Source organism: Pelmatolapia mariae, linkage group LG3_W, assembly GCF_036321145.2.
Source record: "Pelmatolapia mariae isolate MD_Pm_ZW linkage group LG3_W, Pm_UMD_F_2, whole genome shotgun sequence".
Lineage (NCBI taxonomy): Eukaryota > Metazoa > Chordata > Actinopteri > Cichliformes > Cichlidae > Pelmatolapia > Pelmatolapia mariae.
The window spans coordinates 10,792,078-10,936,256 of record NC_086229.1 but is presented as its reverse complement, the minus strand read 5'-3'; the positions used below and the strand labels follow the sequence as shown (position 1 = coordinate 10,936,256).

The window sequence follows — 144,179 nt, the reverse complement described above, 5'->3', positions numbered from 1 at the left end:
CCTTTGGCCTCGCCTATGTTTAAATCATGTGTGTTTGTAAGCGTGAATGCTGTTTATCCTTCTGTTGCTCCAAGTCCCCCGCAATATATCGACTGAGACATCGCGCTCATCGAAGCTTATGACCTTAAATGGACCGAACATCAACTCTGTTAATGAGCACAATCGTAATGTGTAAGAAAAAATCATTTCTACATATATCATCTCCAATATTATTCATTTGAGTCAGCGACACTTTTAACACTCTCTTAAGAAACTCTCTCCTCTACCTTAGAAATAAATCTATGTAATATCTGTATGTGTAAGCCTGTATTATAACCGCTTATTCTAAAGATGAAAAAGAAATCAAACATTTTCTACTCCTAAAATCTTCACTAGTTTTCCCCAAAGCATATCTTTTATTCAAAAATGTCCCACAATTTCCCTTTAAATTTGGTGTACAGCTTCTCATGAACACCGGCATTTTATCTTCTAACCAGGATTCAGTTCATTTTAATCCTTTAACTTAAACATAACAATTTCTGCCCCAGTTTTACCATATCTAAATGATCAAAAACTCAAAAAGTCATAAAATGATCCTAGAACCCATTTCAAATTACCTCTTAAATTTCCCCTTTATATTTGGACACATCAGATGTGTCCAAATAAATAAAAACTCAAAACTCAAAGTGCATCACCCGGGCTTAAGAAATTAAAGGAAAACGGTTAGTCATATCATCTCTCCAAACACCTCAGCCATCCTCCTCTCAGGTATTTTGCTCCAGCCCTGCAAACCTGTGTTTAAGGAATAAAGTCAATTTAATCTTCATGTCAAATCTTCTCAAACTCCTTGCTCCATGCAAAAGTCTGGATCCTTGGAATTTCCTGGAAACAAAACCTGTACTTTACATTTCATACTCAACTCTCCCCCTGTATGATCCAATTTGTGTCATAACAAAAAACTTAAAACAAAACAGTCATCAGTCATGTGTTTCTTCAGTTAATGGTAACATGAGTTATATCAAACAATGTTTCCCTTTTAGCGTTTAGCATTTTATAATGTAATAACATAATCCAACCCCAGTAAATAAAACAAAAATTCCCTCCAAGCAAACATCAGCATCCCCAGAATTAAGTCTTCCACTCCTCCTGTTTGTCAACATTTTATTCATCCTCACCTTGGTCCAGTCACACACTCACTCACATGCATTCACACATCATATTTCCAATATTCGAGACTCCCGCACGAATAATCAGATTCTCCACATCAGCAAAATGAGATCATTCATTTGTTTTATTTTGTTTTCTCTTTTTTAGAAAATAGTTCTTTATGCTTTTGTCTGGATTGGCTCGCTACAATCCTTTTAGACAGGGACATTCAATCTGATCAGGCCCCCACAGGTAGCCTTCCTCAGCCAGTTATAATCTGGAAAGGTCACCTCATATTTGTTTGTCCGGAAATTTTGTCAGCGCTGTTAGTTCACTCTCTTCCAGGCCTGCTTCAGAACAAAAATGAGAAAAAAGAGAGCTGATTATTAGCTCATCAAAACACAAAACAAAATCACCTGACAGGTTCTTTAAGTGCACTATTACAAAAACTATGGGCCCTTTTAGACATGTCCATGTTTATCAAAACTCCCTCTATTAAAATGAAAAACAACAGCCCCAAAAAATCTTAAACAATCTTAAATTTCACCCATTCAATGCACTGAAAACCTCGTCAAAAGCTGCACCGTTTTACACATAACCATGTCCCCATAGACACTTCACCATACTTAGATTCAGCCTAAAATATAAACACGTTATAACAATGTGTCAACACTAAATTATAAATTTCTTGTCCAAATCTGCACCTCTGAACAGTCTACTTTGCTTCCCTTCCTTAAGGCCTCAATCACACACACAGGAAGCTCCTCTGTCGTCACTCACTCCAGCTAATTTACATACTGAATCATATCTCCACAAGTAAACTTGGCAAGAGAAATACATGTTTAAACCTTATCACATTATTCAATTATTTTCATTTTCTTTCTATACTAATCACCGGTTTTAATCACTCAGTACGAGAGCACTCCTAAGTCACTCTTTTAAAAACTACTTTAATCACTTTTCTTTTGTTTTTCCATAACTCACTCCCCTGTCATACAGCTTCTTTTGAGTTATTCCACAACTCTATTTTATCCAAGTGTGTTTTAAGTGTATTTTCTTCAACACTCACACCATTTTAACACTCATGAAATTAGCAAGCTGATTTAATTACATATGTTTGTGTTCTTAGCCAAGTTTTAATCACTATCTATGCATTAATCTTCATGAGCTTATCTCTGTAACGTTAGTGCATTTTCTGTTTGTATGTGTGATTTTTATAAATGTTTCTTTGTGATCTTTGTGATCTTGTAAATGTTTCTTTTGCAGTGTTTCAGACTCCTTTTGACAGGGTGTGTTTTCTCTCTTTGGCTCATCACTGGTCATTGTTAATGACATTTCCCATCCGCCTGTAAACTGCTTTCTTTATTCCGCCTGTGCCCAGCGGCTTTACCCTTGAAGTCCCGTCTCCTCCAGTGACTCCAGGCTCACTTGGGGACCTAGGTTCAAGCAATCGTGACTGCGCCTTGCCTTAGGTTGTCCCAGGGTTTCGAGGTGGGATCTTACCCGTCATGGGCTGTCCAGCCTTCCATGCTCGCCTGATACGGGGGCCAACTGGGCAAGGGTGTTATCAGGTCTGGGGGACACACTGGTTCTGTAAATTAAAGGAGTGTAAACTGCTTTCTTTATTTCATGTGTGTATTAACTTTCCAACAATAATTTCACATGTAACAATTAGTGTACGTGCGTTTTCACTTCATTAATGTAATTGTTAGTTCATGTATTTATTTTCCTCTGTCTTTCTCTTTTCTAAAACCTGTAATTAATATAATTTTATTACTTTTTCTTAAAACATGCATTCGCTTCATCTTCTTAGAATTTAACTCGTCTGTCTATTTCTCTGGGAGCTCCCCTGACACAGTCAGTCACACACACACCTTCCTGTCACACACACAGCACCACAGTATTTTCTGTTTCTCTTTCCTGTTTCTACAAATTAATCAAACACTTGTTTTTTCATATTTACAGTCTACAAACCCTCTTTAGTTTTACTAAGTCTTGGTCTAAAACAATACACCCTTATTTCATGCACACTTTTAAATATTCCAAGTTTTTTGCATTTGTCAGTTTTTGTGACATCATTCACCCAGTTAAAATCACTCAAAATACGCTTTCCTAAGAGTATTTTACAGGCATGCTTTTCAAACTCAGAAGGAGCAAATGAAATAAGAACAATTGAAACCTCTAATCATTCTCACAGCACACGCATAACTGGAAAAATAAAACACCACAGCCTTTATTTCTGAAGAGAGGTTACTACTGAAAGTAATATGTTAGTCTTAAGTATATACAATGCACTCCGTATATATATATATATATATATATATATACATATATATTTATATATATATAACTCAAAACTCAGTCAATTACTATACATCCACTACAGCAACTCAAAACTTTATTTATAACCCTCTAATCAACATAAATGGCGTCTTAAACACACGTATTCAACAATGTTTGCAGCAGTACTTGTGAAACCAACTGTGGTTTAAGCAGTTCACAGCTTCTTAATTTGCATTTTATTGCTTTCTAGGACATTCTAGTCTCTAATTCCTCTGTTTTCATGTTATCTCCGTTTGACACACACAAACACACACTCCCCCTAAAAACCCACAAAAAACTATCCCCAACAACACACACAAAAACCCTTACGAAACTTCCCTGTATTTATTCATTTATTTATTATTATTTTAAACCCTTAAGATGTTGTGCTGTGTTTCCTCTGTGCCCGTTGCAACCTATATTAACATAAAACCAAAATGTAAAAAGTCTGTCAAATCTAACTACTTATATATTATCGGACTAAAAAACCACTTACAATCTTCTAAAGTCCTCCTTTGCCCAACAAACATCAAACGACTTACACCTATATGTATCACGCAAAGTCAACCACAATACCTGAGAAACACCAAATGTAACTGTGTATAGTATCTCAAACTGAAACAAAACCCATCTAAAAATCCTAAAACATCTTACTTCTAGACACCAAAAGAGACATCACTTACAGACATATTTATTAATGAAATTATTTCAAAGTCAATTTCAGTTTTCAGGCCCCAAATAACGGTCCTAAGTATCAACATTTTATGTATCCTATCTCAAAACCCAGCAAAAAGTCATACAGTCATGGCAAAAAATAAAACTTTACTTACAGTATTGTAATAAACAAAACCAGCGTCTTAAATACAGGCGTTCAGCAATGTGTAACAGTCTCTATAAACTTCCTAAAACTCTAGGGACTTCGCAGCTGCCTCATTTGCATTTTCACACACACACACACACAGTCTAAAAATAATACCAGCCTGACTCACAGACTCCTCTCACACACAATTTTACACAGACGTCTTATAATTACAATAACAACAAATATCAGGCCTAAGATTGCACAACCTACAGAATTTTGACAAATTTAAATTAAGCCTCCAAGGGATAAACTCCAAGTTTTTTGCGATCAATTAACCAGTCTCGGCCCCGGACCGTGGTCACATATCTAAGACCCTAACACAATTTAAAAGCGTCCTACGCCCAAGTTCCGAACTTTGCTGACCAAAAAAGTGCAAACCACCGCCCCGGACGGTAAACTGACCTAGTCAGTAGCTATTTTGGAGCGTCGTTGTTCTCCACACTTGCCAAGTGAACTATCCCTCCCCGAGTCAGATGTCGAGCGTCCCCGACAAATTGGAAGCGTCACCTTCCGACAATGCACTTAGAATTCCCAGAATCCCGTACTACAAAAATTTAATTACTTTTGAAGACACCCCATAAAATTACACAAGCAATGTTATTGATGTCCAAGCCCGGCTTTATATTCAATTGAGACTTTAATGTCACAAACACTTCACCAATTACCTATCACACTAAATTTACTTAGCAGTCCAACTGCTTTTCTTTAATCAGTACTGTCACTTAACGTTTCATTATCATTACTTCACTTTCAATTCTCATGAGATTTTCACCAAATCAAAACAGACATTTACCAGTAATTTCAGTGAGTAAACTTTTAATTTTGCAATATCCAATCCGGCACATTTTGGAAGTAATTCAACAGGTAGTGCCTTACCTTTGAATAAGCCGGCTTATGTCAACTCACTTCGACCACTGACTCGTGTCTGCCCGTTCGAGCGCCTCGGACCCTCTCGGTCTCAATCTCCAACTGTCTCCCCCCTCAACCCCGGCCAATGCACCAAATGTTACGGGTCCGAAATTGAGGACGAGAGTAAAACAATGATGGTCCAGAAGAGGTCGATCAAACAATTGATTTTAATGAATACACGCAGCATGGGGAGATGTAAACTGCAACACATCAGTTGTAAATCCCCGTCCAAAAATACACTTCAGATTGCTTTTATAATATCAGGGTATTGTAACGCCCCCTCTTGCGTTTACAAGCACATTATTTGCATCTTAAGAACATTATTTGCCTCTTCTACAGATAATGATCTATTCTAAGAGATAAATGCAGACACAGAAGTTCCCGTTTCTGGCATCCTCTTCCAAATATAGTGATGAGGTCAGGCCTTTGAGGTCCCCATAGACTTGTCCTCCTTCTGTCACCTGTTGCTAGGCAAACTCAAATGCAACAAGAAGCTGAATACATTCAGGCCTTTGCTCAGCTACTATTTTACTGTAACAATATACTCAGCATATAAGCTTTTAAGATTATAGATTTAACTCAACGATTTAAAGTGGTTATAACTGCACCTGTAATAAACATGTTAATATTTGATTATGATAACCCCTGTAATACAAATTATCACATAATGCCAGCAACTTCAATAAATGCTTGGATGAAATGATAATTAATGCAATGATAAAGATGATGGTTATGTAAAATAATCCCTGTAATTCCACAACTGCGATGAGCTCCTTTACGTGTTTATGTTTCCTGGATAAATATGACTGCTAAATGGACTCATGTGCTTTGTCAGTGCTTTTTTGTCACGCCCGATGTGGCAGACGTGTGGAGTGTAGATAAGGACCCAAGATGCAGACTGCTTAAGTGGTGAGCGAGCTTTAATAACCAAAGGGTGACACAAACGGAGAAGAGGTGGGCGAAAACCCAAAACCTAAGAATGAACTAAACTGGGAAAAGCTAAGCAAAAACAAACCTGCAACCTTGAAACATGAAACGGAGATGCAGGGAGAATAATGCGGCCAGAATACACAGGAAAATGGAGGGGAATAACACAGATGAAACAGCAACGAGGACAAGCTAACACACATTATAAATACACACGCCAGGAATCAGGGGAAGGGAAACAGGAGGGAAACACACCTGGAAGACATCACAACTGACGAGGCAGGGGAAAACGTAAACAGAACACACTGACATCAGACACAGACCTTCACAATAAAACAGGAACTACACAAACAAGGACACAGACTAAGAAACGCGGACTACACACAGGAACACATGGGCAGAACTGAATAAACACTAAACAGAGGAAGAACAGAACCAAAATCACAATAGAAAAACACAAAACGCTGGGTCAAAAGGACCCAGGATCATGACAGTACCCCCCCCCTCGAAGGCTGGCCCCAGACAGCCCAACAAGAAAAACAAAACCGCCAGAAAAACAGAAAACCCGACCAGGGCGGGCGGCGGGGGTCCAGGACGGAGGGCTCGGAGCAAAACAAAACAGGTGCACTAGACAGCAAAAAACAAAACACGAGTCCCAAAACCAAAAGAAAAGAAACACACCAGAGCTCAAGAAAACAGTCCAAACCAGAACACCTGAGGGGGCCGGCCGTGAGGACGGCAACGTGGACACAGTTCAGGGGGACGGCCAGGGGGCCGACAGCACCGGAGCCCAGACAGTTCAGGGGGCCGGCCGTGCGGACGGCAGCGGCGGCGACGTGGGCACAGTTCAGGGGGTCGGCCATGAGGACGGCAGCGGCGGCGACGTGGGTACCGTTCAGGGGGCCGGCCCGGTGGCCGACAACACAGGAGCCCGGACAGTTCAGGGGGCCGGCCGTGAGGACGGCAACGGTGGGGACCCAGGCGAAGGGAGTCTGGGGGCCGCCCACGACGGTGATGGCGCCTGGCCAGCGGCCTGGAAAGTGGCCGGTTAGCTGGAGGCGAAGACACGAAGGCTGGACCAGACGGGGCTGAAGACACGGAGGCTGGACCAGACGGGGCTGAAGACACGGAGGCTGGACCAGACGGGGCTGAAGACTCGGAGGCTGGACCAGACGGGGCTGAAGACTCGGAGGCTGGACCAGACGGGGCGGCAGCAGGCGACGCTGAAGACTCGGAGACTGCAGCTGGCGTAGCGGATGAGGCTGCAGGCGACGGCGTGGACGCCGGAGACGAAGGCACTGCAGGCGACGGCGTGGACGCCGGAGACGAAGGCACTGCAGGCGACGGCGTGGACGCCGGAGACGAAGGCACTGCAGGCGACGGCGTAGGAGACGGAGGCGCTGCAGGCAGCGGCATAGATGGTGAGGCTGCCGCTGGCGAGGATGGTGAGGCTGCAGCTGGCGGCGGCGTGGAAGCCGGAGACGGAGGCGCTGCAGCTGGCGTGAATGAAGAGGCGGCAGCTGACGTGGAAGCCGGAGACGGAGGCGCTGCAGCTGGCGGCGGCGTGGAAGCCGGAGACGGAGGCGCTGCAGCTGGCGGCGGCGTGGAAGCCGGAGACGGAGGCGCTGCAGCTGGCGGCGGCGTGGAAGCCGGAGACGGAGGCGCTGCAGCTGACGGCGGCGTGGAAGCCGGAGACGGAGGCGCTGCAGCTGGCGGCGGCGTGGAAGCCGGAGACGGAGGCGCTGCAGCAGGCGGCGGCGTGGAAGCCGGAGGCGCTGCAGGCTGGACGGGTCCCTTGGATCCTCCAGCGAAGACTGATGACGAAGGCCGGAGCGGTCCCTCGGACCCTCCAGCGGAGACTAGAGACGAAGGCCGGAGCGGTCCCTCGGACCCTCCAGCGGAGACACAAGACGAAGGCCGGAGCGGTCCCTCGGACCCTCCAGCGGAGACACGAGATGAAGGCCGGAGCGGTCCCACGGACCCTCCAGCAGAAGCCATCACTAAGCCAGCAGCCATGGAGGCCACTAGCACACATGAAAGCAACTGGCACTGCCCAGAGCACTGGCCCTGCCCAGGCAACGCTGACATGAGGTGGTACTCAGGGGGCTGCTTAAACTGCAGGGGTCCAGAATTAGCTGGGGCCTGACACCTAGCCTCTGGGGAAGCCCTGGAGTGGCAAACTGTACCAACGGCGGCTAACCCCTGAAAAGTACACTGAGAAGACGTAAGACTTCCTCCCTGCGTGGAGTGAACGGGTGAACCAGGTGGCCCTGGGGCCTGAACTACAAGTAACGGTGACACTGGAGGCACTGGGGCCTGGACTACAGGCGGCACTGGGGCCTGGACTACAGGCGGCACTGGGGCCTGGACTAAAGGCGGCACTGGGGCCTGGACTACAGGCGGCACCGGAGGCACCGGAGACTGAACTACAGGAGGCTTTGGAGACTGAACTACAGGTGGCACTGGAGGCACTGGAGACTGAACTACAGGTGACACTGGAGGCACTGGAGACTGAACTACAGGTGACACTGGAGGCACTGGAGACTGAACTACAGGTGACACTGGGGGGAACTGAGCCGAAAGGGGCACTGAAGACTGCACTGAGGGTGAAGCTGGGAGCACTGGAAACTGCACTGAGGGTGAAGCTGGGAGCTCTGGAGACTGCACTGAGGGTGAAGCTGGGAGCTCTGGAGGCTGCACTGAGGGTGAAGCTGGGAGCTCTGGAGGCTGCACTGAGGGTGAAGCTGGGAGCACTGGAGACTGAGCAGAGTGTGGCACCGGAAGCTGAGCAGAGTGCGGCACCGGAGACTGAGCAGAGTGCGGCACCGGAGACTGAGTTGACGGTGAGTGAGCGACTGACACTGGAGACTGAGTGGAGAGCGGCTGCGTAGCAGCTAACTGAGCTGAGAATGGCTGAGCAGGCGATAAGCTGTTTACATTGCTATCTGCAGCACAAAACACTGCCCCAGAACAAACAGTTCCACAATCCACAACGGAAAAAGAGTCCTCACCCACCACAGCCGACGATGTAGAAGTCCGAATGTCCGGCCGTGGGGTGGCGTGCCGGCGGCGCGATCGACGTTTCTTCCCCGCAGCCGGCTCCGACAGGCCGGGTAAACTCGCATCCGGCAGGTGAGGCTGACGCAGCTGCTCCGGGGTGGCTGTTGGCTGTTGCTGCTGGGTTAGCTGCTGGACGTCCGCCGCCTCCCGGGCTTCATACAAGTTGGCCAATAAGTCCGAACATCCTCTGACCTGGCGGAGATAGGGATTTCCTTTGAAGATCTCCTCAATGCCATTTATCCCCACGATCCTAGCTCTCATATTCGAGGTGTGGGTTATCCACTCGACCAGGCGTTGGACTCGCATCAGATCGCTCTCCCCGGGCAAGTCTGCTGGATCCATGTGTTGGCTGTTTCGTTCGGTCACGCCCGATGTGGCAGACGTGTGGAGTGTAGATAAGGACCCAAGATGCAGACTGCTTAAGTGGTGAGCGAGCTTTAATAACCAAAGGGTGACACAAACGGAGAAGAGGTGGGCGAAAACCCCAAACCTAAGAATGAACTAAACTGGGAAAAGCTAAGCAAAAACAAACCTGCAACCTTGAAACATGAAACGGAGATGCAGGGAGAATAATGCGGCCAGAATACACAGGAAAATGGAGGGGAATAACACAGACGAAACAGCAACGAGGACAAGCTAACACACATTATAAATACACACGCCAGGAATCAGGGGAAGGGAAACAGGAGGGGAACACACCTGGAAGACATCACAACTGACGAGGCAGGGGAAAACGTAAACAGAACACACTGACATCAGACACAGACCTTCACAATAAAACAGGAACTACACAAGCAAGGACACAGACTAAGAAACGCGGACTACACACAGGAACACATGGGCAGAACTGAATAAACACTAAACAGAGGAAGAACAGAACCAAAATCACAATAGAAAAACACAAAACGCTGGGTCAAAAGGACCCAGGATCATGACATTTTTAACTAACATGCATACACTAACACTAACTATGCATCTGATGGATGCATCGGAGAGCAAGTAGGGGTTAGTATCTTGCCCAAGGAGTTTTGGTATGCAAACTGAGGGAGCCAGGAATCGAACCACCAACCTTCCAATCAGCAGATAACCTGCTCTACCTCCTGAGCTACAGCCATCCCAAAGATTCATTAAAAACAAAAAGATAAAAATCTTAGACTTTGTCCTGTATGTCCAGTCCTGCTGTGTGGCAGGCAGGACTGGACACAAACACAACAGGATGAAGTCACAGACGCAGCTTTATTTCAGCTGTGAACATGCAAACACTAGAAATAAGGAAAAATAACTGTAGGTTTCCAGTGAATGAAGCCTCAGCTCGACACTCCACTTTGTCCCCTTTTTCCTTCTCCAAGCATCCACATCAGGAGTCTTTGATGGAGTTTTAATATTTACTTAGTAATGTCCAAAGATGGGTTCAGAATACCTGAATCCACATTTATCAAAGACTTAAAACTGATGCAGAGATGGAGAGGTCAAACAACTATGTGGCTCCATTCTCCTCACTTCCTATCTCTGCCAGACTATCAAAATAAAGGCATACATTTTCAAGACAAGAAATCAAATATGAGCTTATTCCATTATTCTTAATATGTCAGTCTGTAAATATTTTTTTTCAAACACATACGCAGGTTGTTACATATGGTTAAAATGCAGTAAGTATACACATTTTTCTTATAAATTTAGTATATATATTTTTCTATATAATATAATTTCCCTCGGGATGAATAAAGTATTATCAGTCAATCAATATCCATCCATCCATTCACTTCTGCTTATCCGTTTCAGGGTAACGGGGGGGTGGTGCTGGAGCCAATCCCAGCTGTCATAGGGCAGGTAGGCAGTCTGTCGCAGGGCTAATACACAGGGACAGACAACCATTCGCGCTCACATTCACTCCTGCATTCACACCTATGGGCAATATAGAGTTTTCAATTAACCTATCCCCACAAAGTGCATGTCTTTGGATGGTGGGATGAAGCCAGAGTACCCGGAGGGAACCCACCCAAACACGGGGAGAACATGCAAACTCTACACAGAAAGACCCCGCCAAGGCCTGATGGTGGAATTCTTGCTGTGAGGCAACAGGGCTAACCACAGTGCCACCGTGCTGCCCATAATATAATATAATATAATATATAGAAAAATATAGTTTTTCATATAAACTTGATTATTTTCTGTAGCCCACATAATTAAACACTTTAGTTACATGTGATTTTTGATCTTATGTACTGTGTAGCCTGTATAATAAATAAATATGTAGCCCAATAAGTACAAAATCTAGAAAGCTACACAACATGGGGCGGTTCTTTTACAAACAAATCTAACTTAAGTTTTGCACTGTTTTGATAGGAAAAAAATGTCAAATTGTTGCTTAAATTACACAAAATGTCAGAAATCTGCACTTCCATGAACAAAAATTTACACCTAATTTTTCAAGATTTGTTGGATTAACCGTCTGAGGTCCAAAATATAACTGGCTGCTTTTGACTCCTTTTGATTTTACAATTGTATTTGACCTTCAGATTGTTTCATTTTTTTCCCCCTTGCCTTGCTTGGTATCATTCTTTTCAGCTCAACCTCACGTGTCTGAATTTAGTTGTGTTTTCATTGACATACCATATTAATATTAACAATCTGACACAAAAAATTTAAAATCCTAGTAGTATTTTTAAAAAAAATTATAACTTGAAATGCAAATATAAATTGTACATTTTGAAAACTTATGCACACATTTTGTAATGATATACAGCTACTTATCTAAAAATGCAGTCAATACACCTGCTGGCTTTTTTTTCATTTTGTACAACCATTTAAAAATATTACTAAAACTAATATGAGAGAACAATCAGGTTTCACCAGAAGATGCCCAACAAATGTGTGCCAGTAAAAAAATTGTTAGACCACCAAAATTATTGTCCCAGAAGGGGAAATTAGTTTGGCAGCAGGATAAAAATAAACAGAACAATACTATAAAATAATAATGACAATAATAGTGATAGAAAGTCCAAGGACAGTTATTTGCCATTAAGGAGACAAGATGCAGTAGAGATAAAAGAAACCTGGAGTCTTTTAGTCTTCCAAACAAGTACTCTGGAACGGCGGCCGGAAGGCAACAACTCAAACTCACTGTGAAGTGGATGGTTCAAACAATTAATAATAGAATGAGCCTTTCTAAGCACATTTTTATTGTCGATGGCCAAAAGTCCATTGTTGCCAGCGCCCTGAAATTTTGCTAGCAGTTTTTACCAGAAGTCCCAACCGATTCTTATTTTTCACTGTCAGGTTACCAAACCAGGCAGCGATACAAAAAGACATCACAGATTCAATAAAACCTCTATAAAACAAAGACATCTCCTCAGATGAGACATTAAAAGATCTAATTTTCCTTTAAAAGAACAGTCTTTGTTGAACTTTTTTAGTAGTGGCATCAGCATGAGATTCAAAACACAGTTTATGGTCAAGTACTGTCCAGAGGAGAAATATTTTACTGCTATTATTTGCTGCTATTAGGATAATCATCATTACCATTTCAGTATTAATAGTGATGTTGCATTCAGATGCATTCAGGTGTTCAAATATATGGGTATTATATCAGTCTTTATTACAGGTCCAAGAAGAACCACTTTAAACTGTTGAGTTGAATCTATAATTTTAAAGGCTTTTGAATGTTTTTATATTCTTACACTGAAGTTCAGACTTCAGTGGGTGAGAGACTGAGTGCAGGCTGACAGGAAGTTACATGCTTTTGCAGAAGTGAAACTGAAAGCAGACGCTGAGTGCAACTACTGTGAGTAGGTTATGAAACTGTATTAAGCTTTTAGTAGAGGCTCTTGATTAAACATTTACTCAACATATTACATATATAGTTCCAGTTAGGGTATTACATGTAAGGATGAGCCTCTGTTCTGGTGACAGGTCAGAAGTGCAACGGGTGAGATGAGAGAGCATTTAAGGGCGGGACACCCATACACACACATACAGATACATATAGTGAGAGAGGTCATGACACGTACGCAGTACACAGCACGCACGCGCCCCCGCACGTGCACGCACACACAAATTAGATAGACTCATTTAGTAGGCAAGAGTTGAAATATGTTTTGCTTATGGCTGCAAAGTCGAGGCGTACGTGTTAGTCTGTTCCAGGAAGTACACCAGATGTTCCAGAAGATAAGCGTCCGAGGATGGAGACAGGAAGCATCTGGCTTCGACGCGAAGACAATGTTCTGTTTTAAACTATGTTAAAAGTCATTGTGGTTTTGAGTTGACGTATGCTGTATTAAATCTGCCTAGCAACAGAAGAGGGGGCGGTACAATTCTCACCTCTATAAAGTCTTTGTTTTGACTTTTGTAAGACAGTTCAATACTGATTGGGTTGTTGAACTCACACATGTGTAATTCATTAAAATGCCGTCTAATTGCACCCGCCCGGATCTGTGCTTATTTTTGGATTCCTCCTCAATAATTTTGAACCTTGACAGTACCACACCTAGATATTCATAACTCTCAACTATCCCAATATCGGCAGTTTTAATGATAGTAGGTGATGAGCTATAAGAGGACTTCCTAAAATCAATAATCATGTCTTTACTTTTTGACACATTAAGTGACAGGAAGGACTCATCACACCAATTCACAAAATCCTCTACAACCTGTCTATTGCCTCACTCGTCCCCCACTAGAAGACTAACGATCACTGTGTCGTCAGCAAACTTCAGGATGTGTCTGTTCGTGAAATTGCTGCGACACTCATTTGTGTACAGAATGAACAGAAGGGGAGAGAGGCAGCACCCTTGGGGTGATTCAGTAGAGGAGGAGAGCACATCAAAAAATACATGATTCACCCTCACGCATTGTGACCTAATAGTCTGAATAACCTGTAGTGATCCCGTATGTGTCAGGAGTATCGGAGCAGTTGAGACGCAGACTAGTGTCAAGCTCGAAATGATTGTAAAGGCTGTCAGCAAGTAAGAAAGGTTTAATTGTATTGAATGCTGATGAAAAGTCAGCAAATAATAATCTTGCATGGGTGTGAGGGGCCTCAAGATGCTTATACAAGAGATGTAGGAGTGTGACAACAGCATCCTCCACACCTTTCCCGGCTCTATAGGTGAACTGGAAGGGGTCAAGATGGTGTTCAACATCCATTAAAATCTCCTTCTTAATTATCTTCTCAAAAGACTTCATCACTAAAGAAGTCAGAGCCACAGGCCTAAAATCATCCAGTATCTTAGGAGAACTGCCCTTAGCAACAGGAACAATGATAGCATGTTTCCAAATCTTAGGTACTGTCTGTAGCTCTAAAGAAAGTGCGAAAATATGGTGAAAAATCCCACTCAGCTGATCAGCACAAGTTCTCAGTACCTGTCCACAGATGTTGTCAGGTCCAGGACTCTTGCTTTTAGTGTGTCTAAAAAAATTAGCTACCCCCCTCTCATCAATACAAATTGATGGGGGAGTGATGGTCTTTCACCTCAGTGTGCTGGTCTGCCTAGAACAGTCAAAGTTCTCAAAACGAAGGTAAAAACTGTTAAGACTGTCTGCCAGATGTTTGTCAGAGGTAAACCCCTCTAAGGTAATATTACTTTTACCTTTTGTCTGTAGCCCTGCCATTGTTTTCATACCAAGCCAAGCTTTTTTGAGGTTGTTGATTGATTGATTGATTGATATACCTTTATTAGTCCCACAAGGGGAAATTTCATAAGGCTGCCGACCTATTGCACGCAATGGCGGCGCCATCTTACCCTCCGACCATACATACATTACACAAAACATCACATGGGGAAGACAGGTCAGAGGGGTATAACAATGGAAAATGCACCACATGAGGAAAGATAAGGAGAAAAAAAAATAACTCCCCCCAGACTGAGCTCCAACAGGGAGATCAGTTTGAGAACAGAAAAAAACACCTCTGCACATAGCACATGAAAAAAAACTCTTAATACACCAAAGAAACACATAACAAGCAACAGGGGTGGGTAAAGGGTGAGAGACAGCCGATTTAGACAGTACATCCGGGCCTGCAGCCTATGCGCTGGTCTCCTTGATCCACCGTCAGCATCGGAAGGGAATAAGCGTCAAAGGCGTTTGGAGGGGGAGGGGGGATGAGTGTGTGCATATCAGTGTATATGTAAGTGTGTGCGTCTCCAGAGTTCAGCTGAGACAGTGTCCTTCGCCCTGCTAGGCTAAGTAAACAGTCTTCCAGCCAACCCAGGTGGCCTTGCATGGAATGGGAAGGAACAGTCAAAACACAGTCTGTTATCAGGGTGTTTTTGTACGGCTCCAGCCTTGCGACCGTAGCTGGCGCAGAGAGGGTATCCGCATGAAGTGATGGTGCTTTTTACTTTAGTGCGAACAGCTCATATGAATTTCAAAGCAGTTCTACAGTCCAACACTGGTCTCTCAATCTCCCGTTGGAGAGCCGCGAGCTTCGCCATACTTGCGTTCTGTGATGTTCTCATTTCTTGTGCTCAAGGAGCCGATTCTGAGAACTCACGACAGTGTGCCTCCCCGAGATGCCATCCAATTTGCACTCAGAGATGTTATTCCGAGCGAGCCCCTCCAAGATGTAATCCAGTTTGCACTCAGAGGTCTTATTCTCAGTATTCACAGCAGCCGTAAGCCTTTCCAAGATCTTATCTGTGCTGCACTCAATGAGCCCATTTTGAGAAACTCATGCCTCTTCCCATCGTTTCAATTCCAGCGGGCAGCCTTGTGGGGGTTTGAACAGCCGGTTCCGCTTTCTTAATTCTTCGATAAGTCAGGGCCAAGCCAGCTCCGATCAGCAAGAACCCTGCTATCATGGTTCCGAATAGGTAGATATCTTCAGCACTCAGGCTCACCCGAGCCCAGACTTCTCGTTGAGAAAAGGGTGTCAATTGCATTCAGGGACCAGTTGATCCAATCCATAATTCCTCTTTTAGGTTTTAGAGAACATACTGTGAGAGACTGTTCCAGGGAAAAGTAATACAAAAAACACAAGACTAGACAAGGACATAAGAGGCTAATGTTAGGGTTCAAATATTAAGGAGGAATACAGGAGGAAATCCAAACAACAACAATAGTCCAGAAAGGTCACGTCAAACGATGATTTTTAATGAAACACACGTGTGGGAGATGAACACTGTACGCAGACAGCATCAATCTCTAACTGGTGGAGGGTTACTCAAGCTCTTATAGCCTCTAGTGGCCCCCACCTAGTCGTAAAAACCTAAACATTCACATTCTTTCTAACTCCTAGCAAGCCTGACTTATGGCCTTGGCTACTCCCTATTTTGTCTGCCTTCAACAACGGTGAAGGGCAACACAACTTTCTTTTGTCCAGACAAGCAGCAACTTTAACGTCAGCTTTAGGATGATTGTAAACAACAGTGACAAAAATTTGAGGGAATTCCCTTGGTAAGTAAAATGGCCTGACGGATACTGAAAGGAGCTCGATGTCAGGAAGACACAACCGCTCCCGCACAGTAGAATTATTACACCAGCCCTGGTTGATATACACACATACCCCTCCTTAACCCTCTGGGGTCCAGGGTATAATTGGCCGTTTTTGACTACTTTTGATTTTACCTCTATATTTCACCTTTAAAATATGATTTTCTTGCCTTGTTTGGTATCATTATTTTCGGCACAACCTCAAATATCTGAAATTTGAGTTATCTTTTCATTTTGGTATACTATATTAGCACAGTTGATTGAAATTCGGATAAAAAATTCAAAATCCGAGTGGAAAAAAGTTATATTTTTTACTGTAAAACCCACAAACATGTTTAACGAATCATTTTCATAACTTGAAATGCAAATAGAAATTGTACATTTCTAAAAATTATGCACAAGTTTTGCAAACAACAAAATAATATGGCCTAAAAATGCAGCCAAGGCCTCAGGCGTTTTTTATACAACCATTTAAATCTGTTTACAAAACAATCAGGTGTGCTGCATCAAATAAGAAGGCACACAAATTATTTGTGCAAGTCCAAAAAATGTAGTTTGTGTTCAGTATAAGATAGAGGAGAACAGCACATTGCCTAAACCCTGCAGGTCTGACAGCAGGAGTTGCATCAGTCCAGTTTTCCATGTGGGAACCGCGTTTACACTGTAATCTGCCTGTGACAGCTTTTTTAGAGCAAATATAAAATTCAGCAGTATAACTGACACACAATACAAAACAATAACTACACAACCCACTAACTACAGCCTCCAAACACACTAAATGTCACTAATGTCTCACATATGAAAACTCTCTCTTTCTTTCGTTCGCCCGCTTTCCGTCGCAGGTGTCACTCCTAAAAACTTCCCCTACTCCCTAAGCAACCAAATGTCACATGCTGCCATATCAATTTTTTGATTGGCTAACATGGTAAACTCTAACACCAATAGGGAAGGGATGTTTTTTCTAAATGATACTATTTCTGCTATTTTATAAGATTTGTGCTAAATACATCATTTGTGCTAAATCATACTATTTCTGCTATTTTATAGGATTTGTACTTAATATAATATTTCTGCTTAATTATAGTATTTCTGCCATTTTATAGTATTTGTGCTAAAACGTAGTATTTCTACTAAATGCAGTATTTCTGGGTAATCATTGTATTTCTATATATTTCTGCCAGGTCCCCAGGGAGTCAGTCCTCTGTAAGGACTGTAATATTCAAATTTACATATCAGGACCTGGACGGCTTCCCAGCCAGCCAATCATATCTGAGGTCTGGCACATTCAAATTTGCATATTGGGGCATTCATGGCTTCTAAGACAACCAATCATATCTGAGGCCTGGCACATTCAAATTTGCATATTGGGACCTTCGTGGCTTCTAAGCCAACCAATCACCTATGTCATATATCTCTAATATTTCATATTTTTATTTTAAATGGTCAACATTTCAAGATTCCCCCATGTCTTCTGAACAAAACGGTGTAAGAATGATTTTTCCTTTTCTTTTTTCACTCGCAAGCGGAGAGTGTTTGCTAACGCCGTCTGTAGAAAACGCCGTTTTTACCGTTCTTCCCACTGTAAATGCTACTGTTTTGTTCAGAAAAAAATCGCATGTATTTTTTATCATAACTTTGGTTTTACGTGGCCCATCGACACAATTCAAAAACTGGTATATAGTTTGAAGTCCGCACTTTCGAGCCAAGTTGAAATGAAGACTCTGACGCGCTGCATCTTGTAGCTGTGTTGTCTTAAATTGGTCATGTGATTTTGACACACTGGCATGTCTGGCGACCCCAGAGGGTTAAAGTTAAAAGTTAAGTTAAAGTTAAAAACAAAAAGAAAAAGGGAAAGAAAACGCCAATAAACACCTGCTGCAGGTCGCCACAAGAGCAGCGCCCATGGAAAACAGGCTTGCAAATGTGCCTTTGTGTCATTCATTAGTGCCCTCACTGACACACAAAACAAAACGACTACACAACAGATTAACTACACAAGGCAACACAACACTAACTACACACTCCACACTAAACGTCACAAATCTCCCACATCTAAAAACTCTCTCTCACTCACTCGCTCTGTCTCGCTGCCATTACCGTCACTCCCCAAACTTTCCCCTCTTCCTAAACAACCAAATCCCACGTGTTGACTATTTTTTAATTGGTCGAATAGGAAAGGATGGGAAAGATAGGAAAGAGATGGCTTTTTTCTTTCTTTACTTTTTGGCGCTGTCCTTAGAAAATGATTACCCCCCCCACACACACACACACACGCGCACACACACACACACACACACACACACACACACACACAAACATGACAACAACAACAGTATTTACAAAAAAGCATATTTTTTTTATCATAACTCTGGATTTACTGTCCTGTAATTAAAATTTAAAAAACATAAGTATGTATACTTTAAAGTTTGACCTTTCAATATGGGCTGAAAGCGCAGCTGCACCTTGTTGCTGTATCGTCTTAAATCAGTCATGTGATTTGGAGGTGCAGCGTGTCCGTGGACCCCAGTGGGTTAATAACACTCACCTTCATTCCATTTCCAGAATGTAAGAACCAACCACCTGTGTGAAATCTGAAATTCCCTTGGTGTTGTTCAAAATGTGCTCTGGCACAATCATAAGCATCTCGTGCTACTGAAAACATGAAAAAGCCTGTCCGTGCTATGGGCTGAACCATTTGTTAATGGTGGGAGGGTAACAATATGCAATATATTCAGTTTTATCATTTATATTCATGTTGACTGTAACTACGCTCAAAGTTTTAATGCTATCTTATTTTAATAAACAAAACTGTCATATGCAAAACTAGGGTGGCACTTAGGGTGGCAAGGGATCCTTTTAGGGTGGTGCTTGCCACCCCATGTCAACCTTCTAGATCCGCCCCTGTAGTTGCTGCAGTTTCACATTTGTATCTAATAGATGGAGAACACTTTGTGCCTTCTGGAGATTGGTTCATCTTCTGCTCACTGAACTGTTGACACAAACAGACATTCGAAGCTTTTCCATGTAAATGTTTGGAGGCTTCAAGCGTCCATCTATCCACACCGGCTGATGTTTTACTGCTGTGTGTGTGGGAACACCTGTCTGAAGCATCTTCTTACTCTGCCCACACATAACTGCACTGACTGTGAGCCAGTTAATGTGTAGGCTGTCACCATGACTACATGTTCTTTGAGGTCAGTCCCAAAGTTGATCTGTGAGTGTTTAAACTCCAGGAACATCTTCTGCTGTTGTTATAGATTCACTGCAGCTGACAAACCTTTAGCCTCGCTTAAAGTGTCCGTATTGTCAACAACAGACACACATTATAGCCCATATCTTGGTGTAAACCAATCAGAGGTGGTCAGGGGTGGGACCTCTCTGATTGGTCCAGATATGCTTCCAGATATAGCCTTTCACATGTAGACGTTTGAAAGTGCAAGAGTGTAGAGAGATAGGTGAGTGACTTAGAATAGAATAGAATAGAATAATCCTTTAATTGTCCCACAAGGGGAAATTTGGTTGTAACAGCAGCCAGAAAGACACATATACAAACAAACAGTACACAGGACACAGAACAGAAACATACACAATTTGTCTTACATATATACATAAGGACAATGGTTACTATATACAGAGAGTACTGTACAGTTATTAAATAAAATAAAAATAACTACAGATAAGAGGCAAACCAGGTTGTAGTGCGAATCGGTTGATTAACTTATGGCAGTTACAGCGCAGATGTAAACATCTATGTTTGTTGGGAGCCGTTCTGATTGTACAGTCTGACAGCTGCAGGGAGGAAAGACCTGCGGAAACGCTCCTTCATGCATCTAGGATGCAGCAGGCTGTCACTGAAGGAGCTCTGCAGTTCAGCAACATTTACATGAATGGGGTGGGAGACTCTGTCCATCAGAGATGTTATTTTGGCCAGAGTCCTTCTGTCTCCCACCACCTGCACTGGGTTCAGGGTGCATCCCAGAACAGAGCTGGCCTTCCTGATGAGTTTATCCAACCTCTTCCTCTCAGCTGTCGATAAACTGCTGCTCCAACATACCACACTGTAAAAAATGACAGATGCCACCACAGAGTCATAGAAGGTCTTTAAAAGCGCTCCCTGTACTCCAAATGACCTCAGCCGCCTCAGCAGGTAGAGTCTGCTCTGACCCTTCCTGTAAAGAGCATCAGTGTTGTGGCTCCAGTCCAGTTTATTATTCAGGTGAACACCCAGGTACCTATAAGAGTCCACTATCTCAATGTCCACTCCCTGGATGTTCACCGGTGTCAGTGTGGTGGGTCTGCGTCTCCGGAAGTCCACCACCAACTCTTTGGTTTTCCCGGCGTTGATCAGCAGGTGGTTCTGCTGACACCAGTCAACAAAGTCCAGAGTCCACTGTCGTCCTCACCTGTGATGAGGCCGACTATGGCAGAGTCGTCAGAGAACTTCTGTAGGTGGCAGCGTGGAGAGTTGATGGAGAAGTCTGCAGTATAGAGGGTGAAGAGGAACGATGCCAGCACAGTTCCCTGTGGGGCCCCCGTACTGCAGACCAGCGTGTCAGAGACACAACCCTGTGACCTCACATACTGTGGACGTTCTGTGAGGTAGTCCAGTATCCACTGGGACATGTGGTGGTCCACTCCCGATAGCTCCAGCTTGTCTCTCAGAAGTCGTGGCTGGATGGTGTTGAAAGCACTGGAGAAATCAAAGAACATGATCCTCACAGTGCTTCCAGGCTTCTCCAGGTGAGTCAGAGCTCGGTGCAGGAGGTAGATGATGGCGTCCTCCACCCCAATGCCAGGCTGGTAAGCAAACTGCAGCAGATCCAATGAAGACCTTACCAGGGGGCGCAGATGGTTTAGAACCAACCTCTCGAGGGTCTTCATCAGATGCGATGTCAGGGCTACCAGCCTGTAGCTGCTGAGATCCTTGGGATGGGAGGTCTTTGGTACCGGTACCACACAGGAGGTCTTCCACAGCTGTGGTACTTTCCCCAGTGACAGGCTCAGGTTGAACAGATAACCTAGGATGCCGCACAGTTCATCTGCGCAGCACCTCAGGAGTCTGGACCTGCAGCCATCTGGACCTGCAGCCTTCCGCACCTTGATCTTGCGAAGCTCATTCCTCACTCGAAGTGCTGAGACAGAAAGAGTGGATTTTGGGGGAGGGGTGTGTATGTTGGAGTCCACAGAAGCCGGGGGTGGGTGTGATGACTGGGAGCTGGGAGGTGTGAAGCTGAGAGCTGTGAAGTCCTGAGATGAAGGACAGGCAGTCCCTGAAGATGAAGGAGATTGCAGCAGGGGGGACGATGCTGTGGGAGGGGTGGGTGTTTGATCAAACCTATTAAAATATTTATTTAGGTCATTCACCCACCCCAAGTCTCCTGCAGCCTGGGGGGTTGGTTTTTGTCCTGTGATTGTCTTCAGGCTGTTCCAAACCCCTCTGATGTTGTCCTGTTGCAGTTGCTCTTCTATCTTCCTCCTGTAGTTTCCCTTTCCTTGCCTTAGCTTCCATTTCAGCTTCTTCTGAACAACTCTCAGCTCCTGTTTGTCTCCAGATGTAAAGACTCTCTTCTTCTCCTTGAGGAGAGCCTTAATTTCAGGATTTATCCATGGCTTGTTGTTAGAAAAACACCATACCTTTTTGATGGGTACGGTGTTGTCCACACAGAAGTTCATGTAATCCGTAATGCAGTCTGTGATGCTGTTGAGGTCATCCTCCAGAGGGCTGCAGAGGTTGTCCCACACAGTAGAATGGAAACAGTCCCTCAGGGCCTCTTCAGTCTCTGCTGACCATTTCCTTACTGTGCGATTCACAACTGATTCTCTGTGTACCAGAGGTTTATACACAGGCTGGAGATGAACCAGATTGTGATCTGAGCCCCCCAGGGGAGGAAGAGGTGATGAGCTGTATGCCTCCTTGGTGTTGGCATACAATAAGTCCAATGTTTTATTGTCTCTGGTGTGGCAGGTAACATACTGGGTGAAGGTGGGGAGAGTGGAGGACAGGGAGATGTGATTAAAGTCCCCAGAGATCAGGAAAAGGGCCTGAGGGTGCTGTGTTTGGAGTCTGCTGGTTACAGTGTGCAGGACCTCACAGGCTGCTGCAGCGTTAGCAGAGGACGGGACATACACAGCTATCATAATCGCGTGTGTAAACTCTTGGAGTAGATAGTACGGTCTCATGCTAACCGCTAGCAATGTCCTTACAGCATAGCGTCTCTTTGATAGATAAATGTCCAGAGTTACACCTTCTATCGTTCACAAACACAGCCAGACCCCCTCCTCTCTTCTTACCACTCTCCGTTGTTCTGTCGGCCCGGATCAGATGAAAACCATCGATGTTTACGTTTGAGTCCGGAGTTAACGCAGTTAGCCACGACTCTGTGAAGCACATCAGGCTGCACTCCCTGTAGCTCCTCTGATGTCGGGTAAGAGCCGCCAGTTCGTCTACTGTATTGGGGAGAGATCTCACATTCCCCATAATAACAGATGGAATCGCTGGCCGGTACCTCCTAACTTTACTGCGACGCCCGATCCCAGCCCGAGTACCGCGTCTTTTCCTCCTCACCTCGCGGGGGATGTTAGCTTGCTCGGCGGTAGGCAGGACAGCAGAGGCTCCGAGGGCTAACAGCTGATCCCTGCTGTAAACAATGGGAGATCGGACCTCCACACGCTCTACAGACAAAGACGCCGTAAAAAATGTAATAATGAACACCATTGTCCATAGAATTCTGAGCGCCATTGTGGGGGACAGCAGTCCACAATAGAAAAGCAAAAACAATAAACACAAAACAACAGAGAAACATGTATTAAAGAGAAAAAAGGACTCGGTCAGGTCGGAGCTGCTGATACTGGCTGGCAGCTCGGAGTGGCGCCGGAAGTTTTCTTATAAAGCATTATTGAATAAAGCATTATCGATTCATTAAATCTTGAATTTAAATATAAATGTATTTTGCCCGAAACACCAGAATCTCAGAAACTACTGGATCTTTATCCTGTGTTGATCTAATTCTCTGTGATTCCACCACAGAGTGGACCAGCAGAGCTCAGAGGTTCCCAGTGGTCAGTCTGCCCAGCAGCATCAAACACAGCTGGACTCCATATTTATGGTCTGTACATGTACAACAACTACTGTTACATCTATTCTGTTCACAGTCATCTCAATGCTGCTCTTTGTAGACCAGTGGATTGTCAGTGTGTCAAACATGGATCTGATGTTTGGCTCCATGATTTCAGTCTGATTGGCTCATTCATAAAGTATTCTGTTCCAGCTGCTGGGGGACAACATCATCACTTTTGTGATGAATGAGCTGAAGAAGATCCAGAAGGTTCTGAGTCCAGATTACCCAGAATGCTTAGAGAATGAGAGGGAGGATAATGAGCAGAGGAGCAGCAGAGAGGCATTTCTGAAGATTACACTAAACTTTCTGAGGAGAATGAAGCAGGAAGAGCTGGCTGACCATCTGCAGAGCAGTAAGAGGATTTATCTAAAGATTTAAGCTGCTGGCTAAATTAGACATTTTCTAATGTCTTATGAGATGAAGCATGAATGTTTCAAAGATTAATTATTTTGGAATTAAGTTTTTATTTCCACTTTCAAATGATATTCTACATATTTCTTCTCATTCAGAACTTCCAGCTGCATTTTGTCATGATAATCTTAAGTTTAAGCTGAAGAAGAAGTTCCAGTGTGTGTTTGAGGGCATCGCTAAAGCAGGAAACCCAACCCTTCTGAATCAGATCTACATAGAGCTCTACATCACAGAGGGAGGGACTGCAGAGGTCAATGATGAACATGAGGTCAGACAGATTGAAACAGCATCCAGGAAACCAGACAGACCAGAAACAACAATCAGACAAGAAGACATCTTTAAAGCCTCACCTGGAAGAGATGAACCAATCAGAACAGTGCTGACAAAGGGAGTGGCTGGCATTGGGAAAACAGTCTTAACACAGAAATACACCCTGGACTGGGCTGAAGACAAAGCCAACCAGGACATCCAGTTCATATTTCCATTCACTTTCAGAGAGCTGAATGTGCTGAAAGAGGAAAAGTTCAGCTTGGTGGGACTTGTTCATCACTTCTTTACTGAAACCAAAGAAGCAGGAATCTGCAGCTTCGAAGACTTCCAGGTTGTGTTCATCTTTGATGGTCTGGATGAGTGTCGACTTCCTCTGGACTTCCACAAAACTACAATCCTAACTGACCCTAGAAAGTCCACCTCAGTGGATGTGCTGCTGATAAACCTCATCAGGGGGAAACTGCTTCCCTCTGCTCGCCTCTGGATAACCACACGACCTGCAGCAGCCAATCAGATCCCTCCTGACTGTGTTGATGTGGTGACAGAGGTCAGAGGGTTCACTGACCCACAGAAGGAGGAGTACTTCTGGGCAAGATTCAGAGATAAGATGCAGGCCAGGAGGATCATCTCCCACATCAAGACATCACGAAGCCTCCACATCATGTGCCACATCCCAGTCTTCTGCTGGATCACTGCTACAGTTCTGGAGGATGTGCTGAAAACCAGAGAGGGAGGACAGCTGCCCAAGACCCTGACTGAGATGTACATCCACTTCCTCGTGGTTCAGGCCAAACTGACGAAGGTCAAGTATGATGGAGGAGCTGAGACAGATCCACACTGGAGTCCAGAGAGCAGGAAGATGATCGAGTCTCTGGGAAAACTGGCTTTTGATCAGCTGCAGAAAGGAAACCTGATCTTCTATGAATCAGACCTGACAGAGGGTGGCATCGATATCAGAGCAGCCTCAGTGTACTCAGGAGTGTTCACACAGATCTTTAAAGAGGAGAGAGGACTGTACCAGGACAAGGTGTTCTGCTTCATCCATCTGAGTGTTCAGGAGTTTCTGGCTGCTCTTCATGTCCATCTGACCTTCATCAACTCTGGACTCAATCTGCTCGAAGAACAACAAGCAACCTCCAAGATGTCTGAAACAAGAGAATTTGCAGAGAAACACTTCTACCAAAGTGGTGTGGACAAAGCCTTACTGAGTCCAAATGGACACCTGGACTTGTTCCTCTGCGTCCTCCTGGGTCTTTCACTGCAGACCAATCAGACTCTTCTACAGGGTCTGCTGACACAGACAGGAAGTAGGTCAGAGACCAGTCAGGAAACAGTCAAGTACATCAAGGAGAGGCTCAGTGAGAATCTGTCTGTAGAGAAAAGCATCAATCTGTTCCACTGTCTGAATGAACTGAATGATCGTTCTCTAGTGGAGGAGATCCAACAGTCCCTGAGATCAGGAAGTCTCTCCACAGATAAACTGTCTCCTGCTCAGTGGTCAGCTCTGGTCTTCATCTTACTGTCATCAGAAAAAGATCTGGATGTGTTTGACCTGAAGAAATACTCTGCTTCAGAGGAGGCTCTTCTGAGGCTGCTGCCAGTGGTCAAAGCCTCCAACAAAGCTGTGTAAGTAAATATATTTCCTATACTACCATTTGTTCAAATCAAGGGTGTAGATTTGGCATGGACGGAAGGGACATGTCCCCACCAATATCCAGCGATTATTGAATTGTCCCCACCAATAATTTGATCTCTTCGCGTAAAGAAAAACAAACCCAATAGAAAGAAAAAACGATCTGTCAATGTCTCATTCACCCAGCAGTGCAGAAAGAGTTAAATTACGTTCTCTACTGGAGTCCTACGTCATGTGACAAATATGTCCAATGTGATTGGCTGTGCCTTTCAGTGAGCTCTGTTTAGTTTTAACAGCGGCAGGCCTGCGTTGCAAGGACCTGCAGGGAGGAGAGGAGGATGGCAGCAAAAAGGAAGAACCTGGATATAAGAAAGTATTTTTCAAAGAAACCTGTAAGTCACTTAAAGTCAAGAAAACTCATAAAATGTGTCCGTCACAATAACGGACAGGCTATGCTAGGCTTTGGCCCACATCAGTCTAAAATTGTATGTAACCATGAATAACGTGTTTTGGAAACTAACTGCACAACAGGCAGCACTATTAGTTATCTCAGTCTCAGAGCAGCATTTCTAATTTTGATTGAAACTGTCAGAGAAAACGGCAGCCTCGAGTAAGCCAGGATATTAGTTTACAGAGGCTGTTAAAATTATATGTCTAATGTTCAGATGTTGGTGACACAATAATTTCATCCTAATGGTACTGACATATTCATAGGGTTAATTTTTGAGACAAAATATCATGACTGACTGGTGATTTGGTGCTATAGATTAACTAGTATTTACAGTGGCGGTCCTAGCCTGTTTGGCGCCCCGGGCGAACACGGCCTCTCTTCCCTGTGCCGCAAGCAGCAGGCGCACCTCGCAAACAAGGGTGCCCTTACTCCCAGCAAATGGGCGATAGAAAACCAATCGGTGCCTATGCCATTCCCAATATGCGCTGGCATGATGTCGGGGCAGCATGAATACGAGTAAAATTTTTTTTTTTTTTGCCGATGCCCGTGATGCCGCCCCCCACCATGATGCCGCCCCGGGCAACCGCCCGTGTCGCCCGTATCAAAACCCGCTACTGAGTATTTATTATCATGACAATTGTTAGGCTGCTGATGTAAATATATTCATTAGTGTATATTTGACAAAGCATCTGAATTGACAAGTCTCACTTTTTTTATGACTTGAATCAATGTGTTATTTTATCATGGCAATATATCCTAGTGCAGTCAGAGGGGAAGAGCCAGGGCCAAAGGTGAGGCACATCAAGCACATAGTAATAATTTTGTGGTAATGTTAGATGAGTAGTTTTATGGACAAAAACCACCAGGTCATTCAGTGTTCTCTTAGTGCTAATGTATAAGAGATGTTGGTGTATTATAACTGAAGTAATGTTGTTAAGTCCTTAAAGTCATATTCTTTTATTGTCATGACTGTATTTTAAGCTATTTTTCATTTTTGTATGACACCTGATTTATATGGAATATGGCTGAAGTAAACTAAAGTCTAAAATACTTTAGTCAGTCATTTGTTTAATGGTTAACATTATATAATTCACATAGAAAACTATGAATTGTAATTTTAAATGGTTTAAAAGCATGTAGAATAGCATATGTAGGCAAGTATATTTCTCCTTTTTTTTATCAAGAAGGAAAGACAAAAAGGGAAAAAAAAACAGGGCAGGGTTCAGTGGTTGAATCATCCGTCCCCACCAATGCCAAAACCATATCTACGCCCTTGGTTGAAATGCTGATTTAAATTGACACTAGGCAAAAAAAAAAAAGAAAAATCAGTTGTGTCACGTATGTGAATGAAGTTCACCATCTTTTTACCTGCTTACTGTTTTCATATTCCTAACAGAGAAGAATTTAGCCTTGAAAGATACATGAATATCTAAAAATCTCAAACCTGGGTTATAGATGGCAGACAGTTGGTGTTGTAACTAGGGATGGGTATCAAAAACCGGTTCTTGTTGAGAACCGGTTCCCACTGTTTTAATTCCTTGGATATGTTTGCCATATTTCCAAACGATTCCCTTATCGATTCCAGTCACCCTGAATTACATCACCATGTTGCGGAGTGTCATTTACCTGGCAGGAAACATGGTGGCTCAAATGCTAAAAAGTTTGGTCATACTTTACGAGAACGGATGACAACAGGGCAACTTGCAATACTTGCAAAGTAGATATTTCATTTAAGGGAGGAAACACTACGAATATGCAAAAGCATTTGCTCACAAAACACGCGATAACCTTAAATGATTGTCGTGTTTTTAATTCTGCTCCGGACTCGTGAATCTCAACCCAGCAGCAGCGGTAACATTTGTACGTCATCTCCCTTTAATGCGGCAGGTGAATAATCAACTAACAGTGCATATTATGTTAGCGCGATCTGCCTTATTACAAAACCTGCCATTACTGTGCGCTTCATTTAGGGGACCATGATGAGACAGACAGAGTCTTGCTGGCGCTCGCTGGCAGTTGTCGCTGCAGTCTACCGGTAGCGTCTCCTTTCAGGCCAGGATAGACGAATGTCACCGAGCAGTGACTAAGTTTGTGGTAAAAGGCTTGCACCCATTTGCCACAGCAGATGCCCCCGATTTTCTGTAAGTGAATGTGTTTAATTGTAGGCAAGGACATTACTGGATATTCTTGTGTAATTGCTACAGAATAATTTATGTTACACTTTGTTATTGCTACAGAAGAATATTTATTTTATTATTTTACATTTACATTTTTTTCCCCCGGGACCCTGTGACACCCCATTGAAGAGCCATAGGCTGGATCTCTTAAGGATCTCTTAAGATCTCACTGTTGGGTTTGTAATGCCATGTTACTCCTAAATTTCTATCTTGTTCAATGAGAAGATACAAAACAAAGTTCCAAGCTAATCGACCTTAGTGTTCTCCTTTTAAAAAAAAAAAAAAAGAATCAATAAGAGAATCGATAAAGAATTGAATCGTTAAACAGAATCGAAAATGGAATCGGAATCGTGAAAATCTTATCAATACCCATCCCTAGTTGTAACTAGGGATGGGTGCAATTCATGTGCAATTCTTGTGCAATTCTTCTTCTGATGAAGTTGTATTTTTGTATTTTCCTACTCAGTTGTATATAGTATTTGTATTTCTATTTTATTCTATTGTATATATTATTCTATTTTATTTTATTCTATTGTATATAGTATTTTATTTTATTTTATTCTATTGTATTTTATTGCATTCCAGTGTTTTCTAATTTCTGCTACATAACTTTGCACTTTTGCTGTAACAAAACAAATTTCCCACCTGTGGGACTAATAAAGGTCATCTTATCTTATCTTATCTTAACCCACCGCCTCTGTTCAAAGATGGCCGTACACAGTGGACATTAATGGCTTCTTAAACTCCTCTTTCAAACCACAGAAGAAAGTCTTCTCTGTCCAAAATGTGAACATTGGCATCCTCAACCTTTGTCCTTTAGATGCAGATGGACAGCCGAGTCTTGTCAAGCCGAGAAGTTGCAGTGGAGAAAAAATAAGTTATCTATTTTAATTTCTTTAAGTAATTACAACTTGAATTTTATTTTGAACCCACTAACATTGGGATTTAATTTCAAATTATGTAAAAAATTAATTGAATGTAAAACAAACATTATTAATTCAACACAACCCAAAAAATACAGTTTGGAACTTAGAAGGTCTATCTTAATCAATAAATTAGAATTTTTATATTTCAGCCATGGATTTAATCAAGTGGTGGTAAACGACCTGATAAATTACCTTTTAGAGTGTTATTGGCCGTTTTTGACTACTTTTGACTTTATCTCTATATTTCACCTTTAAGAACTGTTTATCTTGCCTTGTTTGGTATCATTATTTTAAGTACAACCTCAAATATCTGAAATTCGAGTAATTTTTCCATTTTGACATAGTGTTTTAGCACAATTGTTCTAAATTCAGACAGAAATACTCAAAATCTGATTAGAAAAAAAGTGATATTTTTTACTGTAAAAAAACAAAGGTGTTTAACAAATCATTTTCATAACTTGAAATGCAAATAGAAATTGTACATTAAAAAAAAAAATATGCACAAGTTTTGCAAACAACAAAGTTATATGGTACTATTTATCTGAAAATGCAGCCAAGGCCTCAGGCGGTTTTTATATAAACATTTAAAAATATTTACAGAACAGTCAGGGATTCTGCATCAAGCTTGGTGTGGCTGTCACTTGGTGTTCGCTCTCTTTGTGTTAGAGTCTCACTCCTGTTCCAACAGACATTAGAGTTTTTGAGTAGCTTATCTGCTTAGCAATTTAATTAAAAACTTTTAGATACCTTCTTTTTTCATAGTATAATCTTCACTTGCTTTATCTAAATCTCACTCTCTGTGTACTCACTACCTAATTTATAGCCAAAGTATTTACTCACTGTGTCTTTACTGTTTCGCTAGCTTAGCTTATAGCCAACTAGCTAGCAGCATGGCCTCTTCACCTGTCCCTCCTGCACTTTCCTGCTCATTGTGTCAGATGTTTAGTTACTCCTCGACCTCCTTTAGCAGTAATGATACTTGTAACAAATCTAGCATATTTGTAGCTCTGAAGGCCAGGATTACTGAGTTGCAGACTCGGCTTCGCACCCTTCATTCACTCACCAAAGGTAGCGTAGGCCCCGCTAGCCGTTCCCCAGCAGACCCAAAGCAGCTGAGGAAAGAGGGCAGCTGGATGACGGTGAGGAAGAAACATAGTCTTAAATAGAAGCCTCCGGTACACCAACAACCTGTTCATATGTCTAACCGTTTTTCCCCACTCTGTGACACATTCGCTGGGGGTCAAACTCCAGTAATCTGCGATTCTGGCAATGTCGGACTCTGTAGTTTTCTCTGTTGCTCTTCACCAATCAGACCAGGAGTGACATGTTTAGCTGCATGTTCTTCTTAAATTGCTGGCTTTCTGAGGGGTGTTCAAGAAACGATGTGGGCTTCATAGATAATTATGAAACTTTCTGGAGGAAACCTGGTCTTGTTAGGAGAGAAGGCATCCATCCCAATTTGGATGGAGCAGTTCTCATTTCTAGAAATATGGACAAATTTATTAAATCCCCCAAAATATGACTATCCAAAGTTGGGACCAGGAAGCGGAGTTGCAGTCTTACACGCCACACTCCAGCTTCTCTCCTCCTGCCCCCCCCAAAACCCCATCTCAATAGAGACTGTGTCAGCTTCCAAACAGACAAAAAAACTAAAACCAGCACCAAACAACTTAAACATAAAAAATCACAAAGAAAGAACAATCCAGTATCCACATGTGAACCAAAGAGTAAAACAGTGAAATGTGGATTATTAAATATTAGGTCTCTCTCCTCCAAGTCTCTGTTAGTACATGCCTTAATAGCTGATCAACAAATCGATTTACTCTGCCTTACAGAAACCTGGTTGCAGCATGATGATTATGTTAGTTTAAATGAATCAACACCCCCGAGTCATTCCAACTACCAGAAATCTCGAAGCACAGGCCGAGGGGGCGGTGTTGTCACGGCTGCTGAGGTGAGCCGTGTGGTGTTGGAGGAAAAGGACCCAAAATGCAGGCAATGACTGATGAAATGAGTGAGAGTTTATTTACAAGTGGCAGAGTGACAAAAACAGTAATTGAGGAGAGAGAAGCTACTGAACAAATCTAAACTGGGAAAACTAAATAGCAAACCTGAGATCATACGAAACGGGGTGAGTGGCAGAGAGATGCAGACTAAGGAACAGAACACCATGAAACGCAGATGAGCCGACAAGGAACACAGACAGCCACCCACTATATATACACACACAAGGAGACCAGGTAATGACACACAGGTGGGAAGCATGGAGATATAGTTTGTTGCTTTATAAGAAAGGCCTCTGCAAAGCCAGAACATCTTCATCACTGATTGAAGAAAATAAGACTCTGAATACTGTAGCTCCTGTGAAAACTAAGGTCTCAAATCAGAAGTACCTGACTCCGTGGTATAATTCTCAAACACGTAGCCTAAAGCAGATAACTCGTAAGCTGGAGAGGAAATGGCGTGTCACAAATTTAGAGGATCATCATTTAGCCTGGAGAAATAGTTTGCTGCTTTATAAGAAAGCCCTCCGCAAAGCCAGAACATCTTACTATTTGTCACTGATTGAAGAAAATCAGAACAACCCCAGGTTTCTCTTCAGCACTGTAGCCAGGCTGACAAAAAGTCAGAGCTCTACTGAGCCAACAATCCCTTTGACGTTAACTAGTAATGACTTCATGAACTTCTTCACAAATAAAATTTTTATCATTAGAGAAAAAATTACCAATAATCATCCCACAGATGTAATATTATCTACAGCTACTTTTAGTACCATTGATGTTAAGTTAGACTCTTTTTCTCCAATTGATCTTTCTGAGTTAACTTCAATAATTAATTCCTCCAAACCATCAACGTCTTTTAGACCCCATTCCTACAAAACTGCTCAAAGAAGTCCTGCCATTAATTAATTCTTCAATCTTAAATATGATCAACCTATCTCTAATGATCGGCTATGTACCACAGGCCTTCAAGCTGGCAGTAGTTAAACCTTTACTTAAAAAGCCATCTCTAGACTCAGCTGTCTTAGCTAATTATAGGCCAATCTCCAACCTTCCTATCATATAAAAAATCCTTGAAAGAGTAGTTGTCAAACAACTAACAGATCATCTGCAGAGGAACGGTTTATTTGAAGAGTTTCAGTCAGGTTTCAGAGCTCATCACAGCACAGAAACAGCTTTAGTGAAGGTTACAAATGATCTTCTTATGGCCTCTGACAGTGGACTCATCTCTGTGCTTGTCCTGCTAGACCTCAGTGCTGCGATGTTCGATACTGTCGACCATAATATCCTATTAGAGCGATTAGAACATGCTGTAAGTATTACAGGTACTGCGCTGCAGTTGTTTGTATCATTTCTATCTAACAGACTCCAATTTGTACATGTAAATGGAGAGTCCTCTTCACACACTAAGGTCAATTATGGTGTTCCACAGGGTTCAGTGCTAGGACCAATTCTGTTTATATTATACATGCTTCCCTTAGGCAGTGTCATCAAAAGACACGGTATACATTTTCACTGCTATGCTGATGACACGCAGCTCTATCTGTCCATGAAGCCAGGTAACACACACCATTTAGTTAAACTGCAGGAATGTCTTAAAGACATAAAGACCTGGATGGCCGCTAACTTCCTGCTTCTTAATTCAGATAAAACTGAGGTTATTGTACTCGGCCTGAACATCTTAGAAATATGGTATCTAACCAGATTCTTACTCTGGATGGCATTACCTTGGCCTCCAGTAACACTGAGGAACCCTGGAGTCATTTTTGACCAGGACATGTCCTTCAATGCACATATTAAACAAATATGTAAGACTGTGATCTTCCATTTGCGCAACATCTCTAAAGTTAGAAATATCCTGTCTGTTAGTGATGCTGAAAAACTAGTTCATGCATTTATTACTTCCAGGCTGGACTACTGTAATTCATTATTATCAGGATGTCCTAAAAACTCGCAGAAAAGCCTTCAGCTAATCCAAAATGTTGCAGCAAGAGTACTGACAGGGACTAGAAAGAGAGAGCATATTTTCTCCTGTATTGGCTTCTCTTCATTGGCTCACCTCTGGTTTCCATATTGACACAGCGTTTACACTGGAATCTGCCTTTGGTGGCTTTTTGTAGCAACTGTGACTTTCACTAGTATAAGTGAAACACAAAACAAAACAATGACTATGCTACACACTAACTACAGCCTCCAAACACACTAAACGTCACTAATCTCTCACATGTGAAAACCCGCTGTCTCTCGTTCTTTCGCTCACCCGGTTTCTCTCGCCGCCTCCCTCCTTAAACTTCCCCCTCTTCCTAAACAACCAAATGCCACATGTTGCCATATCATTTTTTGATTGGTTGCCATTGTACATTTTAACACCTATCCGGTTGTTCAGTGATGACGTGACGAATCCTACTTCCGGGCCTAAAGTAGTCTGCGTTTAATATGGCTTTTGTGTTATTAACATGGTTAATGTTTGTATTTTCTTCTATTTAATCTCAAAAAGCTCCTAAAACAGTCAGTGATCACTGTTGACCTCCCTCTGCTTTTATTACCGCTAATCATTTATTTAAGCTCAGTTTTTAAAACCTTACGATGTAACTACAGCACAGCCCATGCAGCAGTATATGAATGACTAACCTCGTATTGTGGATGGATTATCTCACTTGTTCTCCTGGGTGAAGTTTAGTCCTTTTACAGCATCCTGCCATGCGATTACATTTGTTCCTGACCACCGAGAACACTCACGTTAACTTTTATCGAGTGGAAAGAAAGTTAGCTTGTTTATGTTATGCTAACATAGCTGTGTCGCTAGCGGTCACGTAGCACATCAATATATACCAGCTAGCCAAACTTCAGTAACCCTACAAACGTCACTGCTGTTTAGTTTTCTGTCTTCATTTATGTTGGAAGTTGTAGCAGAGCTGTACGTTTGAATTTTTTTCCAAAACCCCGCAGTCAGGACATGCTATATTGTATTTAGATAGAAGCTAGCGAGCTAACTTCCTGCTAACTTTTAACGCCGTTAAATGTCATAAATTCCATTTTCATGGATGCCTGGATGTTAAACTCAATTGTTACACCTGGTAGAGCAGAACACTGATCATTTTATTAAAGATGAATGACTTTAGACAGTTTTTCAACTCTCAGTAATGCCACAGTGATCGTTTGATATATGGACCTGCAGCGGAGTTTAGGCCCAGACACGGCCAGTGACGTCAGACTGAACAACCGGATAGGGAAGGGGTGTTTTTTCTTTTTTCACTCGCAAGCAGAGAGTTTTTGGTAGTGCTGTCTGTAGAAAATGCAGTTCTTACCATTTCTTCCCGCTGTAAACACCATTGTTTTATTCAGAAAAAAACATTGCGTGTTTTTTTTTTTAATCAGAACTCTGGTTTTACATGGCCTATTACACAATTTAAAAAGTGGTATATAGTTTGAAGTCTGCACTTTTGACCCACGCTGGAATGGAGACTCTGGGTCGCAGCATATTGTTGCTGTGTCGTCTTAAATTGGTCATGTGATTTTGACGTGCCGGTGCGTCCGTCGACCCCAGATGGTTAATTAAACTTGTTGAGAACATTATAGTATATTTTGTTGCATGTCTATGTTCAACAATTAAAGTGAGTTACTGATTAACGATATTGTCTTTCAGACTGAGTGGCTGTAACCTCTCGAACAGAAGTTGTAAAGCTCTATCCCCGCTACTTAACTCCCAGTCCTCTACTCTAAGAGAACTGGACCTGAGTAACAATGACCTTCAGGATTCAGGAGTGAAGCTGTTCTCTGCAGTACTGGAAAGTCCTCATTGTAGACTGGAAATTCTCAGGTCCGGATTTCAACGCATTTTTTTATTATTACATACACAGCTAATCTTTAGGTAATTTGCAAATGATGTTTGTCTTTATTATTGGACTTTTAATTACTCTCTAAATCATTTCGTATTCGGATTTGTGGTTAACAGCAATAACAAAAGGTCATTTCATATGCTGATCAATTCTGAGATTTGGGGCTCAACACTGCTAATCACCACACCACCAATGATGAAAAAGCCTTTATAAAATCTTATATTACAAACCAACTTTCAAAACGATGGCATCTTTTTTTAGGGAAGTCATTGCATACAAAGGGAAAACAATTATTTAATTTCTTTTTGAATTGGTGAGTTTGTTTAAATATTTGTAAATCAGCCATTTCTAATCTTCTAGCAGTTTAATTTTCATGGAGACAGAATGTTAACCAAAAATTCAGAAAAAAACCTTCATAAAAAGTCATAACTTAATTTACATTTCACTGAGGGAATAAAGTGTTTGATCCCAAATCAGAACAGATGGACTGCATGTACAATACTTCTAGAGTCCAGGTATTGCCTCATGATACCAGAAATGACACTGACCATATCCAAAATGCAAAACTAGTGGAAAAATAGGTAGTAACCTTTCCTTTTTAGGGGGTTTGTGTGATTGTTTCTCTCTAGTTACCCCTTCACTTCTTAAAGGATCAGATCAATATGCTAGGTCTTTAACACACTTGATACCACACTCTAATTAAAAAGTGTTGCTTTCATTCATTTATTTGAGCAGTATGTACAGATACAGCTATGTAGAATAGCGACTGCCAGACATCTCTTTAGATAAAATTCCATAACTCTCATTGTACATGTTCAAACTTTGGACCATCAAATCTTTATGCAAATTGGAGCTAGTTGAGCAGAAAATGTTCTAAACATTAGCTAATTTGAGATTAAATGACCCAGATGTGTATTATTAAACAAGTTCACACAAGTAGAGTCATCAGGTGTGAATAGTCACATTATGTGTTGTTCTTAAAGCTAAAATGACCTTAATGGATGTAATAGGTGGATACCATTCTATTTCCAAAAAAATAAATATATCATGAAAGTGTTCAGTGAAGGGTTTCACAGATGGATTGTTTTGTATGTGTGCAGTCTGTCAGGCTGTCTGATCACAGAGGAAGGCTTTACTTCTCTGGCCTCAGCTCTGAGCTCCAACCCCTCCCATCTGAGAGAGCTGGACCTGAGCTACAATCATCCAGGTGACTCAGGAATGAAGCTGCTGTTGGCTGGACTGAAGGATCCAGGCTGGAGACTGGACACTCTCAGGTATGGAAAGAATGTCTGATAGGGGAGGAAGAGCTGGAAACATTTCCTGTGTCCATCACTGAGTTACTAATTGACTTTATGTTACAAATTACAAATGCAATTTTGCGTTAATTCCAAATGGGAACAGTAGTCTACTTAAAAGAAAATATAAAACACAAGGAAATTGTTTGATTAAATAATTAATACTGAGATATTTATCTAAGTGTACTGCAGTAATCTTTCTAGGAGCAATGATAAATACATTTTCTTTCTTTGACTATTTGGGTAGATCTCTTTATAATTGAGCAATACGTTTTTAGAAAATCATATTTCTCTAAAAAATTATGCTGTTCTGTTTCCTTCAAAAAGTTGCAATGAAGACAGGGCTGCATAAGAAATATTGTCATGATCCTGCATCTTTGACCAGGCGTTTTGTGTTTTCTTATATTTTGGTTTTTGATTCTGTTCTTCCTCAGTTTAGTGTTTAGTCATTTCTGCCTGTGTTTTCCTCTGTGTAAAGTCCGTGTTTCTTAGTCTGTGTCTTTGCATGTGTGAGTTCCTGTTTTATTTTGTAGGTCTGCGTCTCTCGCCAGTGTTTCTGGTTTCGCTTCCCCTTGTCTTGTTATGTCCAATTACTCCCAGCCGTGTCTCCTTTCTGTTTCCTGTTCCCTGCATGCCCTGTGTGTATTTAAGCTCCGTGTTTTCTCGTGTACATTGCTGGTTCGTCTGCGTTATTTCCATCAATCTACCTATGTACTCCCCTGCGTCGTTTCCCTGTGTCTCCCTGCATCTCTGTTTCTGGTTTGTTTCTGTTAGTTTTCCCAGTTTAAGTTGTTGCTTAGTGATAAGTTTGTAGCATAAACCTATTCACTGGAACGTTCAAGACAATTCAGCTACACAACAAAAAGCATCAGACACCAAGCAGAGCTCTTTATGATTCTCGTATACGAGGGAGACCAACTGGACAAACGCCGTTCCTTCGCTCGACCCCAGTTGCTCTCGTCTGCTCCCCCGTAACACTGCTTTTTTATTGAGGTTACGTGAATATACATAGGTTCATTAACATATGACGTATACATACACACAAAGAGTACTTTGTCTGTGCGTTATGTAATTGTGTGTGTGTGTGTGTGGGGGGGGGGTGACCCCATAAATGACTTTCCTAAACCTGCTGGTCTGGAAGTCCAGCAGTTCATCTAAACAAAAGGCACTTAGACTAAAACAGACATCGATACGTTGAAGTCCAGATGCTTTTCTTTGCAACCTCCTTTGACTACCATGACCTGGATGACTGAGAACCTTCACAGATATAATTACCGTCCCACACCTGACTACAACCAACAAATTACAGCTTTGGTTAACCACCTGAATAGTTATACACTGAAGCACTAAAATAGTGAAGCCATGATGTTTATGATGTTGATGTTCAGACCAATCCAAACACTTCAGCAAAGAATGGACAGATCCAGGATCAGTCCAAATCATCAGTGGCTTTGTCCACGTATGGAGTGAGGTGTATTTGTGAAAATGTTGGGCTGTTCCTTTATCAGCTTCTAACAACATCTGTATGAGAGCCATGTAATGTCCATGTGTGCATGCTGAAAGAGACTGTGCTGGTCTGACCCCCTCCTCCTTTCAGGGTGGAGCCTGCTGGAGTCCAATGGTTGACACCAGGTCTGAGGAAATGTAAGTGTGTTTTTAATGGGATTCATGAAAACAAAGCAGCACACATTCAACCATCTTCAAACTGTCACATCACTCATTCACATCTCTGATGTAAGAAGTCATCATCAAAGTGTCAATCAATGAACAGATGATGGATCAATAACTGCAGCTGGATTGTGTTTGTTCTCTCCATCAGATTTCTGTCAACTCAAAATTGACACAAACACAGTGAACACAAAGCTCCAACTGTCTGACAACAACAGGAAGGTGACACGTGTGGAGGAGGTTCAGTCGTATCCTGATCATCCAGACAGATTTGATGTTTATCCTCAGCTGCTGTGTAGAAATGGTCTGACTGGTCGCTGTTACTGGGAGGTCGAGTGGAGAGGAAAGGTTGAGATATCGGTGAGTTACAGACGAATCCGAAGAAAAGGAGACAGTGATGATTGCTTGTTTGGAGACAATGATCAGTCCTGGAGTCTGAGTTGCTCTAATGATGATGGTCCTCGTTATGTCTGGCACAATAGTAACAAAGGATCCTCCTCCTCCTCCTCCTCCTCCTCTGTCTCTAACAGAGTAGCAGTGTATGTGGACTGTCCTGCTGGCACTCTGTCCTTCTACAGAGTCTCCTCTGACACTCTGATCCACCTCCACACCTTCAACACCACTTTCACTGAAACTCTTTATCCTGGATTTTGGTTCAGGTCTTCTGGTGACTCAGTGTCCCTGTGCTGAGTGGAGTGTAAAGAGTGTCTCCTGTTAGAGAAACACTCTGACTGTTGAACAGATAGTTCAGTCTTTACATGTCTGTCTCTTTCACTCACAAACACGTTTTCAGATTCATGGATTCAATCAGTTGATGTTTGAAACTGTTCTAAATGATTCCTTGTAAACTTCTTCCTCTTCAGTCCTTTAAAGATGGAAGCTCCCATTATTCCAGGATCCACATGTTGTTTTTCCTTTGTCCACTCAAAGCTTCACAGTGAATATCAGTATGTTGTGTTTCTTTGAAGCTCAGTTCACAACCAGCTCCTCTGCATTTTCAACAAGTCTGAGATCATTAAAATGAATCCAAATGTTTGATTTCTCTTTCTTAATGGGATGTTACCAAACTCTCCACATGCTCTTACTGTTTGTTGGAAGCTCATCATTTGAAAATCTTTCAGCCATATAAGCTGAAAATGTTAGCACAATAGTTTTGAATGCAGTTCTAAGTAGAATATGATTGTATTGAGGGATCATAATGCATGTGGCACTGCATATGTTGTGTGTCACTTTAGTTTATATGAAACATGAAAACTATCACAAAGGGTCCTGGTGAAGAATCTGCAGGAATTTGGTGACTGACATTTGATTTGCTTTGATTTCAAAGTTTTAGAAGCTTAGACATTATGTCTAAGCAGAATGAACTCTATTGCTGACAATAAGTGATGTACAAACAGAGTGAGCATTTCTGAGGCCCAAAATAAATTGAGTAGTGGTTCACTGAATGAACAATGAACTGTGAGCTAGTTTCTTCATCATTAGTATGTATTATATTTGTATTGGTATTATATTAGTATAATATATATTAGGTGTCACTGCTGCTAGTTTCAGTCATTGTGCAAATATGCTGTTTATAAAGTTGGAAACCTGCAGTAAGCTGAGACTGAAGAAGTCACCTGGATCAGTGACCAAACGTTTCTTCCACTGAAAATATCCAGATGAACAGAATCATCCATATGGGATTAGCCAGCAATGCAGCATCATTGTTGTACAGGTTCATAGGTTTCCCACATAGCAAGCAGGTCTGGCTCAGATCTGGCATCAAGCTGGCACGTCTGACTGACTGGTGTCATGGCAGAGTGTATGTCAACCAGATGTGAGCCAGGTCTGACAATAATGCGCTATTTATGGTCCTATTTTGCTATTTTAGTTAGAAGACCCAAATGCCATGTTGCAATACTATACTGCTATGGTAGCCAACGTTTCGAAATGCAGGTTTGACAGGTTTGTGAGTGTACACTTTATCAAAAATCTAGTGAGGGTTTACTCATCTTTGCCAGTTGGTGGCTGTAGCTCAGGCGGTAGAGCAGGGCACCTATTGTTCGGAAGGTTAGTGGTTCGATCCCTGACTCCTCCGGTCTGCATGTCAAGACTGTGAGTGTTAATCTGCATGAGTGTATTTAGGAAGCACTCAGTTAAGAGAAAGTGTGTGTGATTGGGTGACTGTAGCATGTTGTATAGAGCATTTGGAGTAATCTGGGAGAGTTGAAAAATGCTATATTAGAATCAGTCCCTTCAATGTCTGAACAGAGTTTCGCCATGTTACTTTTGCACTATTATGCACATTCTGTTATTACTTTGTTTAATTAAGGTACACATTAGGCCGATGTCTGGGGCCAGAGCTGAAACTGTTCTAGGCCAGCACAGGGCCACCAGTGTGTCTGCAACTGGCCTTGTGCTGGCCCATGTGTGGGCCACCTTTGGCAAACCTGATCTGGGCCACCAAAGGGCCATCATTCTTTGCGGTATGTGGGCCATGTATAAGCACATTGTGTGGGCCAGATCTGGGCCATACCAACTTTGCTATGTGGGTTCCAGGAATGAATTGATGACCATAAATAGCTGCAAAATCCAACAAAAATACCAGCTGGAGTTCAGGTGCATTTGAAGAATTCAAAGAAAAGTAACAATGGCAAAGGGCGATGTATTCTTCCAAAAGAACTGACTGAGAAAAATGGTCGATAGCCTCATTAGAAGAAAGCAATGTCAAACAGATCCTTCCAACAAACAACTTCCATGACTGGAAGTGTTCAATGTAAAAATCTTACATTGCATTATTGCATTATTGCATACTCTCACCACAGGTCAGGTCATCAGGAGAGGATTTTTCCTCCCCTGACGAATATAGAGCCGTGTAGATAAACCACTCAAAGGCGTCCACTCAAACAATACCTAACATTAAATATATGATTATAGTCAGAGGGGACTCCAAAATAAACACACCTTTAAACAAAGTTCTTTCAGACTAAAAGGAGACAGGAAAGACAAACTGGTCAGAACTTCCTGGTGAATCATGTCAAATAAAAGAAACACAAACCTGTTTTGTAGTATAAGAGTTCATCCAACCTGCAGCAGTGATACTGAAGTCTGAACAACACAAAAACCAAATGAATCTGTCCATCAGTGATAATAAAGATCAGCCTGACATCAATCTGTAACATCAGCAGGACCAAGATCACTTCCACTGTGTCCATCACTGGTAGGTTAAACTGGGAGAAAGTCTCTAACATGATGAAACCATAGTCTATGATCTAGAACATCATAGTGGTGCGTAGGTTCATCCAGGTCACAGTGCTCTACACTGAACAAGTCAAACACCTGGACTTCACCCAGTTGGTGTCTTTGTGTCTTCTTTCTTCAGCTCTACAGACTCACACAGAGAACTTTTTCTAATACATGGCTTATCAGTACGTTTGAGTCCATCCACACAGCTCAATATGTTTCTACTAACACGTTCTACCAACATAGAGGTCAGAGTGAAATAATGAGGTGTTAGACTGATGTTCTGCCTGACACCAAAGAGACACAGGAAGTGTTTGATTCAGTCAGAGGAGTTTGGACTTATTTAACCACCTTTGGTGTTTATGATGGTGTCGTCTGTGGAAGGATGTGTAGAAACAAAACCAGCCAAGAACAACCATGAAGCTCATTTAAGAGAAAATAAATGTGAAGCTGTGGTGACAGATATAAAGACAGTTGATGGTTTGAATCCCATCAGGTCCTGGACCCCTGCTCTCTGTCCAATCACAGACTGAACACATCAGCAGGACCACCAAAGTCCTCAGATTAATCCAGGGTCTGTCCTCAGCCCTTGAGAGCTTCAGTTCCTCACAGTTAGACACAGTAACAAACATGTCATCATCCATCTTCTTATACACTCTATCACTGATCACTAAAACTAGCTGATGTCTGTCCTGATGTCCAGGTAGGACAGACTGCAGTGAGTTTAATGAGCTATGTTAGATTAGACAGCTTCATCTGTCAAACAGGATCTATGATCTATGATGGTTTGATTACTGCATTTAACAGAGTTCATGGCTGAAACAACAAGAAGACTCTGCAGGTGCACCTGGAGGTCTGTCATTAGATTTACTGCAGAAACTGGATCAAACTGGATCCAACTGGAGCTCTTGTTGGGATCCAGGGTGCAGCAGGTCTGTGCTGAGCAGAATGAATAAAGCCAATAAGATGTCTCTGTATGAGGAGGCGGGGTCACAGGAGGTTAACAGAAACCCTGCAGCAGCATCATCAGCTCACATGGAAACTTTGATGATTCACTTCTGTGGTGTTTTTACAGAAACACGTCACAAACAGCACCACCTGTTTTGTGTGTGAGCTTTGAGTTTCTTGTCTTCATTCTGGATTCTTGTGTTGGTGTTTTTACACACAGCAGATATTTCCTGGTGGGTTCCTTGATGACCACATGAAACTTTCTGAAGCTTGGATTGAAAACGCTTCATTACTCAAAGCTTTCCAACACAGGCCTCTGTGGTGCCATCTGGTGGACAAACATATGAAGTGCAGCGTGAAGCTACAAATTAAACTCCTTCAGCTACGTTTATATATAACATACTATAACCTATATAACTATATGTGTAGTGTATTATGTAGCTTTTAGAGCTGGGGGTAAATTGCTGATGGCCTGGTTGTTATTTATGTTCCCCATGGTTCACCAGCTCTCACACAACATCAGCACCAATGATCCACGTCCTTATAAACCTCTGAATCAGGTCCTGAAGCAGTGACGTCCTGAGTGAAGACCTCACTGATCACATGACTCTGGTCACCTGGACTCAGTGTTTCTGAAGCAGTGTGCTGGGTTTTTAAAAATCCGTGGCTGCTGCCTGATGTTGGGCCCACAGAGGAAGACGACTCACTCACTCTTCTTCACTTCCTCCTCAAACATGTGGAAGGAGAGCAAAGTGCTGCCAGAGAGATGCTCCATGAGTCCCAGTACAGACTACAAACATGGTGGAAACTTAGCTTTGATATCCACACACTCTGCACGTCTGTGAGTAACTGTGATGAAGATGTGCAGAGATCTGTGTACAAACAGGAGAAAGACTCTAAAGACTCTGTGCTTCTAACAGCCTCTGTTAACATATGTGAGGCTGTTTGTTGTTGTTGCCATGGAGCTTTTCACTGTTTGGGTCAGCAGGTCATGTGATCAGGTTTGTTCTGTGAAAGCTGGACGATGGTTCAGTGTCAGGGTTTGTTTGCATTCACCAATAAATATCTAAATAAATCAAAGACTCCATGTTTGTTCTTTCATCATGTGACCTCTGCTCATCCATCTCTGTGTGTATCAGGATACATTTAGTTCATAATACACAGAAAAATCAGAGTTATTACCTGTAATAAATGTGAAAGTAAAGATTCCTGCAGTGATAACCAGGCAGGACTGAAACACATCCAAGCTGTCACCACGGTAACAGCACCGCCCATCCACAGGTGAGGGGAGGAGCAAAAAGAGGGACTTTCACCATTTTATACTAAAAACACTCGACTAATGTTTCTAATATGAAACAAATAAGCCCACATTAATGTGAGCATTTATTAAATAATAATAATATTGATTTCCTCCTGATCTCATTTCCATAGCAGAGAAAACTGTGGTGGATATTGAGGTGGAGGGTGTGGTCTATGGCTCAGGTGTAGAGTGAGGGTGGGGTGCACCACAGCAGCATGCTGGGACTGCTGAGGGTGGAGGAGGGAGTGATGATGACATCAGAGCTGCAGCAAAGCAGTCAGCAGCACAGAGACCAGTGAACACACAGTCTGTTCATCTTTGCATAGATACAATATATAGCACAATATTGAATGACAGAGACGCTGTGTGAGCTTCCACAGATACACTGACGTCAGCATCCAGAGTCCTCCTGCTGCTCCCCCCTCAGAGCCCCGTGATCAGCACCAACACATTCAGTTAGATGACAGAGTCCAGCTGCAGCTAGAATCAGCTCTGTGAACAACAGCACAGCGTCAGTGTTTCACACTCAGTGAAAGGAGGAAACAGCAGAAGAACACCATGTGTGCTACGTTTCCCAGGACACACTACAAACTGCACAAATACAGAGCAGCACGTGGAAGGACCTGGAGCTGCATTTAAAGAGAAAAGACAGCGTGATGTCCTGTATGGACAGGTGGAAGGAACCAAGTCCTCAGCTGAAACACTCGTGTTTGTCCACAGACAGGAAACACAGCAGGAAACAAAGAAGCTCATGGATAACACACTTCCTGTCAGTCACAATGAGGCTGGAGCCAAACACAGAAAGGTGTTTTTGTCCAGATGAGCCCAGAGAAGAAACACGAGTGTTCACAGACATCAGAAGCTCAGAGAGGTGAAACATGAGGTTGGAGTCCTCGTCAGCATCCAGAAGAGCTGCTGTGAAACCCTGAGTACTCATGACAGACTCTGATGGCACAAACACATCATGATTCAAACAGAAAGACAAACATGGAGCTCCTGATCCTCCTGCATGAGAACAAGCTGACATGAGCGCTGTGTCTGAGAGTGTCTCCCTGTCACAGTGACAAGAACACAGCTGCTGCTCACAGTCATTAAACTGACCTGAGGTCAGCTGCTAGGACGTCTCTGTGCTCCTTACATATGAACCATGTGACCTCACATCAGTGCTGTGGATGACTGTAGTCATAGAAGAGTAGAGCTGTAGCAGGTGGTGTGAGGAGGAGGAGGAGGTGGTGTATTCTAGTTACCGCAGTACTGAAACACTCCAGCAGAGGGCGCTGTTAAGTCCTTATTGTAACACAGTTACTGTGTGCAGTTATACTTCATACATAATCTGCACTTATTTCAATCAGACATGCTGTCAGTCAATGATTGTTTCTATTGATTCTACTTCCTGTTGACTAGTTTGATGACAGTGAAACAATCACAGCTGATTGTGTGATGATGTCACTGTTACATTCAGTGTGTGTGACATCATGTTAGTGCAGCTGATAACAGCCTGGTTATGATGCTGTTAGAAACACATGAACGTGTCCATAGATCAGTGTGTGTTTAACATGAGAGCTTCAGCCCTGCTGATGTGTTCAATAAAGACATGCAGGAAAACTGATGAGACTCTGAAATAACTCTTTATATTTATAATGTAACTCTGCATCAAAAGAGCAACAAAGGATCCCAGACAGGTTTATGTCAACAAAGACGATTCTGATGTTTCTGTGTTTCTAACAGTTTGACATTATTAGTAAACAGACTGCAGTGAACAGAATTTATAAAGAGCTTATATATAAAGATATGACAGCTGTTTGTTGATCACTCTGTGTTTGGACCTGATCAGTCCAGCTGTTTACTTGAAATATGTTCATTTACCTGTGACATTATATTTATGTTCTTGTCTCTGTTGAAAAACACATTTTAATGTCCCTCAGATTTTTCTCCCAGATGAATAAATATAAAAATGACACAAACTGACTGCAGCTACTTTTTGTCCTTTCTGTCAGAAACCTTCATGTGACTCATGAGAGACACGTTTCAGCTGTTTGTGACAGATCAGAGGCCAACAAGTCATTTATAACACTTTCCATCATTGTTTAGCACAAACACATGTTGACACAGCAGCGGGGCCGCAGTGAGAGTCAGAGCCAGGAGATAAAAACTCCTGTTTGACCACAGCCTCACTTTGTTCCTGCAAACACTTCCTGTTGTTGACTGGGTGGAGTCAGGAAGCCAGCGAGGCCCTGCAGGACTGAGACTGCAGACTGGGACGTGCTCTGTGATGGAGATCAACAGCATCACTGACTGTTTCTGTGAGGACACCATCATCCCAGCAGGGCTGTTTCCCAGCAACAAGCCCTGGACCATCAGAGACCTGAAGCTGCTGCTGAATGAAAGAAGAGGATCTTCAGGTCTGGAACAAGGACGAGCTGAGAGTGTTAATAACGTTACTAATGTTCAGTTACACTTTACTAGGTCACATCTGTGACACACGTCACTTAAATAAAGAAGGAAATATTGGCTCTGTTTTATCTGCTGGGCCCAAAAGTGACTCCCCGTATTTAAACTGCTATGAATAACTTGTTGGTCTATAATATGTGAAACATGTGTCAAATGTCTCCATCATGAAAGATATCAGGTCATCTTGAGCCACAAAAACATTCCTATCATGAGGTAGAAGCTGGAATCAGTTTGTTGCAGAGGGACGTTTATATATCCCGTATTTATCCAGTTAAAGTCACATTGAAATTCAAAAATGTCTTTTCAAGAGTCGTCTGTCCAAGAGGAGCAGAAACAAATATAACAACAGTTATTTAAGCTGTTTTAAAGGCCACAAAGGAGCAGATTGGTTATAATGCAGCTGCTTCAGAGGAATAAAGATGAAACACTGTTTTTATTTCATGTGTAACACCTTTCAATCATGTGTTGACTAAAGTCTATTGACCAGTATAAGTAAAGACATCACACACACACACATGGAAACACTGAAACCTGTTGTTGCTGCAGCAGCGGTCCCAGCTGCTCGCCTTTATCTAGACTGGGTCGGCTGCTTATCTCAATATAATCAATGTTTAAAGTTCTCAGTGTTTCTGTGTTGCTTCGTATAGGATCTCCCAGCATCATCACTGTGCTGTCCAATCATTGTGTGCTAGGTTACCCTTATAGTGCGATGTGTGTTTGCACAAAGAGAAGCATGTGTGTCATGTGTGGGGAGGGATAGCTCAGTAGGTAGAGTGGTGGCCCCATGATCGGAAGGTCGGGGGTTCGATTCCCCTGAACAGCTACCCTGAGGTACCCCTGAGCAAGGTACCGTCCCTACACACTGCTCCCCGGGCGCCCAAAGGCTGACCACTGCTTCACTGAGTGAATGGGTTAAATGCAGAGAGGAATTTCCCCACGGGGATCAATAAAGTACACTTTCTTCCTTCTTTCTTCTAAATATAAATAAGCACAGAACAGAAAAAGCTGCCAGTTTCTTCTATTTAGAGTCAAGTTAGTGTTTTGTGTCTTTGTTTGAGGCCTAATGTCAAGCAGAGGTGTGTGTAACTGGACTGCTCTGTTATATGTGTGAAATGTGTGCTTCAGCATCATCTTCGTCACTGCTGATTCCTTTGTGTCATCATGTGTTGAGAAGAGAGAACAGTTATAACGGAGGAGCAACAGGAAGCCCTGAAATCTGCATCAACAAGGAAGTGTTGGCTCACCAGTGATCCCAGCAGAGCCACTGGTTTGGCTCCAGTTGTTCTAGATTCAATGATGTTGTTCCTACAGATACATGTTAGCATCTTTATTGTAGTAAAGTCTTGTAATGTGAAGCTAGAAACAAGGCAGGAAACAGCTCCATGATCTGATCTTAATGATGTTGTTTTTATTTCTGTCTTTCAGAACTGGATTGAAACTATCAAAGGTCTAAAAACAGCCTCAACCCTCCCAAAGACAAACTTTACACACGTCATCTTTCAGCTACAATCTTTGTTGCAGGGATCTTCTGCCAAACAAGGCTGAGAGAAGATTTCTTACAGCTGTCATGTTGATGCTGTTTCAATCTTTGGGCAAACACACTCATATATTAGGGCTGATATCAGGGCTGCACAAGTTCTTTGTGATCATGAATAATAGAAGTGTGCCTGTTGAAGATCATGTTTCTACATGATTATATGTCCTGTTATTGTTCTGTATTATATTCAGCTTTCAGCATCCTTTCCCAGCCCCTGTTACACCATCCATACAAAGCCAATCTGACTGTGAGCCAATGTGTTTGATAGTTTGTGTTGGATCAATAGATTTGACAGACTTGGTTCTCATCCAGAGGGAAACAGTCCAAATTCAGATCTAATGAAATGATGGAGGCTGTTTCCTACCACGGTGCTAATGTGTGACTAACAAGGCTCATGGTCTCCAGCAGACAAGCGCCTGGAATGAGGTGAGCTGAGTGTTGCTTTGGTGGGTCTGTGCCCACGTCATGCATCAGGATTCATATTGGCAATAGTTCATATCTCTGTTCTTTAGCCTTCATCACAAAGCTGTGAAGGAAAAACAAACATCTAACAGGATTTGATGGATGCAAAGTCCACTGAGCTCTTTGTCATTTACAAACTTGTCCAACCAACAAGAGCACAGATGAAAAACACAGTGACACTTGAAGGATTTTGCCATATATGAGCATAGATTACTTTCATATAGATTTGCAATGCAGGCTTTTGGTGAGCCGCTGGGTTCTGTCTAATAATCATCTCAGCATTTTACAATAGAATAGCTCTTTATTAGCTCTTCATTTATTGTTATTGGACATGAAACAAGGAAGCTGTGTTTCTCATTGGATGTTAGTTTCATGTTCATCAGGATCATTTTCTAAAGAGCTGATATTTAGACCATTTACTGCACTGGCTGCACATCCTGTCTACATTTCTCTGTATGTGCTGTGTTTGTCTTTCATATTTCTACATATTGACACAAACAGTGAACAGCAGTAGATCTACTCTTCATCTGTTTTAGGCCCAGTGAAAGATCTGAAGCAGAAATGGTGTCATTAGGAGAAGAAGAACGGCGAGGAGGCAGCAGCTCTTAAAGATGAAACACAGCAACTTAGCCCTGAGCTCAGAGAGCTTCACATGAAAAAGCTCCTCAAGCAGATCATGTCAGAGGTTTGTCATCAACAGGAGGAACTGTTCATATCATAGAATGAAGGATGCTGTCAGCTGGATGAAGAAGGTTATTTAATGGCAAACGTTCACATTGAAGTCAAATTGTTGTGGTGTTGAACAGATTCATGGACTGATTGTCTCCAGAATGTTAGAAGAGCTTCAATGAATCATTAGAAACAACTGCAGCTGCACAGTTGTGTCAAACACATCTTTGTGTCATTGTGGGATTTTTGTGTTTCTACATGTGACACACGTCTAAAACATGCACACAATTTGAAGACAAACAGGGACTCATTTGTTCCCACAGCCAGATGCTGAGAGCCATTTCCTTGTAGTCCTGTGTCTATATATATGTAGCATTAGATGTTATTGGAATGATTGTCAGCTTTGATAGTTTCATGTATGTTTAGCTGGACGGCTGTTTGATCCTCCACATGTTTAAAGGTGTCCAGTCCTGAGACACTGGGGGTGGAAACAGCTGTGATGTCATTGGACTGTCACAAAGACAGAAGTGCATGAAGTGAGCAGCCAAGGAGCCGCTGATGTTTTGGATTCAACAGCATTTGAAAGGTTGACACAGACACATTTGCACATAGAAAGCTGAATTTGTCATATGCCACAGTGAACTCACTGTTCAGTGTTTTTCAGGAAGCTTCTTAACTGCCTCTGCTGCCAAACAAGCAGCTGATGTCCTTGAGAAGAAGCTGAAGAAGTCTTCAACAACAAATACAGGAAGTGGACTTTCAAATATTAGATTCACTTTAGACTCACACAAGAAATGACTCAACTAGCTGTGTTTGATTGACTCCTTTGACTCTATGAAAGCTCAGTGTGTGTCTGTACACAGACTGTTGTGTTGGACTATTATTCAGTTGTTTTCAAATGTCTGCATCTCAGTGTAGATGAGGCTGGGGGTCATGGGAGGCCACCATAGCAGTCTCTTCAACATCATGACATCATCATAAATGCTGCTGGACTGTCTGATGGGCTGACGGTGAAAAAGCCGTCGGGAAGGAAACAGAAGACATTTCAGAGGCTGCAGCAGATTTCTTTGATTTGGGGCCTTTTTCAGCTTTATTGGACAGAGCAGTGAAGATAAGTGACAGCAAAGCAGAGGGAGAGAGAAAGGGGGCGTGGTCAGAATCAAAGCCAGGCCAGCTGCTCTCCACCTCGTGGCACATGGTCACCTGCTCATCCTAGTGAGCTCCACCAGCAGCCCTTTCACACAGTTTACACTGTCAAACACTGTGTGTGGACCTCAGCTAACAATAGGCTACATTTAAGTCTGGACTACATGCTTTTATATTGAGGCAGATTTTTCACTGTTTTTATTCCATCAGCAGCTCAACATCATGAGCAGCTTTGACATAAAGACATCAAACTCAAGCTGACTTTAAACTGGATCTACTTTTAATACAGGGGCTCAAAAACAACCAACATCTTTATTATATATCAGGACAGAAAGTCATCTCAAATGGAAAACAGCTTTATTTGGAATAATCAGCACTATCAACTGGTTTGGGATCTCCACCAGTTTCATGTCTTTCCAGCTTCTCCAACAAAGTTCCTGTAAAATCAGCATCTTTATTGGTTTGATAGTGATTGATTATTCAGTCCCAATCTGCTGTCATCTAAAGAACAAAATGATGTTTCTATGAGTCAAAAAGCTCCAGATGTTGTTCACAAAGAAAACAAAGATTAGGAAGTTAAACACAAAGTGTTTGGAGCCAAAATGTTCCCAAGCTGCTCTTTTTGAAATGGCAGAGGTACAGTGGTGTCTAACAGCACACTGTGGAAGGCAAACATGTTCTTGTTGGATGAAACTTCATGAATCCTTTGTAGATTTGAGCTTTTGGAGCCTTTCTTTTCTCTTCAGGTGTACAGAGGCTGAGGAGGCAGGTGAAGCAGGTGGAGCTGTTGTAATGCTGGCAGAGGGTGTGTCTTAGTAACTCTGTGAGGTAGAACTGGATCCAACATTGTGGATGTGTTGATGTTGGAGCCATTAAGATTCTCTGCACACTGTAGGATTTCCCTGTGATTCACTGCGGGGGCATTTTGGAGTCTGTCAATGAAACTCTTCATATTTGTGTTTGACACCAGTTTATAGAAACAGACAAATGTGTCATGCTTTTGTTCGGCCTCCACAAATATACACATTTGTTCATTGGTTGGACTTTTTGGAAGGAGACACATTGAAAACCATGTTAATAAGATGTTTCCTGTGGATCCGACACAGAGAGTGGACTTCAGACAGAAAGCGTGGAAGAGATTTTAGAGGCCGTGTGTGGCAACAGGAAGTTTCTGTATGTTTGCTGATCTTACATGTGGAAAACAACACGTGATGTTTGTGAAGTTCTACAATGATCATTGTTCTGACAGCATTTTGAGTGGGAACAGTTCAAACTGAGAGTAGTGGGAGTTATTTACTGATTGAAACAAGCTGAATGTTTCTGTGCACGATGAAGATCAGCAGCTCAGCTGATCAATGAATTGACATCTATCAGTCATTTCATGAGATGAAGTCATCAGCAGACATTTGTTCTAACTGTGTGATAAATGTCAGAACGTCAGGGCTCTGCTTTAGTCACTACTTGATGATCATTGGCTCATTGTTGAATCACGTGGCCCAGTCTGACCTCTGACCCTTTGCTGCAGGTCTTCTGTGTTTTCTCCACTTTCATGTCTGATCTTCTGCTGTATCGTCCAAAATAAACATCTGAATCATTTCCAACACTTCAGCAGATCTTTAGTTTGGGCAGCACAGTACAAAATAACACATATTGTACTATACTGCCCACTTCCTGATCTTATTGGATCTGTGTGTGAGGTTGGTGAAGGAAACACATGTTTACTGAGTGAATCGCTGCCATTAGGAACTAGTTTTTATATCACAGCCTACAAATCACACAGGACCATTTCTGCAAGTGAAAAGTCCTAATTGGAGGAAAATAATTGTGTAGTTTGTGTGACTGAAGAATTGTCCCAACTACATGTGCTGCTGACCTTTGACCTTTTCTTTAGGTGCACAGAGGAGTCTGTGGAAACATCCTGAGGCAGTGCTACAGATGTCTTCAAATAAAGTGGTGTATTATCCATGTTTTCTATGGATCACATCAATATCCTGATCTAACAAGCCCCCTTTTTGTGGATTTTAGAGCCTCTGACTTTTGCTGCGTCTGCGTCTCATTTCAAGCACAAGAGCAAGAAGTGGATGAAGAAATGGGGCGAGTGGGGTCAGTGTGGTGCATGTCAGCTGTACTCATGCTGTCACAAAGAACATGTGTATTCATTGGCAGCATTAAGGTGCACTTTAGTCTTCATAATAATAAAGTATTGTGACTTTATTATTGTGAATCCTCACAGTCATGTTGCAGCTCTGCTTTGCTTTAAGAAAATGTTCTACCAGGATGTTACTTTCCTAAACGTGTTCTCCAAATGTTCCCAAAGACTTTGTTCTAAGTAGTTCTACATGATGAAACATTCACACTAAGTTTAAGAAGGACACACAAACACCATCTGCCCTTTCATCATGTGTACAAACGTGTTCAGATGTCAAATGTACCGTGAATGGATGCAAATGTGGATCGTTCCAATAAAATGAGACAGTTTTGTAAGTGGATCCCAGTTTGAAGTTCATTGAAACCTATAAGAACATGTTATTCAAACCAACTTTACCCAACAGGAAGAAGCATCAGGGGAACAGGAAACATTCAAACATGTTTACTGTAAGAACTGCACAAAGGAAGGAAACACAATCCTACACACGAGCACTTTAAAATGGACATTTAGCTTTTCAAACATCAGGGAGTGCTGCAATAACAACACTGTGCCCATTCTGATCAGACTGAAAGATTTATAGAGATTTATCCATGTGCTGGAAAAGGATTTGATATCAACATATATGCAGATTAGTAGGAGCATTTTCGTCATATTGATTTAGAGTTCAGTACTAGGAATATGTAGAATTAACATCTGTGTACATGACGAGTGATGAAAACTTTCAAAGGACGTCAGAATTGGAGTCTCTATCTGTGACTGTCCCAGAGGAACCTACCTGAGGGATTATTAAAGATCTGTCTATCTAGAAAGACTTGCATTGATTCACAGTGTACAATTCTTTCTAATCTATTAACATCTTCCTCCAAATCCTGTTTCTGCTGCATCAGAAGGGCTCAAACCTCCTGCTGTTGTCTGCTGGACCATCAATTCTACTTTATGATCATCTTCAAAGATAAAAACGTGAGTTTCTTTGTGAACTCTGTGAAATGATGTTTAGTTTGAACCAATCCTGTGTCAGCTGCAGCCACATCATTGCCACGCATACAAATGGCTGCGTTCCTGTTTAGACCTGCTGGCTGTCAATGGGCTTCATTCCATTTCAGACTGCCGGTGGTCGCTGTGATCTAAACTCAACATGGCTCCTGTGTTAGAAGAGCCTCTGATTTTAAACTTTGCACATTGAATAGTTTCTTTGCAACACTATGGAGCTACCAGCCCAGTATATGTAGCCCACAGTAGATGGAGTTATCAAGCTGCACTGACAAACATCAGGACTCATGTGATCCCTACATGTGGACCTTTCACACATGGATCCAAGTGCAGATTCAACTCTGCATTACATTTGACTTCAGCTGTTACACACTTTCATTTTCTAGCTGTGTCACTTCCTGCTTTTTGGATCAGATAGTTTATCCATGTCCACAAATGTTTGGCTGCATATTTGTATCATCTATATTTTCCAGTCGTCATACAGCCTATATTTCATGTGGACTCCAATCTGCCACCTGCCATCACGTTTTCAGGGTTCATTCAGTGTTGAAATGTAGGACAAACAGCAGCAAACAGAAGTGCAATAGTCTATGAGCTCCATCAGTGTCTCACACTCACTTTTCACATATATGTGTGTGATAGAATTTAGAAAACACATCGGTGCAAACTACAAGTCTATATCATGATGTTGTTGTGGAATTTTCTGATAAAAGTCTGCAACACAGAAAGAGCTGTGCTCAAGCTATTTATTACTGCATGCATACAGGAGAGTGAACACACATCAAAACATCACAGGTCTAAGTTATGAGCGCTCCACCCTCAGGACGTCTCAGCTCCTCTTTTATACTGCGCTGGCATGACATCGGGGCAGCGTGAGTACCAGCAACTTTCTTTTTGCCAGAAAGTAACTTTTATAATCCTGTGACCCAGTGTTTATGTGTTTTCTGGGTTCATTAATATTCTTTCGTAATCATGGTTCAGTTTCCTTGCCTGTGTACAGTGGAGGTTTTTGATATGGGCGACATGGGCCGCTGCTCAGGGCGGCATCAAAGGCACGGTTTAACACATTTTGGGGTGTTCTTATTTCACACCACTACAAGCTTTCAAACATCTAAGCCTAAATAGATACATATGAAAGGCTTCTGCTCCTTTATTTATCACCAGGAGATGTCGCATAAAAACAGATGACGTATGCCAAAGTCGCAGGTTAAAAGTGGGACAGTGAATGACTGCAGGTGTCCATAAGTTGCAGTCGTGGTACTTCAGCATCTAGCTGGCCTACTGATATGGCTGCTCGGTTCCAGCCTGATGATTCACTGAGTGAAGGACACACAACACACAGAGTGACACAGATCAGCTGTTGTTTCCTGGAAAAAGCTGAAGTGATGAAGATGACTTCATACTAAATAATGTCAGCAGCTGTGAGGAAACTCCAGATGAAGTGATCAGAGTGAGTAGAATCAGTGTGCATCAGGAATGTCTGCTGTTGGAGGATTCTCGTGGATTCTTGTTGACTTTGGCTCAGCTGGGATCAGTGATGGATGGACGGAATTTTACTGCAGTCATCCTAAACAAGGAGGGGAAAACAGTTCCTCTGGATCATCTGTGCAGCAGGAACAGAGAACAAAATCACACTGCTGTCATTTCATTGGCCAATGAACACAATGCAGGCTGATGGACTAACAGCGTGTTAACTTCCATCTAAAGACACAGCCAGTGAGTCACGTACTAACCACAATGATCCAAAGTAAGAGCAGCTCTGACTATGCTTCTCCGTGAAATCAGCAACAGTTCACATCAATGAGAGGCATCTGTGTATGAATCTAACACACTAACAGATTCATGAGCTTTTATTGGTCACAGATTGAGCAGAGAGAAGTGGCTCTCTGTGTGCGCACTGCTGAGAGAAAGAAGCCGAGTTCAGCTGATTATGCTGTGTTTCAGTCTAATCCAGCATTACTGAGGAGCAGTAAGTAACACTCAGCGTGAGCACTGATGAAGAGTTTGAGGACAGAAAGTTTGGGTTCATCACTGGTTCTGATAACATCTCCCCCTCTTATTCAATAAAGAAACACTGCTAGAAGCTGCTATCACAGCCATATCATGCCAAAGACAGGCTTTTCTTTGCTTTCAGATTTAGTGCACTTTACAGCACATTTCCCAGATAGCAAGACGACATTGAATCTATGTTGATTTTTCATCCGAACCGTCGTATATGGTCGGGGTTGAAATGCCAATGTTGTAACAACGTTGAAATACTGTGGTAAACCGACGGTCTTACTATAGAGACGTTGTAACAATGTTGATTCACCGTTGTTTTTTTGTCATTGATATTTGATCTATTTATAGTCGACCAGGTGACAACAACAACATCGAGAAAACGTCTATTTATAGTTGACGATCATTCGGCTCCGGTCACCATCAAAAACCATCGATTTGTAGTTGAGCATTAAATTGCATTGCAACTGATCGGGTATAAAGTACCAGAGAACGTAGATTTATTGTTCATTTGTTATCAATGACTTGGTCTAGTTCACCAGCTTTAAAAAATCGTGTCTACGTGCAATTTATGTATAGTTGACCGGGAAATTGAAGCAGCGATCACTTGGACTATTCCGCAGCACCCCTCTCACATTGGTACATCCCCCCAGGTATTCATTGTCTTGTACAGTAGAGCGGGACATTTGATTTACTCTCAGCGGAATTGACCGGAGAAGGCATCAGTTCATGCACTGCACTGGCCTGCACCACGATTAGTATAAGGTAAGAATGAATGATTTTTTTCCCCTACTCATTATTTCCATGTTTGCATTTGAATAACATTAAAAAACTCGTTAATGTTGTACATTAACGAGTTTTTTACTGTTATTTACGTTGCTCCCACAAAATGTGGGAGCCCGAAATTGTGTCTACTTCTTACAATCCGGCAACAAATAAATTGCACTGCGAACAAAGTATATAAACAAAGAAAACATTTTCGTTTCATAATTTCTTTGTTATATTCCCTTACAAAGCTAGCTTTAACGCTTCGAGGTTTCCTTTCTTCTTGCCGTCGCTTCGGCGCTTGACCCAGACTTTCGCTCTGTAGTTGCTTAGTACTACAAAAAATTCTAAATCTATGATACATGATTGATAAACGTAAAGTTAACTGTATAAACGTGTTCAATGACTTTTTGTTACTTTTGATGATTGGAGAGCACTCGCTTCAATTCGCACACGAAAACTTTAGACTCAGTTTGAATGCTCACGCAGCATGCCCATGTGACTGTACGTTGCACGCTGACCTAACTTTACGTTGCACGCGTACATGACTTTCCGTTTGTGCCTTAAATAATGAATAAGGCTACGTCCACACGTACCAGCGTATTTTTGAAACCGCTGATTTTTCTATGCGTTTGCACCTTTTGTCCACACGTAATGTATGTCTGGCCATACATTGTGTTTGTATTTCCAGGCACATTTCACGAAGCAGAACGCAGTCTTCAGAGATATCCACGTGAACGCTGTGATACGTCTGACCTTCAGTCCGAAGCTGAAACTCAGACCAGTCTTAAAAGAAAGCACAAGTAAAACTTTTTTATTCACAAACATATATTTGATTGTTAAGAATTTATGATCTTGTCTTTTATACATATCTGTGGTGCTTGCATACTGCAATATCACCACATAATATAGTCCAAAAAGTGGAAGTTTGTAGACTTTTTAAAAATGCAAAGCCGTGTACACTTGTGCACTTCAAAAATTCATTGTATACTGCACCTTCTTGCACATCTCTGTTTCCTGTGTGTGTTGTTAGAAATCAAACTAACTTTCGGAAACAATATGCCAAAAGCATATTTACAATTACTTAAGACCGTTTTTAATTTCTTTTCTTTAGACCAAATCCCCTGTACACATATACGGACTCAGAGGATGAGCAGCCTACAAAAAAACGGTTTCCCCGGGCCCCTCGAGTGAAAATACCAGGTAATAAAATACTGTCTAGTGTCTGTGTACATATCTGTGTCTGACACAAGGAAACTTTTTTGACAAGTTGTCTGTATTCTTAAATACTTAAAAAATTATCTTTTTCTAAACAGCCCTCACCACTCCGCAGTCTGCCCCCCAGCCCACTGATAGCAACCATCATAATGCCCCACCCAGCTCCCGGCACCTTTCGCCACTCCGGCACAAACCAACACAGCTTTGCGATCTCGCCAGCATGCAGAGTCTGATGTCTTCCCTATAGATGGTATGCTTTTTAAAAAGCTTTAAAGCTGCATCACAATGTCATTGTACTCTTATCTAAAAAAAACAAAACAATTTATACTCCTGAATGTCATCTTGTTGTGATTTTTTTTTCTGTAGATTCCAGAGACTCTGTGAGGCCACTATTACAAGGCAAGTTTGAAAATCTTGGAATTTCACAGTTTACATGGTATAACAAATATATGTGACAGGCAAAAACTAGTAAACACTTTTAGCAGTTAGAAGAACTAACAAATGAATATCCAACAAAAGGGAATAGAAATACATTGTACTGCCAATACTTTGGTTTATTCTTTGTATGACTTGAAAATCAGGCTTTAGGGAAAACTAAAAGACATGTTTCTATCATCAATTACATGAAGTAAACACACAAGCACTTGCATACACATTTAAGACATGAGACACACTAATTCCATCTCATAAAATGTGTCTATAGGTGAGACGCTTTGCGTTGATTGGTGCTGCTGAACCACACTGGAGGTGCGAGTCCGCCGTGTAATGGTTTATGCCATTACAAAGGAGCTGGCCTCTGTACTCAACTGGGCAGGGGAAAAAAAACCAAGGACCAGACAAAGCAAAAAAGGGCATTTAAAGAGACAGCGCTGTGCAGATGCATATTTGGTAAGTTTTAACATTTATTGTAGTTTTATGAGCCTAAAGTGAAAAATAAAGGGATCAATTGATGTGCTGGGTGCGTTTCACATTTCCTATGTCTGTTTTTTGCTATATTACTTTGTCTTTCTTAATAACAAGACTTTCATGTCCGGTTAATCTGGAGATGGAGTCTTTGGTCTTCGGCTTGTTTTGTCCTCAGGTTGTACACTTTGTACAGCCTGAGGGCCCTATGTTTTCTTTTTCTTTTTCTTTTTGTTAAAGGATACACGGCACACCATGCTAAGACATATCACATTTTCAGCTTATAGCTCTTTGGGAATCAAATGCGGCAGTTTGCTGATTTCCGCCTGGTGACTTTCATGTTTATCAGCCTAGGAGTTTACATACTTTCTCACTGCTGAAGACAATTAACAAGAGCTTATTCATGTGCTCTAATTCCCTTTTTTTGTCTTTGTTTTTTTGTGTGTGTGTCTATTTTTGTCCTAGATGGCCTGGCGCAGCAGGTAGGGGCGAACTCTATGTCTGAGTTGGTCTTTGCTCAAGCAGTCCAGAAATGGCTCAGATATGATCCAGATCGTACGGATGGCACGCAGGACGCACATCATCCATCCCCATCCCGGAGTAAATAATAAAAAGTAACGTGAAACATAGAAATGTAAATAGGAAACTTTGTCTTTTAAAAAAGTATTTTGCAAATGATACATGTCTATTGACCTTTTTTGTTTTTTTCAATAAAAAGCAACTGTGTGAAAGAGGTGGAAAAGCAATACCATATCTCAACAGTGTTTCAATATCAGAATCTGACATTGTTTCAATGTCAACAGTGTTAGAAAATATAACGTTGAATCAATGTCAGGTTTCAACATTGATTCAACATCAAAACCTGACGTTGTTTCAACGTTAAAAATGGGTGCAAGAGTGACGTTGGGTCAACGTCACACTTCAACGTTGATTCAATGACGTCGCCTGATATTGACTCAACATTGTTTCAATGTTTCCTTGCTATCTGGGTAATTAGGAACAGAAACAGAAACACGCATGCCGAGCGTCATTACGTCACGAGTTATTCTGGAGAACACTGACGTCAGCGCTGCCTCTCTCTGCTCTCAGTGCACACAGGTGACAGTCAGTAACCATGGATACAGGTGACAGGGAGGGTTTCTCTTGGATGAAGAGTCCCAATAAAAGATCTCAGCTCATTAACAGACAAACGTGTCTCTAGAGTAACTCGACTGGAAACCATATGATCCACAGATTTACACGTCTGCAGAGATTTGTGTGTTTGTGTGTTTCATCTGAGGACTCACAAGCGTGTGCTTCAATCCACACATCCCAACCTGAATAGATCCTCATCATTTACACTCAGTTTATTAAGTTCAGCTTCACCAATCAAAAACCTTCCTGTGCTAAAATATCTAAAACATCTGGATCTATCACACAAGCAGTTTTGAGACAAATGTCACGCTGTCAGCTTCATGCAGCACAAACTAAGCCTAGTTTTGTCTTACAGATAAACAGATTCATCAACATTTTCATTTTTTTCCTTAAGATTTTTTCTGTGGCTTAAAAACACTACTGTAACACCGGTGAAGAATTCAGTGCTCTCATTGCTTACATCAGCATTAACATGAGTTAGCTTAGCTAACAGTCAGAGCATGAACTCTGTAAGCAGTCAGCTCGGTCCTGGACATTGTTACTGATATAAAGCTAATCTGTGTGGACCTAAACCTTATAAAAAAAAAATATAAAAAACTGACTGCAGGTTTGGGGAAACCTGCAGTCAGCTGAGACTGAAGAAGTCACCTGGATGAGTGACAAAACGTTTCTCACACAAAACGCTACGTCCAGATGAACAGATTCAACTTTTGGAGATTTACTTTCCTGGATGATTGAGAATGCATCAAGACGACTACAGTAATGGAGGATTTGGAGGCTGAACTCGGCTCTGTGACACTTTTTGTAGTGAACCGATGAAAGCTGTGTCTCAGATGGATGTTAGTCCAACACATCAGACGTGACCTCTGCAGCTCTCAGTTGATGTGCACATGAATGATTTGTGTTTCCTCTGCAGGTAGAAAGTGTGTGTGAGCTGAATTGAGCAGCATGGATCAGTGTGAGGACAGAGAGGAGGGAGTCCCTCCCTCTAAAAGCACTCTGTGTGGGGAACATGAGAGCCAGACCAAAGCTCAGAGGTGAGATGACCATCTCTAACTGTCCATGACTCTTCTCCATGTCACAGCTCAGCACTCACATCACTGCTCCATCATTATTCACAGGAACCAACGAGGAACTAAACGCAAACACAAACCTGAACCCAGCTGTGTGTCCCTAAGGAGTGATGCGTCTAAAGATCTCCTCATTGATTTTAAAGTCCAGCCTGTGTCTGCTGCAGAGAGGTGAGCTGTTAGTAACATGAACTCTTTGATGTCAGTTTATCTCATTTAAATGATGTTTGATGTTTTATGGTCTCTGAAGTGCATCTCAAAGGAAGTCACTGAGTTATTCTATAAAACATGTCCAACATTTAAACTCCTGCTGCTCACAGTGGGACCATTAATATTCCTGCACAGTATAAATGACCTCTGGGTGGCGCTATGTTGTTACACAAGCTAAAAATCTGTCTCACTGTTGTGCTGCTCTTTGCTGCAGCAACGAGCTTATTTAAAAACTTTCACTCTCTGGCCGTTTATCAATGCCCAAGTACGCCAGTAGGTACTCGCGTGCTCGGTGAGTACGTACCCGCCGAGAACGCGAGCACGGACTCCTGGGCCGTTTCTCAATTCTCAAGTACGCGAGCACGGACCTGTGATTTGTACAGTCGGAACACCTGCGTACGTGATGATGTCACAGGTCCGGAGTTTTTACTGCCGTCCCCTCCTAATTTAACTGTGAGTAACATGTTATGAAGCTTAACTTTAATCACAGCCAAACCGGTTTACTCAGGAACAAATAAAACACTGAAATAAACCAAACATTAACATTTAGAAGTGATCTAAGTGACTTATATATCATTTTTAACCTCAGTAGTGAAACCTCTATTAATAAAAATAGTGTACATGTACATACGTGTACATACCTTAATAAAAACAAGCAGGTGAGATGTTAGAACGCTTTTATTTCTATTCTAGTGGACACTCAATACTAGACAGCTGCTGGGGTTTCTTTAACCTGAGTAGTGAGAAGACCGCGAGCGGGGGGGGGCGATGTGCCGGGAGTCCGCTGTTGAGTTTTGGACGAAATGCATTCTGGGATATATAGCTGTCCCAAGTCCACACCGATGCATGCTCGATAAAATGGGCGGATCGAGAACACATCCGGGACTTTTCCGTGTTCTCGGCTTGATGCGTACTTCGAATTGGAACAGTACTTGGTCTCCGACTGATGACGTATCACGAGTACACGAGAACGCAAGTACGCACAAGTACGCATATTGAGAAACGCCCTCTGTCTCTTCAGCAGGAAGTGATTCTGCTTTGTTTGCAGGCTGAGTTAAAACAGGAAAATCCACTTGTTAGCTGTAGTGTTTGTAACAAGGCTAAAGAGGAGAAACAGAGAGAGAACTTTATTAATCCCTCGAGTTGGTTCTTCTGAGAAATTCAGTTTAAAAAAAGCTGGAACTAATCAGGTACAACAAGACAGGGAGAACGCACAACTTAACAAAATCCTGTAGAGACACAAGACTGTCAGAATAAAACTGAAACACACACAAAGACACAGACTGAGTAGATGCAGGAGACAAACAGGAGAGAGAGGGAGGGACACAGAGACAATAGTTACACACATGAAGCTACATCAGAGATTTTGAATGTTGGGTTTTCATAAACTGTAAGCTATAATCATAGCTAATAATAAAAACTATAATAAAATTATAAAAAACCAAGGATTGAAATGTCTTACTTTACATGTAATGAGTCGATATCATATATTAGTTTGTTCTTTTAAGTAGAGGAGAAAAATCAACAATACAGCTCTTCTTTCAGTTAATGGCTAATAAATATTATGCTGAACACAATCCTAAAGAGTCAATGAGCCACATCAGTGTCTGTCTGCTGTTTACTATCACAGCCAAGTGTAAACAGAAGTTTTCCTACTAATGAATGTTTCAGGATACATAATAGCTGCCAGTATCCAATCACACATCTGACCTTTGACCTTTTCTTGTCCATCTTCAGTTGCTGTAAATTTGCGCTCCAGTATCAACACAAATCCCCCAACCTGAGAATCACCACAACACAACCTAACAGACCCACACCTTAGTGCACAGAGTCAGTTTGTATAGGGTTTTTTATTCCTGGGATTTCACACAACCCAGGAAAAATCATTAATACATAACATGTTTGGACTGACAACATTATGAATGAAATGTGCTCTCTTTGTAAGCAGACCCCTCCCCTTTAGACAGGTTGTGAGACTTCAGCAGCAGCAGGTACACTGAGGCCCTCGCTCACTTTTCTCGTATAGAATTTAGAAAACACATCGGTGCAAATGACCAGTCTCTATCATGATGTCTTCAGTTTTTGTGTTTGTTGGTTTGTTTTTATTCAGTTTTATTTTGCGAGCTGGTTATTAGATGCTGAGAAACCCCGCCGCCCCGCCCCTCTCCCCCATGTGCAGCAAGCAGCAGGCGTACTTCACTAATGGAGGGCGCCTTTACTCCCCGCAATGACCAATAGGAAACTGATCGGTGCGCATGTAATCACAAAAATGTGCTGGCATGATGTTGGGGAGCAACCTTTTTTTGCCAACATTGACTCCACCCCCACCACGATGCCGCCCTGAGCAGTGGTTCATGTCGCCTGTATCAAAAACCACCACTGTACACAGGAGAGGAAACACAACCAGTATTAACACTAAATCAAAGAATATTAATGAACCCAGAGAACACATAAACACTGGGTCACAGGACCATGACAGGTACTTTCTGTGTAACACATTTTTGGGGCGTTCTTACTTCACATCACTACGAGCCGTCAAACATCTCAGCATCAATAGAAACACATGAAAGGCTTCTGTTCCTTCATTTATCACCAGGAGATGTCGCATAAATACAGACGACGTATGCCAAAGTCGTGGGTTAAAAGTGGAACAGGGATTTATTTTGCCAGGTAATTTCAAATGCAGCATTTTTATCAGCTGAAAAACTAACAGACAAAAAAGAAAGAGAGCTGAAGAAAGATCAGGATGGACAGGAATAAGAGAGCTTACATTTAAAGGTACAGACTGCTCATTAGTGTTGGATAAACTGTAAATGTAAATCTCACACATGTTTTTAAATCATATATCGGGTCTGTACATGTGACATTATGTTTCTTCATATTGTGAAACGTGCTGCAAAAGTCAGACAAACTGTGTTTGATTCAAGCTGAAAACAATCAGAATTAAAAGTTTGTGTTCCCATCTACTGATATTTATTATATTAATGTTCAGTTCATTTTTATTTCAAACATGTGCATTCACAATCATTACAAAATATAATTCCATTCATTCTGAGCTTTGAACCAAAACAGGTGGTAGAAATTAGTTACTTTTACTTTCTTATTCGAGCACAAACAGCACAAATCTGCCGCTCCATAGTTCACATTAACCGACTCACAGCTGGACTAACGAGGCCGACTGCGCCCTGAGTGAGGCTGCTGCACATGAAACAGATGTTTCTGCCACAAACAGAAATATGCTGTGAATATTTGGTTTGTAAGGATGTTTCTGTATCTGTTGCTCTGCTGTCGCTTTGGTTTGAAAAGAGAAAACAAGTTTCCCGTTAGTCTCGGTGTTTGAGGCTCTGTCCCAGATGTTTGTTCGGTAGCCTCGGATCGAAAGTTAAAGTTACACACTCAGCACGTTGCATGGAAACAACATGAAATTCAGAATTTTACAGATCTGAACTGATCGTGTAACCTAGAAACACAGAAACACGTTTTTATGGAAAAGTCCTCCTCAGAAATTGGACTGTGAAAAAAACTAAAATGAAGCGATGATGAGCTGCTCCTCATGTTCCTGAAGGACAAAAGAAAGAAAGAGAGATTCTGGTTCTCAGAGCAGCAGCAGGGAGAGTATCAGGGTTAGATCCAGGAGTTGAAGCTTTGGCTCTTGTTTCAGGATGTTGGTTAGTAGTTTAGTTTAGTTTAGTTTAGTTTACTTTAGTTTGAACTCCTGTTAGCAGAGTTGGGATCACATCTGAAGAGGCAGAGGAATCCTTTCAGAGAGCTGAGTTAGCCATAGCAGCTCCAGCTGTGTGTCCAATTAAAACAGCATTTTTTACTATTTGTTGTACATTTAATACAGGTGTTTGATTTGAGCTCTGAGTGCCACATGTGCCACAGTGGTTGCCAAATGCAATGATCTGATTGGTTAGATCAGAAAAAAGTGTGATGAGTGTGTGTGTTGTTACAAACCAAGATTTAAACATGTGTGCAGTTGTAACAGTTTTTATGTGGTATTATTCCACTTGCCACAAATGACAGTGCGATGGAGAAACAGCTAAAACTAAGCAACAAGAAAATGATCTGAGTCAGGACAGCATGGAGACAATGATCAGGTCTCCAAAGTGTTTCTACACTGAGAAGCTTCACTGTGGATCCACTTCATGTGAACATCAGTGCAGGTGAGGTTTTCTGCTGTGGATCAGAGTTTCACACAGTCATAGAAACAAAGTTCTCCAATTCAACAAAGAAGAGTTTGAGCTGCATGTGAAATGACAGCTGATTGGTGCTGATTACAGCTGTCAGCTGATGTGTTAGTTTCACTCATGATTAAACAACTTGAATTTAAACTGAGGAGATAAAACAGTCCAAATGTGGATTAACCATGTGATTCATGCGTCTCCAGTATTAAAGTCAGAGCCTGCAGGAGCTTTAAGTTCATCCTTGTTTCCTGTTTGAATTCAGTGTGTCAGAGAAACAGAAACATGGAGGTGTGTTCATGACAGCGTCTGACTCCTGATGTCAAAGAAACTTTAGATTATTCAGCAGAGCTGATGAGGAGCTGAGATCTGCATCAACATGAAGTTCACTAGGACAGTCACAGATATCATGTGTGAACATCACGTGATCCTAAAGTGTCTGAGAGCCCATAAAAGAGCTTTAATTCATCCTGAGGTCGGAGTTTGCAGAGAGCTGACTGTATCACACTCAGAGCTGTTCCTAATGTTCTGTCAGTTTCTCCTTTTTGTGTTTTGTTATTGGAAGGTCTCAAATGTCAGAGTCAGCAGGTGAGATCAGGTTTCTGTGATCCCTGATCTGGATCATGTGACCTGGTTTCTAGGTTACATGACAGGTCAGAGGTCAGCGACTGTAACTCAGTGACTCCTGTTAATGTGAACTCACTGAGTGTTTGTGGTTTACCTCTCAGACTGACTGAAATCCACAAGAAGATGATGATGGAGGAAGAGGAGGACAGAGCAGAGTCTGCAGGGTCCAGCTGTCCGTCTGTGAGGAGTGACCAGTCCAAAGATCACCCTCCAGTCTTCAGTGGTGAACCTGGACCAACGAGGTCAGAGTCTGTTTTACATGTTTGTGTTTCCTGGATAAATCTGACCTGAAACATCCTCAGATTGTTACAAAGATTCATTAAAAGAAAACAATGAAAGAGAAAAGATCCAAATGTTAGACTTTTGCTGTTTGAGGACAGTGATGCTCATATCTGTGGGGAAAGTGTGACCTGAGTGGGTTCATGTTTGTCTTTAAAGAGCTGCTCTGATTCTCTTTGTGTCTGATCTGTTAAACAGTCTGAGAGTCACACAGAGACCCAGCAGCTAAAGCCTGGATCATACTGGCTGCTGTTACTCCATCAGGACAACACTGAACCACAGAGGTGTTCATGGCACGGCTGCAAGCATAAAGTGCTGAACTCCAAAAACACTGCCTTTAGCTAAATGTCATATAGATAAGTCAAAGTGCTTTGAGTGCCCAGAAGAGTAGAAAAGCACGATATAAGAACTAGTCTATTTACCATTTACCAAATGATAAGAGCTGAGTCTTAAAGAAGAAGAAAGAGTGTTTTTGTATCTGTGAAACACAGTGGTGGTAGAGCTTCAGCCTGTCTCCATCATTTATGGAGCAATGACTCCTCAGTTACACCAACAGTTCAGAACAGCTGCATGTGGACTGAGTCTGAGGAAACATTGAAGAAGGGAGAAGCACCAAACTAAATCAAACTTCATCTCCTTTAAGAGTTGTAGTTTGATCAGCAGAGACCAGAGCTGTGAAAATGATCGTGGTGAAGCTTCACTCCTGAGACTGAACTTAGGAAATATTGTGAAATATTTAAGCTCTTTGTAGACGTCCTGGAGCCTTCATCTCACAGCTGCTGCACACAGAAAAGTCTGATTAGTTTAACTCAGAGGGAAAAGCCTGCAAAATATTAGTCCAGTTCAGAGCGGGTCTGCATAAATAAAGATACACATGACACACAGTTATATAACTCTCTCTCTATATATATATTAGTTTGTGTTATTAAAGAGGGGGCGTCAGGGGAGGGTCCATGTTTATATAGGCAGGGAGAGGAAGTCTGCAAGTACAGATGGATAAATAATAAATGAATAAATATATAAAGAGTAGCTACTGGAGCCAGTGTGGACACAAAGGCTCGTCTCCAGGAGAACCCACAGACTGTTCAGTGGGTTCCTCTCAGACTGAGGTGGAGTGGGTTGACCCAGTGCATGACCCCCTGACTCTGACCGCGTCAGTGGTGGGTTGATTGTAATAACTTCTCCTCTCCCTGTGCCGGCCTCATGTTGTGTAGTTCAATAATAAAGAAGCAGCAAAGACAAAGATGTTTGGACCTGTGTGTGTTTGATCCTGCAGCTGGAGCAGCTGTCAGAAACCACATCTGTAATGTAGCACTGAGAACAGTCTGACTGAAAGCTGGGACACTTCTTACATTCATTCATGTTTTAGCTGCTTAGAGTTGATGCTGGAGGGGAACCTGCTCACCTTGGATGTGTTTCTGTAACTAATCAGTTACTTCTGTAAAGTAATCAAAATGTACTAAACCAAGCTAATCTGCACACTGACTGGAAAACCTGAAGAATATAAGCAGCGACCTCTGATAGAAGGCTTTTATTGTGAAGTCTTTTCAGGAAGTATATATTCATAGCAAACTGCAGGCAGATCACTGAGTGTTTAATAAGACAGGCAGACAGGAAAAGCAGCTCATTAGTGTTGATGAAATCAATGAAGCATCACTTTGTTTCCAGACTGAACGCTGCCTTCAAACAGAAAAGTATCTCCACTTTTACTCTGAACACTTTTACACTTTTACAACTTCTGCACCATCATTTAAATTTGAATAGTTTTTAGCAACAGTTTTAGTGATGATGAAATGTGTCCACAGAGGGAGGAAGAGGAGTGGTGTTTGTGAGGAGGAGCAGCTGTCCTGCTGTGCTTTGTGTCAGGACGTCCTGAAGGATCCAGTCTCTACCAGCTGTGGTCACTGGTTCTGCAGACAGTGCATCTCCTCATACTGGGACCAGTCTGCTTCATCAGGAGACTCCTCCTGTCCCCAGTGTGGAGAAAGATCCAGAACCAGAGCTGGACTGCAGACAGCCAGTCAGAGCAGCTGTGTACAAAGTAAGACTGAACATCTGTCTGCCGATGGACTCATTTCTGAAAACTGGACTTCTTGTTGTTGTTCAGACATTGAAGAGTTTTCTTTCTCTTTCTTTCAGCAGATGTTGGTCTGCAGGAGGTTTTAGATGAACATAAGAACAGTCTGAGGAGGAGATGTGAACGTGTGACTGAAGGAAGTGATGAAACAGGAAGTAGAACCCTCCTCAACAGGATCTACACTGAGCTCTACATCACAGAGGGACAGAGTGAAGAGGTTCATACCCAACATGAGGTGAGGCAGCTGGAGACAGCTTCCAAGATGGACGCCCTCCATGACGCTCCAATCAGGTGCCAGGACATCTTTAAAGCCTTCCCTGACCAACAGAGACCCATCAGAGTGGTGCTGACCAACGGCGTTGCTGGTGTTGGAAAAACCTTCTCAGTGCAGAAGTTCACTCTGGACTGGGCAGAGGGCTTGGAGAACCAACATGTCAGTGTGCTGGTTCTGCTTTCATTCAGGGAGCTGAACCTGATCAGAGATGAGCAGTACAGTCTTCTGGAGCTGCTCCATGTTTTCCATCCAACATTACAGAAGGTCACAGCAGAGAAGCTGGCTGTCTCTCAGCTTTTGTTCATCTTTGACGGCCTGGATGAAAGCAGACTTTCATTGGATTTCACCAACAGGAAGCTGCTGTCTGATGTCACACAGAAGTCATCAGTCAGCCAGCTGCTGACAAAACTCATCCAGGGGAATCTGCTTCCCTCGGCTCTCGTCTGGATAACTTCCCGACCTGCAGCAGCCAATCAGATCCCTCCTACATGTGTTGACAGGCTAACAGAAGTACGAGGCTTCACTGACGCCCAGAAGGAGGAGTACTTCAGGAGGAGATTCAGTGATGAAGAGCTGTCCAGCAGAATCATCTCCCACATGAAGACATCCAGGAGCCTCCACATCATGTGTAGTATCCCAGTCTTCTGCTGGATCACTGCTACAGTTCTGGAGCACATGTTGACTACAGAGCAGAGAGGAGAGCTGCCCAAGACCCTGACTGACATGTACTCATACTTCCTGCTGGTTCAGACAAAGAGGAAGAAGAACAAGTACCATGAGGGACATGAGACGAGTCCACAGGAGCTGACGGAGGCTGACAGGGAAGTTCTTCTGAAGCTGGGGAGGCTGGCGTTTGAACATCTGGAGAAAGGAACCATCATGTTCTACCAAGAAGACCTGGAGCAGTGTGGTCTGGATGTGACAGAGGCCTCAGTGTACTCAGGAGTTTGTACAGAGATCTTCAAAAGAGAGTGTGTGATCTTCCAGAAACCAGTCTACTGCTTTGTTCATCTGAGCATTCAGGAGTTTCTGGCTGCTGTCTACATGTTCCACTGTCACACCAACAGGAAGACAGAAGTGCTGAACAAGTTCCTGGGGATAGACTGGAATGAGGATGAGGAGTATGATAATGATGATGACAGTTACAGTGATAATTATCATGATGAGGACGTTTTGCACATGATGAAGTCAAATAAAGTGGGCATGAGCACCAGGAACACAGAGATGGTGGATTTTTGTACATATTCTGATTCTGACTCTGACGATGATTATAATTTGATTCTTCATCCGTTTCCCCACATTAAACCATCTCTGGGTGAATCCTCTGTGGATGAGTTTCTAAAGAGAGTCACGTATAAATCCCTCCAGAGTAAAAATGGCCACCTGGACCTGTTTGTTCGCTTCCTTCATGGCCTCTGTCTGGAGTCCAACCAGAGACTCTTAGGTCTGCTGGGTCAGACAGAGATCAGTCCAGAAACCATCCAGAGAGTCATCAACAACCTGAAGGAGATGAACAGTGATAAAATCTCTCCTGACAGAAGCATCAACATCTTCCACTGTCTGATGGAGATGAACCACCTCTCAGTACATCAGGAGATCCAAGAGTTCCTGAAGTCAAAGAACAGATCAGAGGAGGAACTCTCTGAGATCCAGTGCTCAGCTCTGGCCTTCATGCTGCAGATGTCAGAGGAGGTTCTGGATGAGTTGGACCTGCAGAAGTACAACACATCAGAGTGGGGACGACTGAGACTGATTCCAGCTGTGAGGAACTGCAGAAAGGCTCGGTGAGTCCAGATGTGATCATTAACATCTTTAATTCAGATAAAATGATATTTTGTGTTGATCAGTAAATGTGTGTGTGCACTTAGCATGATCCTGCATTGGTAGTCATACGCTGTGTACGTCCCTGTTTTCTGCTGATGGAATTCACTGCTCTGTTTCTGGATGCTTTTTACATCCCTGTCAAAGGAAAATCGTGTATATGTGATCAGCTACATGAAATGTATTCTTTTATTGATCACTAAGCAATCCACATGTCTACGTGACTTTTCACCTAATAACTTTTGACATGAACTCTTCTGTGATAAACAACTTACAGCTTCCTCTTTCTATTCTAGAACATACAGATTTAGAAAAGGGGAACCTCAGCTCTGAGTTCTTAGAATAACGCTGTACACACACACACAGACTGGTATAAATAAAGCACGCAGACAGTGATGAGACGCAGGTGTGCATCCATGACTGCCCTCGCGAGTGAAAGAATCTGCAGTGTTTGTGTTTTCTAACTCAGATGTCTCAGCTGAAGAACGGCAAGGTGATCTCCTGTCAATCCCTAAGCTGACTTCCTGGCAAACGTCATGATGTCATCAGTGCTTTATAGATGGTGGGAGGTTCATGTTGTAACCACACAGTGTTTGTGTCCGTGCGCTGCAACCTTCCACACCATCCTTTATTGTACAGACTCAGCAGCAGCTCCATGGATCCCAAATCCAAGAGTGGAGAACAGATTTGAAGTGTGTCACATCCATGCAGTCACAGCTGTTTCCACCATGTTTCCACTGATATTAATCCTGTTCAATGACACGTTTCAATTCAATTCAATTTTATTTATATAGCGCCAAATCACAACAAAAGTCGCCTCAAGGTGCTTTATATTGTACAATAGATCGCACAATAATGAATACAGAGAAAAACCCAACAATCATATCATATGACCCCCTATGAGCAAGCACTTTGGCGACAGTGGGAAGGAAAAACTCCCTTTTAACAGGAAGAAACCTCCAACAGAACCAGGCTCAGGGAGGGGCGGGGCCATCTGCTGCGACCGGTTGGGGTGAAAGAAGGAAAACAGGATAAAGACATGCTGTGGAAGAGAGACAGAAATTAACAATAGATATGATTCGATGCAGAGGTCTATTAACACATAGTGAGTGAGAAGGTGACTGGAAAGGAAAACTCAATGCATCATGGGAATCCCCGGCAGCCTACGTCTATTGCAACATAACTAAGGGAGGATTCAGGGTCACCTGGTCCAGCCCTAACTATATGCTTTAGCAAAAAGGAAAGTTTTAAGCCTAATCTTGAAAGTAGAGATAGTGTCTGTCTCCCGAATCCAAACTGGAAGCTGGTTCCACAGAAGAGGGGCCTGAAAACTGAAGGCTCTGCCTCCCATTCTACTTTTAAATACTCTAGGAACAGCAAGTAGGCCTGCAGAGCGAGAGCGAAGTGCTCTAATAGGGTGATATGGTACTACAAGGTCATTAAGATAAGATGGGGCCTGATTATTTAAGACCTTGTAAGTGAGGAGCAGGATTTTGAATTCAATTCTGGATTTAACAGGAAGCCAATGAAGGAAAGCCAAAACAGGAGAAATCTGCTCTCTCTTTCTAGTCCCTGTCAGTACTCTTGCTGCAGCATTTTGGATTAGCTGAAGACCTTTCAGTGAGTTTTTAGGACATCCTGATAATAGTGAATTACAGTAGTCCAGCCTGGAAGTAATAAATGCATGAACTACTTTTTCAGCATCACTCTGAGACAGGATATTTCTAATTTTAGAGATGTTGCGCAAATGGAAGAAAGCAGTCTTACATATTTGTTTAATATGTGCCTTGAAGGAGATGTCCTGGTCAGAAATGACTCCAAGGTTCCTAACAGCATTACTGGAGGCCAAGGTAATGCCATCCAGAGTAAGAATCTGGTTAGATACCATATTTCTAAGATTTTCAGGGCCGAGTACAATAACCTCAGTTTGATCTGAATTAAGAAGCAGGAAGTTAGCGGCCATCCAGGTCTTTATGTCTTTAAGAAATTCCTGCAGTTTAACTAATTGGTGTGTGTTACCTGGCTTCATGGATAGATAGAGCTGCATAGCAGTGAAAATTTATGCTATGTCTTCTAATGATGCTGCCTAGGGGAAGCATGTATAATGTAAATAGAATTGGTCCTAGCACTGAACCCTGTGGAACACCATAATTGACCTTAGTGGGTGAAGAGGACTCTCCATTTACTTGAACAAATTGGAGTCTATTAGATAGATATGATACAAACCACTGCAGTGCAGTACCTGTAATACCTACAGCATGTTCCAATTGCTCTAATAGGATATTATGGTCAACAGTATCAAATGCAGTACTAAGGTGAGGCCATAAGAAGATCATTTGTAACCTTCACTAAAGCTGTTTCTGTGCTGTGATGAGCTCTGAAACCTGACTGAAACTCTTCAAATAAGCCATTCCTCTGCAGATGATCTGTTAGCTGTTTGACAACTACTCTTTCAAGGATGTTTGATATGAAAGGAAGGTTGGAGATTGGCCTATAATTAGCTATCAGTGAATATGTTCTTTAGGACGTCCACTGACATGTTTAAGTGTCCTGCTGGAAATCACTCAAATCATCCATGAAATCCATGAAAAATCCTTTTAGTGTTTCTAACTTCACCCTCTGTCCTCTCTCTCTCTCCATCCTCCTCACTGCTTCTTTCACTCATAATCACACAAACATCGTATTCATAGGGCTGGGCGATATGGCCTAAAATTCATATCGTGGAATAGTTTGAAGCACGAGCGGTAACAATATATATATCGCGATATATTCTTTTCTTCTGTATAATGTATTTTCCAGACTATAAGGCTTAAAATCCTTTAATTTTCTCAAAAACCGAGAGTGTGCCTTATGTATGAATTCTGGTTGTGCTTACTGACCTCGAGCCGATTTTGGCGTGCAGAAATCTGTTAAGAAATGTTTTAGTACAACTCTTGTAAGCCGCACTGCTTGATGGATTGTCGGAGCATTATGGCTGCCATAGTGAGGAGCTTCGCGGAGTAATCTGGGTCCAAAACTCCGTCCGCTTCAGGTCCCAAAGTCAAACGAACACAGAGTTAAAAACAGTCTAAATTCTTTCATCTTTAATAAAATCATCAGCGTTGCTGCTTTAGCAGGTCTAACAATTAAGTTTAGCATCAAGGCATCCATGAAAACAGAATTTATTAAATTTAACGGAGTTAAAAGTTAATATGAAGTTAGCTCGCTAGTTTCCACCTAAACATGACATACCATGTTCTGACTGAGAGATTTTTGAAGCTAATTAAAACGTTCAGCTCTGCTATCACTTCCAACACAAATGAAAACAGAAAACTAAACAGCAGTGACGTTTGCAGGGTTACTGAAGTTGGGCTAGCTGGTATATAATGTTGTGCTACGTGATTGCTAGCGACACAGCTACTGTATGTTAGCATAACATTAGCACAGTGAAGCTGGAGGATGAACGCCAACTTTTTTTCCACTTGATAAAAGTTAACATGAGGGATTCTGGTGGTCAGGGACAAATGCAATCGCATAGCAGGATGCTGTAAACGGGCCAAACTGAGCAGCTGCAGAGAATTCAACATTAATGAATCAATGTTACGGAAGTGGAGGAAGCGCAGTTTTTAGCTTTCCCCATATTTCAAACGTGCTTCATCTCTTTGCTGTGACTGTCGGCATAATTTGCAGATGATAATCGTTGTAGCCGCTGCAATGCTTTCGACCAAAACAGGCGCAGCTTGATGACATCATCAATGTTATCATGTTAAGAGCAGATGTTGATCAGATTATGACGTCACCATGTTTTGTCTTCATATACATTCAGTCTGTGTTTATAATTCATATTTTCTGCTTTTATAATAACACATAATAACACATTTATATTTTCTATCATCACAGACTGACCTGGTGTGGACTCTCAGAGTCTCACTGTGAAGTTGTGGCCTCAGCTCTGAAGTCCAACCCTTCCCATCTGACAGAGCTGGACATGAGTAACAACAACCTGCAGGATTCAGCAGTGAAGCTTCTGTGTGCTGGACTGGAGAGTCCAAACTGTCGAGTGGAGACTCTGAGGTGAGTTCACTGACTGCAGCTGTTGTTTTTTTTTCTATATTTCAGGTCTTTGATGTTTGAAACTTTCTTTAGTTCCTAAATGTTCAGGATGTGTCTGAAGACAAATGTGAAGAAGTTTGAGTGCTTTCAGAAATGTTGTCTTTCCAAACGACTAAACAACAGTTTTTCCTTTTGGCTCCAAACAGAAGTGACAGACTTGAGCAGGTTTCATTAAAGGCTGACAGAAGTGGAGTGGTGACGGGGAGATGTTTGACAGGACAGTGTTTCAGCCTCAGTCAGTCAGTACTGATGAGGCTGTAGAGTGTGTGAAGGATGTGAATGAGGCTGATGAAGATCTGATGATAGCAGATAAAAACTGGCTGCAGAGACTTTGAGCTTCTGTGGAAACAGAGGGAGAAAAGAAAGACATGAGTGTCAAAGCTAATAAAGGTGAAGTTAGGAGCTGTGATGATGTTCATGTATCAGAAGCTGATCTGGCTGCTACAGAGACGACCCATACAGCTGCTGTGGTGAGGTGTGTGTTACAGCAGAGGAACACAGAGCAGCCTAACACAGGCCCAAACATGACAACAAAGCAGGATTCAGGCTCTGTGAGAGGATTTCAAACAGAAGCTGGAGAAGAGAAAGGACTCTGTTGGAATGACTACAGAAAGAAGGCAGCTGAGACCAGTCCAAGTGTTTCCATGGAGCCCAGTCTAACATTCAGTTATACCCTAATGTTCAGAAGTGAATGGGAAAATGAATCCATAGTTTCAATTTTAGAAATAGTTCTCAGTTCATTTACAGAGTTTAATACAGTTCATGAGGAAATGAGAAATGTTCAAAACAGCAGCTGAGAAGAAATTTGCTTCGCAAAGTTGGATCCAACTCCAATAGTTTGTGATGCACTTGAACGGAGCATGAGCAGTTCACTGCCCAACCCCACAGAGACTGTCAGTCTGGACTTTTTACCTGTTGGCTGTCAGTGAGATTTCAGGGCAATCAGAGACTGTGGGTCTGTGTATGAAGTATAATTCATGTGCAATTGTAGAATGAATGGATTAACCCTAATTGGGTTAATGATTTAAACAAACAAGAAAAATTATCTATAGAGATATACAGACCACGTGACTTTTGCGCATTGCTTTGTGGGTACCCGTGGCAACAACGTCAATACACTGCAGCAAACACTAGCATTTCCAGCACCAGCAATCATTAATTCTGTGGTTTTAATCCCTACTTGCATTTTATTTGCCCAAAAACAGTTCTGTACAAAACAACAGAGAACACAGCAGGTCCGTACAAAGACAGACTTGACGAAGAGGCAAAAAAAGGACGAGGAAAAAATCAAAGGAGTGAAAGGGTCAGACCCATACGAGCATACAGAGTGGAGTAAGGATGTGCTGCCCAACTTTCATCACGCACATATTTATTATTCTATGGTCCTAAGTTTTAGTGCATACACTCACAAAATGTTTAGTAACTTCAGATCCCTGCAACAAGCCCAGGTCCAGTTTACTTTGGTGATTTGGACTATTCCATTTCACAGCTGTTGTTATTTTCCCTTTGTGTCCTGTACAGGACAACGCAATCTATTTGTTATTTCAGGTTGTAGTATTACACAACATTATCAGATCTAATAGAAATAAAATGAGTGTTTCGTAATCCCTCGCAAACGTGTTGAGGGATTGGCTGTGTTCAGTGAGAGATTTATTTGGAAAGAAAAGAGTTTTTAGCTGTTTTTAACTAATGTGTACGCTAGGGCTGGGCGATATGACCCAAAATTCATATCTCGATATTTTTTAGCTGGATGGCGATATAAGATATATATCTCGATATTTTTTTAAGCCATAAAGTAAGAACACGTTCTTAGTCACACTGTGTCGCAGATGTCACACAGGCACTTTTATTAACATACAGCATAGATGTACATGAAAATAATTACTCAAAAATAGATTATGAGCATTTATTAAATAATAATGCTCCATAAATAAAAGAAAACAATGTAACAAAAAGCTCACAATTGTGCAGTCAAAATGTAAACTAAAAGACGCTGAGCATAATAACAAAGACAGATTTCACAGCTGCTCTATTCCCAACTTCTACTGCGTGACTGACAGCCTGGAGTTTGAAATCCGCTTCATAACCATGTCTCTGAACAGGTGCCATTTATGGTCCTTATATACACACAATATGGTAATATTACGTTGAAGCACAGTAGGTATCACTCCACGAGGCTCCTCGGTAGCCGTAATGCTCCAACAATCCACCAAGTGGTGCAGCTTCATAGCTTAGCAAAGTCGTACTAAAACATTTTTTATCAGAATTCATACATAAGGCGCGCTGTCAACTTTTGAGAAAATGAAAGGATTTTAGGCTGTACAGCCCCTCAGGGCTGCATAGTGTTAGCGCGGTTAGCTCGTTAGCGTGGTTAGCTCGTTAACACGTTGACACCGTCCAGCCCCACGCACGGGGCGATGCACAGTAACTTGTTAACGGAGATTTGCCGTGTCCATCTTGTCACTGCCTGCAGCTGAAGTGATGGGGGAGGAGGGGGAGTTGTGTTCAATGAAGGAGAGAGGCGAGGCCGAGTAACGTTGCGTAGAGACAAAAGTGGACGAAAGAGAGGCAAACTTGCGGCTCCACAACTATAATTATAACGTAACATAGACTATATCGATATAAAGGATATTGTCACATCTTATATCTTGTATGAAAATATATCGATATTTTTTTAAAAACTTGATATATCGCCCAGCCCTAGTGTACGCTTATGCCTGCATTTTTATTTTGTTAAATACAAACAAAATTATAGCAAAAGTGCTGCCACGTGTCTGGCCAGAAAGAGCTGTTTATTTGGTAGTTCAATGAACGGCTTCAGATAGTGGGAGTGAGAAAAAAAAACATTCTTGTTTGCAGTTTTGTCTTGTTACACGATATTTTTAATTAAATAAAACAAACAAAAAACTACATTTTAGGAAATATTAGTGGGGGTTTTCGTGTTTGTACTACTTGGACACTAAAGTGGCTGATAAGTTTGTAGCTTGAACCTATTCGCTGGAACGTTGAAGGCAATATAATTACACAGCAAGCAAGACACGAGTAGGCAAGTTCTTTATGTTTCACGTGCACGGGAGAGAACTGGACAGGCGCCGTTCCTTCGCTTGACCCCAGTTGCTCTCGTCCGCTCCCCCGTAACACTGCTCTTTTATTGTGGTTCCATGAATATGCATAGGGTCATTAACATATAACAGCGTACCCAGGTATACATGTGTGTGTGTGTGTGTGTGTGTGTCTGTGTGTGTGTGTGTGTGTGTCCGTCCATCCATAAAATGACTTCCTAACCCTGCTGGCCTGGAAGTCCAGCAGTTCATCTAAACAAAATGCACTTAGCCTAAAACAGGCATAGATACGTTTATCCTACCATAAAACAATAAGACAAGGTACGACCTCTCCCATGCTCCCAGGATGTGGGTGTGAAAGCCAGAGTGCTCTGGAATGCACACAACGTGTGTCTGCAGACTACTAAGGATCAAACTTCTATTAATCTACAACTAATTATAAAACTCTAAGCATATATGAGTAGATATTTCTAAGCATAAATGACAATCAACAATACAAAACCTAACATTCCCCCCTTTTTGGCAGTTATGCTAGAAAAGTACCCAGTTATGAATACCTCACGTCTGACAATGTCAATGCAACCATTTTTATACTCAGCATATGTCAATCACTCTAAATTACTGTAACACGCACAGTTTGACAAATGTATTAGAAGTTATCCAAGTTCTCGTTGATCTCATTCAATGGTAAACTGTATCCTACAAGCAAACAAATGAATTGTTAATGGTCAAAAGAGAAATTAACAGTTTCAAAAACACTCCAGCTTGGTGGTGCTCCTCTGCAAGACATGTAAATCGCATGTCTCTCTGCAGAGTGGTTTAAGTTCTGCAGGGCGTCATAAATGTCTCTTCCAGTTGTTCCCATCACTGTCCATAGGACCAGAGTCCAAATGTATGTAGAATAGACATTCAAACATACCAGTTGAGTTTGTTGTTTGTCACCATGGGTCTCAGCTATCGTGAAAGCTGCAGACCTCGTCAGCGCTCGAGTTTTACGGCCTCTGCCAACCCCCATCAATTCACTTCAATCCTCTGTCCTGTGGGGGATATTTATGACTCCTCCATTGTCCATTCTCTCTGCAGGAAAAACCCTCTGTGGAAAGGGTGCTGGATCCAGTTATCTTACTGCTGTTATGATCCCAGCAGTCTTCAGTGTGCCATCGTATGCACAGTACAGTGACACAGCATTAGGTGATGGTCATAGGAAACTGCTGTCATCACCACCATCGCTTCTGGTTCCTGTGCTTTTCACAGAATCATGATGCCATCCTCGAAATCCGCCTGCGCTGTCGATTGGAGCTTGGCACGCTCCCCTCATCCTTCAGGTGCCCGTCTGTCGTCCACAATCTCCTCTGTTGGCCTCTGGAAAGCCCCCTTGGCACAGCTCTCATTCCAACGCAGCTTCGTGGTCCTTGCTGTGGCTCTGAAGTCTGATCTCATGATGGGCCCCAAACAGCTCGACCTTTGACCTCAACCACTGCCTTGGCTGTCAGCTATGCCTGGAATGGGTCTTGCTTCTCACTGGGCCTCAGAAGATTCCTTTCAGCAATTCTCTGACTGCTGCACCTGTATTTCCTTGCTAGGAGGAAAAACTTCTACTTGGAAAGCATGTCAATCATCATCAAACCACATTCTTTAGTTCAGTGAGCTTCATCTATGGACCATCAAAGCCTCATCTGAACATGGATGCACCACTTGCATAGGTTTAATACCCGTTGATTAACTGTTAATCACACAAAAATCCTAAAAACATAGTTTCGAAAACATAAAAAGATAGTTTCATGTAACTCTGTAATTCTGGACCCCTCCTCTTGACGCATGGACACTCCCATGAGTCAACTCATCAAACCTAGATTCCGGTCTGAAAGAAAAAAGTTAGCTAGATCATGTTCCAGGCAACATCAGGGTGTCTCCCCCTCTGGAGCAGCACCACCCCGGACCTATAATCCTGCAATAAAAGATGTTAGTGTGTTTTGCATATTAAGTTTACTCAAAACCTGGCTCTGTCTGGAGCCTGCATACACACCATCATGGCCTGGAAAACAAGATCTAGAAGTAAAATCAACCTTCACACTTATAAACAATTGTATCATTAGAGTAAGAAAGCATTCGGCATCAACAGGACAAGTATCATGTGCAGGGTTTCTCAAATTAGAAAACTACAATTATTGTCATAATCTGCCTTAGACGTGGATCATCCCATGTACTCAGTTAACATCAATGTAATCGGTGACTTCCCTTAAGCAAAGTCACTCCATGTATTTAACACTAGGAGCTCAGTAGTGGCCAGCTAATGAGCCCCATATTAAACTATTCCATAAACACTGCATCTCTCATTTGCTTTCTCATGTTACTTGTCCGTCTCTGCCGAATCCTCTACATGCACTCTTAGAAAAAACAAACATTAGCAACACACATGGATAATCCCGGAGGTCAGGCACATATCGACAGGGTCCAGAGGTGCCATAAAAAGACCATAAAGTTAGCCATCCATAGCTGTGGACAGAAGTGACACTAGTTTCAACACAGGAAATGTTTCACATGTTATTCACATCGTCAAAGTAACCTTCACATTTCCCCAACAACACAGTGTAACAGCATAATCAACATATAGCCTGTGGGTTCCCTTCACTCATAAACCCAGTAATCCTGTAATAGAAAAAAACATCAACCATTAGTGTGCCCTACTGTAACTCACATAATCAAACACATGATTAACTCTCTGCTGTAGAAAAGAAATGTTAACGCTGCGCACAAGCCAATAAATAACACACCCCTGATAGATTCTCAAACACAGAAAATGGCATTTAAAAGGTTAGATCGTCACACAACCTCGAATGTTGCTGTCATCTTCCTGCACCTTGTAAGAAGAAACACACATAGATTTATCTGCACCTTTGTCAGGTGTGGGTTAACTCTGCACAGTCGTGTTACATCTGAAAAATCGTGTCAGCTTTTGTCAGCTGTTGTCAATCAGTCAGTTTTATTTCTCTTACTCATTTGTCATTCACTCATTCATGCATTCATTCATTCTTTGCTAAAAGTGGAACCCATCGACGCATTCAGTTTCCACCCTCAGCAAAATGACGTCATTTCAAAAGAAAAAGAAGAAAATTTCAAAAGAAGAATTTAGGCTGGATTATTTTGCTGAATCCTTTTTGACAGGGACTTTCATTTTAATTGTCCCAGATAAGTGACTTTCTCCTGAGCCCATTTTAATGTGGAGATACTCACTTGCAACAATTTTCTCGACGTGTCATATAGCGCTTCTGTTCTAATCGTGCAGATCTGCTCAAACAGAGATTATCAAACAAAACTCTCAGTGCACTGTGAAAGTATCAAAATAAAAAGGCCTCGTTCAGTCATGACACACACTCCTCATCTCAGGAGGGTAAATCATACCATCAGCATGATTTATCAAACCATCATACTAATTGGCAGGCTCAACTTCACAACAAAAGAAAAATCATCAGCTAGATAAACTCCAAACCAACCATCAGCCGCACAACACACAACATAAGCCTAATGTCTTATTAGCTATGATTTTAATCTGTACCTTTTTACTCATTTAGGCCACAAATTTTATTTAGTTTTCCTTTTTTCCCCTTCATAATAAAACATGTGACATGTTGTCATGCATCTCACAAAAGAAGTTCGTTCTTATGTATTCAGAGTTGTGTATCTGGGTGCAGGATTCACTCACACATCACAACAGGAAACTCAGTGTTTTAGAGTCTCCACTCTAACAAACTCCAACACTTCCCATTCACTCGTGCTAGAATTCAATCATCCTTCCTTAATTTAAGAACGATCAACGAATTTGCATATCAGCTATTAACCCACTAAGATGACAGGACAACAGAAATGCATGTTCAAAATATTATCACAAAAATATAATTTCCCTCATACAGTAAAATATTTTGTGCTGCATCAATCAGGCAGAAAACATCTCCCAATTTACTATATTAACAACTAAATTTATTGTCTGATCACTGGTTGTTCAAACCAGAATCTTTTTTTCCCACAAAAGTTAAACTGTTGTCCTGCAACATAGAGAGTTAACTGTCAGCATTGGATAAATTCAGCATTTGATAACAGGTGTCTGCTAAATTGACACTATTTTAACACTGATGAAAGATAACAAGCTGATCTTCATTGCACGTATGTTTGTTATTAGGCAGGTTTAATCAATGTGTCTGTGGAGCTGCATCTCCAGCAGGGCATGTTCTTAAAGCTGCCTTTCCTACACACTTCTCTGCAATTAGGATCCTGACCTTGCCAACCGTACATACAATACACAAACATCACATTGGGGAGACAGGTCAGGCTAGGTAGCTGGCCGGTCAGGAGCTGAGAGAGTGTCCTTCGCCTGCCAGGTGAAGTAAACAGCCTTCCAGGTGTCCTTGGTTAGGATGGGAAGGAACAGTCTAAACACCGTCTGGTATCAGGGTGAGATTTGTTATATTCAGCTCCAGCCTTGAGATGCCAGCTGGCACCGGTATGTTAGCCGCATGAAGTGATGGTGGTTTTCTTTAGTGTGAACAACTGCTTGTCAATTTCACAGCTGATCTAACAGTCCGTCACTCGTCTCTTAACCTCCCGTTGGAGATCTGCGAGCTTCTCCGAGAGGTTATCAATTTTGTGCTCAAAGAGCAAAGTCAAAGCTCACGGCAGCATCAAGCTTCTTCAAGATCTTATCCGTGCTGCATTCAGTGAGCCCATTTTGAGAAGTCACGACCCGTCCCACTGTTTCAATCACAGCGGGCAGCCTTGTGGGGTTTGAACAGCAGATTCCACTTTCTTTAGTCTTTGATAAGCCAGGGCCAAGCCAGCTCAGATCAGCAAGAACCCTTTGCTGCTGTGAATGTCCGTGCTGCTATATTTCAGTATCAGGCTCTAAATGTACAAATGGATCTGAGAAGATTTACAATCATGAGTCAGAAATTATGTTTCTGCTAGATTTACAGTTTAACTTTTTTGAAATGAGCTGAGCTTCTTATCTCATCACTGCGCTCACAGTGAGCCACTTCTCTCTGCTCAGTCTGTAACAAATCAAAGTGTTAATGAATGTTGCTATTCAAACTCAGAGCCATGCTTCCTACACCCACGTGGTTCAGTCACACAGTAACTGATGGTAAATAATGTTTGTGTTGTGCACATCGTACAGGTCAGCTGCTCCACACAGATAAGCTGGAACATTGATAATGAAGGATTGTTTGTTTCATAAAGATGTGACATGAACAATAACACATTCATGAAATCCTGTTAGGAACACAAACACTATTGTAGCTGGAGAGCATATTTGAATGTAGGTAATGTAGGGGATCATCAATAATAACTAACCACCACCTCACCATTTGGGTTGGTAGCTGCATGTTTATTGGTGCCGTCATTTTCTTCTTCCTCCATTTCTACCTTATTCACATCATATTAAAAGCTGCACAGAGACAGGCACTGGACATGTTTAGCCTAGCTTAGTACAAGGACTGGACATGGGGAAAACCGCTCCCATCGCTGGATCAAAACATGAAAACAATCTGAAGTAAAGTTTTATTGAACACTCAGAAAAATTATGGTTCTTAAATGGTTCTTCAGATGTCTTCATGGTTCTTTAAAGAACCATCATACGTCAAAGAACCTTTTTATTTTGTAGATGGTTCTTTAGGTATTACAAATGGTTCTTTAAAGAACAAAAGGTTCTTCATCCTTAGCTATCTAAGTTTGATGGTGTAAAATGGCATAAACATTTGTTCACTATAATGAGGTTGTGAATTATACTGTGTGTTTTGTTTGTGTGCATGTGTGTGCCAAGGGGGAGGGCAGGTTACCCTTTAAGGGCAGATTATAGGAAACTGAATATTCAAATAAAAGTTAGAAATACTTGCTTAAAAATATACTGGTGGCAGGGATGGGGGCCGAAGCCTAAAGACCCTACCCCCAACACCCCTAACCCCGCAAACCCATTGATCACAAATAATGTGGTAATAGAATATGGAATTTATATGGACTATGGAATTTATTATTAAGAAGTTTATGAATATGATGAGTAGTAGTGGTAGACACAATACACACATTCAAATACTGTACTCTAGTTTTAAATTTTAATAAAGTATTACTATTTTCTGCTTCAAGGCATTACTTTTGAGATTATTATATATATTAGAAAATATAGCATAATGATAATACTAGTTATTGTAAACTTTACAAACCACCCAGCAGTATGTAAAGTCAAATAATAATATACTAATAAATAACAATTGCACAACAGAATGTCAATGTAATGAACACACTTACTTAGAGCATTTACCTAAGCAGTGTGCTTTGTCAAAACTGAGTACTTGTTCATCACTGAGCAATTTGTTAATATGTGTTAATGACAGAGAGAGAGAGAGAGAGAACACGGCAACTATGGCAACCTCCCGAAAGAGAGGGGAGGGGGGTCAATCGTTGGGATGCGCATGTGCAGAGAGATCGCGCGAGCTGTGGGCCTTGAACTTTCTAAGGGAAAAAATACTCTTTCTCACGGACGGTGACAGCGAAACGGATAACAGTCTTCAGTACCTGCTGGTCTTTGAAGCTCTGGATTCTGGGACTGTTGGAAAAGGTCAAACATTTTCATTAAAACCTTTTTACTGTTTTATTTTTGTTACTCGTCATTGTAGCTTGCTGTTAATGTTGTGCTAACAATAACGGTTAGCTATGTTAGATACGTTAGCCGTTGACGTTAACGCAATTTAGTATCCAGTATACAGAACTGTTTTCCTAACAAAACCACTGTTATAATTAAGTGAAGGTGCTCCTAACTAATTTGAACCTTTGGCTTCTAAAATATGTGGTTCTATTGCGTGCTGCGTGCATAACATAATGTCAGCTAGACCGATATTAAAATTTATAATATTGTTAAAGTCACTAATATGGCGCCTGAAGCCTGTTGTGATGTGAGCTGTGTGCCTGCTCTAGAAACTCAGAAATTCAGTAGAGCTGAGCCGTACATTAAATACTCACATGAGCCTGTACTGAATTCTGTAAGAACTGTATAAAATACAGCAATGCATAAGTGTTTTGAATGAATAGAAATGTGACACATGAGAAGGTGTGACTGTTCCTGTATTACTTATTATCGGACTAGTCAACAAGTTATGCTCTGGTCATTGATGTTACCAAGATGGATGTCCTTTAGTAATATAGTAAAATTTTCTTTGTACATTTCATTTATCCACCATCATACATTAAGCCAAGAAGAGGCCATTATACTAACGAGGTATCACCACTGGGCCAAAGTTCAGCACGTGGTTAAAGTTTGTAATCCAGCCGGGGTGTAAATATCACTCAGCAGCCAGAGCTGAAGCAGGTAGCATCAACACATAAATCTACTCTACCCGGCTTAAATCACAAGAGCACCTCTGACCAAAAAGCTGATTTTTCTCGTTTGCACAAATTAATTCACATTCACTAATTCTGTTCACAGCTCCAACAAAATGAGGAAGAGGAGGGAGAAACACAATTAGATTTAATTACAATTGGATGGAAGTCGAGGACAAGGAGAAGGAAGCTTAGGAAGAGGAGGAAGAGAAGCAGCAGGAGCATCTTTAGGGATCTCTATGATGTCATTGAGGTTGGTTTCATTAATATTGTCCTCTCACAAAGAAAGATGACTTGTTTAATTTCACCTACTTCCTGTATTAAATAGTTATTTGCAAAACGTTGTGGAAAACCACAGAGCAGGCACGTATAGTGCATCTGCAGGTAAATGAACATCAAATCTCTCAGACTAAAAATCTGTATTATACTTTTAGTCTTAAAAACATATGTTGTATATTTATCACCCTTATGATAAAACCCATGTCAGTCATTGGTTTATGGACTTTGTATTTTGAAGCCTCAACATTTGCTTTATTGCTATGTTGTTTTTTGTGAGCCTTTTGGGACCATATTAGGATGAGGGATCAGAATCTATAGCCGTGCACACTACTGTTTCATTTAGCGTGTATCTATAAGATTTGTACAGCAGATCCAAGTTGTGCCTTGAAAACAGGAAAGTCGTCTGGATAGAGGAGAACTTTAATAGCAGGCTTGTACAAAGTGAGGCTTTGTGCTCACATTTGCTGCAAACACTCGTTTTAATTCTGTCACCCTGTTTTTATGCAGAATTCAGTTGAAATCACGTAAGAATGGGACTTTTTTATAATGTGTTCTTGTGAATTACTTGTGTATTGCATACATTTGATTTGACTTTCTGCGAGACAACAGTCGTCCGCTGGCTAAAAAGGTTTTCCAAATACCTCCACGTGATCAAGCCTGGATTTAGAAAAGAACAGCAAAAAAATCTGCACCTCCTGCTTCACATGCAATTTATGTTTGTGTGTTCAGAGGCAGCGGCGAGAGGCGGGACCTCGACTCATCCAGCTGGAGAGCCTTATCAGGAGGCGTTGAAAATTAACTCTGCTCTTCCAGGGCACCCTGCAGACTCAGCTGCTGGCAACAGCGTGGGAGTGCGGCCGTCGCTGGGATGATGTGAACGCCAAACAGGAGTCCATCACAGGTCGACTGCAGGTATGTGAGTCAGACCTTCTGAGGAGGGTTTCAGTTTTCTCTCTTCTTTATAATTGACCCTTGTTTTCTCTCTCTCAGCTCCTTGTCTCAGAGTGGGAGGGATTTGAAGCACAAAGGGAGGACCTTGTTGTTTGGTTGGCTGATATGTATGTCCACCTGAGTGAGGTTGACCAGCTGACAGGAAACGCCTGTGAAAAGCTGAAACAACTGCAGGTGTTGGGGTTGTTTTGATGTGACGCATATTTGATATGATACATACGTCAGAGACATTGTCCCAAACTGGACAAACAAAGAACCATGAGTCCAACATGAAACTTACCTTGCATAAGGTAAGGCTGAAGTTCATTGATAATTTTAATCAAAAACTTATATTTTTACTGAACATGCAAACATCTGCTGATGAAAATGTCTTGATTTATTGGTCTGTTATGAAGCTATTGCGATTTCTAATGTGTTTTATCACTTTCTGATGTTTTATTAATTAAACAATACATGTATTAATTGTTGTGTTATCTATATATATAGTATTTACATATATTTATTTATAGTATAGCAAAAATGTTTAATTATTATTGTTTAAATGACTAATATGTGACATGTATTAGTAGTGATGTTGTGCTGAGGGTTAAAATGCCTTTTTGTCTTTTGGTATATTACGAAATGTCAATAAACCATTAATATATGTCTATGCTGTGTTCGTATTTATTTTACCCTACTCAAATTCAATTTATGATACATTTTATTTTGAAAGATTTATAATGGTTCTTTAAAGAACCATTTCAAAAAAGGTTCTTTAAAATGTTTTTTTAAAGAACCATTTGAAGGACCTTTTTAAAAATGATTCTTTAAAGAACCATTTTCAAAAAGGTTCTTTGAAAAACCATTAAAGGTGCCCCAAAGAACCATTTCTTGATGGTTCTTTGGGGCACCTTTAAAGGTTCTTCAGTGAACCACTGAAAGAAATGGTTCTTCAAAGAACCATTGTTTGAAAGGTTCTTTGTGGCACCAAAAAAGGTTCTTCTATCAGTCTAAAGAACCACTTTTGGTTCCAGTTGGCACCTTTATTTTTCTGAGTGAAGTGAACTGTGGTGGTGCCTGGCAGGGAAAAGGGGAATGATATGTCTTATTGTACATACAATTATGTATAAGTCTTAAAAAAGGAACAACTAAAAAGTTGCAGCTTAAAAAATGAAATCAGTTTCCATTTATGAGCTCTGTTTGCTTTAAAGTCTCTGATATGAGATGAGAAATGAAGCAGCCAGAGCTTTTTCATGAGTGGAAATCCACTGTGGCTGTGAGCTGCTGCTACAGCCTCCAGATTAGCCAGCAGCTCATCCTGCTCAACATTTTCTCACCAACTTTAATGGAAGTGTGATGTTTTCAGCTGGAGTGATGGTCAGGGTGGCCTCCCTCTCCTCTTCTTCTCCTCTTCCTCTTTCATTTGTAAAGTCACTTCTGCTGCTTTCATTCATTTTGAAGTCCTGTAGCTGAGTTTGGGAGAGACTGACAGCCTCAGCAGCAGAGGGGAGAAAGGCTGTAACACCAACACTTTATTCTACCTGTCACATCATTTTATCAGGAAACATAACAGCTCATGTTTTTACTATGTTTGCCTTGAAGAGCTAAAATGTAAAAAAGTGTGTGTTGGATAATCCGGCCAGGATGAGGCCAAACTGAAATGGGATTAAATGTCTGTCACATATTTGAGCCTAATTTAAAAACATCCTTCATAAATATTGAGTAATAACTCGACTCTCATACAGCGAGACAAAGGCTACGTTCACACTGCAGGTATTAATGCTCAATTCAGATTTTTTCATCAAATCAATTTTTTTTGTCTGGTTGTTCACACTACAAACAAAATGTGATCTAGTGTGAATGGTTCACGGCCCGAATGCGCAAAAGAAGATGTCACACACAACGCATTTTGTTTACGGAAGTAAAAATGGGGCTACAGAGCTGGAAGGTGTTGTTGCAGCTGTCTATCAATTTCTTCAGAATTGTCCCCTGTCAGGTCAGGAAAGATGCCCTGGTCAGGATATAATTTGCAACTTCCAAAAGAGCATGCAGACCATTGTAATTTGCAACAGTTTGACTGTAAGTGACAGGAGCAAACATATTGGCAGAGTGGGGAAAATCCCTTTTATAATGGAAATGATTTTGATCTTTTATACATGATTGCATTTGTGCTTATTAAAGGAGGTGTGGCTCCTGGTCAAGTGAGGGTCAGAAATTCTTGGCAGACGTTATGATCGGCCAATACATGGTGAGGATGACAGGAGCTCTGAAAGGAATTGCAATACACCTGCTTACATGTCATATTTTTCAGTTATTTGATTATCCTTTATTACTTATATTCTTTAGAGTTAAGTTTTAAGTTTTAAGAGTTAAGCAGTTTCATTTATGGTTTGAGTAGTATCATTTGAGTGTGACATTTAGTCTAGAAATTACACATATAGTTTTAGCTGTGTACGTGCAGGGGCCTTCTGTCTCAGGATGTCTGTGGGTGTGAGGTGCAGAAGGGGTCATGACATCATACACAGAGCACACACACACACACACACACATACACCCATATACAACCACAGGAGTAGAATCATTTTAGTAGGTTAGAAGTTGAGATGTGTTTTTGCTGTAACCACAAGTGTGCCGAGGCTGTCAGTTGAGACAGGAAGACGCAAGATATGTCATCGAGATAAGAATCGTTTGTGGTACAACACCTGGATGGAGACGAGGCGCGATGTTCTTTTAAACTGTGTCAAAAGTTAACTGAACAGTTGTGGTTTTGATTTGACGTATGCTGTATTGAATCTGCCTGGCAACAGGAAAGGGAGGCTGTACTACTTCACCCCTATAAAGCCTTTGTTATGAATCTTGTCAGTTAGTTGTCATGTATTTAATATATATTCTTAATGCTTATTTGCTGATTATATTGTTTTATGTACTTTAATAATGAAGGCTTGTAAACCAAGGCCACTTTTGACTTACAAACTAAGTGCTCAGCCAGACTGAAAAACAGGAAGTCCGTGTGCAGCTGTATAAGTATATTAATAAATACAGGAAGCTAGACAGAAAACGAGGAAGCTACTGACATATAAAGAGTTGTTTGTATCGAAATTGAAACTGTGTGTGACGTCTGAAGTACCTAAATAACACCTATATGAGACTCATGTTGAGCTTCTAATGTTAGAGTTTCTGCAACTGGCTTTGGGCTGTGCAGGGCTCTCTCTCTTCCGGAAGATGATTGAATAAAATATAGAAATGTTTTGACCACTCTGAGTCTGGTTTTCTCTGTTCTATCATGGGGATCAAAGAATCGGGTTTAATAGTCGGATTTGAAAATATCGGATTTGTGCTGTTCACACTGTCATACCATGATCGGATATGGGTCGCATAGGGTCAAAAAAGTCGGATTTGATGCGCTTTCGCCTGCAGTATGAACGTAGCCTAAAATGCCTTTAAACATCAGCTTATCCTGCTGATCCAAGTCCAACACTGAGTTTGTAAAAACATGTTTGTCAATCATTTTGTTTGGTTTGTGAGGAAAATGATTCAATAACTTGCTGCTAATACACAACATTTCATCATATTTCCTCATAACCCTCTTTTGTCTGACCATTTGATCCCATTTGAATTTCCAACAAAGGATCCACAGAGTTTGGTGAAAATAATGACAGTAGATGTTTGTGTGATGGAAGCAAATGAGTGTGTGATGTTCTTTCAGTGTTGCACTTTGTAGACGCTCCCTGAGCACTGGTCTCACAGCCAGCTGCACATAGAGACCAGTGTTGTTAGTCCAGGTCAGAAGATGACTTGTTGGAATGAAAATGAGCTTGTAGTTTGTCTGCTTTAATCATGTGACTGGAAAAAGGTCTTGGACTTCAAATATGTCCGTTTCTTTCACACTTCACCTTTAAAAGTGAAGCCATGTGGTTCCTGGAAGGAAAAACACGACTTTTTCAAGTCTTTGTCCTGTTTTTATGATAAATGTACGACTTTAATGTGAAACATTCAGAGTTTTTTCTCTTGTTGTGTTTGTTTGAAGCTGCTTCCTGTTGGCTTCAGCTGTTTGGAGTTTCCATTTTCTAAACTTCTACATTCTGAACCTTCTTCAGCTCTGAACAGATGATGAAACACTGAATGATTTCAAGCTCACACTTTGTCTAATAAACTTACATCTTTCATTCTTTATACAGATTGTGGGACTGTGGTTTGTCAGAGATCAGCTGTGATTATCTGGCAGCAGCGCTGAAGTCCAACCCCTCCCATCTGAGAGACCTGGACCTGAGCATCAACTTCAACCTGCAGGATCCAGGAGTGGAGCATCTGTGTGGTTTCCTGGAGAGTCCAGGATGTGGACTTGAAACTCTGAGGTCAGTCACCATGTTTTAGTTGTGCTGAGATGGATATGATGTGGGTCTGTAGGTCCACAGCAGGGCTCTAGACTAACTTTTTGACATGGGCGCACCGGTACGCCTAACTTAAAAAATTTAGGCGTACCGGCACAAAAGTTAGGCGCACTCAAATTTTTCAACCGCTTTGCTTAACACCGCAGTTTTACATGTGCACCTTCTTTGGGGGGAGGTCCATACAGACAATATTCATTTCTAAATTATTAACTAACAATGTTGTGCTTAAAGTGCTTTGTCAATATTGTAGAAAATGTTAAACTTAATCATCATCTTGGCCTCCTCTGACGACCTGTTTGCTGTTGCATGCTGCTGAAAGGCAGTGGGGAGAGGGGACACTTGGGCACTGCATTTATTGCAGCATATAATGTGTTTTCTGGATACACTGCTGCTTTTTCAGCATTCACAGATTGATGGCACTGTGTCAGAGCACTGGCTATGAATTTCAGATGGATCAGTCCTTAACTTAACAAAAAAGTTATCAATAGTTCTTTTCATCTTTTCTTATTACCCACAGCTACATCCACTTCTGTCAGGCCTAGGCTGCTCACTAGGGCTGGGTATCATCACTGATTTCTATAATCCATTCGATTCCGGTTCTCAAAGTCCTGATTCGATTCAATTTAGCCTCAGACAGTCAGAAATATTATAATTCTGATCATTTATCAGTATTGACACTTGTGAGACTTCATCAGAATTGTGAACATCACAGCAGATGCCTTTGTGTAAAAGTAACTGAGAATAAAACACAGAAAAACATGAAGGAGATTTTCCTGGTCTGGCGTTTTATAGCAGATAACCTTAAAAATATTCTGCAATATTCTGCAATTTTGCATAATTTTAAGAAGTTTAAATTTCTTCAGTATTGAACAGCAGAAATTAGGCTTTGTTGTCGGACGTCATTTACATGAAAAAAGAAAAAGACAGCGCTGTAAACAACGGTAGACTGGTGGGTAATAAGCGAATGAATAATCCAGAAAACAGAGATTTGAGACGGGAAACTGTTCTTGAAGTACACTCAGGGAGCTGTGTAGGAAGTGTAATTTTTATCGTGGGGAAGCAAAACAGCAAAAGTCAGAGGGAATTCATGACGACATTGATCAAATGTGAAGCGCAGTTTGCTGCTTCTTTTTGGCTCGGCGAATTTTGGTTGGAGAGACAAAACCTGCAGCTCAGAATCAGCGCAAAAAACCGTAAACACAGCGCGGACCCGACGCATCAGAATCGCTAAGCTCCGACAGCGTGTAAGTCTGCGGGCCGTCCGGTGAGAAAGCCGAGAAAGACAAAGCTGATTCTGATACGTCGGGTCGCTCTGTGTTTACGTCTTTGTGTGGAATTCGTTAATGAATTGATATAGTTTATTAAAGCTACTCACCTCCCTCTTCTACCTGCACTTTCCACTGGACCACGGCCAATCAGAGAGGTCCCGCCCCTGACTATCTCTGATTGGTTTAGTCCACGATAGGGGCATAATGTGTGTCTGCTGTTGACAACATGGAGAGTTGCAGAGATTTTTTTTTGTTACCCAAACAGGTGCGACCAAATGTTGGTAACAGTTGGTCGCACTGGTGCGACCAAATGTTTTTTTTTAGTCGCACCACGGAAAAATTTGGTCGCATTTGCGACCATATTGGTCGCACTCTAGAGCCCTGGTCCACAGACACCTCTATACAGGAAGTCTTGTTCTACTCTTTGTAGAACTTCTGATCCTTGACCCTCTGACTCAGTAGGTAATGCAGAGTTCTGAGCTGATATGGGTGAGGGGACTCGGGCAGCCTGACACACTTGATGTCCATGTCTTCCCTGCTTGTCCTGATACAAATAAACATGAGTAGCCTTTGCAGGTGAAATGTTATCAGTCACACCTGTTAGTGAAGCTCTCTTCTTCTCTTCTCTTCTCTTGTAATGCTTGTTAAACTAGGATGGTTTAAGCCAAAAATCGATTCTGGCTTGGATAACGTGAAATCGATTCATTAAAATCCTGAATCGATTTTTTAATCTAAATTTATTTTCTCCAAAAGTTGATTCTGTTCATCTGGACATAGCGTTTTGTGGGAGAAACGTTTCGTCACTCATCCAAGTGACTTCTTCAGTCTCAGCTGACTGCAGGTTTCCCCAAACCTTATAAACAGTACATTTGCATAATGACTGAAACCAGCCCACTGAAGGAACAATGGGCTGTGAGGTCAGTTCCTTAATCATAATTATGCACATTCCCATGACCATTGATCAACAATCACTGACCAAAACCCACTGATCAAAGAACACTGATCAATGGCCATGAGTACCATTCACAGAGAGTTGGGGAATGGCTGCAATCACAGCGTTGTAAGATGGCGAAAGATGTACCCTTAGGCCCCCTCCTCGATTCAGAGATGGTCTTTCCCTTTTCACGTAAATGGCCTCCTTGACTCCGCGCTCAAACCAGCGTTCCTCCCTGTCCAGGATGTGTACATCCTCATCGTTGAAAGAGTGTCCACTGGCCTGTAGGTGTAAATAAACTGCAGAGTCCTGGCCTTCGCTAGAGGTTGTTTGGTTTCCCCGATGTATAAATCCTGGCAATCCTCCTGGCACTTAACAACATACACTATGTTACTCTGTTTGTGTCGGGGGACCCGATCCTTGGGGTGGACCAGTTTTTGGCGCAGCGTGTTTTGGGGTTTATAAGCCACAGAGACGCGGTGTTTAGAAAAAATGCGTCTCAACTGTTCCGATACTCCTGACACATATGGGATCACTACAGGTTTTCGCCTGGGCAGCGGTTGTCCTTCTCTCCTGGATCGACTGGAGCTTTCTTTAGGTGCCTTTCCCGCTTTGACAAAAGTCCAGCTGGGATAACCACATTTACTCAGGGCCTTCTTGATGTGATGTTCTTCTGCTTGCCTGGCCGCTGTGTCAGTGGGGATTCTTTCGCCATCTTACAACGCTGTGATTGCAGCCATTCCCCAACTCTCTGTGAATGGTACTCATGGCCATTGATCAGTGTTCTTTGATCAGTGGGTTTTGGTCAGTAATTGTTGATCAATGGTCATGGGAATGTGCATAATTATGATTAAGGAACGGCTGGTTTCAGTCATTATGCAAATGTACTGTTTATAAGGTTTGGGGAAACCTGCAGTCAGCTGAGACTGAAGAAGTCACTTGGATGAGTGACGAAACGTTTCTCCCACAAAACGCTACGTCCAGATGAACAGATTCAACTTTTGGAGATTTACTTTCCTGGATGATTGAGAATGCATCAAGACTAAATTTATTTTGCCTGAAATGCCAGAATCTCAGATGAAACCTCACAAAATTTCAACAACCACCAAACAGCTAAAACAGTAAATGAGAGCAGGAACACGGATTCCGCACAGAGACGTAAACACAAAGCGCGGAGCCGCCAAAACATCAGAATCAGTGAGATGTCGCCTTTCTCACCTGACGGCACGGACACGGTCGGGGCTGAAAGCCGACAGCTCGCTGATTCTGATGTTGTGGCGGGTCGGCGCTTTGTGTTCACGCCCTTTTTGCGCTGATTCTAAAGCGGTTAGTTTTATCTCTCTCCAAACAATATTGACCGAACCAGCAGCAAAAGAAGATCCAAACTACGCTTCACATAAACATCGTCATGAATCTTACTTTTGCTGTTTTGCTTCCACCACGATAAAAATCACACTTCATGCAAAGCTCTCTCTCTCTCTCTCTCTCTCTCTCTCTCCCTCTCTCTCTCTGTACTTCAAGAACAGTTTCTTGTCTAAAAATCTGTTTTCTGCATGATTCGCTTGCTTGTTACGCACAAATCTACCGTTGTTTGCAGCGCTGTCGGAGGCTGTTTTTTTTCCTTTTACATACTTCCGAAAAGAAAACCTCATTTCTGCCGCTCAATAGGCTACTGAACAAATTTAAACTTTTTAAAATTATGAAAAAAGCTTAGCCGTGTCTCTAATAAAACCGCTGTAATGTCAGAGGTAACGTTCATATGTTGATTAATGGTTTTCTTTCGTTTTTGATCTACTGCAGAATATTTTTATAGCTTCCTTTTTATAGATACAAAAATATGTAAATGCACTGATCTGAATTATAATATTTCTGACTGTCAAAATTTCCCAGATTCAAATCGAATTGAATCGAATCGAATTGAATCGAATCGTGGATTGGATCGATTCGGGACCTTGTGAATCGGAATTGAATCGATTCTAGAAATCAGTGACGATACCCAGCCCTACTGTAGATGTGTTCCAGCTCAGTGTTGATTGAAATAATCCAGAGAGTAGGATTCCTTGATGAATGTCACATCTTCTTAAAGTTAAAATCCACCTTGAAACTGTTAGTCTGATATCTGGTCAACCAATCAGGTGTTTACATCATATTCACTGATCTTCAGCCCCACTTTATCGTCAGTCTCTCTCTCTTTCACATCTGAATAATCTTCACTTCACATTTCACTCAGTTCAGGTTTCATTATCACAGGGGTGTCCAAACTTTTTTCACTGAGGGCCACATGCTAAAAAATATAGGAGGGGCTGGGCCACTTACTAGAAATGAATCCAAACACCTTTCTCTGAATGTGTGTAACTTAGTTAAAAAGAGGATTGTATGAGTATACTGTGATTGACAAAGAGTTTAAAGAAATCAACGTGTCCTGTGTGTGCTCTCATTCACTCACACTCACTCTCATATGGCTGAAGTCTGTTTGTACAGAGGCTACCTAATCACACCTTGGCTCGTGTGATTAGGTAGAGGATCAACAGGGGGTTCATTATTATTTTATTATAACCTTTATTTAACCAGTAAAAATAATCCCATTGAGATTAAGAACCTCTTTTTCAAGGGAGTCTTGGCCAAGAGGCGACAACACGTTAAAAATTACAAAGTTACATACATATTGTAAAATAACAATTACATTTTAAACAACAATTTTCTCTGACTCTCTCAATCTAGACTTAAAAGCATTTAATGAAATAAGATCTGCTATCTTCCAATCTTTTTGCATCTTGTTCCATGTGGATGGGGCAGCATAAATAAAAGCCCTCTTTCCCAGTTCAGTTCTGGCAAATGGAACATTACGCAACAAAAGATCGCTAGAACGCAAGCTATAGGAAACAGTGCTTTTCCATGTGAGCAGATCACAAATGTAAGTGGGCATTTGACCAAGCAGGGCCTTATAAATAAAGATGCACCAGTGAGCAAATCTCCTGGAGGACAACGAAGGCCACCCCACATGAACATACAGATCACAACAATGGGTCAAAGCCCTACAGTTTGTAATAAACCGTAAAGAAGCATGATATACTGAATCGATCTTTTGAAGACACTGGGCAGAAGCATTCATATACAGCAGATCACCATAATCTAAAACAGATAAAAATGTAGCATTTACAAGACGCTTTTTTGTCTCAAAAGAAAAGCAAAATTTGTTTCGAAAGAAAAAACCCAATTTTAATTTGAGTTTTTTCACAAGATTGTCTATGTGAGGTTTAAAGGTCAAAGAATCATCGATTAGAAAGCCAAGATATTTATACGTATGGACCACTTCTATGAGGTCACCCTCAAGAGTGGACACCACAGGGACAGTTTGAGAAGAATTCTTCATGTTTGAAAACAACATTAGCTTGGTCTTATCAGCATTAAGAACCAATTTCAGCTCCAGAAGTGTGTGCTGAACCACGTCAAAAGCTTTCTGCAAGGATTGTATTGCTATTTCGAGGTTTGAGCCAAAGGAATAAATAACTGTGTCATCAGCATAAAAATGCATACTGGCATTGGACACATTTTGTCCCAAGTCATTTATATACATGATGAACATCAGAGGTCCTAAGATTGAACCCTGTGGCACCCCAGTGTGAATATTCAGAAATTCTGAGCACAGATTTTCACATTTAGTGCATTGAGTCCTGTCACTCAAATAATTAGTAAACCAGGAAACAACATGTCTAGACAGCCCTAACGAGAGCAGCCTCTGCTTTAAAATGGCGTGATCCACAGTATCAAAGGCTTTTGATAGATCAATAAAAAGAGAAGCACAGTGCTGTTTTTTATCGACAGCAACAAGTATGTCATTTATCACTTTTGTGGCAGCCGTGACAGCACTATGCTGTTTTCTAAACCCAGATTGTAGTTTTGAAAGAATTTCGTTAGAGTACAAGAACTCTTTTAATTGCTCACTAACAAGAGATTCAAGGACTTTTGCCAAAACACACAAGTTTGATATTGGCCTGTAGTTAGTCAAAATGGCCGGGTCGCCTCCTTTTAATATTGGCGTAACAAAAGCAGACTTCCAGACAAGTGGGATTTCATTATTTTGAATTGAAAGATTAAAAAGGATCGTAAGAGGTTGTGCAATATAATCAGCTGCTATTTTCAAAAAATAGGGCTCTATTAAGTCAGGGCCTGGGGGTTTCCTTTGATCTAAGGCTTTAAGAGCTTTATGCACTTCCTGGAAAGAAAAAGGAGAAAACTCAAAAAACTCACCAGAATATATTTGGGGTTCTATGCAAGGAATCGTGGGGGTAGCTCCCACAGTATTAAATAGAAACCCAGCATCTACGAAGTGCTTGTTAAAACTGTTTAAGACCTCATGCCTGTCATAAACTGGGACAGAGTCTTTCAGGATAAATTTTGGAAGAGCCTGTGATGTTTTATTTATAGATAAGGACTTAATTACTTTCCAAAATTTCTGAGGGTTATTGAGATTTTCTGAAGTAACAGATAAATAATATTCTGATGTAGCCTTCTTAATAAGTGTCGTACATTTATTTCTTAATTTCCTAAAGTCTAACCAATCAGTCAGGGAATCACTTTTTCTAGCTTTTGCCCATGCCACATTACGCTGGTGGATAGACTCTGATAGTTCCGATGAGAACCAAGGGTTTACCCGTCCCTTAACCCTAAATTTTCTGATAGGTGCATGCTTATTTAAAATCTTCATAAAAAGTTCTTTAAAATAATCCCAGGCCAAATGAATCTCTGGTATCAGATTCAGGTATTCCCAGTTTGCCATAGACAAATCATAATGAAACGCTTGCTCATTAAATATTTTAAAATTTCTTTTATAAATAATACGCGGTTTACATTTAGGGATTTTAGTGTTCCTACAGGTAGCAACTACACAGTGATCGCTTCAATCGTTACAAAACACTCCCAACGACAGAAACTTATGAGGGACGTTTGTTAGAATTAGGTCAATCAAAGTAGATTTATCAGGACTCTTTATATTTGGCCTTGTAGGTAAGTTGACCAACTGGGTAAGATTAACAGAGTCACAGAAGGATTTAAAATCATCAGATACTATATTCAACCAGTCCCAGTTCAAGTCTCCTGCCATTAGAAGTTCATTGTATTTTAATTTAGACAGAAGATGTTTTAGAGTTACTAAGGTTTCCTTTACAGCAGACGGAGGCCTATAGCACCCAACAGCTGTTATAGATAGAGACCCTACTATTTTAATATCCAAAGCCAAGAATTCCATTTGTTTAGGAATAGATACAGATAAAACAATGGATACTTCATATCTTGACTTAACATAAATTGCTACGCCTCCACCTTTCCCAGGCCTATCTGTGCGATAAAGATTGTATCCCGTTATGTTAATGTCATCATCTGTAATAGATTTGGACAACCAAGTTTCGGAAATAATCACAATATCCGCGTTTGTTGATTTCACCCAAATTCTGACCAGGTCCATCTTATGTAATAAACTGCGTACATTTAAGTGAACACATTTTAACCCTGGCTGAGATTTAAAATCAGCAGGGGTCTGGACACTTTTCAATTCAGGTCCTGGATTTGATTGTACATCTCCAGATATAAGTAAAAGTAAAACAATCATCATTAACCTTCGTTTCATATTACATTTAAAAGCATAACCATACTTTGCAGATGCTGACAGCAAATACTGCTTTTTCTTAAATGAAAGTGAAAGTTTATACAAAACAAGGGAACCTTGTAATTTGGGTAATACTTCATATCGATTTAAACTAGCAACCAGAGCCAGTTGAAACATTGGTAATTCCAGATGCACTGCTACAGTTGACCTAGTGCCACTGAAATAAGTTTCACCCATAATCAACTCGTGTTTTGCAGTTCTCACCCAAGGAGCACCGCAATGTCCAAAGTCCCAAGCCACGAGTACACACAATAAAGCTTCGATGAGTGTCCTCGTCTTCATAATGATAGCCCAGAGTCCAAAACGGGGGTGAATACAAAAGTCTCCAACCTGTTTGCTCCAAATACGTGCAGAGGTGAACTAAGCAATCCGGGGATCAGATGGAGGTGCATCGTAGCAGACTCAAGCCCGGCCTGTTTGCTGCGTGTCCGGACAAAAATAGTGGCTTCCAGCCTGTTTCCTCTGCATCCAGGCAGTATAGCTTCCAGGCAGTATAGCAGTCTTCGACCTGTTTGCTCAGAGGCCAGGCGATGTAACCAGCTCCGGCCTCGTTAGCTTCAAAACATAATTAGTGTAGCCGGCTCCGGTCTGCCAGCTCCAAGACCGGGAAATGCAGCGGGCTCCAGGCCTGAAATTGCTCCAAGTTTGGGAAACTTAACAGACCCCGGCCTGTTAGCTGTTAGCTCCAGGTCTAATAGACGCAGTAAGCACCGGCAGGCTCCGACCCGTCAATCCAAAGTCCAGATGGAGACGGACACGGTGGACACAGGTTTGCCTACCCAAAGTCAGTATTTAAATCGGCCCGCTTAATCCAAAACCCTATTTTCCGTCCAGAGAGAGACGCTACGCCGAGAGTTTACGTGTCGCCATCTTGGATTCTCTTCAAAATGACCCCCTTGGCAGACTCTCCCATAGGGCTTAAATCTGGGACTCTCCACCATTTGACCCCAGAAATAAATAAGCTACTTGGCTTAGAGGTGAAATGTCTTCAAGAAACTTAAAGAAGTCCAGATGCCTTTTTTTCTAAGCTCTTTAGATGACTGCGAACCTTCACAGACACCTCATCAGTGTCACTCTCAGAGCTACCAGCCCTTTCCTAAAATCACAAAGCTCTTCTTTGAAATCAATGATATCAAAGCTGGAATCAAATGAGTCCAAGTCTTCTGCTGATTCAGCATCACATTCATCTTTTGTCCTTGTTCTGCATCCCCACCATGGACTTCATTCCTTTCCAAGCCAGTCTTCAGTGTCCTTTATTCAACTTATGCTCTGCTTTACTTTTAGACCTGATTTTAGCTGCTTTATCTCTCTTTCAACAAGTTTCTGTGGCTCGATCTTTTTCTTCTCTCCCTCATAGCAAGACAGCTTCTTCTGCCTGAGAACACGTTTGAGTGATTACCTAATACAGGGATGCTTATTGGGGAAAGCAGTTTGTGTTTTCAAGGTAATCACCATTTTTCCCAAAAAGAAAGGTAAGTAGAAATAGATGATCTAAATGAGAACATGAGCCTTTAAAAAGGCTCTTCTGAGGCTGCTGCCAGTGGTCAAAGCCTCCAACAAAGCTCTGTAAGTACATACGTGATCATACCTTTACTTTTTAAATGTTTATTCTAGTTAACACACATCAGGTGTGAACAACTAACATAAAATATTAAAAAAACTAAACCAAAGAAGTAATGACTGCTGACGTCTGAAAAGTCTAAGTAATCATCAGTACTCACTTTGTTCAATACTGAATACATTGCAGCAGAAATTGTCCACATTTCTGAAATATTTCTGAGTGTAACTGTTACCAAAGTGCAATTTAGACCTGTCCTGTGGTTGTTATCTAAGTGATAGTCATCAATTCTACTAAAACGAATATAAAATAAAGAAATTTGACATATTGTGTTGATACCAAAAGCACGCTAAACAATTCAGTGTTGTTTTACTGCTCTTCTCTCTTCATTTCTTCTCCTCTGATTCTCTCCGCATGTTGCTCTGCATCAGTGCTCAGTTTCCTGACAAAAACTAAGATTAAATATTGCTAAATATAATAGTATCTCATAACACTTCACCATAAGTGTCTTTTTTTAATGGTTTATCTGTTATTTTTCAGACTGAATCACTGTGACCTGTCAGAGAGAAGCTGTGAAGCTCTGTCCTCAGGTCTCAGCTCTAAGTCCTCTAATCTGAGAGAGCTGGACCTGAGTAACAATAACCTGAAGGATTCAGGTGTGAAGCTTCTGTCTGAAGGACTGAAGAGTCCACACTGTACACTGGAAACTCTCAGGTGAGATCAAGCATTGTTTTTTTTCTTCAACTGACAGATTTAGCAAATTAACAATAAGGCAGTCCTCTAATAAGAGGAGATGTGGAGGTCTTCTGAAGTGCAACATACTCTTGTGTTGAAAAGTTCTAAAACAGGAAGTAGTTCCTGGGTAGTTCCACAATGGAAAATGGCTGAAAATAAAAATGGGTATCACTTTAGCCAGCTCCTAATTTTATCAGTTCTACTCTCAGCGTCTCCTATATATCTCCTATATAAATTTTGCACTCAGCTTTGTGGTCTCCAATATCGCTGAAATCCAGCCAGATGCTGCTCATTTTGCCTTTTCACTCTTTCCTGACACGCTTGCATTTTAATACAGCTCCCATTTCTCTGTGTACCTGGTCTATACCACTACCCTTGCTGTCTATGGGACATCTCTGTCTTCTTTCACATAATGGTATGATCCCAGTCTGTCTCTTAAAGTGTTTGGCCACATGGTTTGCTCATCAGAATAAAATCTCAGCCGTGCTCACATTGATTATCAGCAAGCCTGAAGAGTCATCAGTATTTGACATGTGAAATTATCTCAAGGGGTGGATTTGGCCCACGGGCCATATGTTTGACACCCCTGGTTTAGACAGTCTAGCATTGAATGTTCTAGTGAGTTAGCTCCAAGCTAACTATCAAACCAGCTAAGTAGCAGACCAGCTAACTAGCAAAACAGCTAACTGCAGCCACAAGCTGCAACTGCATCTTTCTAACAAGAGCGTCAGACATTCAGACTGGTTTTCTTTGTGGATGATGATGTATTCTCACACTGATCCTTCATGGTGATGCTGCCATCCACCCACTGCTCCTGGATTCCTCCTCATCATCTCCATCAGCCCTCACAATACTCCACCTTCATCAGCTTCATGTTCAGGAGCCTGGATGGACAGTAATTCTTTCCATGGGTTATGGTGGGACATTGAGAGCTGAAGTCAAACAGGAGTAAGAAATGAAAGACTGATTCAATTCTATTTAGTCTTGTGATGTGCAGCTTTGTTCAGAGCATTAAGGCCCAGCAAAGATTACTGAGGTCACAGAGTCACTGATGAAACCTGTGTGCTTATAGAAACTGAAACCAGATGAACCAGAATAGAAGGACATTAAAATGAAGTGTCAGCTACACAAAGGCAAAGCTATTCAGTTGTTGGTGTGAGTTATTTAAATGGAGGATGGAGTCAGACTTTAAGCTGCTGGACTCAGTCACTATATCCTGTTCTCCTCATAGAACCTGGATACACAGACTCACCTGTGACACAGTGACACACAGTGTGGGCTACACACACATTAGAAAGTGGATCAGTCACATGTGTACAGTCATTTGTTGTGCTGGGAAACCATGAACACTTTGAATCACCATTAATGGCTTTGTTACAGCAACATTCAATCATGAGTTCAAAAGTAGTGTATTGTGTACTTATTTTAATAGTACTGCAGTATGAGAAGTGCAACATTCAGTGTGCAGAAACAAATTAGGTGCTTTCTAACAGCAGTATTCCCTTTAACACAGCAGTAGTTCAAATATTTCTGTCAGTCTGAGCTGAAATATGAATCTAATCAAATATCAAATCAAAGTTCTTTGCCTCTGCCAGGACGTCAACATTTGATCTAGTTTGTTCCAAAGTTCCCCTCAGAGTCCAGAGACACCAACATACCTTTGACCAACAGCACCGAGCCAGCTGCTAAGACTCACAAGCTGATGATAAAGAAACTCTCTTCTTCTGTACAATATGAGCAGCAACAGAGAACAAGCTTTCACAGGTACAGATGTTACAGCTGTGGCCAAGTACATGTGCTGCATGTTTGGAGCAGCACTCTAATGGACAGGCCTCTGTACTGATGGTGGGCTCTGCTCTGTATCCACCACACTGTTCTCAGCTGAGTCTTCCTCCTGTTCACACTCTGATGAAGCACCAATAGGGCCAACTTTTTCTCTGGTGGCTCGGATGTTGTTGCTTCCACAGGTTTCCCTTCAACAACCCTCTGTTCCTGCAGTAAGTTCAGTAAGATCTGGGTAAACACTTGAGCTCCTTGAATCTGGCTCCAGTGCAGCAGCAGTTTTCACATATACAATGTTGGCATTTTGCTTGCGTGTCTCCAGGTCTGTTCTGAATGTAGACTTGAATTTGACCACGTAGGCGGGGTCATCATCTGAGCTCTCCATCACCTGAGAGAGATGACAAAACACAGAATCACAGAGCATGAAAACCAACTTTTCTCCTCCCAGAGGTTCAGTCACAGACCTGCAACAGAAACAAGAATCAAAGATTCAGATGACGCAGAGCATTCATGTCCTTATATACACAAACATGTCTTCTACATGTTCATGCTGTATTTACACACACATACAGAGGCTGTTTGTCTCTCACACACAGACAGGACTGAGAAATACATCATGTTAAATATACCTGCAGGGTTCCAGCTGTGCACGTTGTCCCTGTTAGCTGTGATTGCCATGGCAACCTTGGTGTTGTGCGCGATGCAGGGACGTGTTCAAAGGCAGACGTCTGGCAGCAGCATCATATTTGATGCACTATCTGTACTGAGTGTGCTGACTTTATTTCAAATGTCCCACTGCTGTGCAACATGAATCACATGTTCTGCACGTTTCTGTAGCTCCCAGGTAACCATGGTTACCCAACTACCCCCAGTATTCTCCAGAGAGACCAACAGTTGGTTCACGTTGTAACGCTGTGGCTTTCGTAGTCTCTCCTTTTTCTACAGCTCATGTGTTCTTCTTGTGATGGTGCGTCTTGAGGCTCATACATGCCGTCATTTGTTGATCCTAAGAACGTTCCTCAGACCGACTTCTTCAATCAACACTAATCGGCCTGCAGTTTGTAGCTACTCACCTCACTGTGGCATTTGTTAGCTTGTCTTTGGTTTATCTAGACTCCTCCCACAAGCTGATCCAACGTAGTCTGCCCAAGCCTCCCACCTCTGTTTGTTTGGGTTTGTTTGCTGCCATCAACAGCGTGTAATGCATTTAAGTGATACTTCAGACATGAAGTACTCCGATGATAAAAACTCAACTTTGCTTCCAGAGAACTTTAGTTGTATCAACACTGCCCTCTGGAACAGTTTAAAATGAACATGTCAAAGATCTGTACCTGTCTCCATGTTTCTGTCCCCGCTCGTGGCTTTTGTATTCAGAAGCCAGTGAGCACTTTCACAATAATCATGATTTTAAAAACTGTGATTAAAATAATTGCTAACGTTAATCAATTAATGAGTTAACGAGGTAATAACAGGTTAACTTGCACTAATAATTAGACTTTGGTGACAAACTGATGTGATCTCCATGTTTCCTTTGTTGGACTGTGGGCGAGTGTCAGAACTGAATGTACTGAGTAACACTCAGTGTTTAAATATGTGTCAGTTCCAGTTTTAGAGCTCTAAAGTGCAGCTATCATGTTAGGAATATGTTAGGAATAGACAGAAACACTGAGGTCAAATCTTTATTTTACCACTCGCTGCATTCTTGATGTTCATGAATTCAGCAGGTTCATGATTGTCTGCAGCATTAATCTCATATTTCCATCTAAAGTGTTGAATTTGACTGTTTTATTTGATGTTCTTTATGATCTCTGGCACCAGTTCATCTGTAGGCTGAGCTCAGTCCATCCATTTAGTGAAATGATGTTTAAAGGTCTCCTTGTTCTGTGAGCGTGCACAGATCCTGAAGTTCCTGGGTTAACAGAGAAATGATCATCACTGTGATGATACTCATCTCTGACTGGGATTTGAGGTTTTGTCAAAGCAGCAAAGAAAGCCTGGCTATGTTGGACTGGGTGTGGAAGCAGCTCCCAGTTTGAGTTCAGGAGACAGACACCCTCTCTACTTTGAAGATCAGCTTCAAACTTTCCTTTTTGATAAAGCTTATAGTTGGAGCTGGATCAGGTGACCCTGAACCATCCCTTAGTTATGCTGCTATAGGCTCAGGCTGTTGGTGGACTTCCCATGATGCTCTGCTTTCTTCTCCCCTCTTTTCACTCCTGATGCTTTTATATGTCACTACTTTTGTCTTCTCTCTCCTTAGTTTGTGTTTTGTTCTTGTCTCTCTGAGCTCATCTCTTCTCTTTCCCCTCACCCTGCAACCAGTCATGGTAGATGCTCCTCCTGGAGCCTGTTTTCACTGGGAGGATCTTTGTGTCAAAGGAAGTTCTTCTTCCCACCATCACCAAGTGCTGCTCACAGTCGATTGTCTGATGGTTGGGGGTTTCTCTCTAATATTGGAGGCTGTTACCTTACTCTGTTAAACAGCTTGAGATGATTGTTGGTGTCTGTTGGGAATTGTTACTTATAAATAAAGTTACATTGAACGGATATAAATGGACAGATGTTATTGTGACAAAGAGAAAATGATTGTTGACAGATGGATTGTTGTTTTGTGTGTCTGCAGTCTGTCAGGCTGTCTGATCACAGAGGAAGGCTGTACTTCTCTGGCCTCAGCTCTGAGCTCCAACCCCTCCCATCTGAGAGAGCTGGACCTGAGCTACAATCATCCAGGAAACTCAGGAATGAAGCTGCTGTCGGCTGGACTGAAGGATCCAGGCTGGAGACTGGACACTCTCAGGTATGAAGAATGTCTAATAGAGGAGGAAGAGCTAGAAACATTTCCTGTGTCCCTCACTCACTTCCTGTTTGTTTCCTGCAGATGACACATGAACAATCACACATTCAGGAATATTTTCAGGGACAGACACACTAGTCTAGCTGGATAGTACATGGATATTTATGTAGGGGGTCTCCAAGGAGTCTGTTTGCAGGAACATTTAGGTCACAGGTGTACCTGAGATAGATGCCACTGTGTACCTAATGAAGTGTCAGCAAAGTGTATGTTTCCCATGCTGTATGTCCACAGTCACAGTGACAGTCAGTGACACTGACAGAAGGATGAAACAAGGCTGTGAATCATTTCAGTCTATGTGTGAGAAAAAGAGGCAGACAGGAGCAGCTAACATTTGGAAATGTTACCCATATTCTATCGCGATATTTCATTTTCTTATCGTTGCCTAACATTAGACCGGTATTACCGTGAATGTGGCCCGGCTCTAGTCGCACCCAAATTCGCTTAACACCGCAGTTTTACATGTGCACTTTTTGGTGGGGGAAATTGCTGTCCATACAGACAATATTGATTTGCAAATGATTAACAAACAATCTTGTCAACACGAAGTTCTTTATTTGGAGCACATTTCTACAAGAAAGACAAGTTACTGAAAAAGTGCTTGTGCTTAACCCTTTAAAACCGGTCAGAGCGGGCACGCTCCGTTTTGCGTAACTATTTTTAAATCCCGGTAGCTCTGCAACCACGTAAGCTAGCGCAATAATTTTTTTTGCATATGAAACTGGAGGAGTTGTACTTACATCTTGTGCCATCAGCTTGTCCTAGGTCACAGTTTCTTTCCACATATAGCTTTGCAAAAACTGCATAAAAAGCGCTTGCAGCAACAAAAACATAATATTCCAGAAACACGTTTTGCCGATCCGATCAGCTGTTCATAACACTTCCTACGTTGGAATAGACGTCAGCACGAACTATCGCATGTCCACCATTACCTGCCCGAAACCGGAAGTGACGTCATTTTCGCGGAAATCTAGTTTTTTACCGCCAGGGCCTCGTGAGCCTATACTGGTGTTTTTAAAAGTTATGTTTGACTTTATGACTTTCTGTGTAGTTTCTGGGATGCTTGGGACTCATATTGCACTGCTGGAAATAGTTTATTTTGATGCATATGCTGCTTTTTTGCAAATTTGCACTATAATATTTAGTTTTGTTTTTCCTGCAGTATATAAAAATTGGTGTATTTCAAAAATACAACTATGAAGACACTCAAAATAACTTTCCTGTTGTTGGAAACTATTTTGTGCAACTTTTTTGTATTTACCGTTTTGAGGAATAAGCCTCTTAAATTTCTCTAACTAGAAATATATGTTAAAAAAACAAAAACGATTTTCAATTTTTTTCTAGTTTGTTGCACTTTTTTGCAATTTATGTAATCACTATGCACTTAATGCATACATATTATTAAAATTTGGGCTATAATGGTTGTATTGATGTATATCAACTTGAAATGCTCCAAAAATTGGCACTACAGCATGTAAAAATATAATATAAGCTCTGGCGGACTTGGTTCTATGGTAGGTCTTAAAGGGTTAAGTGCTTTTGCACTCTTTGTCAATATTGTAGAAAATATTAAACTTAATCATCATCTCGGCCTCCCCTGACGACCTGTTTGCTGCTCCCTGCCGCTTAAAGGCAGTGGGGAGAGGGGACACTTGGGCTGTGCATTTATCGCAGCATATAATGTGTTTCTGGATACACTGTGTTCACAGATTGATGGCTCCATGTCAGAGCACTGGCTATGAATTTCACACAGATCAGGCCTTAACAAAAAAGTTATCAATCGTTCTTTTCTTTTCTTATTACCCACAGCTACATCCACTTCTGTCAGGCCTAGATTGCTCATTAGGACTGGGTATCATCACTGATTTCTGTAATCCATTTCATTCGATTCAATTTTTCCTCAGACAGTCAGAAATATTTCATTCTCATTCTGTTATCTGACAACAATAACAGAAAAATATGTACTTGAGTGCACATTTATTGTGAATTCAGCTGTGAATGTAGAGTTTGTCAGAATACATCATGGTCACACAAATCCTTAGCAGAGCAAATTGGCCTACTTAGCATTAGCTGCTTAAGTTGTAGAAAGCAAGGCAAAACAGTATTAGCATTAGCTACTAATGCAGCCTACTTAGCATAAAGTTTTCACATCGTTATAACGCAAGAGAAAAGTGTCACTCATGGCAGCCTATTTAGCATTAACTTCTCACATCATTATGACACAAGAGAAAAGGGTAATAGCGTTAGCTACTAATGCTCATCCAGCTCAAATTAGCTTCAGCTGCTCACATTGTTATAAGGAAAGAGAAAACGATATTAGCATTAGCTGGTAATAATTATTCACCCTTGATTAGAATTAGCCACTAATGGCAGCATACTTAGCATTAACTCCTCACATTGGTTTAATGCAAATGATGCTAACTTGCATTTAATTAGCATTAGCTAATAACAGCAGTCTATTTAGCAGTAGCTGCTCACATTGTTGTAAAGGAAAGGAAAACGATATGAGCATTAGGCGTATTTGCCTTAAATTAGACGTAGGTGCTAATGGTGGCCTACTTAGCATTAGCAGCTCAGATTGTTGTAATGCTAGGGAAAAGAGTGTTAGCATTAGCCGTTCACATTGCATTACAGTTAAGGGAAATAGTGTTAGCATTAGCTACTCACATTGTTGAAAAGTAAGTGTTAGCATTAGTGCATAATGCTAATTCACATCAAATTAGCATTAGTTAATAAGAGCAACAAATGAATTTTGTTATTAAAACCAGCTGTAAGGTTTATAATGTTGATTGTCATTTATGCTTAGAAATATTTACTCATATAATGGATTGGATTTCATATAGTGCTTTTCAAGGCACCCAAAGCGTTTACAATGCCACTATTCATTCACTCTCACATTCACACACTGGTGGAGGCAGCTACAGTTGTAGCCACAGCTGCCCTCCCATACGGTAAAAAAATATATTTTAAAATACATTTTGAAATATATTTCAAAATATACAAAAAATGGCCAAAAAATATATGTGCTAAAATATATTTTAAAATATATTTATATTTTGAAATATATTTTAGCACATATATTTTTTGGCCATTTTTTGTATATTTTGAAATATATTTCAAAATGTATTTTAAAATATATTTAAAAAATATATTTATAATATATTTTGAAATCTGTTTTAACACATATATTTTTTGGCTGTTTTTTTTATATTTTGAAATATATTTATAAAATATATTTCAAAATACAATTTAAACTTATTTAAAATCATTCAAAAATATATAAAATTAACCCTTCATATATTTCTAAGAAACCACATTCACATGTAACAGCTGAAAGAAATCTTTATTTGATGTTTAAAACATGCATATAAATCAAGCAAGGAATATTCATTTTATAATTTTATTCTCATTACATACTTAAACATTCTAAAAGAAACACACACATACACATATATATGTGTGTGTGTATATATATGTATATATATATATATATATATATATATATATATATATATATATATATATATATACACATATACACACACATATGTGTGTGTATATGTGTGTGTGATTGTATGAACATAAGTCAACATACTTAAAATGTAATTTCTTTTCCTTTTCCAGCAGTCTCAGTTCCCCCAGCTTTCACTGCAATCCTCAAAGCCCTTCTGCACAAATTGGGAAACCTCTTCCTTACCGCCACTGTAACAAACAAAAGTCACAGTTCTATTACTTTTATCAGAGTTAAAATAAAAATATGATTTATGTTAGCTAGCTTAATTTAGCAAACAGATATTTCTGTTTATATAGATACAGATATTAATACAGATATATTTTACACATAATTTTACCTCTTTTTTTTCCTAGATGGAAAGTCTATCCAGTTCACATTACAGTAATGCTAACACCCCTTTTGGTCGTCTCTCCTTACCCTCCAGCATTCATAAATCTGTTGACCTTCTTTGTCTGAGACCAACCACTACAATGCATCATCACCTATTTGTATTGGTAACTTACTTTGCAACCTATTGTAATGGTTGCAAAGTAAGTTACTTGTGCTGTATGCAATTTTAGATACACAGAAAGTCTTCACTTACTATATATGGCTGTCATAGTGTCCTTATGAAGGGCAGTTCTTCACTCTGCGCCGAAGTCCGTTTTGCTTTGTCCTCCTATAAAAAGCATGAACATTTGAGTGTTTGACTAGTTTTAGATTTCCAAAAATCTGATATTTGTACAACTAAACATTTGAGCTACAATGATATGCTATTGAGAGATACTTTTATGGGTACTTTTTGGTAAAGAAACTGGTGACAGAGTTGTAGGCTTTTTAGAATACTATTAGCTAACCATTTGAACTGACTTTCAAAGCTGTTTACCTTTTAAATTGCTGTGGATCAAAACCTCCAGTGGGAAGGCGGCCATTAGAAGAACACGCACCATTGAACCTGAAAATAACAAAAACAAACAAAAAACAGAACAATATATAAGAGTCAGGTAATAAATCTCTTCTGAAACAATATAGTTCATTTTGGGTGAAAAACAAAACATTCCTCTAAAACATATATACTGACATCAGCAATCAACATCATGATTGTAATTATTTCCTTTTTAGTACATCTACTGCTGTGTGCATGTGTCAAGCACTACGACTGTATCTATGCATATAAGTTCACCATATATATCCTGCAAAAATGTTTTGTTATAGTCAAAAAAGGCAAACAAACAAAGGCATTCAATCAGAGGTGAGAAATTAATTGGGAATATCAATTATAGGTGAACTATTCTTTACCTACTAGCAATCATATTTGAATGTAAAATAAAATAAATATGATGTAATTAAAATGCACAACCTACATTAAGGAAATCTGCATTTGTATCCACAGGCTAAAAGTAAAACAGTAAATGTGTTAGTAATAGTACAGGTATTTGTAAAAAAAAAAAAAAAAAAAAGAGGCAGTTACTGTGACTCTTCTAGTGGGATGCTAAATGTAGAGATTTATATTTACAGTATAATACAGCATGTACAGGTATCTGTGTTGTGAACTGTAACTGAATATTAGAGAATCTCGGAGAAATTACATGTATTTATTTTTTGAATTTATCAATCATAAAACCGTCTGTTTTGAAGGCCTGTTACGATAACAACTTTTTGTTGGTTTGTATATTGCCCCATAAACAATTGCGACAAGTTATGTCATTGTCATTTTAAGACCATTTTATGTCTTTGAATGTATAATCATAATATAACACCATAATAATGAAAGATCTACACACTTTCAATTGACAAACCAACATCTAATTCTAAAAATATTTAGATCATGGAAATTAGGTATCAAAATATTAGATACAATAAAAACTTGAATAAATAGTAAATTGTCTAACAAATAGATAACAATGTTATTTAATGTTATTGTGTTGCTATTATTATATTTTATTTTTGTAAATATGACAGATAATTTACATCATCAACAATTATTGAGATCATGTACATGTATTGTGTGTTAAGTCGATATATTGATTATTGTGATAGGCGTACTGTTTTGGTATCATAACAAGCTTGTCAAACATGCATGACCACTAAGCAATGTCTAAGCAGTAGTATTAGTCTGAATGACAACAAACATAACTAGTGTTTTGGAAAATCTGTTAGAAAACAGTTATTTCAATAATTATGATTAGCATGTGACACAGACACTGCATAAAAACTACAACAACAAATACTTACTTTAGGAGGATGGGGGAGGGCAGCATGAGGTTGAGACTTTGACATCTGTAAGAAACAAATTCATGTATTACAAACAAGTCACTTAAAAATACAATAATGTGGCAGACTGTTCCCTGTTCAGATGCAGTGTATAAGTACAATCAGGGCTGTCACAACAATGGGGTGGGGCCAAGTGGCTGCAACCCTAGGTACAATGTGCAGGTATATATAATTACATATAATATATGTGAATAAAGCAAGAATCTGTTTAGGTTAGTCACTGTGCTGACTGATGCTTGCTAGGTTTATATGATTGCAAACTGCACAAAAACAACAACAGCAACAACATTAATGACAATGACAAACAAAATTACTTACATTTATGTAAATCTCACATCAGGAAGATCTGCGTTCGATTTCATGGGCTGAAATAAATAGGCAGAAACATTACTACTAAAAAAACAAAAACTCTAAAAAGTCTAAAAATGACTTAAAAAGCAAGGAAATGTGGAACATTGTAATTAGCGAACATTAATAAAGCATAACTGTGCTTTGTTTCTAACTTTGGTAAGTACTCTGTAGCCAGAAGGAGAGGTGGGATTTCTGTGAAAGCCAAATTAAATGTGAATAGGTTTTGATAGTTATTGTATATAACAAGTGTAAACAGTTTTTTTTGTAATTTTTCCCTTTCTGAGAAGGTAGAATAATAAGAAAAGGCAAAAGTACATCACACTAAAATTAATTAACATACATACATATTTTGATTACCAAATTATGGAAGCGTGGAGCTGCCACCCAGGCAAAAGAAAAATAGAGCTATATCACGTTATAACTTGAATGTTTATTGTTATAACATTATGCTTTTCATGTTTGTATAATATAATATCACGTTATTACAATATACATAATCCTCACGTTCGCACAATATTGTACGGACGTGATAATTATGTACATTGTTCGTACAATGTTGTTCAAACATGTTGTTCAAACATGGAAAGTATATTGTACTAACATGATAGTATATTGTTAGAACGATAACCTTTTCACGTTATAACGTGATATACTTATATTTCTCTTTTGCCTGGGTGGCAGCTCTACGCTTCCGTGCCAAATAATCGAGAATAAAGTAATATTATATGAGAAAAGGCACCTGCTAGCTTGATGATGGAGGCTTCATAGACCGGCCACCCGCCTTTTGGCTCCTTGTCGCCACTCCACCAAATAAAGGTCCGTTTCCTCCATGCCGGCTAATTATTCATCCTCATTAAAATCTCGTATATGTTCAGTTGGCAGAATTGAGAATTTTACATCTTCCAACCACCTAATTAACGCGAACATAATTGGCTTGTTTCTTCCCGTCTCCCGTATCCGGCCGTTCCTCTCACTGTCGGAATTCGCGCCTCAGAGACGTCGTTATTTTTCAAAAAAAAAAGAAAGAAAGAAAGAAAGAAACAGCAACAACTAATAAAGAGAGTTTTTGCACGTTCATTGCACATTTGTGGGAATGTTTAAATATTAAATTTTTATTAATTACTTTTCATTATATCTTTATTTTTTAAACCACCATGGCAATGCGCATGCGCATACTCTCCTGCACGCAAAGGGCTTTGGCGTTGACGTAATGTCGCAATGCATTGTGGGAGCACAGCACCATCTTGGCTGGTCACAAATCAAAACAAGATTGCTACGAACCATTCTGAAACGTAGCTGAAAAGAAAAAGGACAGTATAGAGACAGATTGTGTCCAGATGCAAAGAGACGGTACTTGATTGGTGAAATGTGGACCTGTATGGAATATAGCCGTGGAGTAGAAACCCTGAAGACCAAACCGCTATTGACTTAGCATGATCTACTCTCATACCTTGTCTGTGGAGTCAGCGCATACACGGCGCACCAGTTTTGCAATTATAAATCTCTGGAGGCACATCCAATTCACCAAGGACTGGGTTCAAGATTTGGCTATTTTTAAGCCTCCACGTTGTGAGTACGCCGTCATTCAAGCAAAGGTAAGTCAGCTTGAGTACTGCGAGTAAAATGTGTTTGATTCCCCCTGAACATTCAGATTAGTGCTAGCATAAATTCATTCATGAGTGGGAAATTACAGTGAGAACATGTGGAGGCTCTGTTAGAGGGATAACATAGTGAGTTCAGTGCATTGATGTGACATTGTCCTGAAGGATTTATTTATTCTTTATGGTTAAAGAAATTGCCCTAATTAATTCATATTTATTATAAATAATCCTAATTACACATCTTGCTTCCTTGTTTGTGTCCTGTGTCACTAAAAATACATTCTGTTTTAGTTTTATACATTGATTAATGACCTGCAGAATCTCCTTATCATATTAGGTGTCCATAATTGTCATTTAAAGTCGAACATTATGTTTTCTCCCTCTTGAAAGTGATTACATCCTTGCATTACATACTTTAGGCTCATTTTTTGCTGCTAGGTTTCTAAAAAGAAACAGGCAGATTTAGAATATAACATGCAGCGTTCTATAGATAGATACATAAAAACACTTTATTTGTTACATTTATGATAAATGGATTTGAAAGTAGATAAAACACATTTGTGTCGGCCTTGGCTTATTAAAGCTCTTGTCTTTAAATGAACTTTGTCTGTGTGTGTTTCAGGTACTGCACTCTTAAAGACTGAATTGCAGCATTGCAGCCACAGGTCATTGTGAGCATCACAGGGAAGGTTGAAGCCGCCCACTGCACCTGTATGGCCGGAGTCGTGGAGACCTGCACCCATGTCGCTGCTCTTCTGTTTAATGTAGAAGCAACAGTGTGGATCTGTGGCACAAGGACTTTTACAGATGAACCTGCATACTGGGTTTTGCCTGGTAATATGACCAAGATACAGCCAGAGGTTGGCCATAAGATAGACTTCTCCTCTTCAGCTGCCCAAAAAAAGGTTCTTGATCAAAACATAAACAGACCATTCGTTGTGACAGGTAAAAGAAGCCGTCCTCAAAAAAGAAAAGTTCATCCTGCTACTGTGGAGGAGTTGGATCAACTGATGGGACAATATTTTTCCAAGCATAGTTCTGTTCTGAATAACCCATAATGTTTAATTTAGGGGGCCATGTAAATACTTTGCATTTACTGAATATGTACTTACTAAGTACCACTGTTCAAAAGTTGAATAAAGAAACAAAGACACGTTTGCCTATTTTTAATTAAAAGCACTTTGTAGAACATCAAATCAGTTAAAATGTAGAATCAATGTTATGTATAGTTTACAAATGACAAAATGTTCACATAAAAAAATGACAGCATGTAAATAATATCACCCACTACTAGCATTCTGTAATTTACTGTCTCTTTTGAAAACGTATCACTACATAAACAGCACAAGACTTAAAAGTATTTAACAAGAGCATTTTTCCCTGGTTTTACTATCACACTGGGGCACATGTTCACCAAAACGCAGCAAACCTTTGCCATCTTATCCAGGAGGTTCACCTTTTCACCCTCACATGGAAAAAGTAATCTCATTGGCATGGTGGTATGTGGCATGTAGTTTGAAGCAGGGATTTCGTAGTGCCCCATGTGTAGTGTTGGAACCCAGTCAGGATGTGTTTCATTCATTTCATAGGCTGGTTTGCTGCAATAATGCCAAATAATTAGCAACTCTATAAATAGAAGGTAGTTCTGCATGTTTGTTCTAAGTTTGTGCTATGATCTCAGAGCGCATTGAAAATGAAACTAACAGGATATAAAGAATAATATGAACTTATTTAGAACTTACCTGAATGAAAATACTGGAGCACACCAACAGATATCTGGGGATGGTAGAGAACTGAATATCAGCTCGTCTCACAGCTGCTATCCAGGCTAGACGCCTTCTTTTGGTAACATCCAACATATAAGCTCCCTCATGATGCTTCCAGGTGAGGAAACAATGAAAAGAGAGCCTGTTTTCAAGCTTATTCCTTTGCCGGTAGTGCAATCTAACATTACAACCGGCCACACAGCAAGCATTTGTTTGGCCTGCTAATATGGCGCCTCGACCAAAAATCCTGGCTACGCCCCATCCCATAAGATCACGCTCCAGAGTCCTATTAACGTGCTGCATTTTTAACTCTGACGGAGATGGAGAATGAGCCTATTTCCAAAAAAAGTAGAGTGTGTTCCTTTAAGTACTCTATTGTAAATATTGTCAACAACTAAAGTGTACATAGCAGTTGTTGTATCTTGTTTACTGTATCACTGACAGATAATTTCAAAGTCACTGAACGCTACATTATAGTGAGATATTGTGTAATGTGAAATACTGTAAGCAAATAAATAAACAACCTAATTCGTGATAGACCTTTGACTCTGTTTTGTTTGAATCCAACTGTTTTTTGCAGCTGTGCATAAAACATGTTACTTTTAGTATTATTATCATTATTGCACTAAATACATTTTAAATAAAGGTTGGAAATGTATTTTATTCACCCTAAAATATGTTTTGAAATGTATTTTGGTTTGAAAGAAATATATTTTCAATTTCAAAAATATATTTTTTTGGAGCATCACAAATACAAAATATATTTACCATATATTTTAAATATATTTTGGCCAGGAAAAATGTATTTTTTTACCGTATGGGCTGGGGCAGACTGACAGAGGCGAGGCTGCCATATCGCGCCATCGGCCCCTCTGGCCAGCCATATATGCTTAGAGTTTTATAATCGATTGCATAACGACGGAGGTTTGATCCTTAGTAGTGTGTAAAGACTCTGTGTGCCTTCCAGAGTGCTCTGGCATGCACACACAACTTGGGGCCATGAGAGAGGTCGAACCTTCTCTTACTGATTTATGGTGTAGGAGGACACCTACTCTGTGTCTGGTTAAGTATAAGAGCCATTTGTTTAGATGGACCGCTGGACTCTTAGCACCAGCTTTGGGGTCACAGGGTCACATCTGGAACACACACACACACACACTATGCACAGACTGGTACTCTTTGTTCATACCTGTGTAAGACGTCATATGTTAATGAACTTATGCATATTCATGTAAGCTCAATAAAGAGCAGTGTTACGAGGGAGCAGACGAGAGCGACTGAGGTCAAGTGAAGGAACGGCGCTGTCACAGTTCTCTCTCTCATCAATTGTCTGGTTCCAGCGGTGGCTCTGTGCTAGACGACCCATCACCAGCTTTTTCCAGCTTTTTACACTGGTTACCAGTACGTCGTAGAATCCACTTCCAGATCTTGTTGTCTTTAAATCTGTGAATGGATTGGCTCCATCTTATCTCTCTTTAACAAAAATAATCCAAGCAGAGCCCTCAGGTCTGCAGATAAGCAGCTTCTGACCAGAACTAGCTGTAAAAACAGAGGTGAGCTTTATCGATCGCTGCAGCCAAACTCTGGAACAGTCGCCCTTCACATCAGGTCGTCACCAACACTCGACATGTTTAAAACCCGGTTGGAAACACATTTGTACTCTGTAGCTTTCAATTGTGACGAGTCTTTATAGTAATTACTGTGTATGTTTCCTATTTTATCTCTACTCTGTGCAGCACTTTGGCTCAAGCTGTTTTTAAATGTGCTGATAAATAAATGTAGATTTCTTTGAATCAAACAGTGGAGCCGAGCTTTGAGCTCAGTGTGTAACAGTGTGTGTGTGAGAGCCATGTAATGTCAATGTGTGCATGCTGACTGCTCTGACCCCTCCTCCTTTCAGGGCGGAGCCTGCTGGAGTCCGATGGTTGACACCAGGTCTGAGGAAGTGTAAGTGTGTTTTTAATGGGATTCATGAAAACAAAGCAGCACACATTCAACCATCTTCATCATGTCAGGAGTCATCATCAAAGTGTCAATCAATGAACAGATGATGGATCAATAACTGCAGCTGGATTGTGTTTGTTCTCTCCATCAGATTCCTGTCAACTCACAATCGACACAAACACAGTGAACACAAAGCTCCAACTGTCTGACAACAACAGGAAGGTGACACGTGTGGAGGAGGTTCAGTCATATCCTGATCATCCAGACAGATTTGATGTTCCTCAGCTGCTGTGTAGAAATGGGCTGATTGGTCGCTGTTACTGGGAGGTCGAGTGGAGAGGAGAGGTTACTATATCAGTGAGTTACAGAGGAATCGTAAGGAAAGGAAATGGTGAAGACTGTGTATTTGGATACAATGATCAGTCCTGGAGTCTGCACTGCTCTGTGATTGGTTGCTGTGTCAGGCACAATAACAGAGAAACATCCATCTCCTCCTCCTCCTCCTCCTCCTCCTCCTCTGTCTCTAACAGAGCAGCAGTGTATGTGGACTGTCCTGCTGGCACTCTGTCCTTCTACAGAGTCTCCTCTGACACTCTGATCCACCTCCACACCTTCAACACCACATTCACTCAAACTCTTTATCCTGCGTTTACATTCTATTCTCCTGGTTCCTCAGTGTCCCTGTATCCAGTTGAGTATCTCTTTCTGTCATAGAAACATATCAGCTGTGTGGAATTTCGTGCTAATATTTTTCCTGTTCGCTTCAGGATGCCAGAAAAACACAGATGATGAGTGAGGCTGAAAGTCCTTCATCCCGGTAGCCAACTTATTAAATAAAAAGAAAACTGAACATGAAGTAACAAATGATGTGATTTCAGATTAAAGTTCAGTTCTTTTTAACATAGAAAGGATGTACTTTTTGTGTGATGTACAAGGTAGCAGACTAACCTATAAACTGGATCTGCAGACACAGACTCAATTATTGTTTGCTTTAGTCAGAATAAACTTAAATATTTACTTTGAAAACACTGCTTTTTGTTTCTGCAGGGTTGATGAGTTCAAGATGATTAAAACTTCCTGTAAGTACTCAAACTGTCCTCCCATCCGTCAATCAAGAACAAAATCTGATCTTAAAATGGACCAGTGTTAATGTGGTCGAAACAGTGATAATCCATTACTGTCAAATGTGTTATTACATTGTAGTGGAAGCTTGGTAAAAAAAGGAAAAAAACCATGTACTCACACCTGTGAGTTGACATTCCACCGTATCACACACTTCTATACTTCTGTTTATCTATCGTGATTGTTTTTTTAGTTTTTTGTGAGCTGCACAGTTTCAGAGACGGTTTTCAGGTTATAGCAGACTAACAAATCCTCTTAAAATTGGCTCGGAAACAGGAAATCAAGGGGGAAAGCTCTGAAACACTAAAATATACACCCCTCGTATGCACATCATGAAAAGCTTGAAGGGGAGCGAATCAGAATTTAAATCACATTATTTATTTGGACCAATCCCCAGAACTATGAGCACACATCATATGGAGGAAAGCACTCAAACATCCTGTTGCTTAAAATAGTTTTTCTGCAAAGTGATCTTAGCTGTTTAAAATGCCAAATTCTTCCGATCTTCTCATTAGGTGTTTCCAGTGTAAAACCAGACACGCAGCCTAGTTTGTCAGAGGACAACACAAAGATGATCAAGGTGAGCTTTCAGATATTTGAAGACTCTCAAGCACAGTTTGAACAAGCATTGGTACTTTTTCTTAACCCTTGTACAACAAACTGTCAGCACATTCATCATGAACTCATTCATCACTGTACACGAAGGCTTTGTCAGAGTGCATTCAGGTTTTGTTCTCATTCATAGTAAAATAGAATTTTTGGACAGTTGTTTACCATTCTTGCTACTTATTGCACAGGTGATTAACAACCTGCACAACACAAGTTTTTCTCCAAATAATGTTCAGGTATTTGTCCTAAAACCTCTAATGTTGCTGTTTTCAGTCAAGTTTCACACCTGAAGTCTACAGTGAATCTGCACACTTCTTCTACAGGTAAAAATATTTAAATCTGCATGTATATGTTTGTGTTACAGCTGAAGCTCATCAGACCTCTGCTTGTGTCCATGTGGTGAACTACATCGTCCCCCCCTCTGTCCTCACACTTTTCTTCTGTTGTAGTTAAGGAGTTATTAGAAAGTTTGTTCACTGTTAGATGTGGCCTCTCATCCTTTGTGTTAAAGTGTGGGAGGCTAACCAGTTTATTGATCTGATTTATTGATCAGGTTTTCATTCAGACTTCATACGTGTGGCCATATTGATGTAAAGGCAGGAGTAGTATTATACCTGCAGCTTTTTTGCCCCCCCCCCCCCCCCCCCCGCATCCCCCCTCCCCTATCCCCTCCGCGTTCATGTGTGCGCGTGAACGGACTTTGCGCGTGAACGGACTTGTGAGTTCAGAGGTCATATGTGTTTACATGTGTTTAATAGCGTTTTATTTAATGAAACCATTATGTGTTTTAATTAAACTCTTTTTAAAGGATTGTATAGGTCTCAGAGTTCTGTTATTTAGACATAGATGATTTAATTTAACTGTTTTAGGGGTATTTTGCTTTTTTCTTTAGTGCTCTGAAACACACAGGGGGTAATAGTTTCAAACAGAAAGTTTTTCCACCTTCTAAAAACACATATTCACACACAGCATTTAATTTAACTGTTTTAGGAGCATTTTGCTTTTTTCTTTAGTGCTCTGAAACACACAGGGGGTAATAGTTTCAAACAGAATACCACAAACAGCAGGCATTCCTTTAGAAATAAACAGGGATTCTTAATTCTGCAACAGCTAGACAGAGGGGGGTTACAGTTAGACCCCCTACAGTCAGCAGAAGAGGTCATCCTTATCAAGAGCATCTCAATTGTACCGCCATAGTTTAATACAAACAGTCTCCTTTATCTCATGGCAGAGGGCCGGCGGTGCCAGGTCCATTGGAGCCACCAAAGCTTTTTCACCTTTTATCATGCCATTACACTTTCTACTGACCATCCTCCAAACAGGTTTCACCTTTTGTTTACACCTTTATCTCTGCAGCTCAGAGGTCACCTGAAACCAAGGCCACCTATATAAAAACACCCTAACCAGGCACACCAACCCTTTACATCGGCCCTTGAGAGCATAACACTTTGTTCATCAGCACGAGCATTTTACTTTTAATTTAACTAGTTTAGGAGCATTTTACTTTTCTTTAGCGCTCTGAAACACACAGAGGCTAATAGTTTCAAAGAGAGTGTCACAAACAACAGGTATTCCTTTAGAAATAAACTGTGATACTTGTAAAAAAAAACACATATTCTTTCCGCATCACTAGCCATTTCACCATTTTATTTAAATATCTGAATGTTAGGTTAAGGCTGTGTGCAGGCAGGAGTGGTGGTAAGGAGGACCCAAAGTGCAGACTCTCGGAGGCAAAAAGGTGAACTCAAAAACAGCTTTAATGCTGAACTCAAAGTAACAAACTTCCAAAGTGCAAAATAAACTCAGGCAAGCAGACAGAAACACACAGCAAAACAAACCACTGGGTCATCGACCCAGTGGTTTGTTTTGGTCTTTTGAGTTTGTTATTTCATTATATTCTAGTTTTGCTTTTTGGGTTTTTGGATTACTCTTAGTTTAGGTTCTCTGGGTGGGTTCTGTTAGAGTTTTAGTGTTCTGGTTTTCTGTCTGTGATTCTGAGTTGCTGTCTCCCCTGTTTGCTGTATCCCCACGTCCAGTCAGTGTCTGCCCTGGTCCCACGTCTTTGTTCCCTTTGTTATAATGCCTGCCTGTGAGTCTGTTATGTTTCCTGTTTTACTTTGAAAGTCCATGTCTCATGTTAGTGTATCTGGTTTTGCTCTCCTTGTCTCGTTAGTCCTGATTTGCCCCAGCTGTGTTTCCCTCCTGTTGCCCATTCCCTGATTGCTCCCTCTGTGTATTTAAGCCCTGTGTTTTCCTGTGCTCTCTGTCGTGATCTACCGTTTACTATGCTGTGTGTTTCTGTCTGCTTGCCTGAGTTTATTTTGCACTTTGGAAGTTTGTTACTTTGAGTTCAGCATTAAAGCTGTTTTTGAGTTCACCTTTTTGCCTCCGATAGTCTGCACTTTGGGTCCTCCTTACCACCACTCCTGCCTGCACACAGCCTTAACCTAACATTCAGATATTTAAATAAAATGGTGAAATGGCTAGTGATGCGGAAAGAATATGTGTTTGTTTGTGTTTTTTTTTACAAGTATCACAGTTTATTTCTAAAGGAATACCTGTTGTTTGTGACACTCTCTTTGAAACTATTAGCCTCTGTGTGTTTCAGAGCGCTAAAAAAGTCCGTTCACGCGCACACATGAACGCGGAGGGGGATAGGGGAGGGGGGCAAAAAAGCTGCAGGTATAATACTACTGGCAGGGGAGGTGATCCAGACTGAAGAATAGAGATTTACAGGGCAGCTACAAGTATTTAAGTATACCACAAGGTAATACAAACTATGACAAAGATGCAGCACGGTCAGCCACAGCCAAATACCTCCAGAAAGTAAGACAGGTACAGACAGCTGAATGGTAGGATATCAATAGATATGCACTACTGGTCATCAGATACTGGAATAATGAGATGTTGGAAGCAGGAGATGCCACTTAGCCAGACCTTGGCCAGGACTTGAACATGCACCTGCTATTTTTGGCTGCAGGACAAGTGGAAAGTTACCTAGCAACAGGAGGTGGGGTTACCTGCTCTATAAGGAAGGGCCAGAGGAACCACTTTCTGTCCTTCTCTGTGTAGCTCTGCTGTCTGTGCTTAAGGCTGTACAGCCCGGGGTTTTACTTTGCTACGTAAAACTCTGGGCTGTTGCTGTTCATATGATTCAGTGCATTTAACTCTGTACCAAGAATTCTACTCTTTTTCAGAGGATCTTTTTGAGTGTATGTATTTTAATTGTATCTTTAAAAAAGGGAAAAAAAAACCGAACCTGGATCTGCACTGTTGGTGGGTTATCATATTGGCTTCAAAATATGAGACCACCGCTTTAACCTTGAAACTGAGGGAGTGACTCCAGGTGCAAAATCAGAGGGCTCAGTCAGACGGGCCTTGAGATTGTCACTAGATGGTTCACATAAGGAATATACTTTTTTCAGGCTTTAACATAATCATTCGTCTCTTTATTGTTTCAGTTTCAGGTGTCCTGGTCCAGGTGTGTTCCAGTGTACTTTGACTGGACTCATGTTTGATATGAGTCAGGGGGCAGAGCTTCTGTACAGAACTGCCCAATGGGATGAAAGACTCCTTCAACAAGCCAGTAAGATTGCTGCAGGCCCGCTGTTCAACATCGAGAGTTCAGAGGATGCAATCCATCAGCTCCACCTACCACATTGTGTACCAAAACACGGTGAGCAAACCACTCCTCATAAGGGAACTATAAACCCATAGTCCTTACAGTGCCACGCTACAGACTGCAGAGCTTATTTTCCTTCTGAGTTCAAAAGGAGATGTTTAGTTTATTATTTATAGTTTATGTTAGTTTATGTGGACTTCTGCAGATTTTAGGGATTTATTTGGTGTCCACTGATAGACTCAATCAGCAGAGAAAGGGAAAGCTGAATTCAAGATATTTCAGTTCATTAAATTGTTCCAGTCAGCCATGATAGTTAACCGGAGTGAACACTCAGTCCTCATTTACACAGCTTTACCAGACTTCAAGGTCATTTAAGAGTCATTTAAGGCACGAGCCAGCAAGTATTAGAAAGCAATAGAATTTGTTTCCATTCTAAGATCTTTATTTTGTGTTTGCTTCCCCACATGGCTTCAAACCACTGGTCTAACTATGATGATGATAATAATTGTAGCGACTTCCACAGTTGCTAGAGGCTGGGGACTGAGCCTGCCTATTTGCCTGACGCACTGTCAACTGTACACAATAATGCGAGAGGTGGAATTGCTTGCTTGTTTATTAAAGTTCTTTGAGAGTTTTCAGAGTAATGTGATCGACTCGTGATTCAGACTCTTAAAACCTCACAGGCTCTAATGCAACAAGGGGAAAGTCGTTGTGCTGCGGTCAACAAAAACTACGGCTACCAGCCCTCCTCTCTGTCAAAATCAAACCAGTGAATGACAGACTGACAACACCCCCTTAATGTCACCGCTAGCACCCATGTGACTCCCGTTACACATCACCATAACAACCAAACGAATGAAAACCCAGTGATCATTAAAATTCAATACATTTAATTATGGCTCCTACAATAATAATGATAATAATGATAATGATAATAATAATAATAAACAATATCCGGACATGTCAATATGCTATCCGAGCAACTAATTTTTATTTATACAGCACCAAATGACAAGAGCAGTTGCCTGCTTTGTATTTTAAGGTAAAGAACCTAAAATATAAAAACCCTGCAGTGCAACCTCTGCAGGGCCCAGATTTGGTCAGATCACCGTAGGTTCTGCATTTAAATGTTTTCTATATGTAGCAATGTGTCCAGATCCATAGTGATGAGCAAAGCGAGGCTTTGTGAAACACTAAAACATTCAAAGCCTTTGTGCCAGAATTGTAGCAAGGCTACCAAAACAATCTAAAACCATGTCCACGGTGACACCTGCTGGCTAATATGACGATCGCCACATCTTGATAATGCTGTTCTGTGAAACAATGATGCAGATGAGCCCCTTAAAAGAATCCACAGAGTCAAGCAAACGTAATTGTAGTGGTAAACTATTCCACAACCTTGGTGCATTAGACTGAAAGGCTCCACCCCCCTTTTACAGGGAACAACCAACAGACAGTCTGAGCGGAGACGACGTGCAGCAGTGTATTTTATAAGAAGCTTGGAATGTAGCTTGCCATCACCAGTGTGTGAATGTGTGTGTGAATGGGTGGATGACAGAATGGGTAAAGCACTTTGGGGTCCTTAGGGACTAAGTAAAGCGCTATACAAATACAGACCATTTACCATCTTATTGCTCTATTGGGTTTGTATAAGTGAAGGAGTTCAGATGGATAGCTGGGTGCTAAATTGTTAAGAATTTTAAAAGTACACAAAAGAATTTTAAATTCTATACGATATTTAACAGAAAGCCAGTGTAAGTTGGCTAAAATTGAAGCAATGTGATCATAGATCACTTGATCATAGATTTATGATAATCACATGTTTTGGAGACATTCCCACACAAACGAAGCAAAAACATATTCAGAATGATCATTTCAATTCAATAAAATTTTATTTATATAGCGCCAAATCATAACAACAGTCACCTCCAGGTGCTTTATATTGTAAGGTAGACCCCACAATAATACATACAGAGAAAAACCCACCAATCAAATGACCCCCTATGAGCAAGCACTTTGGCGACAGTGGGAAAGAAAAACTCCCTTTTAACAGGAAGAAACCTCCGGCAGAACCAGGCTCAGGGAGGGGCGGGGCCATCTGCTGTGATTGGTTGGGGTGAAAGAAGGAAGACAGCATAACAATCTAATAGCAATCCTTGAGCGTAGTGATCAGTGTGCTTCAGTAAAATTCTCCATCTGTTAAGATTCCTGTTGCTCACAATAAATACATTTACAAAGTAAAACATGCAGAGGAAACACTGCTGTGTTTACTGTAATAACATCTTTACAGCTGTTTTGGGGTTCAGTTCACTTTTTACTCACAGCCCTCAAACTTTGGATGTGTTTGTTTGACTTTGAAGATTGATTAGGATGACGTCACTTGATGAAAGTTGAAAGTAGAAAAACGAGAAAAGAATCAGAGCTGAAAGCTCCTGTTTTATTTTCTCGTTAAAACAGAGGCAGTTTTTATTAAAGATATTTTTGTTAATTTCATAGACTGTGTGCTGCTCTCTCTCTGCTAATAGGAATGAATGGAGCTCACCCAGCAGTCTCTGTTTCTCTCTTTCTCTCATCTTTAGGCCACTAATAATTCAAATCGGATATTTTTATATTATTTATGTATCTATATAATGTTTAAGTGATTGAGTAGTCTACATTGGTTTTCACAAACCACAGCAATCATAAAAGAGGGGTTATTATTTTGTTTCACACATGTGCTTGTCATAAACTGTAGCTGTCGTATGTCGTTGAAACATCTATCATCCCTAGAGTTCCTGCGTCATAATAATGTTTGTCCGAGGTCAGCATTGAAGCTGACCAATCACATTGTTTGTGATGTTATAGCTTTGGAAAGTAGACGAAATGTATTTACATTAATCTCTCGTATAGCAAATTGATAGGAATTCCAGGTTTTTTCTTTAATCGTTTGTAGAGTATAATAAATATATAATTTAGAGTTCCTGTTAGCCATACCTCAATCACTACCTATTTCACTTGGCTAGTGATTGCTGTTAATAGCTACTGCTATTTAAATGCTTCAATCATAATGTGATTGGTCACTTGCGATGTTGATTCTGGACAAACATTGTTATGATGATGTAGAAACAACAGCATCTCATGAGTCCATGATGTCCACACAAAGGCTGTGCCTGATAGAAATAAGAAAACAAGACTTCACCACTGGCTTGGCTTCTCTTCAGCAGTGCTTGATTCATCGCCTAACCCAGGAAACCATCTCAGTGTTTTATATGTCAAATTAGATTAGCAATGTCATTGTAATGAGGTTTTGGGAGTCAAACAAATGTCTGCCTGCTCTGTTTTTACAGCTCTGCACTCCAACGGTTTGTCTGTCGTCCATATCTCTGATGGTGAGATGGAAATCCTCAAGCCCCTAAACATCACAGACACACATGTGATTGTGGAAGTTACTCACCTCTCTTCCTTTGGCCTCGTCTGGCCTTTGGACATGCTAATGAGCTTATGGCACCAGGAGAAAACCATTTTGGGCCAAGTTTTGCTGTTCCTTCGTCCACCAAACCCCAGAACACAGACGCAAAACATCAATGTGTTTCTCCTGCCAAGGAACATCCCAGTGAAAGAGGTGAACATCTAGGGAAAGTTATACTTTCACTTATTTCAATCCTAACTCATCTCATCTTTTTCAGAGCTGCTAACAGGAGCTTAATTCAGTCAATGTCCATCTTCTGCCACTTCTCAGATATCGTTGTCTTTACAAAAATCTTCCAGCTTGTCCTGGGAATCATGGGGAGCTCCCAGACTAGCTGGGATTGTATATCCTGTATGGATGCTTTATATCAGGTTCATGAACATGTTTTAAATAATACCACGGTACATTCCAAAGGGCGTTTATGCTGCAGAATAACCTAATGTTGTATTACAGATCAGAAATCAACACTTTACATCCTACTGACCGATTAACTCTCCATCTCACCACTGGTTTTATGACTGATTTAGATTTTTGTGGGGGGCTTTTGCAGAGACTTAAGTGGCCAAAGTTGTTGCTCACATTTATGGTTGTGTTTATGTTTCTATTACAGTGTGGTCTCATGTTTTATATGCAGTGCTAGCAAATTAAAAGAAAAAAACACAGGAATGTTTTTGGTGAGGCGATGATTGTTAGTGCATGGAAGGAATCAATGTTCCTGAAAAGGCCAATAACAATACTTACAGGTTCTGTTTATCGGATGTTTAGTTACACAATATAATATATAATGTACATAGTATAATGTTAAAAGGGTTTTCCTGTTACAATGTAAGTTACAACATAGATGGAACCAGTTAAAAAGAGGGTGCTTTATCCAAACCCACCAAAATCCTTTTCGTGATTGCTGTGGTCTATAGCAGGTTGCCACAGCCACCTATTTTGGCATTTTAAAAAAATCAACATGTGTAAAAACACCTGCCAACTACTTGCTGAACTGTAGAGAAACCTGAGAAAGTTCAACGTGAAACAGAGATTGTTAGTCGTCTATTTAAAAACTACTCCTTACTGCTGCAGCCACTATGGTTTAGATTTCCGGTGTACTTTGCTTTCTTGACAGTTTCACTGCCAGCTACAGTTTCCTTTACATGTCCCAGAAAACAAAGACAATCCATCAATATATGTATAATTGATGTGGGGATTTAAAACTACTGAAGATAAACCCTCAAATTACATTTGTTATATTTTAAGGTGAGTGGGAAGCATGGATATTCCAAACACATTCCAGCATCATCTGACTGTGAATTCTTCCAAGGTCACAGATACACTGTTCTCTGTCCAGTCGCCAGTAGAATCCAGCCTGCAGTGAGTAATTAATCTCTTTGTGCTGGAACCCTTTGTCTCTGACATTCTTCACTCCGAGGACTCTGGGTGTGACAGAAACACTTGCACTGTGTTTGCAGGAGAAAAAATTTCACCCTGATTTTGGACCAAACTACCATCCAACATTTGAGGTCCGCCTTCCTGCAAACACTGAAGAAGTGCTGATAACAGTCCAGGACCAAGCACAGACAGAGGTCTGGAGATGGGACACTGATCTGACCGGTAACATCTCTAATATCACTCCACCTAATCCACTAGATCAGAAATAATTAGGAAATGTAGTCCACGTGGCTTTTCATTAATGATCAAGGATCAAAAGCAAGTATTCTTCCTCCTTCATTCTTCTCTTCTTCTTCTTTTGGCCACTCTATTTAAGATCATCTGTCTCATCTCCATATCTAGGTATCATATCAAGGCGTGACAAGGTATCCTCCTTTGTCACGCCAACCCTCTGTACGTCCTCCTTCACTATATCCATGAATCTTTTTTGAGGTATGCCTCTTTTCCTCTTGCCTGGCAGCTCCATCTTCATCTTCCTCTCTCCCTCCTCTGCACACGTGCAAACTTCTCAGCCTCTCTGACAGGGAGCTACCCTGCTGATGGACTTGTTTCTGATCCTGTCTGCTCTCTCATGATAAATTAAATTAAATTGTAGCTGCTGATTTTGAATTTGTCTCCAGCCACGTTTCATGATTCATGCTGTTATTGGTCGAGTGTCTGAAGATCAGCGACGTTCATTGATGATTGATTACCTGCAGAGATTTCTCTGGATTCAACAAAGCTTAGACTGTTCTGTTATCAAGAGTCTCTCTTCTTTTTTGCTTGGTCCTCAGATGTTCAGAGCAGAGACAATCAGCCAAGGCTCCAGAGCCTCCCAGCAGACAAGCGTCTGTTCTCAGTTCGGATTCAGTTTGTGGAAAAGGTGTCGGATTCGACTCTGAACCAGCTGCTGGACAGGCTGCTCCAAGAAGAAATTATAACTATGGAGGAAATGGAAGCAGCCAGAATCAAACCCAGGGCTGAACGAGCTCGAGATGTTATTGATGTGGTGCGAAACAAAGGAGAAAGAGCCAGCTCATTCCTGATTGAATTTCTCTGTGAGTTGGATAAACACTTTTTTGGCAGCCTCGGCCTCAGCTAAGGTGGAGCTTCAGCTGGATCTAAACATTAAATGCTTCACTCATCATACATCATCATACTTTTAAACTGATGGCACATAAAAGCTTTGAAAAGTGTATCTCAGGACCCATCCAGACCCGCCCACTTCATATTGTGGTATCAGTGGTTTTTGTCCACAGATTCTTGAAATTGCTGAATTTCACTGTTGCTAGGTACCATCCTGCTGTGTCTGCTTGTGAGTTACTTCCTGTGTGCATATGATTGTAATGGCATGATGGCAGCTGAAACCCAAAGCTGTGGACTTGGATTTGGCTTTATTTCTGCTTGTCTTCATCATTGCCCTGTTGGATTATAATTCTGTGAAAGACAGTTGGTTATGGGTTCCATGTATGCCTTGCCTGCTAGCATCTTGCACCCTGCTGTTATGTGCTGGATTGTCTCATCTTTACACAGCCTGCACCTGGGGTCTTGCCTGGTGTGATAGACCCCAGCCTCTATGGAGCTTGTACTCAGAGCTTGTTCTTGTGCTGCCATGATTAGTGCCTCTGTGCTGTCTTTCAGTCCAGCTTTGTCCAGCCACTGGTAGGATTTCTGGATATCAGCCACCTCCTCTATCTGCCGGTGGTACATACCGTGCAGGGGCCTGTCCTGTTCTTCCATAATGGTGCCTCCTCTTCCTCCTCATTCTTGGGTTTCTGCTGCCTGAGGTATTCACTGAGCACGCAGTCGGTTGGGGCCATCTTTGTACGGTTTTTACTAAATTAACTAACTTTAATTTAGCGAACTCCCACCGTAAGGGTGTGTTTTAACTGATGAAACTGTGTCGTACTCAGGCTCAGACATCTGATTGCTGCCTTTTATAAGTTTTATTTCACAAACTAACACCAGTACAGTAACTGTGCCTTTACAGAAGCCAGGTAATCAACTGAAAAACACGAAATAAAACAACCATACAACATTAACAAAGCAACATTATTAATCACAGTACAGTTTAGTAATAGTTATATTTATAACTTTGACATGTTACTTAGTTAACACAGAAACTCACCAGCTCGGCTTCATCAGTCATAACAGCAATATCAATGAAAAGAAGATCCGGCAAGTAGGGGCTATGAGTGACCGTTAACACCATTCCAGCCCCACATAAATCCGTCTTAAATAAATGTGTCATTTAAAGCAAACATGGGTCCGGTTGATAATAAAACACAACAAAGCAAATTGGCATGTTAAAAATATGGAAAAACAATCTTCGTGATATATTCGTGGATGTTTGTTGTCTCATCCTGGACTGTGGTGCTAACACTTACCAGTCCCCGGCCTCTTTCCGCTTAGCGTACAGCCTAAGCGAGAGGCTGTATGCGAGAGTGATGGGCTTGGGGTGAAACCCTCCATGCATAGTCAGGAGCTTTCTATATTGGCCAAACACAGAAAGGTGTTTTTGTCCAGATGAGCCCAGAGAAGAAACACGAGTGTTCACAGACATCAGAAGCTCAGAGAGGTGAAACATGAGGTTGGAGTCCTCGTCAGCATCCAGAAGAGCTGCTGTGAAACCCTGAGTACTCATGACAGACTCTGATGGCACAAACACATCATGATTCAAACATGAAGACAAACATGGAGCTCCTGATCCTCCTGCATGAGAACAAGCTGACATGAGCGCTGTGTCTGAGAGTGTCTCCCTGTCACAGTGACAAGAACACAGCTGCTGCTCACAGTCATTAAACTGACCTGAGGTCAGCTGCTAGCACGTCTCTGTGCTCCTTACATATGAACCATGTGACCTCACATCAGTGCTGTGGATGACTGTAGTCATAGAAGAGTAGAGCTGTAGCAGGTGGTGTGAGGAGGAGGAGGAGGTGGTGTATTCTAGTTAACGCAGTACTGAAACACTCCAGCAGAGGGCGCTGTTAAGTCCTTATTGTAACACAGTTACTGTGTGCAGTTAGACTTCATACATAATCTGCACTTATTTCAATCAGACATGCTGTCAGTAAATGATTGTTTCTATTGATTCTACTTCCTGTTGACTAGTTTGATGACAGTGAAACAATCACATCTGATTGTGTGATGATGTCACTGCTACATTCAGTGTGTGTGACATCATGTTAGTGCAGCTGATAACAGCCTGGTTCTGTTAGAAACACATGAACGTGTCCATAGATCAGTGTGTGTTTAACATGAGAGCTTCAGCCCTGCTGATGTGTTCAATAAAGACATGCAGGAAAACTGATGAGACTCTGAAATAACTCTTTATATTTATAATGTAACTCTGCATCAAAAGAACAACAAAGGATCCCAGACAGCTTTATGTGAACAAAGACCATGTTTCTGTGTTTCTAACAGTTTGACATTATTAGGAAACAGACTGCAGTGAACAGGATTTATAAAGAGCTTATATATAAAGATATGACAGCTGTTTGTTTATCACTCTGTGTTTGGACCTGATCAGTCCAGCTGTTTACTTGAAATATGTTCATTTACCTGTGACGTTATATTTATGTTCTTGTCTCTGTTGAAAAACACATTTTAATGTCCCTCAGATTTTTCTCCCAGATGAATAAATATAAAAATGACACAAACTGACTGCAGCTACTTTTTGTCCTTTCTGTCAGAAACCTTCATGTGACTCATGAGAGACACGTTTCAGCTGTTTGTGACAGATCAGAGGCCAACAAGTCATTTCTAACACTTTCCATCATTGTTTAGCACAAACACATGTTGACACAGCAGCGGGGCCGCAGTGAGAGTCAGAGCCAGGAGATAAAAACTCCTGTTTGACCACAGCCTCACTTTGTTCCTGCAAACACTTCCTGTTGTTGACTGGGTGGAGTCAGGAAGCCAGCGAGGCCCTGCAGGACTGAGACTGCAGACTGGGACGTGCTCTGTGATGGAGATCAACAGCATCACTGACTGTTTCTGTGAGGACACCATCATCCCAGCAGGGCTGTTTCCCAACAACAAGCCTGGACCATCAGAGACCTGAAGCTGCTGCTGAATGAAAGAAGAGGATCTTCAGGTCTGGAACAAGGACGAGCTGAGAGTGTTAATAACGTTACTAATGTTCAGCTACACTTTACTAGGTCACATCTGTGACACACGTCACTTAAATAAAGAAGCAAATATTGGCTCTGTTTTATCTGCTGGGCCCAAAAGTGACTCCCCGTATTTAAACTGCTATGAATAACTTGTTGGTCTATAATATGTGAAACATGTGTCAAATGTCTCCATCATGAAAGATATCAGGTCATCTTGAGCCACAAAAACATTCCTATCATGAGGTAGAAGCTGGAATCAGTTTGTTGCAGAGGGACGTTTATATATCCCATATTTATCCAGTTAAAGTCACATTGAAATTCAAAAATGTCTTTTCAAGAGTCGTCTGTCCAAGAGGAGCAGAAACAAATATAACAACAGTTATTTAAGCTGTTTTAAAGGCCACAAAGGAGCAGATTGGTTATAATGCAGCTGCTTCACAGGAATAAAGATGAAACACTGTTTTTATTTCATGTGTAACACCTTTCAATCATGTGTTGACTAAAGTCTATTGACCAGTATAAGTAAAGACATCACACACACACACACATGGAAACACTGAAACCTGTTTTTGGTGCAGCAGCGGTCCCAGCTGCTGGCCTTTATCTAGACTGGCTCGGCTGCTTATCTCAATATAATCAATGTTTAAAGTTCTCAGTGTTTCTGTGTTGCTTCGTATAGGATCTCCCAGCATCATCACTCTGCTGTCCAATCATTGTGTGCTAGGTTACCCTTATAGTGCGATGTGTGTTTGCACAAAGAGAAGCATGTGTGTCAAATATAAGCACAGAACAGAAAAAGCTGCCAGTTTCTTCTATTTAGAGTCAAGTTAGTGTTTTGTGTCTTTGTTTGAGGCCTAATGTCAAGCAGAGGTGTGTGTAACTGGACTGCTCTGTTATATGTGTGAAATGTGTGCTTCAGCATCATCTTCGTCACTGCTGATTCCTTTGTGTCATCATGTGTTGAGAAGAGAGAACAGTTATAACGGAGGAGCAACAGGAAGCCCTGAAATCTGCATCAACAAGTGTCACGGGTTGCTAGAGGATCCACTCGCAGGACTCCTGGGTAGCGTTCACACAGAGATAGTTTATTACAAATCTTCACCGAGTGTATGTACAGACAGTGCGGGGTTAGTGCTATATACAAGACGTGAGGGGCAGGGGTCCAGGGCTCCAGGGAAAACGGGGAAACCACACTCGCGCTTCCAAACAGCCTCTCTCCTCTCCACTAACGACCTGTCACTCCTTCCACATACCACACGGGGAAACACGGGAACGGGTCCGGGGAATCTAGGAACACAGAAACACGTTAAGTCTCAGAGACAGAGGCACAGGGAACTTGAGCTGGGTGTGTACTGACGGAAGTCTTCACAATAATCCAGCGTTGAACAGCTGATCTCCTCCTTCTGATATACCAGCTGGACTGATGAGGCCCAGGTGTGCGCAATCCAAGAAGGCGTGGACCAAGGGCGTGAACCCGCCATGAGTTCCGCCCTGGCAAAACAGGGGAGAGAGGGGGAGAGAGGAAAAAAGAGGAGAGGAGGGGGGCTAGGAGTGGAGTGATGCTGTTCAGCGCCTTGCCGATCCCGCTGGCCGTGACAACAAGGAAGTGTTGGCTCACCAGTGATCCCAGCAGAGCCACTGGTTTGGCTCCAGTTGTTATAGATTCAATGATGTTGTTCCTACAGATACATGTTAGCATCTTTATTGTAGTAAAGTCTTGTAATGTGAAGCTAGAAACAAGGCAGGAAACAGCTCCATGATCTGATCTTAATGATGTTGTTTTTATTTCTGTCTTTCAGAACTGGATTGAAACTATCAAAGGTCTAAAAACAGCCTCAACCCTCCCAAAGACAAACTTTACACACGTCATCTTTCAGCTACAATCTTTGTTGCAGGGATCTTCTGCCAAACAAGGCTGAGAGAAGATTTCTTACAGCTGTCATGTTGATGCTGTTTCAATCTTTGGGCAAACACACTCATATATTAGGGCTGATATCAGGGCTGCACAAGTTCTTTGATCTGAAGCAGAAATGGTGTCATTAGGAGAAGAAGAACGGCGAGGAGGCAGCAGCTCTTAAAGATGAAACACAGCAACTTAGCCCTGAGCTCAGAGAGCTTCACATGAAAAAGCTCCTCAAGCAGATCATGTCAGAGGTTTGTCATCAACAGGAGGAACTGTTCATATCATAGAATGAAGGATGCTTGTCAGCTGGATGAAGAAGGTTATTTAATGGCAAACGTTCACATTGAAGTCAAATTGTTGTGGTGTTGAACAGATTCATGGACTGATTGTCTCCAGAATGTTAGAAGAGCTTCAATGAATCATTAGAAACAACTTACAGCTGCACAGTTGTGTCAAACACATCTTTGTGTCATTTTTGTGTTTCTACATGTGACACACGTCTAAAACATGCACACAATTTGAACACAAACAGGGATCATTTGTTCCCACAGCCAGATGCTGAGAGCCATTTCCTTGTAGTCCTGTGTCTATATATATGTACCATTAGATGTTATTGGAATGATTGTCAGCTTTGATAGTTTCATGTATGTTTAGCTGGACGGCTGTTTGATCCTCCACATGTTTAAAGGTGTCCAGTCCTGAGACACTGGGGGTGGAAACAGCTGTGATGTCATTGGACTGTCACAAAGACAGAAGTGCATGAAGTGAGCAGCCAAGGAGCCGCTGATGTTTTGGATTCAACAGCATTTGAAAGGTTGACACAGACACATTTGCACATAGAAAGCTGAATTTGTCATATGCCACAGTGAACTCACTGTTCAGTGTTTTTCAGGAAGCTTCTTAACTGCCTCTGCTGCCAAACAAGCAGCTGATGTCCTTGAGAAGAAGCTGAAGAAGTCTTCAACAACAAATACAGGAAGTGGACTTTCAAATACTAGATTCACTTTAGACTCACACAAGAAATGACTCAACTAGCTGTGTTTGATTGACTCCTTTGACTCTATGAAAGCTCAGTGTGTGTCTGTACACAGACTGTTGTGTTGGACTATTATTCAGTTGTTTTCAAATGTCTGCATCTCAGTGTAGATGAGGCTGGGGGTCATGGGAGGCCACCATAGCAGTCTCTTCAACATCATGACATCATCATAAATGCTGCTGGACTGTCTGATGGGCTGACGGTGAAAAAGCCGTCGGGAAGGAAACAGAAGACATTTCAGAGGCTGCAGCAGATTTCTTTGATTTGGGGCCTTTTTCAGCTTTATTGGACAGAGTAGTTGTTACGACCCCCTCTGCTAGGCGTCAGGGGAGGAGTAACATACACAAGCCCCGAACAACAAACTGAGTAAAGAAGGGGTTTAATAACAAACTTTAAACAGAAAACCGACAGGACTGTTCAACAGACCGCTGGGCAAACAATTAATACACAATAAAAGAACAGGCAAGAATAAAACTAAGGATTAACTAAGGTAGGCTGGCGGGACACAAAATGAAAGCTAAGGGTTAACTAAGGTGAGCCAGCAAACACAAGACTCTTATAAAACTAAGGTCGGCTGAATATCAGAGGTTACAAACACAGTTCAAATCAAACAAGACTCTAGTAAAACTAGGGTCAGCTGTATACCAGGTTCAACACAGCAAACAGGTTTTTAACACACGAGCTTCACATGCAAAGCAGACAAGGAGGACACTGCATGTTCACTTCAGAGCAGCAGTTCCCCATAGAGTGAAGGATCATCAGCCTTTTATCCTCCCAGGTGCAGACAATCAGCCAGTCAGTTGGTCCGTCATGTTCAAGGCTCCTGCAGCAGCCAATGGTGTGAGTGGTCTGGCACTCTCTGATCTGCATGTAGTTGAGGCGGGCATAGGTCCGGGGCCAGCCAATCCCCCGTGAGTCCTGGAACACTGTGATTTCCATAGGGGAAGGCGGGGCCACCTGAGGCCAGAGGCCGTAACACCCCTCCCCTTAAAATACCAACTATGTTGGGCAGAAGCAGACATTACAGAGTGTGAACAAAAAACAAAGAACAAACACAGCAATACATGTTTACAACCGGGACAGACCATCAGCTAAAACATTTTCAGACCCCTTTTTGTGGTGAATGCTTAAGTTGTATTCCTGCAACAACAGAGCCCAGCGCATAAGGCGCTGGTTATGATTAAACATGCGAGCAAGGAACACGAGTGGGTTGTGGTCAGTGTACACAACAAGAGGTAACATGCTGGACCCCAGGTATACGTGAAAGTGCTGAAGAGCCAACAACAAAGCCAGGGTCTCCTTTTCAATGGTGGAGTAGTTTAACTGATTTTTATTGAACTTGCGGGAAAAGTAACAAACGGGGTGGTCCAAACCCTGCAAGTCTTCTTGCAACAGCACTGCCCCAGCCCCAACAGCACTGGCATCAACCTCAAGCTTGAATGGTCGCGTCAAATCAGGTGCAGCTAACACAGGAGTGTGGCAGAGGAGGGCTTTCGCACTCTCAAAAGCATCTTGACACTCACTTGACCATATAAACTCAACCTTTGGGCTGAGTAGGTCAGTCAATGGCTTGACTACAGAGGAGAAATTTTTACAAAAGTTTCTGTAGTAGCCCACCATCCCTAGAAACCTACGCAACTCACGCCTGGTGGTAGGTGTGGGAAACTCTTTAATCACTGCCACTTTGGCATCAATGGGCCGGACCTGTCCACGTCCCACCTCCCTGCCTAAGTACGTCACTGTAGCTTTGGCAAACTCACACTTAGCTAAGTTGAGAGTTAGAGTAGCTTGAGCCAAACGGTGAAATACCTGGCGTAAAGTTCCCAAATGATCTTGCCAGGTTTCAGTGTAAATCACTAGATCATCTAGGTAGGCACTGCAGTTGGACAGGCCACGGAGGACTTTATTTACCAGCCGCTGGAAGGTGGCAGGAGCGTTACACATGCCGAATGCCATGACTGTGTACTGTAGAAACTCATCAGGTGTCACAAAGGCAGAGATGTTAGAGGCACGTTCAGTTAAAGGGACCTGCCAGTAACCTTTAAGAAGATCTAACTTGGTGACATACTGAGCAGTCCCAATACTGTCCACACAATCCTCAACTCTTGGGAGAGGATGTGAGTCAGCCACAGTCACAGAGTTCACCTTCCGGAAGTCTGTAATAAAACGGGGCGAGCCATCTGGCTTAGATTCCACTATACAAGGTGAGCTCCAGGGGCTTTGACTGGGCTTCGCTAAGCCATTTTGCAGCAAATAGTCAGCCTCCTGTCTCATGAGCAAGCGTTTATGGGGGCTGGCTCGATAAGGATGCTGCTTAATAGGTTTAGCTCCCTGGACATCAATATCATGCTCTAGCACTGTAGTGCGAGTTGGCACATCCCCGAATAAACAGGTGTATTCATCAATCAAGACAGTTATGTCTTCTTGCTGCTCTAAAGACAGATGCTCGAGCAAACTCGGCAACGCTTTCAGCATTTCTGAGTTAGACAGACGGGGTCTAGAACAGGTGGGATAACTTAGCTTTAACCCATCAACCTCGTCCACCCCTCCTTCCTCTAGGTGGCTTGAGGCTACAATAGGAGCACAGACCCCAGCAGGCTCTGGTGTTGACCGAGGGTGGTATAATTTCAACATGTTTATGTGGCAGACGCGTGTTTTGCGTCTGCGGTTGGGAGTGCAAATTACATAATCAGTCTCCCCTCTCTTTTCACAGACTTTAAAGGGACCGCTATACCTAGCAGACAAGGCTGAGCCTGGAACAGGCAAGAGCACAAGAACCTGGTCACCCACCTGAAAGGTTCTTTTAACAGAAGCCTTATCAAAATGGCGTTTCATCTTTCCCTGTGAAATGGCAAGGTGCTGTTTAGCCAGAGCGTTGGCTTGGTTCAAACGCTCACGGAAGTGTTTTACATACCTGCTTACATTTACTTTGGAAACCCCATGTGGGCTCAAAAATGCCTCTTTCAGAGCTTTGAGGGGTCCGCGTGGCCTATGGCCAAATACGAGCTCAGAAGGACTAAAACCAAGTGACTCTTGAACAGCATCACGGGCAGCAAATAACACAAATGGAATTCCCTCATCCCAGCTCTTTTCAGACTCTAGGCAGTATTTGCGTAGCATCGCCTTTAAGGTCTGATGCCACCGCTCTAATGCACCTTGCGATTCAGGATGATAAGCAGAGGACACGACATGCTTGACACCTAGAGTGCTAGCCACTTGTTTGAATAACCTAGACTGAAAGTTTGAGCCCTGGTCAGTCTGTATGACCTTTGGCAGGCCAAACACTGAAAAAAAGGTTGTCAACGCCTTAACAACTGATTTTGCTGTAACTTTATGTAATGGGACAGCCTCGGGGAAACGGGTAGCCGCACACATGATCGTGAGAAGGTATTGCTTTCCTGATATTGTTCTAGGTAGTGGACCCACACAGTCTACTATGACATGGTCAAATGGCTGATCCACTACAGGAATGGGACACAACGGAGCTGGGGGAATGACCTGATTAGGTTTACCTGCAATCTGACATACATGGCAACTGCGGCAAAATTTAGAAACATCACGCTTCATACCAGGCCAAAAGAAATGCTTTAATAGTAGCTGGTACGTTTTAGTGATGCCCAAGTGTCCTGACCACTGGCTTTCATGGGCAAGAGCCAGGATTTTCTGCCGGTACACAGAGGGCACGACAATCTGCTTGACTTTACTCCATTCTGCACCTGCTGCACCTGGTGGAGACCACTGACGCATTAGAACATCATGTTCTACAAAATAGGCTTGTTGCTCTTTCTTGACTTGCTCAGCACTTACCGTACGTTTGAAACAGCTCTGCAGTGTTTCATCAGCTAATTGAGCTGCTGACAGCTGGTCTCTAGTCAAGGGCAGCGAAGAGACCTTTGGAAATGGATCAGGCTCCTCAGGTTTCACTGAGTCCGGGGGTGACAAAACATTGTTTCTGTTAGTTGGTACATCATTCTCCTCAGAAAATGAAGACATCAACACCGAATCAGAGAGGTCAACATCAGTATCTTTACGAGCTTGTGCTCGAGTAATCGCACAGGCTGGATACAGCCCAGGGTGCATGGAAACATCAGAGGTTTTCTGATTCAGGGGGTTATCTAAAACCTCCAGACGAGGGAGCACTAACCCTCCCGCAATATCATTGCCCAACAACATGGCCACACCCTCTATTGGCAAAGCCGGGCAAACAGCAACAGGAAAAAATCCTGTAACAAGTTTTGATTTTATAAAAACTCTGTGAACAGGTCTGGGAGCGTAACCCATTTCTATCCCCCGTAGAACAGAATTAAAACCACATTCACTGTCAGCAGAAAAAGGTAAAACACTTGAGAGGATGACAGTTTGAGAACCTCCAGTGTCCCTTAAAATACGCACAGGTTTTAACTCACATGGATTGTCTGTTAGCGATATTGAGCCATTAAAAATGAATGGTTCAAAACAGGGGTCCGGCACCTTCACCACCACAACCATGGACCTCATTACGGGCCTCAGCTTTTACAAAACCCACCCCTTTTGGTTGCTGAGCATTTGACGATTTGCGTTTTAAGGCTAAACAGTCAGCAATCACATGGCCAGTTTTATGACAGTAAAAACATTCACGGTTTTCCCTGGAACCAGACACTTTAGCCGTGTGGGGCTGTTGCACAGTGCTAACCCGTGGCTTCTCACTGCCAGTAAACGAGGCTTTATGAGTGAGCACGAACTCATCAGCAAGAACAGCAGCAGATGCGAGAGAAGTCACTTTCTGCATTTCTTAAAATCCTCCAACAAAACTAATTCGCGCAAAGCGTCATAGTCACTGGCTTTTGAAGCAACACACCACTTATCAAAGAGAATCCCCTTTTCTCTAGCAAACTCCACATAAGTTTGGGTTGGCAATTTCTTTTGCTGGCGAAACCTCTGCCTATAGGCTTCGGGGACTAACTCATATGCCTGCAAAACAGCTGTTTTAACACACGAGTAATCTAAACTGTCCTTTAAAGAAAGCGCAGCCACCACCTCTTGGGCTTTGCCGGACAGTTTGCACTGTAACAAAAGAGGCCAAATATCCCTAGGCCACTGCAACGCCCCAGCGATACGTTCAAATGCTGCAAAGTATGTATCAACCTCAGTTTCTCTAAAAGTGGGCACTAAAGAAATGCACTTATCGATTTTAAAAGCAGACGCGGACGAGGAGGTGGGACCGGAATTGTCAGCAGAGACAGATGAGGCTTGAGCCTGAGACTCCAGCTCAAGCTTTCGCAGCTTAATGGCTTTGTCTGCCTCTATCTCCAGCCTTCTTATTTCAAGCTCTAACTGAGCCCGCCTGTTCTGGGCCTTCTCCTCAGCCTCCAATTGGAGACGTGCCAGCCGCACCTTCAGCCGAGCTCCTTCTCTGCCTTCTGAACTCCCAGAAGAGAGTGGATCATAGCGAGGAAGCGTGTGCGGCGTTTTTCCCCGCTCATCCCCCTCACCATCCCCACAAGAACCATTTTGGCCCTCTTCAACTACGGCAGCTTGGCTTGGCACACCAGAGACCACAGGCAAAACAGGCGCTTGAATCACACCAGCTTCCACCAACTTGTCCACCACTAAAGCTTTCAAATCACGCTTACGAAGGGTTTTTGAAACCTGCAGCTGAAAGTGATCCACAATTTGCAGCAAATCAATCTTGCGACAACTATCAATAATCTCAATAGATGGGGCATCTATAAAGTGCTGGAAACAAAACGCAGCCGACATAGCGCCTAAAGTGTTACAAAAAGCTCCAGATGTTGTTCACAAAGAAAACAAAGATTAGGAAGTTAAACACAAAGTGTTTGGAGCCAAAATGTTCCCAAGCTGCTCTTTTTGAAATGGCAGAGGTACAGTGGTGTCTAACAGCACACTGTGGAAGGCAAACATGTTCTTGTTGGATGAAACTTCATGAATCCTTTGTAGATTTGAGCTTTTGGAGCCTTTCTTTTCTCTTCAGGTGTACAGAGGCTGAGGAGGCAGGTGAAGCAGGTGGAGCTGTTGTAATGCTGGCAGAGGGTGTGTCTTAGTAACTCTGTGAGGTAGAACTGGATCCAACATTGTGGATGTGTTGATGTTGGAGCCATTAAGATTCTCTGCACACTGTAGGATTTCCCTGTGATTCACTGCGGGGGCATTTTGGAGTCTGTCAATGAAACTCTTCATATTTGTGTTTGACACCAGTTTATAGAAACAGACAAATGTGTCATGCTTTTGTTCGACCTCCACAAATATACACATTTGTTCATTGGTTGGACTTTTTGGAAGGAGACACATTGAAAACCATGTTAATAAGATCTTGTTGTTTCCTGTGGATCCGACACAGAGAGTGGACTTCAGACAGAAAGCGTGGAAGAGATTTTAGAGGCCGTGTGTGGCAACAGGAAGTTTCTGTATGTTTGCTGATCTTCCATGTGGAAAAAAACACGTGATGTTTGTGAAGTTCTACAATGATCATTGTTCTGACAGCATTTTGAGTGGGAACAGTTCAAACTGGGAGTAGTGGGAGTTATTTACTGATTGAAACAAGCTGAATGTTTCTGTGCACGATGAAGATCAGCAGCTCAGCTGATCAATGAATTGACATCTATCAGTCATTTCATGAGATGAAGTCATCAGCAGACATTTGTTCTAACTGTGTGATAAATGTCAGAACGTCAGGGCTCTGCTTTAGTCACTACTTGATGATCATTGGCTCATTGTTGAATCACGTGGCCCAGTCTGACCTCTGACCCTTTGCTGCAGGTCTTCTGTGTTATCTCCACTTTCATGTCTGATCTTCTGCTGTATCGTCCAAAATAAACATCTGAATCATTTCAACACTTCAGCAGATCTTTAGTTTGGGCAGCACAGTACAAAATAACACATATTGTACTATACTGCCCACTTCCTGATCTTATTGGATCTGTGTGTGAGGTTGGTGAAGGAAACACATGTTTACTGAGTGAATCGCTGCCATTAGGAACTAGTTTTTATATCACAGCCTAGAAATCACACAGGACCATTTCTGCAAGTGAAAAGTCCTAATTGGAGGAAAATCATTGTGTAGTTTGTGCGACTGTTGTTTGTAAATGAAGAATTGTCCCAACTACATGTGCTGCTGACCTTTGACCTTTTCTTTAGGTGCACAGAGGAGTCTGTGGAAACATCCAGAACTGAGGCAGTGCTACAGATGTCTTCAAATAAAGTGGTGTATTATCCATGTTTTCTATGGATCACATCAATATCCTGATCTAACAAGCCCCCTTTTTGTGGATTTTAGAGCCTCTGACTTTTGCTGCGTCTGCGTCTCATTTCAAGCACAAGAGCAAGAAGTGGATGAAGAAATGGGGCGAGTGGGGTCAGTGTGGTGCATGTCAGCTGTGCTCATGCTTTCACAAAGAACATGTGTATTCATTGGCAGCATTAAGGTGCACTTTAGTCTTCATAATAATAAAGTATTGTGACTTTATTATTGTGAATCCTCACAGTCATGTTGCAGCTCTGCTTTGCTTTAAGAAAATGTTCTACCAGGATGTTACTTTCCTAAACGTGTTCTCCAAATGTTCCCAAAGACTTTGTTCCAAGTAGTTCTACATGATGAAACATTCACACTAAGTTTAAGAAGGACACACAAACACCATCTGTCCTTTCATCATGTGTACAAACGTGTTCAGATGTCAAATGTACCGTGAATGGATGCAAATGTGGATCGTTCCAATAAAATGAGACAGTTTTGTAAGTGGATCCCAGTTTGAAGTTCATTGAAACCTATAAGAACATGTTATTCAAACCAACTTTATCCAACAGGAAGAAGCATCAGGGGAACAGGAAACATTCAAACATGTTTACTGTAAGAACTGCACAAAGGAAGGAAACACAATCCTACACACGAGCACTTTAAAATGGACATTTAGCTTTTCAAACATCAGGGAGTGCTGCAATAACAACACTGTGCCCATTCTGATCAGACTGAAAGATTTATAGAGATTTATCCATGTGCTGGAAAAGGATTTGATATCAACATATATGCAGATTAGTAGGAGCATTTTCTTCATATTGATTTAGAGTTCAGTACTAGGAATATGTAGAATTAACATCTGTGTACATGACGAGTGATGAAAACTTTCAAAGGACGTCAGAATTGGTGTCTCTATCTGTGACTGTCCCAGAGGAACCTACCTGAGGGATTATTAAAGATCTGTCTATCTAGAAAGACTTGCATTGATTCACAGTGTACAATTCTTTCTAATCTATTAACATCTTCCTCCAAATCCTGTTTCTGCTGCATCAGAAGGGCTCAAACCTCCTGCTGTTGTCTGCTGGACCATCAATTCTACTTTATGATCATCTTCAAAGATAAAAACGTGAGTTTCTTTGTGAACTCTGTGAAATGATGTTTAGTTTGAACCAATCCTGTGTCAGCTGCAGCCACATCATTGCCACGCATACAAATGGCTGCGTTCCTGTTTAGACCTGCTGGCTGTCAATGGGCTTCATTCCATTTCAGACTGCCGGTGGTCGCTGTGATCTAAACTCAACATGGCTCCTGTGTTAGAAGAGACGATGATTTTAAATTTGCACATTGAATAGTTTCTTTGCAACACTATGGAGCTACCAGCCCAGTATATGTAGCCCACAGTAGATGGAGTTATCAAGCTGCACTGACAAACATCAGGACTCATGTGATCCCTACATGTGGACCTTTCACACATGGATCCAAGTGCAGATTCAACTCTGCATTACATTTGACTTCAGCTGTTACACACTTTCATTTTCTAGCTGTGTCACTTCCTGCTTTTTGGATCAGAGAGTTTAGGTCCACAAATGTTTGGCTGCATGTTTGTATCATCTATATTTCCCAGTCTTCATACAGCCGATATTTCATGTGGACTCCAATCTGCCACCTGCCATCACGTTTTCAGGGTTCATTCAGTGTTGAAATGTAGGACAAACAGCAGCACATGTTCTCTAAATGTTTGCATTTTAAATGAAGCTGATACTACATGAGACATTTTGCACATTTATTGTCTTTGAACAGAGAATAATAAAGCCATCAAACATATACAGGCTGTGCAAATACAAACTTCTGTGGTGCATTTGATGACCTGCAGAGGAGAACAAGTCGGGCTTTTCAGCCCTAACACAACCTCTTTGTTCTCAATACTACAAAACCTTCAAAGGCTGATATGCAAGTTTGCATGAATCACCAACACAGTTGTGTTTGTTTCTAGTATAGTTATAAATAAGCTGATCAAATATCTGCTGACTGATTAGATCCAGTATCTATTACAGATGAACTGGATATCACAGCATGTTGTTAATCCGTCATATCAAACTAATCAGTGTTGCTGGTGTAAATATCCTCCAATAAAGTCAGATGAGGGCTGCTGTTGCCAGGTAACGATGATGTCACACTGGATCTTCTGATCTTTAGCATCGTAGCGCTCGGAGTCTGATGTTGGCTCATGTGTTGTCAGACACCAACATGACGTTCTACTAGTCAAGGCCTCACCTTAACCCACTGATGCTGATCACACAGACCCACTAATAGAACTGTTTGATCAGGTTTATGCAGCGTCACCATTAATGTCACATTTACATTACAAGCCCACTACAACCATTATCAACATGTTAAATTACATTATACATCTGCACTGATTTAAAGTATTTTAAACTGATTCATTTTTTCCACCTTAACAGTTCATTCCTCAAATCAAACAAGATATTTGATCCTTAAAAAATGTACCAACAAATAATTTTGCTATAAAATATTTATTTTTCAGCTTTTACAAGTGAAATCAAACAAGTGTGTTTAACAGTGAAACCAGAGTGGAAGCTGCTCATATAGAGTCCAACCCAGGCTAAAGTAAGTTGAGTAGAGCAGCATCATCAAACTGTCGGCTCTCTAAATATGGTGCAAGTTCGCCATCTGCAGGACAAAACTAGTTTTTCTCCTCGTCAACATCAAGATGACGTCATCGTACAGCAAAACATGCAGATCAGGTGACGTGACTGTCTGAGAGGTGGAGTTAAACTGTGGCAGGTAAGCATGTGGAGGAGGAGCAACAACATGACGCAGGAACATCATCATTGCATTACACAGTTTCCTCTCTAACTGGATGCAGCTGTGTGCCCCATGATTGGAAGATCGGGGATTCAATTCCACTGAACAGCTACCCTGAGGTACCCTTCCCTACACACTGCTCCCTGGGCGCTGCATTGGTGGCTGCCCACTGCTTCACTGGGTGAATGGGTTAAATGCAGAGGAGTAATTTCCCTACGGGGACTAACACATACGTATTATTATTATTATCATTATTCTATAAATAGTAAAAAAAAATGCTTTGTGTTGTCAGTAGAGACACATTAAACCAAACTTTGCTAGATGACAATAAGCTCAGTTAAATCAGTACAGTAAGTGTGGAGCCCTACCTTCAGAGCGTGTCTGTGTAGGTTCTCAGTCATCCAGGTCATGATAGTCTAAGAAGCAACCACACCTTCCCTGCACAACATTTTGCAAAGTGAAACTTTTTTTTTTGTCCCATCAACAGTTCACCTACAGAATCTTCTTTGCAGGAGTGCGGTACAAATATCTTTACTGTGAGGAAGTGACGCAGAAAATACAACGTTTCCCTCTCTGTGACAATGAAGAAGTGCTTGTTAATATCAAAGGCTCATCATTATAATGGACATAATTAATATAAATAACAGCAAAGAAA

The 144,179-nt window shown here is 41.4% G+C and overlaps 2 protein-coding genes and 1 long non-coding RNA gene across 4 annotated transcripts; all 3 read left to right on the top strand.

Moving 5' to 3' along the window:
- Positions 1 to 56,006: 56,006 nt before the first annotated feature.
- LOC134624208 (uncharacterized) lies at positions 56,007 to 58,748 on the top strand. 2 transcript variants are annotated; one of them, XR_010093475.2, is made up of 7 exons: positions 56,007 to 56,061; positions 56,753 to 56,864; positions 57,176 to 57,264; positions 57,378 to 57,529; positions 57,646 to 57,678; positions 57,983 to 58,167; positions 58,648 to 58,748. It is a non-coding gene; the product is annotated as an uncharacterized LOC134624208 (long non-coding RNA). The 2 variants fall into 2 exon arrangements; XR_010093474.2 differs by lacking the exon at positions 56,007 to 56,061 and having other exon boundaries at positions 56,647 to 56,864.
- Positions 58,749 to 60,234: 1,486 nt separating this feature from the next.
- Positions 60,235 to 127,515, top strand: LOC135932478 (NACHT, LRR and PYD domains-containing protein 12-like). The gene is made up of 13 exons (XM_065469961.1): positions 60,235 to 60,353; positions 60,438 to 60,557; positions 65,509 to 65,649; positions 67,492 to 67,727; positions 67,826 to 69,821; positions 73,738 to 73,911; positions 89,762 to 89,938; positions 99,940 to 100,113; positions 104,540 to 104,713; positions 116,153 to 116,199; positions 116,348 to 116,891; positions 121,389 to 121,603; positions 127,208 to 127,515. The coding sequence occupies exons 1-13, from the start codon at positions 60,265 to 60,267 to the stop codon at positions 127,513 to 127,515; spliced, it is 4,395 nt and encodes a 1,464-aa protein (XP_065326033.1). The 5' UTR covers positions 60,235 to 60,264.
- LOC135932479 (uncharacterized) lies at positions 121,397 to 127,515 on the top strand. Its single transcript, XM_065469963.1, has 5 exons — positions 121,397 to 121,603; positions 124,876 to 125,150; positions 126,243 to 126,356; positions 126,455 to 126,596; positions 127,208 to 127,515. Exons 1-5 carry the CDS (start codon positions 121,438 to 121,440, stop codon positions 127,513 to 127,515), a joined length of 1,005 nt encoding a protein of 334 aa, XP_065326035.1. The 5' UTR covers positions 121,397 to 121,437.
- Positions 127,516 to 144,179: the final 16,664 nt, after the last annotated feature.

Excerpts from the sequence above, each read along its gene's own strand:
- LOC135932478 (XM_065469961.1), top strand. The coding sequence starts at position 60,265 with ATGGATCAGTGTGAGGACAGAGAGGAGGGAGTCCCTCCCTCTAAAAGC. Across the intron at positions 89,939-99,939 it reads TGTGGACTTGAAACTCTGAG|ACTGAATCACTGTGACCTGT; the intron begins GTCAGTCACCAT and ends GTTATTTTTCAG. Across the intron at positions 104,714-116,152 it reads TGGAGACTGGACACTCTCAG|GGCGGAGCCTGCTGGAGTCC; the intron begins GTATGAAGAATG and ends TCCTCCTTTCAG.
- LOC135932479 (XM_065469963.1), top strand. The coding sequence starts at position 121,438 with ATGTTTGATATGAGTCAGGGGGCAGAGCTTCTGTACAGAACTGCCCAA. Across the intron at positions 121,604-124,875 it reads ACATTGTGTACCAAAACACG|CTCTGCACTCCAACGGTTTG; the intron begins GTGAGCAAACCA and ends CTGTTTTTACAG. Across the intron at positions 126,597-127,207 it reads ATGGGACACTGATCTGACCG|ATGTTCAGAGCAGAGACAAT; the intron begins GTAACATCTCTA and ends CTTGGTCCTCAG.